Source organism: Cervus canadensis, chromosome 11 (assembly GCF_019320065.1).
Source record: "Cervus canadensis isolate Bull #8, Minnesota chromosome 11, ASM1932006v1, whole genome shotgun sequence".
NCBI classification, from domain to species: domain Eukaryota; kingdom Metazoa; phylum Chordata; class Mammalia; order Artiodactyla; family Cervidae; genus Cervus; species Cervus canadensis.
Window position 1 is genome coordinate 72,710,513 of NC_057396.1, and position 144,179 is coordinate 72,854,691.

Genomic DNA, 144,179 nt, shown 5'->3' on the forward strand with positions numbered 1-144,179 from the left:
AAGATAGAGACTCAGAAAGATCAACTTAGGATTGTTTTTCTAATTTTTCCTAGTATTCTGTCTATTAGTAAAAATCATCTGAAGTTCACACAAACCCATCCCTGTAACCTTTCTCCATTGTTCACTCCCTTGGCTTACTGTGGAGACTAGACCCTTAAGAGTAGTCTAATATATTCAAACTCAGTCACTTGCCCTAAAACCCTGGTTGTCTCCAGCCTGGGTGGTTTCCAAAATGTACAGAACTAAATCTGAGCATGCTCCATTCACCACTCTTTCATTTATTCTGAATAATTATTCAGATCAACTTCATTAACTTCCTATTTTAATAAATAGCTCTGTCTTGGTTGAAATGCAATAGAATAAGTGGTGTTAATACAGGAATGAGAAACTCAAGCTACAAATATGGCACATTCAGGCAATTAATAGAAAGTAAGAGCAGAGTGATTTAACATACTTTGTGCACTCCAGGACTCTTGCCTGGAAAATCCCATGGACGGAGGAGCCTGGTGGGCTACAGTCCATGGGGTCGCAAAGAGTTGGACACGACTGAGCGACTTCACTTTCACTTTTTACTTTCATGCACTGGAGAAGGAAATGGCAACCCACTCCGTGTTCTTGCCTGGAGAATCCCAGGGACGGGGGAGTCTGGTGGGCTGCCGTCTGTGGGGTCGCACAGAGTCGGACACGACTGAAGTGACTTAGCAGCAGCAGTACTACTTGAGGTTTTCCTTAACAGATTTTCTGTATCCTTAACAGAAATATAAGTCACCGACTTTCTGCTTTACTTGTTTCCCTTTAATATTCCCCAAGTTATGAAAAAATGTTTATTACTGTTATTGTTTATTACTTTATGCAACTGACATAGGAAGGGTAAGTTATCACACATGAGTTGTATAAAAAATATATAACCATGAAAGACATGCTGTATGTTACCAGGTAGGTAGAGCAATAGTTTCAAATATTGACTGTATGTAAATGTGGCTAAAGTTTTCTTACAAACATTAGCCAGAGGGCAAATGATCATTAAATTATATTTAGATAATTAATTCTAAAATCATATTGATCAAGCAATAGTAATTAATTGTGGGTTGATTAAAGAAAAGTCAACTCATGTCCAACTCACCAGATATTTGGCTTAAATCTAAGGTACATGTAGTATTTCACAGTACCATACCTTAAGTTAACCAGTAAATTTTATGACTATGTAGTAATATGTCTCATTATACAAATAATTTTGAAGAAATCTGAAAAGAGAACTTACCTGCTCTCTAAGGTAATGTGTCCAGCTTTTTTCTTAAGCAAACTCAAAAGGCTTTTTCCAGTTTTATTTTAATATTTAAGAGAATAAAATGGGGCACCATCAGCATTTATGTTGGCAACTTTTCTTTATTTCTCTTTAAATAACACTTTTATTATATTCTATGGTGAACATAAAAACAAAGACAACACAAGGTTCCTATCTGATTTCTAAAAAACTTTACCTGGGAGATACTTAACTTGCAGACACTTATTGCAGTATCTCTGTGAGGTTGGAAATTCCCTTTGGGATAATTTGACCAAAGTGAAGCTGAACTTTTGGAACATTATTCAAAGACCTAAAAATAATTATATCGACCAAGCCATATTTTCCCTATGTGTATATGGAAACTAAGCACAAATCAGCTTCTATTTTAATATGGTGACAATTGTGAGCAAAACCCTAATGACTTGGAAAGAAAGCTCATAATACCCACACCTCAGAAAGAAGAGGTGAGGAAAGAAAAGGAAACTCTGAGTTGCAGGTAAAAGGAAAGCACTGATGCTGCCCCAATTGACAGTTTGTGGAGGATGCTGGTTATTCTAGCATGCATCTCCTAAAGTCTATTAATAATAAAACCTCTTTGAAAAGTTGTCACAATCTATTCTTTACTTCTCAGTGTCCTTCACTGTTGATTATTCTGTCAACAAGTCACCCAAACATCTCCCTTATATACCTCATCCCTGTAATGGAAGATAATACCAAGCCTTTTTGTGATTGTTCATGTTTGTCTTATTTCTCAGTAACATTTTGAGAATATTTTCTCTTTGACAGCATTTTATGCAGGCTCCAGAGACCATATTCCTCAAATGTATTAACATTTTAAAAAATGAAACTTCAACAACTTTAAGTGCAAAACAGTGGCATTAATTACATTTAAAATATTGTGCAACCACTACGTATTTCCAAAACATTTTCATCACTCCACACAAAAACTTTGCACCCATTAATAATAACTCCTCAGCCTCCTATCCCTCTAACTGATGTCCTGTAATACACTCTGCCTCTAGGAACCTGCTTCTTATCTTTCATGTAAATGGAATCACACAATGTTTGTTTCTCCTGTTGTTTTAAATTAATCAGTTACTTTGGCCATATCGGGTCTTAGCTGTGGCACAGGGATCTCTCATTACTCTACCTGGATGCTTCAGTGCAGTGTGGGGCCTCAGTTGCTCCTCTACATGTGGGATCTTAGCTCCCAAGTAGGGACTGAACCCGTGTCCCCTGCACTAAAGGTGGTTTCCTAACCACTGGACCACCAAGCAGGTCCCCTATCCCTTTTTTAAAACTTGCAATTTAATCTTCAGTTCAGTTCACTTCAGTAGCTCAGTCATGTCTGACTCTTTGCGACATCATGGACTGCAGCACACTAGACCACCCTGTCCATCACCAAACCCTGGAGCTTACTCAAATTCATGTCCACTGAGTCGATGATGCCATCTAACCACCTCACCCTCTGTCATCCCCTTCTCCTCCTGCCCTCAATATTTTCCAGCATCAGGGTCTTTTCCAATAAGTCAGTTCTTTGCATCAGGTGCCCAAACTATTGCAGTTTCAGTTTCAGCATCAGCCCTTCCAATGAATATTCAGGACTGATTTCCTTTAGGATGGACTGGTTGGATCTCCTTGCAGTCAAAGGGACTCTCAAGAGTCTTTTCCAACACCACAGTTCAAAAGCATCAATTCTTAGGTGCTCAGTTTTCTTTGTAGTCCAACTCTCACATCCATACATGACCACTGGAAAAACCATAAATTTGACTAGATGGACCTTTGTTGGCAAAGTAATGTCTCTGCTTTTTAATATGCTGCTTAGGTTGGTCACAGCTTTTCTTTCAAGGAGCAAACATCTTTTAATTTCATGGCTGAGTCACCATTTGCAGTGATTTTAAAGCCCCCAAAATCCAGGTCTCTCAGTTTCCACTGTTTCCCCATCATTTGCCGTGAAGTGATGGGACCAGATGCCATGAGCTTAATGTTCAGAGTGTTGTCCTAGCCAGCTTTTTCATTCCCCTCTTTCACTTTCATCAAGAGACTCTTTAGTTCTTTTTTACTTTCTGCCATAAGGGTGGTGTCATCTGCATATCTGAGGTTATTGATATTTCTCCTGGCAATCTTGATTCCAGCCTATGCTTCATCCAGCCCAGCATTTCTCATGATGTACTCTGCATATAAGTTAAATAAGCAGGGAGATAGTATACAGCCTTAACATACTCCTTTTCCAGTCTAACTGGTTCCAACCCATTCTAACTGTTGCTTCTTGACCTGCATACAGATTTCTCTGGAGGCAGATAACATTGTCTGGTAGTTCCATCTCTTGAAGAATTTTCTACAGTTTGTTGTGATCTATACAGTCAAAGGTGTTGGCATAATCAATAAAGCAGAAATAGATGTTTTTCTGGAATTCTCTTGCTTTTTCTATGATCCAACAGATACTGGGAATTAGATCCTTGGCTCTTCTGCCCTTTCTAAATCCAGCTTGAACATCTGGAAGTTCACAGTTGATGTACTGTGGAAACCTGACTTGGAGAATTTTGAACATTACTTTGCTAGTGTGTGAAAGTGAAAGTGAAGTCGCTCAGTCATGTCCGACTCTTTGCGACCCCATGGACTATAGCCCACCAGGCTCCTCAGTCCGTGGAATTTTCCAGGCAAGAGTACTGGAGTGGGTTGCCATTTCCTTGTAATTGTGTGGTAGTTTGAGCATTCTATGGCATTGCCTTTCTTTGTGATTTGAATGAAAACTGACCTTTTCCAGTCCTGTGGCTACTGGGAGTTGAAACCCAAGGATTTTGTACTCCAAGGCCAAATTTGCCTATTACTCCAGGTATATCTTGACTTTTGACTTTTGCATTCCAGTCCCCCCAATGAAAAGTGGGCTTCCCTCATAGCTCAGATCATGAACACCTTATTGCCAAATTCAGACTTAAATTGAAGAACGTAGGACAAACCACTACACCATTCAAGGTACGACCTAAATCAAATCCCTTATGATCATACACTGGAGTGACAAAGAGATTCACGGGACTAGATCTGACAGACGGAGTGCCTGTTGGACTATAGACGGAGGTTTGTGACATTGTACAGGAGACAGGGATCAAGACCATCCCCAAGAAAAAGAAATGCAAACAAGCAAAAGGGCTGTCTGAGGAGGCCTTACAAATAGCTGTGAAAAGAAGGGAAGCGAAAAACAAAGGAGAAAAGGAAAGATATGCCCATTTAAATGCAGAGTTCCAAAGAATAGCAAGGAGAGATAAGAAAGCCTTCCTCAGTGACCAATGCAAAGAAACAGAGGAAAACAATAGAATGGGAAGGAGATCTCTTCAAGAAAATTAGAGATAGCAAGGGAACATTTCATGCAAAGATGGGCTCAATAAAGGACAGAAATGGTAGGGACCTAACAGAAGCAGAAGATATTAAGAAGAGGTGACAAGAATACACAGAAGAACTGTACAAAAAGGATCTTCATGACCTGGATAATCATGATGGTATGATCACTCACCTAGAGCCAGATGTCCTGGAATGTGAAGTCAAGTGGGCCTTAAGAAGCATCACTACGAACAAAGATAGTGGAGGTGATGGAATTCCAGTTGAGCTATTTCAAAACCTGAAAGATGATGCTGTGAAAGTGCTGCACTCAATATGCCAGAAAATTTGGAAAACTCAGCAGTGGCCACAGGACTGGAAAAGGTCAGTTTTCATTCCAATCCCAAAGAAAGGCAATGCCAAAGAATGCTCAAACTACCACACAATTGCACTCATCTAACAAGCTAGTAAAGTAACACTCAAAATTCTCCAAGCCAGGCTTCAACGGAATATGAACCGTGAACTTCCAGATGTTCAAGCTGGTTTTAGAAAAGGCAGAAGAAGCAGAGATGATCCTTTGAATCATCGAAAAAGCAAGAGAGTTCCAGAAAAACATCTATTTCTGCTTTATTGCCTATGTCAAAGTGTTTGACTGTGTGGATCACCACAAAATGTAGAAAATTTTGAGAGATGGGAATACCAGTCCACCTAACTTGCCTCTTGAGAAATCTGTATGCAGGTCAGGAAGCAACAGTTAGAACTGGACATGGAACAGCAGAGTCTTCCAAATAAAGAAAGGAGTATGTCAAGGCTGTATATTGTCACCCTGCTTGTTTAACTTATATGCAGAGTACATCATGAGAAATGCTGGGCTGGAGGAAGCACAGGCTGGAATCAAGATTGCCGGGAGAAATATCAATAACCTCAGATATGCAGATGACAACCACCCTTATGGCAGAAAGTAAAAAAGAACTAAAGAGCCTCTTGTTGAAAGTGAAAGGAGAGTGAAAATGTTGGCTTAAAACTCAATATTCAGAAAACTAAGATTATGGCACCTGTCCCATCACTTCATGGCAAGTAGATGGAGAAACAGTGGAAACAGTGACAGACTTTATTTTTTTCGCCTCCGAAGTCACTGCAGACGGTGACTGCAGCCATGAAATTAAAAGACGCTTACTCCTTGGAAGAAAACTTATGACCAACCTTGACCGCATATTGAAAAGCAGAGACATTACTTTGCCATTACTTTGTTATAACTCCTTTTCATTTATAGTAAGCCTGCTTTAAAGCTAAGAAAAATTTTATCAATTCTTATTCACAACCTTACAGAGTTATGAACACAAATAGTAAATTGTGTCAAATAAGACTGTTACAATGATTTATTCAATCTTATTGAGAACCACCTTGGTGGGGTGGATCATAGAAGATGCCATAAAACATTCATTATTAAAGAGTGCCTGCTTTACAGTTGAGATGAATAACCGTCCCTGTCCTAACCTCAAGAAGGCAACGGGCTCACCGAGGATACAACACAGTGAACAACACAGGTTTGGACTGAACGGGTCCACTTATACACACATTTTTTCAGTATTAAATACAGTACTACGTAATTGCAGTTGGTTGAATCTGGGAGACGTGGAACTGTGGATTCACAGAAACCATGTATATTAATTGTGTTTGTTTCTGTAAGGATCTTAATATTTTTACTAATAACTGTACATATTATTAACCACATTTTTGTGTATTAGCTTCTTATACAATTAATTGAAATGAAGTGTTAACTCTCATTAACCAAAATATGTGATTATGTAAGTGACCAAGAGACAACACATCGCTGCTAGTTCAAAACTGAAAAGTGAAAAAGCAAAGATAAAAATCAAAGGTGAGTGGATGCTTGAATGTGATCAAGTAAATTACCATCTTTGAACACTTGTTTCCTTATTCCTGAAAGAGAAATGAAATTACCAACTGACAAAAAAAAAAAAAAAAAAAAAAAAAAACTCAACCTAAATATTGATAATCATTTTTTATTCTATTGACTGCAACCTAGAAATTACCGGGCTTCCCCGGTGGCTCAGACAGTAAAGAATTCACCTGTTGTGCAGGAGACCGGAGTTCAGTCCCTAGGTCAGGAAGATCTCCTGGAGGAGGAAATGGCTTCCCGCTCCAATATTCTTGACTGGAGAATCCCATGGACAGAGGAGCCTGGTGGGCTCAGTCCATGAGGTCAAAATAGAGTCAAACTCCACTGAGAGGCTATGCACAGCGCAAACCTGGGAGACAACATCTCAGTTCAAAGAAACTGCTCTGAAAAGGGAAGGGAGGAGTCAGAATGTACATGCATTTTGCAGCAAAATCCAGGTAGTCAGACCATCAGAAGATTACTGTAAATCAAAGAAAACCAGGGAGCTCATGTTAATGAACTTAGGGCTTCTCTGTGCCTGGGAAGGGGGAACAGTCTGGGCTCCTTGATATCATCCCTTTGAGCTGCACCTTAACTGCTCAGGGCCAGCACCCTGTTCTTTTCTATTCTGTGTCCTCTCAGGGTGCAGCTCTGACCCCACCCAGAGCTCCTCAGGGCTCAGGTCTGAGCGGGAGGTGGGGGTGCAGGAGCCGTGCTATGGCTTGGTGGCCTCAGCATCCTCTGTCGGTCGACACGACAGGTCAGTTTTCCTTCACAGAATAAAATGTTTTCAAAGTTATATTTAAACCACGAACATCTTGCTTTCTATCAGTTTCTGCTACTTTCTCTAAAGCAATCAATGCACATTAGTTGTGCCTTGATTTAAATTACGGCGTCACTCTGCCATCTAGTGGACATGCTAGGTGCATCACCTGTTAGGGAAAGACTAATTCATACTCTCTGCTACTAATTTGCAGAGGGATTTTATGCTGCTTGTGGCTCAGAAGGTAAAGGATCTGTCTAGAATGTGAGAGATTCTGGGTTCGATTCCTGGATCAGGAAGATACCCTGGAGAAAGGAATGGCAACCCACTCCAGTATTCTTGCCTGGAGAATTCCAGGCGCAGAGGAGCCTGCTGGGTTACAGCCCACAGGGTTGCAAAGAGTCAGCCACGACTGAGTGATTAGCACTTTATACTCTTCGATCCTATGAAAACATTCTGCCAGCTGCTATGTAATTTTGCTGAGAATGAGACCACAAATAGCTAATGTAGGGTCAAACTGGGAATGTTGGGGGAAAATAAAACCAACATCTCCTTCCCATTATGTCAAACTAGTATTTAAACTGTATATAAACTTAACGGGAAAAATAATCTCTTGTGTAACAAGAAACAATACTGGACTGAGATGATCAGATTTACTTTAATTCTTGAATCTTTTCTGAAATATGTGGCAGACTGGAGGCCCAGGCTAGATCAAAGAAAGATGAATAAAACTGCCTGTGAGCCCAGTGAGTGACCCCGGACACCAGGGTGCCCGTGATGGCCTGCCTTCACACTCGCCGTTCTCAGAGGCATCTGCACACACATACCTGGGGGAGGAAAGTGCAGGTGTTAGTGGCTCTGTCGTGTCTGACTCGTCATGACCCCATGGGCTATAGCCCACCAGTCTCCTCCATCCATGGAACTCTCCAGGCAAGGATACTGGAGTGAGCAGCCATTCCCTTCTCCAGGGGAATCTTCCTAATCCAGGGATAGAAGCCAGCTCTCCTGCATTGCAGGTCAAATCTTCACCATCTCAGCCCCCAGGGATCTATCTAAAACTACATATTTACATGTAGTACTGAATTTAGGAGGCTATTTTGAATTAACTTTCTTACTTTTTTAAAGCATGCTTTGCCCACTACACTTATAGGAATGACCTCCTCAGGTATGTGCCGTGCTCAGCCCCTCAGTCGTGTCCAACTCTTTGTGACCACGTGGACTGAAGCCCACCAACCTTCTCTCTCCATGGGAATTCTCCAGGCAAAAATACTGGAGTGAGTTGCCATTCCCTCCTCCAGGGGCTCTTCCCAACCCAGGGATTGAACCTGGGTCTCCTGCATTGCAGGAGGATTCTTAACCATCTGAGTTCCCAGGGAAGGCCCTCCTCCGTTATAGACGAAGATTAATAAAGTTTGTATTGAACTGAATCCTTCTGCGTTAAGGTGGTTAGAATGTACTACTTAATTATAGTAATAGATATTTTATCAGGTGGAGTAGTTAAATCAACATGTTACAGATGTGTAAATTATGGATTTTGAGAATTATACAGATAATTTTCAAACAGAATTTTGAGAACACCAAGCAAAAAGTGATCTTAGTGAAAGCTCTAGGCCAATGTGAGGACCAGTCACAGAATATGGGAAATGTAGAGAGACATTGTGGAGTTTAATATCTTGTCTGCATGCTTCCTGAGGAGTCTCCCCCTTCCTTTTGTTTACATTAAAGTTTGTGTCTCTAGAGCCCCTTCTTATATACTTTCAGTGAAACTGGGCAACCCAGAGTCTCTGAGTCATTCACACTATTCTGTTTATTGACACTGGAGAAAAAAGAAAATTCTTTTATTGTTGTTGTTCTGAAATTAGCTTCCTGTTGCTTTTAGAATTTGATTCATTTAAAATTAAATTTCTCTTCTCAGGAAACAGAAAAAAAGGGCCAGTGTTTCTTTCATATTTTAGCTGTGAAATATTTGAAGACAGTGTTAAGAGTCTCTTTTTGTTTTCCTTCTGTGCTCCAGATGTCTTCAGGCCTTTGGCTGGTTTATCAGATGCTCTAGCTCCCATATTACACCTCATTGTTTATTAGTTCACATTTTAGGTGCCTGAATAATTATTGCTGGTTTCTGGGAATTATTCACTTACCTGCAGTGAGATGTTGTCGAGAACATAATGTTCGTTTCTGAATCAAAATGAAAATGGGAGCTACTTCTTTCTGTTTACATCAGCTACTGATGAAACCACACTGAGTGTGGTGATCGTAACATTGAAGCTGAACCAGGTTCGTTCCCACTGTCGGCGCTGTTACAGCCACAGCCTCTTCATTACCACACACTTGTCCTGTGGGCATGGGACTCTATTTCAACTCTACTCAGCAACCGTTACTGATCCTAATTGCATTCTTTACACAGTTTAGATTCCCTGGTCCTCTGATCCTATCTCATACTGTTTGCTGTTGTTCAGTCATGTAAGACTCTCTGCAACCCCACTGACTGCAGCATGCCAGGCTTCTCTGTCCCTCACCATCTCCCAAAGTTTGCCCTGCATAAACTCTACTTCTAATTGAAAAAAACATTTGAACATTCAAACTCCTACCTTGGTTCAGACTGTCTTCTCTGCTTAAAATGTCTTTTGTTTTTCTTTCTTACCCCTTCAATCTGCCTTAACACTATAGTTTGACTCAAAGTTCAAAGTCTTATTGTGATTTTATTGATCAGGAAATATCTTGGTCATTATTCAAGTATCTCAACATGTGAAGAGCACTCTTAATATGCTTGACAAAAGCTTAATGAAAAATAAATAAGCAAAACACAAAAATATTATGCACAGTAGCAATGCAGAAAAGTGTAGTATTTTTTAAACCAAATTATTATTTCTCTCACTACATTATATTTGTACCATAACAATTCCATTGTTGAACTTCCCAGGTGGCGCTAGTGGTAAACAACCCAGCTGCCAATCCAAGAGAGACAGGTTTGATCCCTGGGCTGGGAAGATTCCCTGGAGGAGAGCACTGCACCCCAGTCCAGAATCCTGCCTGGAGAATCCCATGGACAGAGGAGCCTGGCGGGCTTCAGTCCATACCCCTGCAGAGAGTCAGATACCACTAAAGTGACTTCACACACATGCACCCAGTCACATTATCATAAGCCATAATTGAAAACAAGCTTAAGTCTCTGCATTGCCACTCAGAGGGCATCTGCCTACTGATCTGGAAATAATTTGAGACTTTGAACAATCAAGAAATGCATTCTATTGCATAGGTTGACAAGGTGTGATCTGCAAACCAAATCTGTCCTACTGTCTTTATAAATAAAATTTTATTGGAACAGAGTCATGCCTATTGATTTATGTATTGTCTACAGGTGAATCCAGGCTGCAAGATGCAGACATGCATAGCTGAAATTGAGATGATGTGGCCCACAAAGGCTAAAGTATTTACTGCACACCTTATTCCAGAAAAAAGTGCTGCTCCCTGTTCTATTAAATTAAGTCACTGGAGTTGAGATGTTTATATGTTAAGCTATGTCAGCTTCTTAAATAATAAATATACTATACTTCCCATAAACCTAGACTACAAATTGAAAAATAGAATGGAATTTCAATAATAAATGTAAGAATAAAAAAATTGTGCCCATATTTGTAATAGTAATGCAAGTTGTATTATCTTAAGAAAACCAATCATTTTTATAGAAAATGAAGCACAACACAATGTTAAAGAAAGGATTGAAAAAACACTATAATATGATTCATATTGTTTAAGTTTTACATCAAACACATCAATATGTCCCTCAGATATAGAGAAAGTGAAAGTTGCTCAGTTGTGTCAGACTCTTTGCGACCCCATGGACTATATAGTCCGTGCAATTCTCCAGGCCAGAATACTGGAGTGGGTAGCCTTTCCCTTCTCCAGGGAATCTTCCCAACCCAGAGATGGAACCCAGGTCTCCCGCATTGCAGGCAGATTCTTTACCAGCTGAGCCACCTGGGAAGCCCAAGAATACTGGAGTGGGGAGCCTGTCCCTTCTCCAGGGGATCTCCCTGACCAGGAATCAAACCAGGGTCTCCTGAATTGCAGGAGGATTCTTTACCAACTAGCTATGAGGGAAGCCCACAGATACAGATACAGAGGGACAACCAGAAATTCAACAAAAATTAAGAATCTTTGGATTGTTACCCAATAGCTGGTTTTGCTTTAGTATATTCCTGCATTTTGCAAGTATTTAAAGACAAAAATATAGTGTCTAGTTCAACATTTTTAAAAGATCAATGAACTAGAGTGCATGATGAAATTGTTCCCCAAACTTTGGGAAAAAATACATATGCAACCAAAGTATCACAAGGGCATTATTTCATCTAATTGCCCCATTTGTGGTCTCAAGGCAATAGTTAAATAATATTCTCTAAAGTAAACCTCCTTAGGGTTTTGGTGGCATATATATGTGACAGTTTGATGTTAGGGTTCACCTTTTTTGGTCTCCTTTGCTCTTTGTCATGTCTGAATATATTTTAATACATTATAAGAGAAATTCATTTTCTTCTGAAATATTCATTGCAATATACTCTAGTTTCCTATTTTTCAGGCTTATTACTATATTAAAAAATTGACTTCTCAGCAGAAATTTTCCTGGAATCCATTAAACTTAGAAGCTTTATTAAATGAACCAGTCAAATTTTTCTAAACTCAGGTGAGTTGATTTTTATTTCACTTTAAAAGGAAAATAATATGTTTCTAATATGTCCCATTAATCTTTGCAGGAGGCAAACAAGCATGTGTATAAATCTAATTGCCAGGTTACCTGTTTAGCTGACTAGAAGTCTCTGATTATTTATCTTTCACCACATTTATTATTGTTCACCAGGCTACATCACTAGGAAATATTTTTGGTTTTTCTGAATCACAATATTTTCACTCCCTTTATACATACAAACTTTAATAATAAACAAGAAGTATAATTTGTCATTTGTGCTTATATGGGTTATATCCTGGAATAATGCTCTAAGAAACAAATTGAGGCTGAGATTTTATAATTTTATAATTTCTAAAATGCCTGTTACAGGACTGAGTACATAGTGGGTCTGCAATGGGAAAATTATTCCAGGTAATTGCACAGAAAAGAAGATAAATACTCTGCACAGCGCCTGTGCTCATAGCTGAGCATGGCTGACACTTCCTGGGGCTACATGGGCGATTGGGAACAGGGGCCCCAAGCCTGTTGATAATACAGAGTGTGGGAGGTGGAGTGAAAAGCTACAAGTGTGGATAAGGATTGTGGAGAAGAAGGAACAAGCATGCATCAGTAATTGTATTCATCCTTGGTGAAGATTTCCCTTTCAACCCTGGACTATTCAAACTTTGTTACCATAGACATAGGGAACAAATCCTGACTTTTGGAAAAAGTGTTTTCAGTTAGAGAATATGTGCTCTACGATTTGTATGTTAAAGTGAAACATACTTTCAGGGAATCAGGAATTAATCACATGTTTAGGAATGTAAACAAACAACTGAAGAAAAAGAGTGGGGGAATATGTGAATGGCATAGTTATACATGTAGAGGAAATCTTGAAGGGTTATATGTGTTCTTGGAGTATAAAGTTATAAAACCTGAGTGAAAGTAACAGAGTGTTTAATTTCAACTCCTAATGAGATATAGAATTTTTAGAGAATTCTATGTGGAATGAACTTCCCTTTATACTGAGTGCCATTTCAGGTTTCGGTAAGAATTTAGGAAGTAGCTTTGAAAAGAATGAATTTTAATGTCAAAAAAAGACAATAGAGGCATTTTGGAGGAAAAGAGGCTAATTAAAAAAAAAAAAAAAAAAGAATTCAATGCACTCTTTTTCCCATAAGTACTCTCATTCTATGCCTGGGTCAGGAAGATCCCCGGGAGGAGGGCATGACAACCCATCCAAGAGAATCTCATGGACAGAGGGACCTGGAAGGCTACAGTCCATGTAGTTGCGAAAACCTCTGACAAGACTGAGAGAATAACATGACTTTTCATTCAAATTTTGCTTCAGAGGTCTCTGAATCAACTTTTACATTTTGTCCACAGGAACCAAGAAAACCAGAGTGCTGAAGTCACTTTCGTTCTCTTGGGCTTCTCAGAATACCCCAAACTCCAGATACCCCTTGTCCTGTTATTCTTAACCATCTACTCCGTCAGTGTGCTGGGGAACCTGGGCATGATCCTGATTATCAGATAAATCCCAAACTCCACACCCCTGTGTACTGCTTCCTCAGACACTGTCCTTTGTTGATCTCTGTTCCTCAACAGCAGTTACACCCAAGCTACTAGGAAACCTGAGTGTGGAAGACAGAACCATCTCCCTCACAGGATGCCTCCTGCAATTCTTCTTTGCCTGCACATTTGTGGTGACAGAGACATTCCTGTTGGCAGTGATGGCGTATGACGATTTGTGGCTGTTTGCAACCCTCTTCTCTACACAGCTGTGATGTCCCAGAAGCTTTGTTCCTTACTGGTGGGTGCATCACACTCTTGGGGTACAGTCTGCTCCCTGACTCTTACCTGCTTTTTATCCGAATTGTCCTTTAGAGGAAATAATATCATAAATAACTTTGTCTGTGAGCACGCGGCCATTGTTGCTGTTTCCTGCTCTGACCCCTACATTAGCCAGGAGATCATTTTAGTCTCTGCCACGTTTAATGAAATAAGCAGCCTGGTGATCATTCTTACCTCCTATGTTTGCATTTGTATCACTGTCCTGAAGATACCCTCGACTGGGGGGCACCACAGAGCCTTCTCCACCTGTGCCTCCCACCTGACTGCCATCACCATCTTCCACGGGACCATCCTTTTCCTCTATTGTGTTCCTAACTCCAGAAGCTCATGGCTCATGGTCAAGGTGGCCTCTGTCTTTTACACAGTGGTCATCCCCATGCTGAACCCTTTGATCTACAGCCTCAGGAACAAAGATGTGAAAGAGACTGCTAGGAATCTAGTTAACACCAAATTATTATGTCAACAAATGTAAAACAGCTTAGGTTTGCATTTTCATTTTCAAGAGCACTGTGGAGAACTGTCCAAGTTTTCTAGCATTTTTAAAAGCATTTCAAACTCCAATTTTTAGGAAGGAAAACAGTGCACACATTTAACGTAATTCCCTTGTTGATACATCATTCAACAACCTTAGTAAACTGTAGAGAATTAGCAATAAAATAATAAATAACACCTAATTAAAGCCTAGACGATTTAAAAAGTCTCTAGATAACATGTTTGTTACGAAAAGATTTCTGAGTAAAGACACATTACCATTTGCCTGTTCAGGTGAGTCTTCTTTTTTTTTCTTTAAGTAATTATAAGTCATGGAAGAATGGATTTGAGTTGTCATGAGAACTGGCCACCTGATGTGAAGACCTGACTCATTTGAAAAGACGCTGATACTGGGAAAGATTGAGGGCAGGAGGAGAAGGGGACGACAGAGGATGAGATGGTTGGATGGCATCACTGACTCAATGGACATGGGTTTGGGGTGGACTCTGGGAGCTGGTGATGGACAGGGAGGCCTGGCGTGCTGCGGTTCGTGGGGTCGCAAAAAGTCGTACATGACTGAGCAACTGAACTGAACTGATGAGGGAGTCACATCAGTTGAATCATAGTAACTAAGAGTTGTTCAACACTAAGACGCTAAAGTTAAAAGACTTACCGGTGCTTAGTTGCTCAGTCATGTCTGACTCTACAATTCTATGGGCTTTAGCCTGCCAGGCTCCTGTGTCCATGGCAAGAATACTGGAGTGGGTAGCCATTCTCTTCTCCAGGGGATCTGCATGACCAGCAATCAAACCTATGTCTCCTGCATTGAAGGCAGATTCTTTACCATCTAAGGTACCAGGGAAGCCTAAATTTAAAGGATACATTTATTTAACACCACATAGAAAGAATTCATACATTATAAGTGCAAAGAAGTCATGTCTCTGCCCCCACAAAGTCCTGAATATGATTTGGTAAAATTCTACTTGTTAATATAAAATGTATTTGTTTTTTTATGCATAAGTCATCAAAAATAAAATTAAGAAATGCACACTTCAGAAATAGTTCTAGCTAAATCTAAAATAGTCTTTCATGTCAGTCAAATTACATATAAAATAGCCATTGATGTACAATGATAAAATAACAGAGAACTTCATTGGTAAATAACATTAGTGGTAGATTGAATGGGGGCCCTGCTAACATCAGTTAGAGTATCTTGGTTAACCTGATTTAATTTTGCCCAACTGGCAAACTCGTGGACTTCCCTTGTGGCTCAGATGATAAAGACTCCGCTTGCAATGCAGGAGACCTGGGTTCTATCCCTGGGTGGGGAAGATCCCCTGGAGAAGGGGATGGCAACCCACTCCAGTATCCTTGCCTGGAGAATCCCATGGCAGAGGAGCCTGGTGGGCTTCAGTACATGGAGTTACAAAGATTCAGACATGCCTGAGCAACGAACACACTTCGCAGTAAACTCACGTCCAGTCTGTAGAGTGAATCTATTTGACGTGTGCTGTGGTCTTCCCAGGTGGCACTAGTGGTGGAGAACCTGCCTACCGATGCAGGAGACACAGGAGACCTGGGTTCAGTCCCTGGGTTGGGAGGATCCTCTGGAGGAGGGCACGGCAACCCACTCCAGTACTCTTGCCTGGAGAATTCCATAGACAGTGACACCTGGTGGGCTACAGTCCATCGAGTGGCAAGGGATCAAACACCACTGAAGTGACTCAGCATGCCCACACCTTGATATCAGGTGTACCCAGCCCCTCCTCCCTAAGTAGACTCTGCTATCACATAAGATATATATTATCTGCCAGAAATTGGGGGGAAAGCCTAACACCTCTTTGTGAAAGACTATTTTTTTTTCCCTGCTAAGCATTTTGTCTAATAGTAATTCTATGTTCATCCATGTGAGAGGAACCACCAAACTTATTCTACAGTGTCTGTAGCATTTTAGATTCCCAGGCACAATATATAACTTCTGGTTGCTTCATATCCTTGCCAATCATTGCTATTATATACTTTTATTATAGCAAATCCAGTGGATATAAATTGATATCTCATCATGATATTGATTTGCATTTTCCTAATAACTAAATAAGTTGAGAATATTTTCACAAGCTTGTTGGACATTTGTAAATTTTGTGTTGTATCTGATTTGACTTTTTGTCTTTATTGTTTCTTTTCTGTACCTTTTCTTTTCACTTTATTGATAATGTTTTTAATATACAAATATTTTAAATTTTGAGGAAGTTCAATTTAACAATTTATGTATTTATTTATTGTCACTTATGTTTTTGTTTCCCTAAGAATCTACTGCCAAATTCAAAGCCATGAAATTTAAGGCCTGTGTTTTTCTTATAAGAGTTTTATAGTTTATGCTCTTTCACTCAAGTCCTTGTTCACTTTCTGAGTTAACTGTTGTATATAATATGAGGTGAGTGTCCAATCCCATAATTTTACTTGTGAACGCCCAGTTGTCATGGCATCATTTGTTTGAAGAAGAGTGTATGCTTTCTCCAATGAATATTAAGAGAATCATAACCTCAGAAGCACCATGATGGTGGTGAGCTACCATTTGGGAGAAATCAGAGCCTGTGTAGGGCACAGCCGCACAGTCAAAGTGTATTTTGAGTCTTCCACTAGTGAGGAATAAGCGTGTTGTTATTGTTGTTCAGTCACTAAGTCGTGTCCGAGTCTTTGCCATCCCATGGACTGCAGCACGCCAGGCTTCCCTGCCCTTCACTGTCTCCTGAAGTTTGCTCACACTCATGTGCATTGAGTCGGTGATGCGATCCAACCATCTCATCCTCTGCTGCCCTCTTCTCCACTAGCCTTCTCTCTTTCCCAGCATCAGGGTCTTTTCCAGTGAGTCAGCTCTTCACATCAGGTGGCCAAGGCACTGGAGCTTCAGCTTCAGCATCAGTCCTTCCAATAAATATTCAGGGTTGATTTCCTTCAGGATGGACTGGTTGGATCTTGCTGGATGAAGGACTCTCAGGAGTCTTCCCCAGCAACACAATTTGAAAGGACAATTCTTCGGCACTTTGTCTTCTTTATGGTCCAACTCTCACATCCGTACCTGACTATTGGATAAATCATGGCTTTGACTATATGGACTTTTGTTGGCAAAGTGATGTCTCTGGTTTTGAATATGCTGCCTAGTTTTGTCATAACTTTCCTCCCACGGAGCAAGTGCCTTTTAATTTCATGGGTGCAGTCACCACAAAGCAGAGATTTTGGAGCCCAAGAAAGTAAACTTACTGCTTCCACTTCAGCTCCTTCTGCATCAAGTTATTATTATTCTTAACCTGTGTCTTTAAAGCGAAAATGGGTAGTTACCGAAATTAGTGAAAATATCATCCTCTTCATAAACAGATATTTTTAGAAAACATATCAAACAAAATTTCTTTTTAGATTCACTAACAAATATAAACATCTGAGAACATTCTATATTTGAAAAGCCAATGGAAGCTGTTTTCTATCAATAGAATCAATAGTGTAAATATAAAATAAAGTTTATAATATAAATATTATAAAGTACCAAATAAACAGTATAATTATAGTTTAGCAGCCATATGTTTAGAAACATAAGAATATATATATATCTTCATAAGAAAATTTAAAAAATTAAATGTGGATTAATAAAAGATAAATCTATTGCTGTATAATTCCCCTTGTGGATTTATGTATTTTATATCCACATAAAAATTTTAAAAATGGTGTTGTTTATTTTTTAAGATTAAATGAGTAAAGTTGATAATACAAATGCCCTAAGGCTTTAGGGAAATAATATACAACCAATATACCACCTGAGACAGTGTTAACACATAATTAGTTGAATTGCAGTCATCAAGGCAGTACTTCAGTTATATTCTCTAGTTTTCACATCCCTAAGGTCATGATGGCATATATTTGTGATACAGCTTGGTGCCAGGATTTACTTTTCAGGCTTGATCTTATCTTTGGTATCTCTGAGTTTCCTTAACAGGTTGGAAAATCATAAAATATGAAATAATTAATGAAAAATGCTGGGCGCTTTTACTACCTTTTCATGTGTGTTTCTAAGTACCAAGCAGCAGCATTGCTGGAGTTCGTTAATCTTGGCAAAGAGTTCTTCACTAAATGACTCATTCAAGTTCTTCTGTGTTTAGGTGAGTTGACTCATGTCTCTTTAGTTTTACTTAAGAAAGAAAATAAAAAGACCCAGTAATCTTTGTAGGAGACAAACACATGTGTAGAACAAAGTGTCCACAAAGAACCACTTTTTGGCTGAGAAGGTTTATAGAGTTATATTCCAATTCTTTCTTTCAAATAGTTTTTGTCATAGTTTTCTCATTGGGTATTCACCATAAAGTCAGAAATGGAGAATTCTCCTTTTGGCAAAGGGAAGAATTATAACAAAGTGGGCCTTGTCTTCAAGATTTTGCTGTAATTTTCTAGAAATAAAGTGACAGTAACAACCATATTTGTAAATAATAGGAAAATAATCTACAGTAATTGTGAGTGATAAATATGAAAGTTTGTCTGTATACAGAGGGGATGAAACAATGAGTCATGTCTATAAAAGTAGGTGGTAAAATAAAGCAAACATCATAAGAAAGAATAAAATGGGGAAATAAATTATAAAGAAATAGGCATGTACTACATAGCAGAAGTTGATAAATCCACCTTCACTAATGAAGGATGTATTAAGTGATAATGAGGTTGAATATAGATCTAAGCAGTTTTTGGAAAAGTCATACTGAATAATGTTAATATTATGCATTTGCTTAACATTTATTTGGAACCTTAAAGTCACTGTTATATTAAACAATCATGGAAAATTATTCTCATAATCTTTCACAGAGTATTTTAAATTGAAGGAATGTGGCTGGAATAATATAGTTATAATCAATCTTTGCAGTGCTGAGACCTTACAGAGTATTTTTATAGAGGATCTGTTGTGGACATGGCCTTTGGAAGATATCTTTCTTACAAGTTCATCATGTGGGAATCAGAGAAAGCAATAGTGTGGTGAGAAAACCTAGAGGAAAATAAGGAAATATGCATCTTAAACCAGGCGTTCTAATGAAATTCTACAGTGCTTCTATCGTGGGGCTTCTAGAAGAAGGGATTTCAACATTGTATTCCCCAATGTCTCCTCCAGCTGATAGAAGTCCATGTTTCTGCAGGATTTTCACAAACATATCAGGTGTTTGAAATCATAATGATTATTCATAATTCTAATATATAAAAAGGTAAATATCTGTTCTACCATGTCTTACAGCATTTGAATTCATTACTGAAGTATCTAGTTCCATTCTAGTGATTGAAAGTTTATATTAATATTCTTATCTTACTGTTGAGGAAATGCCTTGTGATCAGTACTAATCAAGAAACATTCTGGTGTCCCATTTGAAATAGGTGTTTTCCAGCCACTTTTCTTTGGAATTCAAATTCAAATTCTTCTTAATTCAAAATGGCAGAGTATATATTTGATCCATTCTGAAGCCTATATGCTTTCTCCAGTACTTTCACAGTTCTTATTTTTGCCACCCAAACTCCAAGGTCTGCTGCAATGGAAAAAAATAAGAGTTTTCTGTTCAATATTGTTTCAACTATTATCACAGGAAGCATAGCACATATTTTGTTTTGAACCTTCTGATGAATAATACAATTGGCTATGAAGAATACATTTGAATATTTTCAGAATTAATTCAACATAAGTGAAAAAGTTCAGTATGTTTTATAGCATAGCTCCAGAAAGGGTTGAGAATTTGGAATAACTAGGAATAAGAAAGGAATTGAAAGGAGATAGAACAACCAAGAAAATATTATGTTAACTGTTTTGCAGAGATGTTACCATTATACAAATTAGCATATAAGCTAATTGTCTCATATCTCAGGAGGTGAGGCAGGTAAGCAACTGGAACCTAACGACATGTTTTTCTCCAATGCCTGTAATTGAATTGTCATATCAGGTGTTTTCACAAAGCTCAGAGTCATGCAAAGGCAATGTCTCTTGAAAGCAGCTGATAATAATGAATTTTATTATTTGAAATAAATCAGGATCCAATCTGTTTTAGTTCTTTGTTTCTGAAGATCAATCACAATGAAAATTATTATTGGCTATATAATTGACATATAAGTGGACATTAGCATCTAAAATAAAGCAGAAGTGTAGCATTTACAGAAACACTGTAAACAGAGACCCAGTGAGCTTCTCAAGACATTTTCTGTTCTCTCACCTATTTCAAAGTTTAGTTTTTACTTCTAGATCAGCATTCATATTTTGTCGACAGGAACCAAGCGAACCAGAGTGCTGAGGTCACTTTCATTCTCTTGGGCTTCTCAGAATATCCTCAGCTCCAGCTGCCCCTGTTCCTGGTCTTCCTGACTATCTACACAGTCACTGTGCTGGGGAACCTGGGCATGATCCTGATCATCAAGTCTAGCTCCAGGCTCCGCACGCCCATGTACTTCTTTCTCAGCCACTTATCCTTTGTGGATTTCTGTTACTCAACAGTAGTTACACCCAAGCTACTAGAAAACTTGATTGTAGAAGACAGAACCATCTCCTTCACAGGATGCCTCATGCAGTTCTTCTTTGTCTGCATATTTGTGGTGACAGAGACATTCCTGTTGGCAGTGATGGCGTATGACCGATTTGTGGCCATTTGCAACCCTCTTCTCTACACAGTTGTGATGTCCCAGAGGTTTAGTTTTGTGTTGGTGATTGCTACATACTCTTGGGGTATAGCCTGTTCCCTAATATACACATTACTTTTTTTGACTTTATCCTTCTGTGGGACTAAGTTCATAAATAACTTTGTTTGTGAGCACGCGGCCATAGTTGCTGTTTCCTGCTCTGACCCTTACATTAACCAGGAGATCACTTTAGCCTCTGCCACATTCAATGAAGTAAGCAGCCTGATGATTATTCTTACCTCCTATGTTTGCATTTGTATCACTGTCCTGAAGATGCCTTCAACTGGGGGGCGCCGCAGAGCCTTCTCCACCTGTGCCTCCCACCTGACTGCCATCACCATCTTCCATGGGAGCATCCTTTTCCTCTATTGTGTTCCTAACTCCAAAAGCTCATGGCTTATGCTCAAGGTGGGTTCTGTGTTTTACGCAGTGGTCATCCCCATGCTGAACCCACTGATCTACAGCCTCAGGAACAAAGATGTGAAGGCTGCTGTCAGGAAGTTAATCCATACCAACTTAATACATCAATTAATGATTACTGTAAAATGACTAAGATTTAGTGTGCATTTTCAAGAGGATAGTTGTCCAAGTCTTCCAGAATTTATAGTACTTTCAAACTATTTTTTTTCAGAAAAGAAAACAGTACACACTTTTGAAGTGTGTAAGGCCCTGGTTAATACAACATTCAACAACTTTTGTAAACTTCAGAGATTTACCTATAAAATAAGAAACAACACATAATTAAAGCCTGGACCATTTAAATTAAGTCTCTAGGTGGTTTTTCATATACAGATTTCTGAGTAAGCTCACATTATCATTTGGCTGCCAAGGTACAGTCATCGAACAATGGATTTATAGAGTTGCTCTGAAAATGTATAGCTAAAAGTTAAAGTAATTTATAGCTAAATTTATAGAAAATTTATGAGAGAGTTGCATCAACAGAAATATAGTAAACTGAGAGTTGTTCAACACTAAGACACTAAATTGAAAAGACTTATTTATTTAATCCCACACAAGAAACATCGGTACATTATAAGTTCAAAGAAGTCTTATTTCTGTCCCCACAAAGTCCTGAATATAATTTGGTTAAATTGTACTTGTTAATATAAAATTTATTTGCTTTTTGTAAATAAAACATCAAAAATAAAATAAGAACTGCACACTTCAGAAATAGTTCCAGCTAAATCTAAAGTAGTCTTCACGTCAATCTTAAATTGTGTATAATATAGCTATTGGTATATAAAGATAAAATAACAGAGAACTTCATTGGTAAGTAACATTATTGGTGGACTGAATGGGAACCCTGCTAATATCAGCTAGAGCATCTTGGTTAACCTGATTTAATTTTGCCCAACTAGCAAACTTACCTGCAGTTTATACAATGAACTATCTTTGACATATGTTACACACCTTGTATTTAAGATCCGAATCTTAAAAAAATAGATGACAGATTTTAGGCAAAGAATAATTTTGAAGCTGTAATTAGGTTTCTGTTTTTCAAGAAAAGCCAGAACAAATTATAAAGAAAAAAAAAGTCTGGATGGCTGCAGAATCCTTTAGAATAGAATGCTTGTTACTTCAGAAAATACCGTGAATGGTCATCTATTTACATGTATTTAAAGCAGAAATTCTCCATAAATTTTGACAGTACAATTTTGCAATGAATGTAATGATTTTAAGATTGAAAATCTGTTAATATAAATGATTTTATTGTCTGTTCTACAAAGTCCTAATGATGAGCTCTTTATTTCCAGAAATAAATTATACTCTTTTAACTTTAAATTCTTCTTGGTGGTTTGCATAGGTGCAGCTTTTTGTTTTGTTTCTAAAGTGTTGTGGAAATGTTTTTAATGAAATTGTTCACAAGATAAAGAAAGAATGTACAGAATAGTCTCTTAATGGAGAAAATGTTATAAGTTCAATATAAACCTCATTGTGTTAGGTGCTCAGTCTTCTCCGACTCTTTGCGACCCCGTGGATATAGCCCACAAGCTATTCTGTCCATGGAATTCTCCAGGGAAGAATACTGGAGTGGATAGCCATTCCCTACTCCAGGGGATCATCCCTACCCAGGGATCAAAACCTGTTCTCCTGCATTGCAGGCAGATTCTTTACTGTCTGAACCTCCAGGAAAGCCCATAAGCCTCATTAGGTAATACTAATTTTCATATCATGTATATTAATAAATAAGATTTCAGCAAATTTGTTGATGCATGCACCAATTCCATAGATGGTGGGTTAAATTCTTTATTGCACAACTGGTCTTCATTACTATTCATCATCTTTAAAAAATATTTTGCCTGAAAGAGATAAAGAAAAACTTAGATGGGCTAATAGGGGAACAGACTGTGGAGCACTTTTTCAATGCTATTTTTCCTGGGTATTACTGCCTAGATACATAGTTCATTCAAGTTCAAGAACAGTCTTGTAGATGGAAAATAGTTTCATTCTAAGCACAAATATAGTGCTTAGAAATATAGAAAGTAAGTAAAAATAAGCCTGAGTTTGAAAGAAGAGCCTGAAAGAAGAAACATTTAGGAGTAATTTTCTAGTTATATTTGGTGTTTATTTCCTACTGCTATTATCAAAACTCCAGAAAATTCTTTATAAATATCACAGTCTTATCTTCAAGGAAGATTCCGCATTAAGAAGATATAATTGTCAATCTTGCATAAACTTTGCCTCTCTGTAAAATAAGTAGGGAGTGTTTTATAGCTTATTGTCTGATGACAATATCATCAGATAAGAAATGTATGGAATAATAAATCATAAATAAACATGGGCAACCAGTTCAAATAGCAAATCAGTTCATTGATATATAAAATAAGATAATACATCATATCTAAGAGGGATTTAATACAAAAAAAGTGTGCATTTGGTATGCTGCTGTTGTTCAGTCACTAAGTCCTGTCCAGCTCTTTGCTACCCCATGGAATTGAAAGGTTGTTGCTGAACGATAAGACGCAGGATTCTTGGCCTCCAGAAGAGACGAATTCAATCCGGGGCCAGAGACGAGGCTGGATCGCTCAGAGCTTTTGTGTAATAAAGTTTTATTAAAGTATAAAGGACATAGAGGAAGCTTCTGACATAGGCATCAGAAGGGGGCAAAAGAGTACCCCCCTCCTAGTCTCTAGCTGTATGTTATATAGTCACTCACAGTCTGTTAATGAAAAGAAAGGAGTGTCATAAAATTTAGAATGGCACCAGATAATTCATCCCTGGCCATAAAACGATTGACTTGAATCTTGTAGAAGGGCAGAATACCAGCAAATAGTTTCATTTATATAGATTAGGGGAACAATACCTGAGTTTACAAGTAAGTTAGGCCTTGGTGGAACCAACTTGAAGATAGAGTCTGGGGTACATTAACATAGCTTAAGACAACATTTCCATAAGAAAAAGAAATGTATTGGTTAACTCAAGGTTTGAGAGTAGTTAGCTTCAGGTGAGACCAGGTGTCGTGGCAACACAGCATTTTAAGAGAAACCTCCTTTTAAATTTGTGTAGAGAAGGAAAAACATATCTCTGGTTTGTTTCTTCCTGCCGCTTAAGAGAGAGAAAAATGTCTGGCACTTGCAGCCTCTTTCCTCCATTTGGAGACCCCTGGCCTTCCTGCCTGTTACCGTCTCAGAATGTAGCACACCAGGCTTCCCTGTCCTCCACTATCTCCCGGAGCTTGCTCAAATTCACGTCCACTGAGTTGTTTTTTAAGATTCAATAGTAAATTTAAACATCTGAGAACACTGTATTTACATTTGAAAAACAACAGTGAAAGTTATTTCCACTTGATAAAATCAATAATGTAAATATAACATGAAGTTTACAATGTAAATGGTGTAATATACCAAATAAACAATATGAGTTACTGTTTAGGTCCTCTATTTTTAAAAACATAAGACAATATGAGCATTTACTGTCATAAGAAAAGAAAAAAATAAACTAAACATAGTTTAATAAAAGCTATTTCTGCAATACTGTCAAGTAGATTATTTTTCTCTTGAATAGTTTTATATTTTATCCCTATAAAATCCATATAAAATCCATATAAAATCAAGAAACAGATACAATTTCTTTTATGTTTTAAGATTAAACAAGCTGATAATTCAAATGCCCTAAGGCTTTAGGGAAATAATATACAATCAAGACACCACAGGGGACAGTGTTAACATCTAATTACTGAACTGCAGTCATCAAGGCAACACTTTAGTGATAATCTCTGTCTCCACATCCCTAAGATCTTGATGGCATATATTTGTGATGCAGTTTTGTGTCAGGATTTAGTTTCCAGTTTGATCTTACCTTTGGTATCTGGGAGTTTTCTCAATAGTAATATATGTAAAATAATAGTGATATATGTAGAATATATATGAAAACAACAATATATGAAATAGCTAATAAATTTACTGGTGGGTTGCACTCCCGTTTTCAGGTCTGTTTCTATTAAATAGTAAGCAGCAGCATTCCAGGTGTTTAATTCTTAGCAAGGAGTTCTGTAGTAGACTCATTCAAGGGCTTCTGTATTTAGGTGAGGTGACTCATAACTCTTGTTTTATTTTAAAAAGAAAATACAGAGTTCCAACAATCTTTGCAGGAGACACACATATGTTTAGAGCAAAGTACCCACAAATCCATTTAATTTGACTTAAAAGGTTTGTGGTATTGTACTCTGATTCTTTCTTTCAAATAATATTCATCCTGGTTTTCTCGTTGGGTTTCCACTATATAGCCAGAAATGAAATAAACATTTTGGTAGATGAAGAATAATAAAAAAAGCAGGCACTGTCTTCACTTTTTCCTGTAATCTTCAAGAGATAAAGTGACAGTAACAATCATATTTATAAATAAAACAATATGGCATATCATACCTGTGAGTTATAAACATGAGTGTTTGTATGTATACAAAGGGGGCAAAAGAAGGAGTACTATCTACTACAGTAGGTGGTAAAATAAAATATCAGAAGTGAGAAAAAATTGGGGAAATAAACTGCTACTATAAGGAAATGGGCATGTGCTATGTAACACAGTTTGATAGACTCACTTTCACTAAACAAGAATGCGTTAAGTGATATACGCATTTTTATAGATACAAGCAGTTTTGAAAAAGTCAAACTGAATGATAGTAATGTCATGCATTCACCAATAACATTTAGTTGGAATCTTAAAGTCACTGAAAGTCAGGTTAAAGTAATCATGGACAATTATTCTGATATTGCACAGAATATTTTAAACTGAAGGAAGTACTGAGAAATTACACTATTGTTACAGAGGATCTATTGTGGGGATGGTGTTTGGAAGATATCTTTCCTACAGGGTCAGAACGTGGCAATCCGAGAAAGCTGTAATGGAGTAAGAAAATCTGTAGGACATTAGAAATATAATCATGCATTGTAGACAAATTGTTCAAACAAAATACTACAGTGTATCTATTGTGTGGGCTCTAGAGGAAAGGAGGTCTACACTGTCTTCCCAAATGTGTGCACCAGTCGACAACAGTCCATCTCGTGCCTGATCTTCACAACATATAAGTTTTTAAAAATCATAGCCGTTACTCATAATTCCAATAAATAAGAAAGCTAATTATCTACTATGCATCACACCCTGTCGTATAACCTTTGGATTCATTATTGAAATATCTAGTTCCATTCTCGTGATTCAAAGTTTATACTAATATTCTCATCTTATTATGGAGGATATGCCTTGTGATAGCAGTAATAACCAGGAAATGTTCCGATGTCCCATTTGAAATGTTTTTTTTCCTGACATTTTTCTTTGAAAAAGCTAAAAACTTAATTAAAATGCAGTAATACATGTTTTTTCTGCATCTTGAAATTTATAGACTTTGTCCAGTAGCTTCATAGTTTTTATTTTTGTCAACCAAATTCCACAAGGTGCCATGCTGGAAAAAGAAAAGCTTTTTGTCCAAGATAGTTTCAGCTATTATCACAGCAGGTATGGCACTTATTTTGTTGTTAACCTCCTGATGAATAATAAAATAGACTATAAAGAATAGCATTTAAACATTTTCAAAATTAATTCAATGTAAGTGGAAATGTTTAGTGTACTTTCACAGCACAATTCCAGAATGGGTTGAAAATTTTGGGTTACTAGGAGTACACGGGCAGAACATCAACGAAAACTTTAACTATTTTTCAGGGATGTTATCATTAAAAAAATTAACAGTTGTAAGTAATTTGTCTCAGAGCTAAAGAAGTGAGTCAGGTAAGAAATTGTAGAATCTCATATGCTTTTCCTCCAACTGAACTGTTTCATTAAGCTCAAATTCATGCAAAGAGAGTGTTCCATGAAGTCAGCTGATAACACTGAATTTTATTATTTGATGGACTTCCCTGGTGCTCCAGCGGTTGGGAGGCTGCCTGCCAGTGAGTGACACCCATGGGTTCAGTCCCTGGTCCAGGACGGGTCCACGCAGCAGGGCAGCGGGGCCTGTCTCCACTGAGCCTGCACTCGAGAGCCGCCGCTGCTGAATTCTGCTTGCCTTAGAGTCAGTGCTCTGCAGCAAGGGGTGGGGAGAAGGGAATGGTCAGCCATCCCAGTAGTCTTGCCTGGAGAAGTCCATGGACAGAGGAGCCTGGCGGACTACAGTCCATGGGGTCCCAAAGAGTCAGGCATGACTGAGTGACTAACACTTTCACTTTCTTGTTAGAGTATAGAATGTCAGAAATAGGTTATCATTGTGAAAAACATGACCTGCTGACCATGAATACTAAAAATGGCTTGCCTTTGGTGTAATTGAGGTACTCAGGGATTACAGTTTAGCTATCAACAGTTTATTGATAATCCATATGCTTGCAGACCTGCGTTCAATCCTTGGGTTGAGAAGATCCCCTGGAGAAGGAAATGGCAACCCACTTCAGTATTCTTGACTGGAGAATTCCATGGACAGAGGAGCCTGGCAGGCTACAGCCCATGGGGTCACAAAGAGTCGGACATGACCGAGAGACTAACACACACACACACATGCATGCATGAATAAGTCTTGCAAATTATACTTTAAAAAGTCATTTCTATTTGCTCACCATTAGAATACAATGATGCAATTGATATTTTTATATATACTCATTTATGCAGCACTACTGCATTCTGTTATTATTTTCCCATATTTTGGTTGCAGATTCCTTAGAGCTTTCTATATACAGACTCTAGCTGGCAAATAAAGACAGTTTTACTTTCTACTTTTCAGTAATTACAATTTTCTTTCCTTATTCAGCAAAAATCTAAAATAAGATGTTGAATAAAAGTGGTTGAGGACATTATTTTTTGGTTGTTTTTATGTACAGGGTTAGGAGAAAATCAAGTTATTTTACTTGATGTAGGATTTTTTTTTTTTTTTCTGTTTTCTGTTTTTACATTAAACATAATGCTAGCTAGAGGTATTTTTGTAGATGATCTTTATCAGATTGAAGGAATTTTCTTATATATCTTGTTTGCTGCTATACAGGTAATTGTTTTGGTTCCTCCCCCTCACCCAAGTCATTATTTATTTTTCTATCATATACTGTGATATTTTATTTTCTAATATTTTATTCAGTATTTCTGTAATGAAGTGCATTAGGTTATCTTGGTTTTTTTTTTTTTTTTTAACAACATCTTTGTCTGGTTTTGTTTTTCATGGTTGTTGGTTAGTTACTAAGTCTTATCTCTTTTACAACCCCATGGATGGTAACATGCCAAGCTCCTCCATCCATGGGATTCTTCAGGCAAGTATACTGGAGTGGATTGCCATTTCCTTCTCCAGGGGATCTTCCTGATCCAGGGATAGAACACGTGTCCTCTGCCTGGCAGATGGATTCTTTACCTCTGAACCACCAGGGAAACCCATGAAACACCAGAGATGTCCCAAAACTCAGAAAACGATGAGAAATATTGGTGGTGGCTCCTCCTCACTGTCGGAGACACCCGCACCCTTTCTTTCCTGGTGTGCCTCTCTGCCTTGCTTCGATCTTAACAGTTTCTCTATGTGCTCGCCCACTTGTTGTGCTGTGTCTCTAAAAGTAAACTTCATACCTCATTTACAATTTTTGCCTCATTGAGAAATGCATTTTTTTACTGGGGACAATATATATATATATACTGATGGCTGCCAGTAACCCTCATCTCAGCTATCAGTTTTTAAACTATGGAGCTATGATTCACACATTCTAAACTAATTAATCATTTTCAGGTTTTGCACATTGCTGATTGAGTTATCTTTGCCTCTTCAACCAAATCCTGAGCTCCTGAAGGTCAGGAAGAGGCCAAAGAATTCTATCATTGTACTTGCACAGCCCTGGATTCTAGATATTTGTACCTGAAAATCAAATCCAGAAATCTTTGGTTTCTATCATAGAGGTTTCTTAGAACCTCTGTCAGAATCACCTGGGAAATCAGTTGAACTCCCGGATATTTGGCAGAGAAACCCAGGAAAGCTCATTTTAAACAAGTCTCTTGGAATATTCTTATGTACACGAATGTTTGGGAATCAGAGAGCTGTCACATACAAATAAACACAATCTTAAGTACATGTTTCACACAAGGTATAGGTAAGATAGTAACAGCATCAAATTTAAATAACATTTCCAGTCTCATTTCCCCCTCTAGTCCCTCCTCCCCCTCCCATCTGAATCATCTTCCTGGAGTAAAATTTCGATCAAGCCCTTCCTTCAACCAAAACCTTCCCAACTGAGAGAATATAAAACCCATGATCATAAGCTTATCCTTTAAGAATCTTTATGGTCCAGTTGCAATCAAATGACATAACTTTTTAACTAAGAGCACAAACTCTGGGGCCAGACTGACTTAATTCAAATCCCAATGCCTCCAGTTTGAGAATGAGCTATATTAATGGGATGAAGAAAAAGTGTTGCATATATTTCTTATTGCTCTGTTTATTCAAATATCCATGCACTTTTTTTGTACTGTTTATTAGTTAAATGCTTGACAGAATTTACCATTTAATAGTATGGGCCTGGGGTTTTCCTTGTGGGAAGATTTTTAACTGAAAATTAATTTCATAAGAAGATAGAGGCTATTCATATTTTGTATTTCATCTTTAGTAACTTTATTTGTATGGTTCAAATGATTTTTCGACATCAACTATGTAGTTGAATTTTTTGGAAGAAAATTATACATAATACTCCCTAATTATTTTTTCTACATTGACAACATCTGTAATGAAGTTCCATTTTTTTTTTTCTTGAGTAGCAATTGTGTTATGATCTGTTATTTTTAATCAATTTATCTAACAGATGATTGATTTTATGTATCATTTTAGACATCAGAATTTTAGTTTTGTTCAATCCCTTATTCCTGTTTCACATTCCATTTTTTATCTTGCTGATCACCATTCTCATCTTTTCCTCCTTCTATTTATTTAAAAAAATTTTTTTTCATTTATTTTCATTTGTTGGAGGCTAATTACTTTACAATATTGTAGTGGTTTTTGCCATACATTGACATGAATCAGCCACGGATTTACATGGGTTCCCCATCCCGATCCCCCATCCTGCCTCCCTCCCCATCCCATCCCTCTGGGTCTTCCTAGTGCACCAGCCCTGAGCACTTGTCTCATGCATCCAACCTGGGCTGGTGATCTGTTTCGCCCTTGATAGTATACTTTCTTCAATGCTATTCTCTCAGAATATCCCACCCTCACCTTCTCCCACATAGTGCAAAAGTCTGTTCTATACATCTGTGTCTCTTTTTCTGTTTTGCATACAGGGTTAGCGTTACCATCTTTTTAAATTCCATATGTATGCATTAGTATACTGTATTGGTGTTTATCTTTCTGGCTTACTTCACTCTGTATAATGGGCTCCAGTTTCATCCATCTCATTAGACCTGATTCAAATGAATTCTTTTTAATGGCTGAGCAATAGTCCATGGTGTGTATGTACCACAGCTTCCTTATCCATTTGTCTGCTGATGGGCATCTAGGTTGCTTCCATGTCCTGGCTATTATAAATAGTGCTACAATGAACATTGGGGTGCACGTGTCTCTTTGAGATCTGGTTTCCTCGGTGTGTATGCCCAGGAGTGGGACCATATGATTATCTCAATAGATGCAGAAAAAGCCTTTGACAAAATTCAGCATCCATTTATGATAAAAATTCTCCAAAAGGCAGGAATAGAAGGAACATACCTCAACATACTAAAAGCTATATATGACAAACCCACAGCAAACATTATCCTCAATGGTGAAAAATTGAAAGCATTTCCCCTAAAATCAGGAACAAGACAAGGGTGCCCTCTCTCACCACTACTATTCAACATAGTTTTGGAAGTTTTGGCCACAGCAATCAGAGCAGAAAAAGAAACAAAAGGAATCTAGATAGGAAAAGAAGAAGTGAAACTCTCACTGTTTGCAGATGACATGATCCTCTACATAGAAAACCTTAAAGACTCTACCAGAAAATTACTAGAGCTAATTAATGAATATAGTGAAGTTGCAGGATATAAAATTAACACACAGAAATCCCTTGCATTCCTATATACTAACAATGAGAAAACAGAAAGAGAAATTAGGGAAACAATACCATTCACCATTGCAACAAAAAGAATAAAATACTTAGGAGTATATCTACCTAAAGAAACAAAAGACCTATACACATAAAACTATAAAACACTGATGAAAGAAATCAAAGAGCACACAAATAGATGGAGGAATATATCGTGTTCATTGATTGGAAGAATCAATATTGTAAAGATGAGTATACTACCCAAAGCAATCTATAGATTCAATGCAATCCCTATCAAGCTACCAATGGTATTCTTCACAGAACTAGAACAAATAATTTCACAATTTGTGTGGAAATACAAAAAACTTCAAATAGCCAAAGCAATCTTGAGAAAGAAGAATGGAACTGGAGGAATCAACCTGCCTGACTTCAGGCTCTACTACAAAGCCACAGTCATCAAGACAGTATGGTACTGGCACAAAGATAGAAATATAGATCAATGGAACAAAATAGAAAGCCTGGAGATAAATCCACACACCTATGGACACCTTTTCTTCAACAAAGGAGGCAAGAATATACAATGGAAAAAAGACAACCTCTTTAACAAGTGGTGCTGGGAAAACTGGTCAACCACTTGTAAAAGAATGAAACTAGAGCACTTTCTAACACCATACACAAAAATAAACTCAAAATGGATTAAAGATCTAAATGTAAGACCAGAAACTATAAAACTCCCAGAGGAGAACATAGGCAAAACACTCTCCGACATAAATCACAGCAAGATCCTCTATGACCCACCTCCCAGAATATTGGAAATAAAAGCAAAAATAAACAAATGGGACCTAATGAAACTTAAAAGATTTTGCACAACAAAGGAAACTATAAGTAAGGTGAGAAGACAGCCTTCAGAATGGGAGAAAATAATAGCAAATGAAGAAACAGACAAGGGATTAATCTCAAAAATATACAAGCAAACTCCTGCAGCTCAATTCCAGAAAAATAAATGACCCAATCAAAAAATGGGCCAAAGAACTAACCAGACATTTCTCCAAAGAAGACATACAGATGGCTAACAAACACATGAAAAGATGCTCAACATCACTCATTATCAGAGAAATGCAAATCAAAACCACAGTGAGGTACCATTACAGGCCAGTCAGGATGGCTGCTATCCAAAAGTCTACAAGCAATAAATGCTGGAGAGGGTGTGGAGAAAAGGGAACCCTCTTACACTGTTGGTGGGAATGCAAACTAATACAGCCGCTATGGAGAACAGTGTGGAGATTTCTTAAAAAACTGGGAATAGAACTGCCATATGACCCTCCTTCTATTTATTGTGAGATTAAAAACTATGTTTTCTTTTTTATCTTCTTAAGATGGAATTACAGGTCATCAAGTTTCTTCTCTTAAGTAAAACATTCAAGCAAGTAGGTGCTATTTTAGATAGAATGAGGTATAAATAGAGAGAGTACAAAAATGTTGACCTCATAAGTGACAAGTCTAAACTAGTCCTTAAGATTCCCCACCATTTGGTGTACACATATCTTCAACTAGCCATTCAATTAAACATTAATCTGGGAGCTGCTGGCAAATAATTTTAAATTATAACTAGTTTTAAATCAGTTGATCATAAGAAAAGAAGACTATCCTGATTGGTGGGTCTCATATAATCTGATGATTTGTTAAAAATACTTGAATCCCTCCTTAAAGAGATGTATGCATTATAAGAGGGTATTGAAAGAGAGATTTGAAGTGTAAGAGTGACTTGAGTGGAGAAAACAAAGTGGATACCTAGGAGTGCATTCTAGGAACTGTGAATAACCCCAAAACAGATGTAAAGGAAACAAGACCCTATTCCTACATCTTTAAGGAACTGAATTATTCCAACAATATGAATGAGCTTGGAAGAGAACCAATTTCTAGATGAGAAACTTGATGACACTTTGATTACAGCCTTGTGAAAACTTGAATAGAGGGACGAGGTATATTGTGCCTAATTCAAGCATATGAAATTGTGAACTAATAAATGAGTGTTTTTCAAGCCACTGAATCTGCAGCAGTTTATTATGATGAAATAGACCATTAATATACAACATAATTGATAGATTATATCAATTGCATTATCAAAAAATGTATATTCAACAAGGTTTAATAAAACAGGGAAACATTGGGATACAATAATAACTGCAAATGCCATAATATATTTCTATTCAGTGTGATATTGAATGTGTTTTTTATGAAAATGTAGATGTCCAAATAAGAAAACTTAGAGGAAAGACTGAAATAAACATAACACAGGAACAACACTATGCGTGGTCTATTGAACAGTAATTGTGATTTTCTCTTTCTGAATTTTGGAATTCACGTCTTCCATGATAAATATAAACAGGTTGATTGCTAGTGTTATTTTTCTAAGATGAGAAGATAAATGTGCTCAAGCTTCCTATATGATTTAATGATTTAAAATAAACTATACTCTAAATGAGGAGTATGGGATTTTCTTTAAATTGTCTTGTTTGTAGATGGAAAACATCCCAATCAAAATTCTCTGGGGTGTGAATCCCCAAAGTTCCTCAGGTAGACGTAAATATACAGCATGATCCCTAAGTTTACCTTACAAGTATTTCTTACCTTTGAGAGTGTCTTTATTTTTTAATGAGAAGAAAATGTAATTTTCTTGATGACTTTACTGAAATATACTTTGGAAGAGGTTGCAATACTCTTATTACAAACTACAACAATTTTAATTAAATGTAAGTATTTTTGTTGAATACTTTTTAAGATTCTTATTTAAATTAAAGAAGTCTTCAGTAAATCAATCTATAAAGACTATATGGCTTCTGGTGAGTTGTTTAAATTAAGTGATTTACTTTAATTCTGATGTGGGAAACTCTGAAGTTAACAATACTTTTGGCAGAGAAACATCTATGCAACCCTAGTGGCAATGAAATGATATTCATTTAATTCATTTAAGGGTAAGAATACAAGATATTGAATTTATTTTTTATATCTTTAATATTCATGGGTGCATTTAGTTTTGAACTTTGCTTATATAGCTGAGTGATGCCCTTGGTGGATACTCAAGTAATAGTATTTGTTTTCAATTAAAAATTTAAAGAAAAAATTAGGGAAATATTAAAAAGAAATCTATAAAACTGTAGAGAAATATGCCAGACTTTGCATTAATTTTTTTGAGTTTAAAGTCATGCAGGTGAAAGCAAGTTGGAGCAGTACAGCAAATTTGAGTTCTGAATTAAACCCCAAAGTAGTTTGAAATATGTGGCCTGGTATTTGATATTAAAAGGTAACAATGCTTTTATATACCAAAATGTGTGTATTTTGTACACAAAAATCAAAATTGCTGCAGTGAGTAAAACAAAAGAAGTAGCTATCAAACATTCTGGATGATGCAGTGATACAGTGCATGCTAAGTTGCTTCAGTCCTTTCTGCCTCTTTATAAACAACCCTATGGTTAGAGCCCTCCAGGCTCCTCTGTCCATGGGATTCTCCAAGCAAGAACACTGGAGTGGGGTGCCATGCCCTCCTCCAGGGGATTTCCCAGACCCAGGGATAGAACCCATGTCTCTTATGTCTGCTGCATGTAGTTTAGTATTTTTAGAGATCACAGAAATCCAGACAGAAGTGTTCAGATTGCAGGTAATTTGTATGGAAATGATTTTGAATATAGGTAAGCATTTGAGCATGATTTTAAACTAATATTGAAACAAAATTGGTCCTGAAGAATGGCTGTAGGAAGGCTAAATAAAGATAGCTGCTGAGTAGATGAATGGATAAGGAAGCTGTGGTACATATACACCATGGAATATTACTCAGCCATTAAAAAGAATTCGTTTGAATCAGTCCTAATGAGATGGATGAAACTGGAGCCCATTATACAGAGTGAAGTAAGCCAGAAAGATAAAGAACATTACAGCATACTAACACATATATATGGAATTTAGAAAGATGGTAACGATAACCCTATATGCAAAACAGAAAAAGAGACACAGAAATACAGAACAGATTTTTGAACTCTGTGGGAGAAGGTGAGGGTGGGATGTTTTAAAAGAACAACATCTATACTATCTATGGTGAAACAGATCACTAGCCCAGGAGGGATGCATGAGACAAGTGCTCGGGCCTGGTGCACTGGGAAGACCCAGAGGAATCGGGTGGAGAGGGAGGTGGCAGGGGGGATCGGGATGGGGAATACATGTAAATCTATGGCTGATTCATATCAATGTATGACAAAACCCACTGTAATGTTGTGAAGTAATTAGCCTCCAACTAATAAAAAAAAAAAAAAAAAATAGCTGCTGAGTAGATGGGTGGTAGCTAGCAATAAAGATGGGAATGTATTTTGAAGAATATGTTCATTTTGCCCTAATTACATTTTTCACAGCCTTAACCTTGAATGGAAAGGAAATCATAGAGATACAGAAAAGGACAGGGAAAAATGGACAAAACAAAGCTTATGCCTTGATGGCTTGAGACATTAATGGAAATGTGCAGCTAAGAAGGAAATATTAGAAAAGAATTAAGTAAGAAAAGGAGTTCCTCCGTGTATGCATTTTTTCTACTTCTTAGTTACTATTTGCACCATTTTAGACTTTGTAAAATTATAGATGGTGCTACATTGTAGAATGTTTTGAGGTCATATATTTCGAATTCAAAGTAAACATGAAAATCAGCATTAGAAATACAAGAGAAGAAACTAAATTTGGTGAGGGACATTCATTACATGTGAAATTAAAGTCTTAAATGTTTTAGAAAATAATTAAAGTTGGACTTCCCTGATAGCTCAGCTGGTAAAGAATCTGCCTGCAATGCATGGGACCCTGGTTCAATTCCTGGGTCGGGAAGATCTGCTAGAGAGGGGATAGGCTACCCACTCCAGTATTTCTGGTCTTCCCTTGTGACTCAGTTGGTAAAGAATCTGCCTGTAATGTGGGAGACCTGGGTTCAATCCCTGGGTTGGGAAGATCCCCTGGAGAAGGGAATGGCTACCCACTTTGGTATTCTAAACTAAATTTGGTGGGGAGCAATTATTACATGTGAAATTAAAGTCTTAAACATTTTAGAAAATAATTCACTAGTTTAACTTATATTTTATACATAATTGTGTAGTAAAAACAAATTCTTATAATAGAATTATATTCTATAGGTAAGGTTTCAGAGAGTTTAACTTGTCAGAGACATATTAATAAGTGGCTGAGGTTAAATTTGAAGGCAAGTTGACTTGATTAAAGAGTCTAGATTGTTAAAAGACATCATTCATATTCTCTAGGAGATACGATATGTGACATTTTACCAAGGTTTGGCCAGTTGGCAAGATCATTAAGGGAATGTAAACCTGAGGCTTCTCTGATAAGGTGGGTGCTGAATCTCTCAGTTGTGTGACTTGCCAGGCTCCTCCGTCTTTCAGATTTCCAGCAAGGATACTGGACTGGGTTGCCAGTTCTTTCCCCTGGGGATCTGCCTGACCCAGGGATTGAACTCATGTCTCTTGCATCTCCTGCACTATCGGGAGGATTCTTTACCACTGCATTACCTGGGAAGCCCTCTCTGATCAGAGAGCACTAAGGAAAAGTGAGAGAAAAACAGAAGACATCCTGAGCAGTTAGAACGGCCTGAACAAACATAAGAATTTGAAGTGTAATCAACAATTTCAATTAAATGAAGCTAAAGAAAGGAATTATCCACGTGGAGAAAAGGGAGACATAGCTGAGGAGGCTGAGAAAATCCAAACAAGGACATTTTCTGAGTCACCTTGACACTCAGTTCTTCCCAGTCCATCCTCTCCTTGCCCCTCCATCAGCAGCTGCCTTGCACTCTCCACACCTGTAGACATGCAGTGTACCATTTGGGCTCCAACTGTGTCTTATTCGCCTTCCTGGGAAATCCCAGACTTCACCACTGCAGACCAGTCCCCTGTCCAGGCTGGGAAAAAAATGCCCTCTATTTCTGTCCTGTCTGGCTGCTTAGGGTGAACTCTGATTTTCTCTGGCAGGGGCCATAGTGAAGGATGAGAGAAATCAGAGTGCTGGAATCACCTTCGTCCTCTCGGGCTTCTCAGAATACCCACAGCTCCAGATGCCCCTCTTCTTGGTCTTCTTCGCCGTCTATACAGTCTCTGTGGTGGGGAACCTGGGTATGATTGTGATCATCAGAATCAATCCCAAACTTCACACCCCCATGTACTTCTTTCTCAGCCATCTCTCCTTTCTTGATTTTTGTTACTCTTCTATAACCACACCCAAATTATTAGAGATCTTGGTTGTGGACGTAAGGACCATCTCCTACGTGGGTTGCATGATGCAATTCTTCCTTGGTTGCACACTTGTGATTACGGAAATGTCCATGCTAGCAGTGATGGCCTATGACCGGTTTGTGGCTGTTTGTAACCCCCTGCTCTACACAGTTGCTATGTCTCCTAAGCTCTGCAGCCTCCTGGTTGCTGGAACCTACACGTGGGGTGGAATGTGTTCCTTGACAATCACATGTTCTCTTTTGGAGCTGTCCTTCTGCGGTTCTAATGTCATACATCACTTTGGCTGTGAGTATTCTGCTATCGTCTCTGCCTCCTGCTCTGACTCTCACGTCAGTCTGATGACATGTTTTATCATTTCTACTCTCAATGAGGTGTGTAGCCTCCTGATTATCCTCGCCTCCTATGTTTTCATAATTGTCACAATCATCAGGATGCCTTCAGCCGGTGGACTCCGAAAAGCCTTCTCCACCTGTGCCTCCCACCTGACCGCCATCACCATTTTCCACGGGGTCATCCTTCTTCTCTACTGTGTACCCAACTCCAGAAGCTCACAGCTCTTCATCAAAGTAGCCACTGTGCTTTTCACAGTAGTGGTCCCCATGCTAAATCCCCTTATCTACAGCCTTAGAAATAATGATGTGAAGGAGACCATCAGAAAATTAGTCAACACCAAAAAGTTTTCTCACCCAATGTAATTTTGAGTGAGAAGAGAGATAGAGGAAAGCGCTTTCTTAAATGCGCTTTATACAGTGTGTTGGTGGTTATTACATTTTTCTTCAAATGTGTGCTTATTCACTGATTAGTGTCCTACTCTTTGCGACCCCTTCTCTGTCCATGGGGAATCTCCAGGCAAGAATACTGGAGTGGGTTGCCATGCCCTTCTCCAGGGGATCTTCCCAAGCCAGGGATGGAACTCATGTCTCCCGAAGTGCATGTTGATTCTTTAGTGACTGAGACACAATGGGATACAATCTCTTGGGAAAACTATATATACATATACATATACATATATATCATATATATATATATATATCATATGAATATAACGTGATTTTTAAACTGCACTGTGATTTTAAAATATCACCTTCAGTTTAAAAGAAAAAAAAGAAATAAAATTATGTTTATGTCTCACTTTCAGAGTGTTATAAGCAAAATAATGATCATCTAATGTTGTCCATGGGCTTCCCTTGTGGCTCAGATGGTAAAGAATCTGCCTGCAATATGGGAACCTGGGTTCTTTCCCTGGGTATGGAAGATCCCCTAGAGGAGGGCATGACAACCCAACCTAGTATCCTTGCCTGGAAAATCCCCAGGGACAGAGGAGCTTGGTGGGCTACAGTCCATGGGGTTGTATGGTACCCTTGTAGCTTACCTATTTTATACAGAGTATTTTGTATACTTTATATTCCTAAATTGCCCCACCTGCTTTCCTCTATAAAGTCTGCAAATAACAATTGTTGGTAAGAATTAGAGTAAAGGGAAAGCTTGGGCATTGTGGGTGAGAATGTAGATTGGTATAGCCAATGCTGGAAAACAGTATGGGGTTTTGCACACACACACACACACACACACACACACACACACACACACACAAGCTAAAAATAGAACTACCACGTGAGCCAGCGACTTCACTCCTGGATGTTTCACCTTTTTTGTCTTTAATGGAAATGCTGCGTAAACACTCTTACACAACTGTGTGCCGCATTGCACGTGAGCGCGCACTGTGTGAGGTGTGCCCTATCTCTGAATGTTCTGGATCAAAGGGAGCTTGTTTCTGATCTTTTGCTAGATACCATCAAATAATTTTCCAAAATAGAGGGATTAGTTTAAATTCCAACTTTATTGCATGTGGGTTCTAATTATTGTCCATTCTTGCCCATGTTTAATATTGTCATTGCAGACATTTTAATATTTTCAGGTTGGTGGGTGAGTAGGGGTACTTCATTTTGGTTATGAATTCAATTCCACTTTATTAATGTGCTTGAATTCCTATAATTTAGTCATTAGTCATTTGACTTGTCTTACTTCTTTGTGAAGGGCCTATTCAGGGTTTTTTTTAACCTATTTTTCTATTAGGTTGTTAATAGTTTACTATGAAATATGTATTTCATTATGCATTCTAAATAAAGGTCCTTTGATATATGTATCATGAATATTTTCTCCTAGATTGTGGCTTGTCTATTCACTCGGTTGGTGATGTATTTAGGGGCACACATTTCCTTATGTTTAATGAATTAATGTTTATCAAACTGTTTCTTTACACAGTGAAGGCTTTTAATGTCTTATTTAAGATCCACTTCTTACCTCCAAAATAATAAACATATTCTCATATTTTATATGCTAAATTATCACAAATTTCATACAGAATTATACTTTATATTCTACTTCCTCTGTTTTCAATTCAGGGTTTTATTTTCTCTTTTTACATTGATTTTTGAATTTATTTCAAACTGAAAGTAAATTTTGATGGGGCATGATTATAAGCTAATTTTATATTTTGACTTATTGGTGTATATTTACCCCAGAAATACTTATTGAAAAATTCACTCATTTTAACACTGCTCTGTGGTGCCAGAATATTCATAAAGTAAACATCAGTATATCCATAGTTCGTTTCTAGACTTTCTGTATGCTTCTAGGATTTTATAACCAGAACTACCCTTAACTAGTAGGCTTTGGCATCAAGTTGAGCAACTCCTAAAAAGTTAACTCTTTATCTTGCAGAGTGTTTAAGATATTCTTTATCTTTACCTTTTAAAACAAACTTTAGATTTATTCTTGTTTAGATTTAGTGTAGAAAAACAGGAGAATTGTAGATCTATTTGCAGAGAATGATGTTTTCATCCTCAAGTCTTCCAAATCATAAGCAATCTACATTGTTATGTTTATTTAGATCTACTTCATGTTTTACAATATAAGATATATCATATTTTTATAAAGTTCTTACATATATTTTTAAATTAATCTGGATGTATGATTATTTTTCATATGATTTTAAATGTCATTTGTAAAATGTTTATTACTTTTCAATTAGGATTCAATGCATTTTGGCAACTCTAACAATATCTCTTAATAATTTTATAATTTATTTGTAGATTATTTTGGATTTTCAACATGCATATCATACAATCTCTAATTAAACATTTTCTGGATATGTTGTTTCCAATGTTATTCCTTTTATTTTTTTCTTGTGTTTGGTTAACTAACTGAAAACATTAGTACAATTTTGAATAAACAGTAAAAGTGGGTATCTTTGACTTCCTCATCTAACAAGTATCAATACTTAACATTTCATGCTTAAAGTATAAAGTAAAGTTATCTTATGTATTTTTTTGTATGTGTTTGCTTGTTATATTTTGTTTTTTAGTGAGTGAATGTTGAATTTATCAAGCTAATTTTCTCATTTTAACTCCTTTAATATTTTGATATGGTAACTTATATTTAAAAAATTTTTCTAATGTCAAAATATTTGCTTTTTTCCTGAGAAAATTATTATAAGCATTATATATTTACATTTTTATTAGTTGATTGGTTTAATGTGTCAATATTTTATGTATAATTTAAAATTCTATGATCATTGGTAAGATTGTTCTGTAATTTTCTTTTATTGTCCTTTACTTGTTAGTTTTTGCCATTAAAATTATATTTTTCTCTTAAAACAAAAATAGTAAGAGAGTCTTCTTATTCAATTAAGTGAATATTATGTAGAAATGAAAAAAAGAGTGTGATAGAAGAAACACATATAAAAAATAACTATAAGTTAAATGCTATTCAGTTCAGTTCAGTCGCTCAGTCTTATCCAGCTCTTTGTGACCCCATGGACTGCAGCACAACAGGCCTCCCTGTCCATCACCAACTCCCAGAGTTCACTCAAACTCATGTCCATTGATCGGTGCTGCCATCTAACCATCTCATCCTCTGTCATCCCCTTCTCCTCCTCCTTCAATCTTTCCCAGCATCAGGGTCTTTTCAAATGAGTCAGCTCTTCCCATAAGGTGGCCAAAGTATTGGAGTTTCAGCTTCAACATCAGTCCTTCCAATGAACAGCCAGGACTGATCTCCTTCAGGATGGACTGGTTGGATCTCCTTGCAGTCCAAGGGACTCTCAGAGAGTCTTCTCCAACACCACAGTTCAAAAGCATCAATTCTTCAGTGCTCAGCTTTCTTTACAGTCCAGCTCTCACATCCATACATGACTACTGGAAAAACCATAGCTTTGACTAAACCGACCTTTGTTGACAATGTCTCTGCTTTTGAATACACTGTTTAGGTTGGTCATAACTTTTCTTCCAAGGATAGGGTCTTTTAGTTTCATGGCTGCAGTCACCATCTGTAGTGACTTTGGAGACACCCCCCTCCCAAAAAAAAAGTCTGCCACTGTTTCCGCTGTTTCCCAATCTATTTGCCATGAAATGATGGGACTGGATGCCATGATCTTAGTTTTCTGAGTGTTGAGCTTTAAGCCAACTTTTTCACTCTCCTCTTTTACTTTCATCAAGAGGCTCTTTAGTTCTTCTTCACTTTCTGCCCTAAGGGTGGTGTCATCTGCACATCTGAGGCTATTGATTTTCCCGGCAATCTTCATTCCAGCTTGTGTTTCATCCAACCCAGCTTTTCTCATGATGTACTCTGCATATAAGTTAAATAAGCAAGGTGACAATATACAGCCTTGACGTGCTCCTTTTCCTATTTGGAACCAGTCTGTTGGTCTATGTCCACTTCTAACTGTTGCTTCCTGACCTGCATACAGATTTCTCAAGGGGCAGGTCAGGTGGTCTGGTATTCCCATCTCTCTCAGAATTTTACACAGTTTTTTGTGATCCACACAGTCAAAGGCTTTGGCATAGTCAATAAAGCAGAAAGAGATGCTTTTCTGAAACTCTCTTACTTTTTTGATGATCCAGGGGATGTTGGCAATTTGATCTCTGGTTCCTCTGTCTTTTCTAAAATCAGCTTGAACATTTGAAGTCCACAGTTCATGTATTGTTGAAGCCTGGCTTGGAGAATTTTGAGCATTACTTTGCTAGCGTGTGAGATGAGTGCAAGTGTCCAGTAGTTTGAGCATTCTTTGGCATTGCCTTTCTTTGGGGTTGGAATGAAAACTGACCTTTTCCAGTCCTGTGGCCACTGCTGAGTTTTCCAAGTTACCTGGCATGTTGAGTGCAGCACTTTCTCAGCATCATCTTTTAGGACTTGAAATAGTTCAACAGGAATCCCATCACCTTCACTAGCTTTGTTTGTAGTGATGCTTCCTAAGGCCCACTTGACTTTGCATTCCAGGATGTCTGGCTCTAGGTGAGTGATCACACCATCATGATTATCTGGGTTGTGAAGATCTTTTTGTACAGTTCTTCTGTGTATTCTTGCCACCGCTTAATAGCTTCTGCTTCTGTTAGGTCCATACCATTTCTGTCCTTTATTGAGCCCATCTTTGGATGAAATGTTCCCTTGGTATCTCTAATTTTCTTGACGAGATCTCTAGTCTTTCCCATACTATTGTTTTCCTCTATTTTCTTTGCACTGATCATTGAGGAAGGCTTTCTCCTTGCTATTCTTTGGAACTCTGCCTTCAAATGGGTATGTCTTTCCTTTTCTCCTTTGCTTTATCTTCTTTTCACAGCTCTTTTTAAGGCCTCCTCAGAGAGCCATTTTGCCTTTTCACATATTTTTTTCTCGGGGATGGTCTTGATCGCTCTCTCCTGTACAATGTATGAACCTCCATCAATAGTTCATCAGGCACTCTGTCTATCAGATCTAGTCCCTTAAATCTATTTCCCACTTCTACTGTATAATCATAAGGGATTTGATTTAGGCTATACGTGAACGGTCTAGTGGTTTTCCCTACTTTTCTCAATTTAAGTCTGAATTTGGCAATAAGGAGTTCATGATCTGAGCCACAGTCAGCTCCCGGTCTTGTTTTTGCTAACTGTATAGAGCTTCTGCATCTTTGGATGCAAAGAATATAATCAGTCTGATTTCGGTGTTGACCATCTGGGAATGTTGATGTGTAGAGTCTTCTCTTGTGTTGTGGGAAGAAGGTGTTTGCTATGACCAGGCGTTCTCTGGGCAGAGTTCTGTTAGCCTTTGCCCTGCTTCATTCCGCACTCCAAGGCCAGTTACTGCACTCCAAGCAGTCACTCCAGTAATGGCTATTACTGCTGCGCTTAGTCGCCCAGTTGTGTCTGACTCTTTGTGACCCCAGAGACTGTAGCCCACCAGGATCCTTTGTCCATGGTATTCTCAGGCAAGAACACTGCAGTGGGTTGCAAAGCCGTCCTCCATGGGATCTTCCTAGCCCAGGGATTGGACCCAGTTCTTCCACCTTGCAGGCAAGTTCTTTACTGTCTGAGCCACCACGGAACCTATTAGTGGAGGAGGCCCTCAAGCAACTGTGATTTTTATTATCTATTTATGTGAAGAAAATAGTGTTTGAACCCTGACTTCACATACCAATTTTCTGGCCCAGGAAATTAGGTTTGTTGTGTCTTGTTTACTTCTTTGTGAAATGTGTATATTGAGTTAGCCAGAAAGTTTGTTCTGGTTTTTCTGTAACATGTTATGGAAAAACTGGAATGAACTTTTTTGGCCAGCCCTACATTATTAGGAAATTGTAAGTTTGCAGTCACTAAATTAGTTGCTATTTAGTTGATAATAAGTTAAAAAAATATTGCTTACTACTCCCAAAAACTACCCCTCAACCAGGATCCAACACACTGACAGTCACAGAAACTAAAAATAAAGTCTGGCAAATGTTGTAGCAAAATAATGCAAAGTGGTGATACTGACAGCTACATATTACATTTACACTTTTTCAGTTCAGAATTGATAGTATGTTGGCATAAAGCAGAGCTGGTTGTAGTATTGAAGATACAATAAAATGGGACTACTAATGTGAATGATGGCATTTTAAAAATAGATTATATAATTTTTAATTTAAAAAATAAGTTGCAAAGATATTTCAGAGTTTTCATCACACCTCACTGTACATTGTTAGTAGGAATTCAAAATGTTGTAGCTGCTATGGAAAACAGTATAGAGGTTCTCTATTAAGTTGAAAATTAAATTGTAAATGATCCAGAAATCCTTCTTATGGGTATTATCCTAAAAATTTGAGGTCAAGCTTTCAAAAATATTTTAGCATTCCCACACTCACTGTAGAACCATTCACAATAGCCAGGGTGTGGAAACAACTGAAATGTCTATGGACAGATAGTTGGATAAAAGAATGTGGTGCATATGTAAACAGAGGAATACAATCTGACCTTTAAAAAGATGGAAATTGTGTAATATGTGACTACATGGATGAAACTTGAAGACATTATGCTAAATGAAAATGTCAGCCATAGAAAGACAAATACTGAAGGATTCCACTTATATGATATATCAGAATCAAGGAGTGGAATAATAGTTATCAGAGGCTAGTGGAGAGGGAAGCAGGAATTTATGAATCAATGGTCAAGAAGTTTCAATTTAGCAAGACACACACAGTGTACTGTACAAAATTATATGTGTAGTCAACAGTACTGTATTGTACACTTAAAAATATCTTAAGAGGGTAGATCTCATATTGTGCTCTTACACAATAAAATAAAATTTAAGAAAGAATTAATAGTATATTATGATGACTAAAATTTAAATTTTTTTAGATTCCATCTGGTTTGTTTTTTCCCACTAATACACTCTTTTCTTTCTGAGATGTAATCCGGGGTACCATATTGGATTAGTTTTCACATCTCCTCAGTATCCTCTGGTCTGAAACAGTGTTTCACTCCTTTCTTGTTTTTTCTTGACTTTGACAATTCTAAGGAATATTGGTGAGGTATTCTGAAGAATGTTTCCGGATATGGGTTTACCTAATGATTCTCTCACGTTAAACTGGTATTGTAGATTTTCAGTATGGTTTTATCACAGAGGTGACGCTTTTCTCACGACATCACATCAGGGTGAATGATATCCACATTACGTCACTGGAGAAGACCACCTTTATCTTTTGCTTAAGGCAGAGCTGGTCAAGTTTCTCTACTATAAACTTGAGTGCTGGATTTGACATGCAGTTAATAACAATTATTTCTATATATTTTTTTCATATTTCAAAGTCTACATTTCATGCTTATTCGATGAATACCTGTTGTTTCAAAAGTTCAATATAAAAAAAAAAGTAATTAATGGGATAGACGTGGTGGTGTAATTATCTTTAATGATTTAGAAGAAAACACATCCACTAAAATGACACAAGAGACAGTGTCTCACCTAATTAAATGGTTTGTGGTCCACTGAGCATTACTCCAATTACAATTCTGTGTACTTCATATATTCATGGTCATGGGGGGAAATATAAGACCCAGGGTTTGGCAGAATTTAGACTGTGAATTTAGCTTTTAGCTTTTTCTTTGTATTTTTTAATATTTCTAATGTCCCTAGAAATAAAACGCCATTTTACTGTCATGCTCATTGAAATATACTACCATTTTGGCAAGCCTAAAGTCTTTTAATATCTTAAAGAATGTTTGAATACTGAGAAGAAATATACCTGAGATTCATTAATCCTAAAAAGAAATTCTCAGTAAATTAATCAAGAACATCTGGTTTCAGGTCAGTTCATGTTTCTTTCTGTATCTTTCAAATTAAGTGGAAAAGATGAAGCTACAGCTCATATAGACTACTCCACAAACTATAGGTGATCCCTTTCTATGATCAGAAACATTTTAATTTGCACTAATATGGCATGAAGTGGTTTTGACAATTAAGATTTGTATTACTGAAACTGGCAGCAATGAGCAATAGGGAAATTGCAAAAATACACAGAATTCTGTAATTCTATAAGCCCAGTTCCAATTTGAGTACAAACCTATCATTAATCCACTGATTTTCTCCAAAATCATTTGAAATTGCTAAGGTTGAACACTAAATCAAGTTTTCAGTCTGTTTCGTTATTGCTGTGAGTATTGCATCAGTAAACTGAAACAGTGGTTCCAGTCTTCCTAATATACTGGGGGGTTGCTAATATTTTCAAATGTTGAAGGAAAGCCATTTATTAAAATAGTCTGAATAATAACGGATATTTACAGTGTATCTGCCAAGTCCCTCTTGCTATTGGAAAAAATATTCTGATGACATATTATTTATGTCTAGGGTTGTTTGTAGTGGATATCAAGTAGGCCTTCATGGAGCTGAGTCTGTAGCCTGACACTTGATCTGGACAAAACTAAGATGAAACAGACCATCCATCTAATTTTACTGAAGTTTTATGTTTGTATCTTGGGGCCATTCATTTTAAGGCATTGCAGCTCTTGCTTCCCCATCTTCTCCAAGTTTGCCTCATAACAGAGGTTTACTCATTGGTAGAGAAAATTTGTACTTTTCATTGCATCTTGAATGCATTTTGTATAAAATTATTGTTGGCATATATAATAATTAATTATATATAATTTATAAATATGTTATATCCTTTTGTTTCTCATAACATCATATGTATTTTATGTGATATATTTAATTATATATTGGTGGCTGAGACTGTAAAGAATCTGTCTGCAGTAGACCTGGGTTTGATCTCTGAGTTGGGAAGATCCCATGGAGAAGGGAATGGAAATCCACTCCAGTATTCTTACCTGGAGAATCACATGTACAGAGAAACCTGGTGGGCTACAGTCCGTTGTTTTTCAAAGAATCAGACACGAGAGAGCAACTAACTAACACTCATTTATACACTTATTTTAGATATATATCAAAAAGGTTTAGCTGCTAAGTCATACTGGAGTGGGTTGCCATCTCCTTCTCCAGGGTATCTTCCTGACTTAGGGATTGAACTCAGGTCTCCTGCATTGCAGGTGGATTATTTACTGACTCAGGCATCGGGGAGGCCTGCAGCAATACTGGGGTGGGTTGCCATTTTCTTCTCCAGGGAATCTTCCCCACCCAGGAATTGAACCTGTGTCTCCTACATTGAAGGTGGATTCTTTACCATTAAGTCACTGTGGAAGCCTTATATATTAAAATAGATTATCTAAAATCACATTTACAAATAATTAATATAAGTTAATTAGATTCAATTAATGACTGAATCAATGTTAAGCAAAATGTCAATATAAAAACCCAAAAATTATCCCAGGAGGCAGTATAACCTTAATGGAGGTTCTTATGGAAGGTACATGATTATTTCAAGAATAAGATTCTATAATTAATTTAAGCACAAGATGGAAGGCATAAACTAGTTACAACTTAAGATTTATGCCAATTCACAAACTTTATGGTTGCTTAATTCTTTAATATGACTAGAATAAGAAGAAAATTATACTAAGATTTATATGTCTCCTTTTACACATCATGTGATATCCTTGATCCTTAGTGTAATTGTTAGAACCATAAAAAAGTACTCTGCTTCTTTTTGCCATCTCAAAATCTTGTGATTTACAATTTCTCTTGTGTTCCAAATTTATATTTTAGTTGTATATTAGAAATACTAACTAAGGGCTAAATTTTAAACGATAGGATGAATAGTCTGTATTTTAGTGGTTCTCATAATTTATCATGCATCTTAAATCACCTGGCGGGCTGGATAAATCACAAATTGTGAGCTCCATTCCAGAGTTTTTGATTCAGGATGTTGGAGACGGGGCTTGAGAATTTGCATCCCTAACATAGTCTTAGGTGTCCCTGCTGATGGTGGTTTGAGGACCATACCTGGAGAATATATACCAACTCCACAGAAACATGTAGCTTCTGCCTTCTCTGTTTCTCTTTTCTATTCATTTCTATTTTTCAGGAATAATGTTTGGCCCTTTGTTCAACAGGAATCATGCTGCTATCAGAAGGAAATCAGAGTATCATACCCACATTTATTCTCCTGGGCTTTTCAGAATATCCAGAACTCCGGGTCCCACTTTTCCTTGTTTTCTTGTCTATCTACACAGTCACTGTGGTGGGGAATTAAGGCATGATCATAATTATCAAGGTCAATTCACAACTCCACACGGTCATGTACTTTTTCCTTGGTCACTTGTCCTTTGTCGATTTCTGTTTTTCTACTGTAGTTACACCCAAACTGTTGGAGACTTTGATTGTGCAGGACAGAACCGTCTCTTTCTCTGGTTGCATTGCGCAATTCTGTTTCGCTTGCCTATTTGGCGTAGCAGAAACGTTCATGTTGGCAGCGATGGCCTATGACCGCTTCGTGGCAGTCTGCAGCCCCTTGCTCTATGCCGCTGCGATGTCCCCGAAGCTCTGTGCTCTCTTGGTGGCTGGCTCTTACTCCTGGGGTGTAACGTGCTCCATGACACTCACGTGCTTTCTTCTCGCGTTATCCTATTGCAAGTCTAGCACCATAAATAATTTTATCTGTGACCACTCTGTAATTGTTTCCATCTCCTGCTCAGATCCCTATATCAGTCAGATGTTATGTTCTATTATTGCCATATTCAATGAGGCGAGCAGCCTGGTGATTATTCTGATGTCCTATATATTCATTTTTATCACTGTTATGGGGATGCCTTCTGCAAGTGGGCGCTGGAAAACCTTCTCTACCTGTGCTTCCCACCTGACAGCCATCAGCATCTTCCATGGAACCATCCTTTTCCTTTTCTGCATTCCTAACCCCAAAACTTCTTGGCTCACAGTCAAAGTGACTTCTGTGTTCTACACAGTAGTGATTCCTATGCTGAACCCCTTGATCTACAGCTTGAGGAACAAAGAAGTAAAAAATACATTCACAAGATTACTTTTCACAAAACCGCTTTGTCACTCCACATAATATTTTTAAAGTCATTATTTTATTTCTGAAAAAAAAAATTGATGTCCTATGCTACAGATTGTTCCATTCTTGCAGTGTAATTGATGATTCAAATCTTTTGATAAATACACTTTAAGTTAATATATCTATGGCAGGATAGCATTTTATTGATGATTATTGATTTTTGCATACATCAGTGTTTAGTAAAATAGCTGTAAACTATATGTAAACCAAAATTTTTAAAAAATGACTGCTTTTTTTGTAGTATTTATAAATTATTTTTGAGTGAATTCAAATGTATTAAAAGTTTATGGGTATATGATGAAATAAGCTATTTTTTTCTGCTTTGGCCAGTTGGCATGTACAACATAAGAAAAATGATTAAGGAGAAAGTTCAAGCTTCATACAAAGAATGAATAAAACTCTTTATGACATCCTCTTCAAAACACAAGTCTGGGAAAATTAAAGATAGGAGGGCAACACGGACTCCAAGAACTAATCAATCAAATACACAATAACAATAAAATATGACTAGCCAACCAACAACACAATTATTCCAGTCATACAATGACCAAGTGCTGTCTTAGACTACAGTGTTTAGGCATGCATGACAGCAATCTGTCTTTCACTATATCACAGAGTTTGCTCATACTCATGTCCATTAAGTCAGTGAAGCTATCCAACTATCTCATCCTCTGTTGCCCACTTCTCTGCCTGCCCTCAACATTTCCCAGCACCAAGGTCTTTTCCAATGAGTCAGCTCTTCTCATCTGGTGGCCAAAGTGTTGGAGTTTCAGCTTCAGCCTCAGTGCTTCCAATGAGAATTCAGGGTTGATCTCCTCTAGGATTGACCTGGTTTGATCTCCTTGCTGTTCAAGGGACTCTCAAGAGTTTTCTCCAGCACCACAATTTGAAAGCAACAATTTGGCACTCAGCCTTCTTTACAGTCCAACACACACACATCTATACATGATTACTGGAAAAACCATAACTTGGACTATATGGACCTTTGTCAACAAAGTGATGCCTCTGTGCTTTTTTTTTTTTTAATTATTATTATTATTTCATTTATTTTTATTAGTTGGAGGCTAATTACTTTAAATATTGTAGTGGTTTTTGCCATACATTAACATGAATCAGCCATGGATTTACATGTGTTCCCCATCCTCATACCCCCTCCCACCTGCCTCCCTATCCCATCCCTCTGGGTGTTCCCAGTGCACCAGCCCTGAGCACTTGTCTCATGCATCCAACCTGGGCTGGCGATCTGTTTTGCACTTGATAATATACATGTTTCAATGCTATTCTCTCAGATCATCCCACCCTCGCCTTCTCCATAGAGTCCAAAAGTCTGTTCTATACATCTGTGTCTCTTTTTCTGTCCTGCATATAGGGTTTTCATCTTTTTAAATTCCATACATATGCATTAGTATACTGTATTGGTGTTTATCTGCTTTTTAATACACTGTCTAGGATTGTCAAAGCTTTCTTTCCAAGGAATCATAGATGAATGAATCATAGATGTAAACATAAAAATGAAAACTGAAAAATATTTAGCATAAAACAGAAAAAATCTTTCATAAGTTAGGATGATAATTTTTTGAATGAACAGAAAAAGGATGGATTTTTAAAAAACAATAAAAGGCGCTTCATTGCCATTAAAATATTTGGTTAAAGTTTCTTAAGCATAAATGACACCACTAATAAAGTGAAAATACAAGCCATAGATTGTGAGTAAGTATTTGCAAAACATATTTGATAAATGATTTCAATGTAAAACACACAGAGGAAGACTTTATACTCAATACAAGAAGAAAACCTACTTAAAGTTTTAATGAGCTCTCTGAGCACACATTTGACAAAACAGAACACACAAACAAACACATGAAAAAATACTAAGCATAGCTAGTCATCAATGACATTCTTATTAAAATTAAAACCTAAACCACAAGGAGAAACTACTCTACTCCATTTAGAATAGCTAAAATGAATAAGAGATTCAAATACTGCTGAAAATGTGGAGCAAGTTAAATGCTTATGCATTTCAGGTAAGAGTACAGGGTTAGATAACTTTGAGAATAGTTCAGCTATCTTGTGAAGTTACACAAGCACCTCCCGACTATGATGCTGCAGAAACTGTGATTGCAGTTAGTTTCAGCCTCGGAGTTGGCGGCAGTTTGTTGAACAGCATGGAAAACTAATATCCAACAAGGTTGCTAGCTCTGGGTGACCAGGGTGTAGATACTGGCTCCAAAGCTAGTCCAGGGTACAGAGGTGTCAGCAATGGGGGGAAGATGCCTCGTGGAACTCAATCCTATCTCAGTGAGAGAATAGCCATGCAGACTTGTGGGATTTTGGATCAAGACCATACTATGTACAATAATTCTGTGCCTGGTGGGAAACAGCCTCTGGTGTGTTATCCCTTCCTGGTAGAGTCTGGCACGTGTTGGTCAGGTTGTCAGGAGCCTAGGGGAAGCATTTGTTGTGGCTGTTTAGTCGCTAAATTGTGTCCAAATCTTTTGCGTATCCATGGACTGCAGCCCACCAGGCTTCTCTGTCCAACAGATTTCCCAGGCAAGGATATTGGAGTGGGTGGCCATTTTCTTTACTAAGGGTTATTCCTGACTCCAAGCAGGGATAGAACCTACATCTCCTGCACTGCAGGTGATTTTTTTTTCTTTTTTTACCACCGAGCCACCAGGCAAGACAGTGGATCTAATTGTGTGATATTTCAGTATAGTGGAACCAATGGATTGATTGACATTCAGAGGTTTTAGATATTTAAACATGTTTCCAAAATGCATTTTCCATTTTTAAGACACTGTATTTTTTAATTATATTAATATAAATTTGAAAGTGTGGATTGCTTATATTTAGAAGAAAACACAATTTAGTTTCAGTAAAGAGCATCACTGTTTCTGAAGACAATAATATTTATTTAAGTTAAGCAACAAAATCAGAGACCAAGTTATATTGCTTATACATCTCAAAACACATGCACTTCAGACACAGAATGGGAAAGAAAAATCACACAGTAAATATATATAATAGCAGTTAATATCTCTGAACAGTTTCATTTTTGCTTGTTTATCTTTCACTTTGGGTTTTATTGTAGTCATCAAGTTTTCTTATTCAGTTCATGCATTTTTTTTATAATTATTTTTAAAGAAAGTCATGAAATGGACTATTTGAGGTGCCATCTAGAGTGATTCAGAAGGAACTACCTTCTTGCAAATTGCCACATGAAAAAAAAAAACATTCAAGCTAAGTTATTGATGTGTGATATAAAAATAAATAGCTCAAGAAATACTCTCTAGGGTCTAAATCCCCAAGGTCACAGAAGCATACATAAGCCCTACATTTTGTTCATAGGAATCAGATTCAGCTTCCAAATCTCTCTCTCTCTCTCTCTGTTTCTTCCTTTCTCTGAGCTTTCCTGGATATTAAGAAAGAAGTATATTCCAGTCCCATTAAATTTTTGTGGGCTCCTCCTATATTGATTAACTCCTTAATGTTTTACATGATGTTTGAATTCTGAGTGGGAACTCCCCTGGAGACAATTAATAGTAGAAATGGGATCTTCAGGTGAGTTGGTTTCAGGTGGGATCATCTATCTTGTTTCTTTTCTCTCCTTTGGGGAACACTGAGATTCTGAAACCTCTAAAGCAGAGGACACGCTGTCAGTCTTTGTGCGATAATGTCTCCCAAGTCCATTTTCCGGAAGGCTGAGCTTTGATCTCCTCCCCCTTCACTGGTGTATCGTCCTGGATTTTGCTTTGAGAATATCCACACTGTGCTTCACAGAGTAGTCACAGTGAAATCTTTTAAAAGAATATTATAATGCCTGGTAATTCCTCAATGCCTCAAAATTGAGTCGAAAGAAGATAAGAATCATATGTATAAAATAATAATGAACCCCATAATATACAATTCCATTTTTCTGACAGTAATGTCTGCAGGTATGTCAAGAGTGTGGAAAATATGACTGAAGTGAAGAGGAAAGTGTCCTCATGACAGTAATTTGCATGAAATGCTTTATATGTTGTTCAACTGCTGCATCAGTATGTAAGAAAAGAGGAAATTACAGGCATTATATTCTGAGAATACTGACTTGATTAAAGAAGGTTGAAATTTGAAGAATATAGCTAGGATAAGGGTTTAGGTAAAACTGAGCAGAGAAATTTAGATTTGATAAATTAGTTAATAGGGAGAAATTAAAGTTTTAAGAGTCAGAAACTGTCATAACAGCCACAATAACCAAGAAAAGGAGAAATTGATTTTCTCACAGTGCAGGGTAGCAGCAGCTCAGGGAAGTTGGCTGAGCCTAGGTAACCATGAGATTAAAAAGGGATGATTAATAAGGGTCAGATAATAATGAGAAAACAGGGGAAACAGAGACAATGTATTGAAGGATAGTGATGGATGAATTAGCATGGACAGGGCCAAGACGAAGTTCAGAAAAAGAGCTGAGCTACTCTTTGACATCACAAATTGTTCCTGCACTATTGTTGCTGCCAACTTTGAACCTTGATCTGTTTCTTAGATTGTTTAAAATAATATGTGTTTAAGAATAATACCTATTATTCAGAGTATTAAGAATTAAAATGGATGAGGGTGGGAAAACCTATATATTTTGAACTGCACAACTGTCAGACTTTGTGCTAATTATATTAATGTCATTTTGTAACTTAATACTTATACACCTATAAAATATATATGATCATGTCGTTATTACTGATAGAGAAGTTGAGGCTCATAAAATCTGAGTGATTCACCAAAGACCATACAGTAAATGCCAAAGCTTGGAACTGAATTTAAATCTAAGTTTCCAACTCCCTGCTTCTTTCATTGTGCCAGTCTGTCTGTCACTGGCTCTTTTCATCTTCCCACCGATTCCCTTTTCTGCATATAGGAAATGCATTTTTTGAGTCTCAAAAGTACCATAAAGCTATTCAAGAAATAATGAATTATTTCTCCCTTCACATGGTCAGACAAAACTAAAATTGCATCTGTGTTTATGAGAGTTGAACTGATAGTCCCGTTAATAATGAATATTTCAGATGTGTGCTTGTTATTGGTTAATTTATTTAAAAATCTTTGCTAAATAAATATACTTCTGTTGTTATAAACTGCTTACCAGTACAAGATGCTTTTGCTTTCTCAAAATAATGTATACCAATAGTGATTGTATGACTCAAAGCAAGATTATCATCTGTAGTTTTAATCAAACTCAATATTCCTGTCACCAGAAGTGTTGAGGGTGATCATGTAACCACTTGTGTTTATTACTGTATTCTCTGATTTCCTTGAGAAACAGTATAGAATGTGAAAGAGTTGAGCAAAATATATTTTAAGTTACTCTGTAATTCAGATATTCTATAAGCACTGAATGCTATAATATTCCTAATAAATTTATTAGATTAAAAATATTGATAGCAAGTTAAGAGATATTGATCAAAGAATTTAAAAGACTACATTGAGAGCATCAGTGAGACAATGAGAGACATCAGTGACACTATGTGAGACAAATGAGAAATAGTCAAATGGGAAAGAAAGCAAAAATGAGGGCACTACAAATTATAATACAACTTCATTAATTTACCAGGTTCCTGCATTGAACACAAAGCCAATAATTTTACCATCAGACTGGAATCATTGGAAAACCTGAAGTTAGAGCTTTATTTCCTTCATTGTCCATTTATGTTTTCCAAAACGTGAAAATTATTGTGGTGACTCATGACCTCTGCCTTTTCAATGATCTTCAGTTTGAACATAAGGATAGAAGTACTATGGCCTCTAAAAATATTACTCCTCCTGCTTTTTAAAATAAATTTGAGTGCTATGTTTTCATTTATTGTTATGTTACTTCCACTAAACAGCACAGACCTTCAGATTGGTGGAACTGAGAAAAACATGTTTTTCTACAGCACTAAAGAAATATGTCTTTCTAACTCTAAACTAAATTCAATTTCTGTCACTCATGATCAACTTCAAACTTAACTCATCACTAGCAGGCTGTGTTAATTCAAACACGTGTCTTAACTCATATATGCTTCCATTTCCCTTTGTAAAATATGAGACTGCTTGTTTTGAAATTCAAAGTCTTATTTAGTGGTCAAAACGAAGGTACCAACACAGTGTCTGCTGCATGATAAATGTGATATCCATGCACCGTCATCATTATCATTGTTATTATTTTATTGTCACTGTCTCAGATTTTCTCCAACAATTATGTGGTTTGCTGAAGGAAATCAGAGTGCCGGAGCCACATTCACCCTCTTGGGCTTCTCAGAATATCCCGACCTCCAGGTTCCCTTGTTCCTGGTTTTCCTCACCGTCTATGCAGTCACCGTGGTGGGGAACCTGGGCATGATCGCCATCATCAGGATCAGTCCCAAACTCCACACCCCCATGTACTTTTTTCTTAGTCACTTGTCCTTTGTTGATTTCTGCTATTCCACCACAGTTACACCCAAACTCTTGGAGAATTTGGTTGTGGAAGACAGAACCATCTCTTTCACGGGATGCATCATGCAGTTCTTCTCGGCTTGTATGTTTGCAGTGGCAGAGGCGTTCATGTTGGCAGTGATGGCTGATGACCAATTTGTGGCCGTTTGTAAGCGTCCACTCTACACAGTGGTCATGACCCCAAAGCTCTGTGCATCCTTAGTGGCCAGTCCCTACACGTGGGGTGTAGTCTCCTCCCTGACACTCACCTGTTCTCTCCTGGCGTTATCCTTCTGTGGGTCTAGCATCATAAATAATTTCCTCTGTGAGCACTCTGTCATTGTCTCTGTCTCCTGCTCTGACCCCTTCATCAGCCAAGTGCTCTGTTTTGCCATTGCCATATTCAATGAGGTGGGCAGCCTGGCAATTATCCTCACTACTTATATTTCCATTTTTGCCACTATCAGAAAAATGCCCTCTGCTGGGGGGCGCCAAAAAGCCTTCTCTACTTGTGCCTCCCATCTGACCGCCATCACCATGTTCCATGGGACTATCCTGTTCCTTTATTGTGTACCCAGGTCCAAAAACTCATGGCTCATGGTCAAAGTAGGTTCTGTATTTTATACAGTGGTGAGTCCCATGCTGAACCCTCAGATCTATAGCCTCAGGAACAAAGATGTAAAAGAGAGTGTCAGGAAATTAATGAATCACTTAATACAATTTGGTTGAAGATATGTATTTCCAAAAGAAATTTGATCTATTACATGGTGTTAAATAAATCTTCTTGTAGAGATGATGACTCAAATTATGTAGTCAACTCACTAGATCATAAATTTAGAGTCATAAATTGACTATTTGATCTCTTAGGTTCTGTTCCATTCAATGTCAAATAAAATAGCTGTATATCATGTGTAAAATAATGTGTGTTGTGAGTGTATGAAAAGTGAAACTGTGAGTTGTTCAGTCATGTCTGACTCTTTGCCACCCCATGAACTGTAGCCTGCCAGGTTCTTCTATCCATGGAAGTCTCCAGGCAAGAATACTGGAGTGGGTAGCAATTGCCTTCTCCAGGGGATCTTCCTGACCCAGGGATTGAACCTGGGTTTCCTGCATTTCAGGGAGATTCTTCACCTTCTGAGCCAACGTTGAAGCACTGTGGGTGAATAGTGTCTCCCAAATATCCATGTCACCCAAAACTCAGAATGTCACCTTATTTGGAAATAAGATCTTTGCAGATGTAATTAAGGTAAGAGTCAAGATGAGCTTAAAGTGAACCCAAAATCCAACGAGAGTGTCCTTATAAGAGACAGAAAAAGATACACAGAGACACACAGGGAAGGAGGGTGTGTGACTTCTGCTTCTCTCTCTTTCCTCCTAAATCACACACAATTCTTAAAAAAAAAAAAAGGAGGTGGGAGGGGTGATCGGGATGGGGAACACATGTAAATCCATGGCTGATTCATGTCAATGTATGGCAAAAACCACTACAATATTGTAAAGTAATTAGCCTCCAACTAATAAAAATAAATGAAAAACCAACAACTCATTTTTAGTATTGTTGGTACATAACTGCTTCCTGGTTGTCGGTAAGCCTGTGCTTCACACAGCTGTTATGCCCCAGAAGCTGTGTTCCACCCTTCTGGCTGGTGCTACAGCTGAGCATAGACTGTTTCTTGCACTCATCCTTTCAATTGTATTGCCTACTGTGAGTCCATCATAGTTAACGCATTTTGTATGAATATTCTGCTGCCCTTTTGGATCTTGTTTACTTTAGCCAATTCAATGAACCAAGAAAGTTCATAGTCATCATTTCCTAGCTTTCACTTCTGTCACTATTTTAAAGATACTTTCTACCTGTGGGCATCACAGAGTCCTGTCTCCCTGTGTCTCCCACATATCATCATCCTTTCTCTCTATAGCATGTGCATGCTGTGTGCTAAGTCATTTCACTCATGTCAGACTCTTCTGAGACCCTGGACTGTAGCCCGCCAGGATCCTCTGCCCATGGGATTCTCCAGGCAAGAATATTGGAGTTGGTTGCCATGCCTTCCTCCAGGGGATCTTCCAGACGCAGGGACTGAGCCAGAACCGCTTATGTCTCCTGCAGGTACCTTATCACTAGGGCCACCTGGAAGCCCTCTATAGCATGCTCAGTTCCAAATGCTCATAAGTGATTGTTCAAATAGAGTCTGTTTCATACCGTGCCAATCCTCACACTGAACTCAGTGACATACACTATACATACTGACATCCTCACTGACATAATAGCTTGAAATATAAAAACATGAAACACCTTGTAAGGAAGTTAATAGGCTCCAAAATATTTTAGCGCTCAATCCACTGTTAATAAATATATTTCTATTAAATCATGTATGTGCCTATTCAAATACCACCTTACAAGAAGATTCTTTTCTGAAAATCTAATATAATGAGATAATCACTCTTTATCCCCTTAACAATATTTTTTTCTTAGAAACATGATATGTTTAATACATGCAATAATTTATTTGTATCATTAGCTTCTCCCTCTATACACTCCAAGAGAGTAGAAATTTCTGGTATTATTATTGTATCTTATATCTCTAATGCCTAGAAAATTACCTAGAAAACACATTTGGCCTTCAATGAATACTTGCTGGATGAGTAAAAGATGAAAAGAAATGAAAATTTCTGACTAAATTCATAATATTTAGTACTGTGCTCACCTAGGTAAGAGACCTTACCTGGTGGCTCAGATGGTAAAGAATCCCTCTGCAATGCAGGAGACCCAGGTTGGAAGATGCCCTGGAGAAGGAATGGCAACCCACTCCAGTATTCTTGTCTGGAGAATCCCATGGACAGAGCAGCCTGGCTACAGTCCATGGGGTCACAAAGAGATGGACACGACTAGGTGGCTAACTCTTCACCTGGATAAGACTTTAGATGATGTCTCCTTAATGAATATAGTTGTCACATGAGATTTAAAAAGCTAAAACGACATAAGTAATGCACTCAAAGACTTATATGAGTGCTCCTATTACTGAGTACTGTACATTGGAATATTTTTCTTTGTTTAATTTTAAGTCTTTAGCTGTAGCTGCATATTCTATAAATATTTGATTCTCTTGCAGTTTTCAGAACCATTGAAATGACACTTCCATTATCAGAAGGGTCTCTCACAAACAGTCCTTGAATGCAGTTTATTAACACTGGTCATGTTCAATTTAGAGATCCTGCCCTTTCTAAGCTAATACAGATTTCAGAAATTCTGAAGAGTTTATTCAAAATTCTTCAAGCCAGGCTTCAACAATACGTGAACCGTGAGCTTCCAGATATTTGAGCTGGTTTTAGAAAAGGCAGAGGAACCAGAGATCAAATTGTCAACATCCATTGGATCATCAAAAAGGCAAGAGAGTTCCAGAAAAACATTTATTTTTGCTTTATTTACTATGCCAAAGCATTTGACTGTGTAGATCACAATAAATTGTGGAAAATTCTGAAGGAGGTGGGAATACCAGACCACCTGAACTGCCTCTTGAGAAACCTGTATCCAGGTCAGGAAGCAACAGTTAGAACTGGACATGGAACAACAGACTGGTTCCAAATAGGAAAAGGAGCATGTCAATGCTGTATATTGTCACCCTGCTTATTTAACTTATATCCAGAGTACATCATGAGATACACGGACTGGAGGAATCACAAGCTGGAATCAAGATTGCCTGGAGAAATATCAATAACCTCAGATATGTAGATGATACCACCCTTATGGGAGAAAGTGAAGAACTAAAGAGCCTCTTGATGAAAGTGAAAGAGGAGAGTGAAAAAGTTGGCTTAAAGCTCAACATTCAGAAAACTAAGATCATGTCATCTGGTCCCATCACTACGTGGAAATAGATGGGGAAACAGTGGCAACAGTGGCTGACTTTATTTTTCTTGGCTCCAAAGTCACTGCAGATGGTGATTGATCAGAAGCCCCTTACTCTTAGGAAGGAAAGTTATGACCAACCCAGATAGCATATTAAAAAGCAGAGACATTACTTTGTCAACAAGGGTCCATCTAGTCAAGGCTATGGTTTTTCCAGTGGTCATGTATGGATGTGAGAGTTGGACTATAAAGAAATCTGCTGCTGCAGCTGCTGCTAAGTCACTTCAGTCATGTCCAACTCTGTGCGACCCGATAGATGGCAGCCCACCAGGCTCACTCCATTGTCCCTGAAAGTGAGTCGTGTCCGACTCTTCCAGGCAAGAGTACTGGAGTGGGTTGCCATTGTCTTCTCCTAAAGAAAGCTGAGCACCGAAGAATTGATGTCTTTGAATTGTTGTGTTGGAGAAGACTCTTGAGAGTTCCTTGGACTGCAAGGAGATCCAATCAGTCCATCCTAAAGGAGATCAGTCCTGGGTTCGTTGGAAGGACTGATGTTGAAGCTGAGACTCCAATACTTTGGCCATCTGATGAGAAGAGCTGACTGATTTGAAAAGACCCTGATGCTGGGAAAGGTTGAGGGCAGGAGAAGAAGGGGATGACAGAGGATGAGATGGCATCACCAACTCAATGGACATGAGTTTGGGTGACCTCCAGGAATTGGTGATGGACAGGGAGGCCTGGTGTGCTGCGATTCATGGGGTCACAAATAGTTGGACATGACTGAGTGACTGAACTGAACTGAATTAAGATTTTTCCAAAATACATGATGCAACTTTGTTTACTAGAGGTGAACACTTTTATTTTAGTGAAAAGAAAAAAACAAACAAAAAAAAACCCTGAGTGAGAACAAGTAAAATATATCTAAGAAAGTCATACTGCAAAATATTAATACCTGTGACTAAACTCGTGATGTTTTCTTCAGTGTGGTTCTCTCTTCCTGCACATTCAGTGTTGTTTCTGGAATAATTTAGGGTATATTTCTATGTCTGTGTCTGAGCTCTGGATTTTTCAATTATTTTGTTCTCAGAAATATGTGACCAATATGCTAGTGGTAAAGAATCCACCTGCCAATACAGAAGGCACAGGAGATGTGGGAAAGATCCCTGGGTGGGAAAGATCCCCTGGAGGAGGAAATGGCAACCACTCCAGTATTCTTGCCTGAAAAATTCCATGGACGGAGGAGCCTGGTGGGTTACAGTCCATTGGGTCACAAAGAGTTGGACAGGACTGAGCGACCGAGCACAACACGGTTTCATATGCGGGATTATCCAGACAGAAATATAGATTTTTCCTGTTATTCTTTTGTCCCTATCTCTTCAGAGTTCAGTTCTATACTTAATTAAATTTTCCCACTCATCCAACATTTATCACATATGCTTAACCAACTCCAATAAAGGTGCACTGTTTTAATTCCACAATAGTGCAAACACAGAGATGCACAATACACACATATGCACATCCATTAAATTTATTGTGGCAATTAAAAATTCTATATAAAGATGGGAAAACCCAACTTGACTCACACTGCTCAGAGAGGACCATGTATTCTTGTATAAACTCAGATTTTAAACATAAAAAGACCTTAATCAACCCAGTTACATGTAAAATTTTCTGAACAGAAGCATTATATTCCTTTCCTCTGATGTATATTCATTCATTTCATTCATCTACTGGTTTACATACAGTTATTCATACTTATGTTACTATTTTCAAAGTTAATTTAGTGAAAAGAAGCACTGTTTATATGCAAAAATGTATATTCAATTATTTATATCATAAACTCTAAAATGAATGATTGTATGCTTACATAATTTCTCATGTTCAGGGTCTCTTTATGGAAATCTTTAGAAGTGGACTTGAGGGACAACAAGAAAACATTTTGGAATTGTTATATACTATCTATTTTACTAGTATAAAATACCACATATCTAGTATGTTATCTAATTAATTGTAGATGATGTTAAGCAAGATGTGTCAGGCATATACTAGATTATGCTTGAAAGACTTCAGGTACTTTCCTATTTATTCAGAAACCTCACCTGGCAATTTGGGGGTACACAGGATTTCTTTACATTTGTTTGCTTTCATTGTCTCTATCTTCTGCCTGCTTGTTTGCTGTCTTCCTCCACTGCTTTCCATAAAGAGAATGTTCATCAGACTAAAGTCACTGAAATTGGAACATTTCTATATTTGAAAAAAGGGATTCCTACAGATGAATTTTTATGGATTCTATATTTCGTTTGTGTGATGATCCCAATACTAAGATACCAAAGTTCTTTCTTGTGGGGGATATTCTTGAGGCAAAGCTCAAGCCATGTAACTAATTGTTAATCACTGTGCACTAATTAAATTCAAGAAACAAGCATTTCTGGTACTCAAGTTCTTTAACACCACTGTTGACTTCTCTGGTACACATTGTGAGGATATAACGTTTTCCTTGTTCCTGTCTTCTGATTCCTGTCAAATTAGTTATTCCGTCAGGTTTTTCTGAGTCTTCAGGGATACAAAAGTCCCTCCAGTTACATTTTGCTTAACCAAGACATAATTTTAGCTTCTTAAACCAGGCTTCTCCTCCAGATCATGTAGACTATCTTCCCTTCAATGATTTAAAACTGAGTTTTTGAAGCTAGACTATTATTACAAATTATGTAATCTAGTTTAGCTCTCAATGGATTTCAGGTCTCATTAAGAATGTGTTCTTTAATAACTAGAAAAACATGTTTTTAGGAGAAATTCTATGCAACAGATTCAAGCAAGCAAAAATAATTCTTCTATATTTAAGAATTTCCAGGTACCCCTGATGTCTTCTGTGGTAGTTAAGGCAATAAAGAATACCTGTGCAGTGCAGGAGACTGGAGTTTGATCCCTGGGTTGGAAAAACCTCCTGGAGAAGGGACTGGCTACCCACTCCAGTATTCTTGCCTGGAGAATTCCATGGATAGTGGAGCCTGGTGAGTTATAGTCCGTAGGGATCCAAAGAATTGGACACAACTGAGTGACTAACACAACACTAACTGGTAACACTGAAACAGTAGGACCGAAGCAAGTGTTCACCCAGATGGTCACATTCTGAGAATCGTCGTCTGTCCCTAAAAAATTCAATATTGTGACACAGATTTTAATTCATTGCATTTTTCCCCAAGCACACTAAGTTTCCTTACTGCTGTAGGAAAGATTAGAAGGGCCTGTAGGTGAATAAAGGCATTGTTCAAGATGAAGGGATGATAGAAGTGTTGATTATTGGTAATTAAAGCACAATGATACAGGTTTTCAAGGCACTTTCCATTGCTCTTTATAACCTAACCATTTGTACTTTTCCCCCCCAGTTTTATTAAGATGTAATTGACATCATCATTTTCCTTAAGGTAGATAATGTATATTTTGATAATAATATGTGAGATGATAACTGTTACAAGGTTAACAAACAGGTCTATTACCTCATATGGTCTCTTCTGCTGGCTCAGTGGTAAAGAAAATTGCCTGTTCAATCCCTGGGTTGGGAAGATGTCCTGAAGAAGGTAATGGCAACCCACTCCAGTATTCTTGCCTGGGAAATCACATGAACAGGGGGCCTGGTGGGCTATAGTCCACAGGGTCATAAAAGAGTTGGACACAATTTAGGGACTAAACAACAACAGCAAACCTCATATAGTTGTCACTTTTTGATTGTGTTGGGAAAATTTAAGATATATTTTCTGAGCAAATTTCCAGCGTACAAAACATCATTGTCAAATACAGTCGTCTCATTGTGCCTTAAATCCCCAGAAACTATTCATGTTATAACGGAAAATCTGAACCATCTGATCAACATCAATATTCCCTTCTCCCAACTCCTCTAGCCCATGGAAGGTTCTTTGAGTTCTACTCAGGTTCTTTGAGTTCAACTTTTTTAGATTCCATATAAAGGAGAATATACAGCATTTGTCTTTACTTTGTCTGACTTATTTCACTTAACATAATGCCCTCGAGGTTTACCCATGTTCTCAAAACTATGATTCTATAAGAGAGCAAAATTTGCCACCCCAAAATATGGCTGTTTAGTATGACAACTATATTGAGATGAGTATTTTTTATTGTACCAAATACTTCTATTTTAATCACTTTACATATATTTTCTTATTAAACTCCACAAGAATCCTATGGCATTATGGGTATCCCCATTTTATGGTTATTCATTCATTCATTCGGGGCATATCTCTTGAATGCTGACTTATTATATACAAGAGATCATTCTAGGTAATACCTAGGTGAAAAGAGGAGCAGTGTGGAGGCCATGATAGGAATCTACACGGTTTGATTGGAGGTCAGCAGGGAAGGAGCTGGTACTGGCTGCAGGGAAAGGGAGCCGGGGGGGTGGGGTCAGAAAGGTAGTGGGCAGCGGTTCCTGTGGGTGGGCTGAATGTTTTTAAGATGCAAATGACAAAGGTTTTTTCTTTTTAACTTGCCCTTAGCTGTCTAAAATAATTTAGATAGAACTCATGTTTCAAAGAAGGAACTATTATCATAGATGGGGACTACAGAATAGTATGAACTAGGTCTCCTAGACAGGGAGGAAGCTAAAAAATTCTGTTATAATTTCTCTCTATGATTCAATGTTTCTGTGCATCCCAGGAAACATTTGTCTACCAAACATTTGCTCTTTTCACTTCCTGGTGAATGGCCTTCTATTCCTGTTCATTTTCAGACTCCTACCACTTTCTCCTTTGTCAAAGTTCTGTATGGTTAAAATGTTAAGATAAAATGAGATTATATATACCTCCTTTTAGCCGTCTTTGGAATCTCTTATGTTATGTGGATTCCATCTATGTACGTAATTAAACATTTTTTTCCTTTTGTTAATCTCTTCCATATAAATTTAGTTATTAAATCTGCCAACATGTACTAGGAGGGTAGAATTTACTTTTTTCCTTCCTTAAAAATACTTCTAAAAAGTCATGGCCTTGTCCACCTTAAGACGTCTATAATTGTCAGGCCCTCTTCCTGCTATCTTCTGCTATTACAACATGCATCATTTCTCTTTTACACTCTAATCTCCATTTGATGAAGCCTTAAAAAAAAACTAATTTAGGATTTTCTTTATACTTATTACCTATTGTTTTTACTTCATGATGATATTGAGGTTAGTATGAATTATTTGGTATTTACATAATTAGTGTTGGTTACTTCAAACAGATAATAAGATTTATTAGTATAGAAGCTATTCAAAGTGCCATGGAACACAAAATGCTTAAATGCTCAGACTTCATTTAGTAAACACATAATGTGCTATAAGAACAGTGAATTGATATTTGAATGAAAGAATGGACATAAATTTAGCAAAACTAGAAAGGTTGAAAAACTTTCTGAATGGAGGGACTATTATTTATAAATTTTAGACATATAATGAAGTATGCAACATTTCTTAAAATTGAGGTTTAGAATGAATACTCATTTTATCAATTAAATTATTGGAGACATCTTTGTTTTTCTTGTAACATTCAAAATAATTTTACAGTAAATAATTTATTTATGCAATAAATAAAATGAATGGGTGCACATATGCCAAATATAAATATTTAAAACCATCATTTATCTTTTAGCTTTTCTAGGGCATCTTTCACATCCTTGTTCCGTAGGCTATAGATCAGAGGGTTTAACATGGGAATCACAAGGGTGTAAAACAATGAGGTAATTTTGTCTTGATCTAGAGTGTGGGAAGAACTGGGTCTGAAATATATGAAGAGTATAGTTCCCTGGAAAATTGCCACAGCCATTAGATGGGAGGTGCAGGTGGAGAAAGCTTTGAGCCTCCCTTCTGTAGAGTGGATCTTCAAGATTGCTAGAATGATATAACAATAAGAAACAAGGACTCCTGAAATGGAACTTAATTCAATAAAACCAAAAACAGTGAATAACGCCAACTCATTGACCAGTGTATCAGAGCAGGAGAGAAGGTAAAGTGGGGTAAGTCACAGAAGAAATGGTTAATCTCGTTTGATCCACAAAAGCATAAGCGGAATGCTAATGTCGTGTGGATCAAAGCATCTGCCATCCCCAGCATGTAAACCCCCGCCATGAGCAGGGAGCACAGCCTGCTGGACATGCTGACCGCATAGAGCAAGGGGCTGTTGATGGCCTTGTACCGGTCATAGGCCATCACTGCCAGCAGGAGACACTCAGAGTCATCAAAGATACAGAAGATCAAGAACTGCAGAGCGCAGCCATAGAAGGGGATTGATTTGTTTTTGGCTAAAATGTCTATCAACATCTTGGGGCCAATTGCTGTTGAATAGCAGAGGTCACAGAAAGAGAAATGGCTGAGGAAAAAGTACATGGGTGTGTGCAGCTGGGGATCCAACCTAATTAAAATAATCATTCCAAGATTTGCCAGAAAGTTAATGAGATAAACAAGGAAAAACAGGATAAATAGGGCTACTTTAATCCCAGGGTTATCAGTAATTCCCAACAGTATGAATTCAGTTAAGGATGAGCAATTTCCTATTTCCATTCTTCTATGCTCTTCTCTAAATTCTTGAGGAAATGATCAAGAAAAAGATACAGACACATGTACCACTTCTGGATGCTTATAGTATATCTGTAAGGAAGAACACAATTTATTTCTGCAATTTTCATTTTGTACTCAGAAAATGACTTGGTCAGTAGTCACTCTTTAAAGAGACATTGCTATCTACCTGATAATAATATAAATATGTGAGATAGGCAGTTGAGAAATTTGTTCTAAATCTACATGTTGTTCCCAAGGTATGTTACAATCTACAAACTAATTACTCTGAGCATAACCTTTCTTGTTTCAAGAAGAATATTTGGATGAATTAATGTCTCATTACATCTTCAAAACAACGTGAAAAAAACAACAATGTTAGAAACACCAGGCTATAAGAGTGACTCGTATTTCCTATGCTTGAAAAATTTCCATGCGTGCAAAAAGTGTTTACAATTTTTATGTCGCTCAAAGAACAATTTAGAACATTTATGTATTAGTGTTAGAATAAATTATTACAACACGCACTAACAACAATGAAAATAATTGTTATTGGTACTAGTCTTTAGTATTTAGTGAGACATGCGATAATATCACCTTTTCTCTTGAGATTTATTACTGCTTTACCACACAACTCATTACCTGTTTTTGGAGTGTCTGGTGCCAAAGATGGAGCCTGTAGAACAGTCAAAGAAAAGAGCTAAAAGGAAATGTAAACAGCAGAATTTAAAGCATATTGCTGTATCTCTTTGGATTTTGAACGGACTTTTATAGCATCCAAGTGGAAACAGGTTTAGTGACAATAAGTACTTCTGAGATACATAGGTTTCTCTGTCTAGTGTGTGTATCATGTGTGCCATGTTAGAATGTCTATTAAATGTCTTTAATGTGCATAAGAATAGAATATAGGTGAGGAGCTTTTCTTTAGACCTTATGACACGTGATTCATATGAAGATGAATTTGTACATTTTAATTTTGAAAGTACCACCTACATTACTCTTTAAATAAGGTAAAACTAACAACAACAACAAAACCCTTAAATTTATCTATACAGTATTCGATGAAAAAAGAAGTGAAGGTTTTCCTGTGAATCAACATCAAAATAAATTAATAGTCATATTATGGATGCTAATAAGTACAAGCAGATTCCGACAGTTCTGAGAAGAAAATATTATTTTTGGGCATTACATTAGATAATTTATTTAACTGAGTATGGAGGCATAAAATGTTTTACTTACAAATTTATTTTCCCAAACAGTAGCTATTTGTTCTAGAATCCTGAAATCATTACCTGGAAACCTTAGCTGAGATGAGCAGCTCTTGGGTAGCTGAATAAGCAGATAGGCTTTTATCTTACCAGGCGCACTGGGACTTAAAGCCCTGTGCTAGTGTGTCTAGCTTTAGACAATATGCAAACACATCATTAAATTTATTTCTGCTTCTGTGTATCCCCCCGTGAATTCAGAAACAACTGAGCAAAGTCTGAACTTTTATGCTTCAATATGTCACCAAATTAATCTGTGGTATGAAGAAGCCTGCACAAGCTATGTAAGGTGTTCCCCACAGTTACCCTCTACCTGCTCAAAAAGACGCACAACTTGAGAGTTGTGAGTTGAATTTTATTTGAGGCAAAATGAGGACTGCAGCCTGGGAGACAGCATCTCAGGGAGCTCTGAGAGATTTCTCCAAAGAGGCACCAGGAGAAGGTCAATATATGAAATTTTGATGAAGGGAGAGTTCTATGCAATCAAGTGCTTATTTTACAAAGGGTTTTCTGCTGGTTGCAAGGAGCTAATGTCACCATGAAGGGATTTAGCTGTTTGTCTAGATATGAAGGGATACAAGGATTCGGATCATAAAATCAGTTCCTGAAAATATCTATCTAAACACCTGTTCTACCAGTTTCCCTGGGGCACAGAGTGCCTCACTCTCCACTCTGAATTCCCCTCAGGGGGTGATCTCCTTCAGGATGGACTGGTTGGATCTCCTTGCAGTCCAGGGGACTCTCAAGAGTCTTCTCCAGCACCACAGTTCAAAAGTATCAATTCTTCTGCACTCAGCTTTCTTCACAGTCCAACTCTCACATCCATACATGACTACTGGAAAAAACCATAGCCTTGACTAGATGGACCTTTCTTGGCAAAGTAATGTCTCTGCTTTTTAATATGCTATCTAGGTTGGTCATAACTTTCCTTCCAAGGAGTAAGTGGCTAATTTCATAGCTGCAATCACCATCTGCAATGATTTTGGAGCCCCCCAAAATAAACTTTGACACTGTTTCCACTGTTTCTCCATCGATTTCCCATGAGGTGATGGGACCAGATGCCATGATCTTAGTTTTCTGAATGTTGAGGTTTAAGCCAACTTTTTCACTCTCCTCTTTCACTTTCAAGAGGCTTTATAGTTTCTCTTCACTTTCTGCCATAAGGGTGGGGTCATCTGCATATCTGAGGTTATTGATATTTCTCCCTGCAATAGTGATTCCAGCTTGTGCTTCCTCCAGCCCAGCGTTTCTCATGATGTACTCTGCATATACGTTAAATAAGCAGGGTGACAATATACAGCCTTGACATACTCCTTTTCCTATTTGGAACCAGTCTGTTGTTCCCTGTCCAGTTCTAACTCTTGCTTCCTGACCTGCCTATAGGTTTCTCAAGAGGTGGTCTGGTATTCCTATCTCTTTCAGAATTTTCCACAGATTATTTTGATCCACACAGTCAAAGGCTTTGGCATAGTGAATAAAGCATAAATAGATGTTTTTCTGGAACTCTCTTGCTTTTTTGATGATCCAGAGGATGTTGGCAATTTGATCTCTGATTCCTCTACCTTTTCTAAAACCAGCTTGAACATCTGGAAGTTCATGGTTCACGTATTGCTGAAGCCTGGCTTGGAGAATTTTGAGCATTTCTTTACTAGCATGTGAGATGAGTGCAATTGTCCAGTAGTTTGAGCATCCTTTGGGATTGCCTTTCTTTGGGATTGGAATGAAAACTGACCTTTTCCAGTCCTGTGGCCATGGCTGAGTTTTCCAAATTTGCTGGCATATTGAGTGCAGCATTTTCACAGCATCATCTTTTCGGATTTGAAATAGCTCAACAGGAATTCCATCACCTCCACTAGCTTTGTTCGTAGTGATGCTTTCTAAGGTTCACTTGACTTCACATTCCAGGACATCTGGAATTCCAGGCTCTAGGTGAGTGATCACACCATCGTGATTATCTGGGTCGTAAAGATCTTTTTTGTACAGTTCTGTGTATTCTTGCCACCTCTTCTTAATATCTTCTGCTCCTGTTAGGTTCATACCATTTCTGTCCTTTATTGAACCCCATCTTTGCATGAAATGTTCCCTTGGTATCTCTAATTTTCTTGAAGAGATCTCTAGTCTTTCCCATTCTGTTGTTTTCCTCTATTTCTTTGCATTGATCGCTGAGGAAGGCTTTTTTATCTCTCCTTGCTATTCTTTGGAACTCTGCTTTCAAATGAGAATATCTTTCCTTTTCTTCTTTGCTTTTTGCTTCTCTTCTTTTCACAGCTATTTGTAAGGCCTCCTCAGACAACCATTTTGCCTTTTTGCATTTCTTTTCCATGGGGATGAACTTGAGCCCTGTCTCCTGTACAATGTCACGAACCTCTGTCCATAGTTCATCAGGCACTCTGTCTACCAGATGTAGTCCATTAAATCTATTTCTCACTTCCATTGTATAGTCATAAGGGATTTGATTTAGGTCATACCTGAATGGTCTAGTGGTTTTCCCTACTTTTCTCAATTTAAGTCTGAATTTGGCAAAAAGGAGTTCATGATCTGAGCCACAGTCAGCTCCTGGTCTTCTTTTTGCTGACTGTATAGAGCTTCTCCATCTTTGGCTGCAAAGAATATAATCAATCTGATTTCCTTGTTGGCCATCTGGTGATGTCCATGTCTAGTGTTTTCTTGTGTTGTTGGAAGAGGGTGGTTGCTATGACCAGTGCGTTCTCTTGGCAAAACTCCATTAGCCTTTCTTTGCTCTACTTCATTCTGTACTCCAAGGCCAAATTTGCCTGTTACTCCAGGTGTTTTGCTGACTTCCTACTTTTGCATTCCAGTCCCCTATAATGAAAAGGACATCTTAGCTCTGGGATTAAAGAAAATATGTGACTAAGACAAAGCCCCAAACTCCTTATCAACCTACTTAAGAATTAACTCTCTGAATATCATCCAAGGACATTTAATTGAATCTGTGACTTCATAACATTCTCTACTATGTATGCTCTTTCTTGAATTATGTTATATTTTCCATAAAAATATGTCTACTGCATTTAAGTCTTTAGGAAAAAGTTCTGTGCTTATTATCTCTATTTTCTAAAACTGTTAATAGAGGACTTGCAGAGCTAACTGCTTTCTAGACATTTATTGCTAAGTATTTCTGTCTGTTAAAGTGGATAATAATGTACAAAGGATAGAAACATACTAGATTTGGGATTTTCCTTACTTACATTGTTCATACATTCAAGGATGATTCACTTAAAAATTTTTGGTGGGTTTCATGATTTTCTAAGTAGGTTTAATTTTTGCTTTCTTAAATAATTTGTCTGATATTATCCATACTAGATTTGCATAATTAGAAATAATAGAATTTTCTTTTTTCTATTGAAGTGTAGTTGGAATACAATATTATATTAGTTGCAGGTATATAGCTTAGTGATTCCATATTTTATATTCTCCACATATAGTTATAAAATATAGCCTATATTCTCTGTTTGTACATCATATCTTGTATCTTCTTAATTTTATATCTAATAGTTTGGTTACCAGCAGGGGTTCATGAGAGAGAGGCAGGATTTGAGTGAATCAGGGGGAGGGTTACATCATCTTGGTACCTGTCATGAGTGATTATAGAGCCTCGCCCATCTTTCAACTGAATATTTCATGGTGACCTCAGTCAACATGAAGAAGAAAACCAATACCAAAGAATGGATCAATGGTCATCATTTTAAGTCATGTAATTTTGAAAAAGTGTTTATGTAGCAAAAGATAACTAGAACAGTAAGAGTAAATACATCAGAGAAAAACATTTCCATAAAATATAAAGTATTTGAAAACCATTTATTCATATATATGACACAGAACATGCATCCAAAATATATGAAGATTTTTGTCAATAGTAAAAACAACAACAACAAAAATGAACAAAATACTGAACAGATACTCTCACCATAAAGATATATAAACAGCAAGTTAAAACACAACAGCCTTCTCAGAATCACTAGTTACTAAGGCAATGACAACAAAGCCACAGTAAGATAATATAACACAAATGTTAAATGAACTGAAATTAAATACTGATCATAATTAATCTCTGCTTCATCTGATTTCTCATTGGGAAATTAATAGCAACACAGGCTTTCTTATTCGTTTTGATATTTTTCTCAGTTTGTTCTTTTACTTATTTCTATAAATCTGGGAAATTTATTTTGCTAAAATGTATATAAATACTGCATATTTTATATTGGAAAAGTGATCCTTAACAACAATTTCTGATGGCTTTTATATGTCACTGTCATGCTTGGTTCTCAGGATTCCAATACTAAAATATCACCTGTACTCCTGTGGAGATATTTTTGAGGCAAAGCTTAAACCACAACTAATTTTTAATAGTTCCCCACTAAAATTCAGAAGATGATGAGCTTGTTTCAAAAGAATTTTACTATCACTATTTGCTTCTCTATTACACATACGGTGTATGTAGAATTGTCCTTGATCACCTAATTCTATTCCTATCCTTTCTGATTTCTCCCTCAGTTACTTTCATTTCTCTCTCTCTCTCTCTCTCTCTCTTTTTTAATTTATTTATTTTAGTTGGAGGCTAATTACTTTACAATATTGTAGTGGTTTTTGCCATACATTGACATGAATCAGCCATGGGTGTACATGTGTTCCCCATCCTGAATCCCTCTCCCACCTCCCTCCCCTTCCCATCCCTCAGGGTCATCCCAGTGCACCAGCCCTGAGCACCTGTCTCATGCATTGAACCTGGACTGGCGGTTTATTTCACATATGATAATACACATGTTTCAATGCTATTCTCTCAGATCACCCCAACCTCGCCTTTTCCCACAGAGTCCAAAAGACTATTTTATACATCTGTTTCTTTTTCTGTCTTGCATATAGGGTTATCGTTATCATCTTTCTAAATTCCATATATACGTGTTAGTATTCTGTAATGTTCTTTATCTTTCTGGCTTACTTCACTCTGTATAATGGGCTCCAGTTTTATACATCTCATTAGAACTGATTCAAATGTATTCTTTTTAATGGCTGAGTAATATTCCATGGTGTATATATACCACAGCTTCCTTATCCATTCGTCTGCTGATGGGCATCTAGGTTGCTTCCATGTCCTGGCTATTATAAACAGTGCTGCGATGAACATTGGGGTGCACGTGTCTCTTTCAGATCTGGTTTCCTCAGTGTGTATGCCCAGGAGTGGGATTGCTGGGTCGTATGGCAGTTCTATTTCCAGTTTTTTTAAGAAATCTCCACACTGTTCTCCATAGTGGCTGTACTAGTTTGCATTCCCACCAACAGTGTGAGAGGGTTCCCTTTTTCCACACCCTCTCCAGCATTTATTGCTCATAGACTTTTGAATAGTGGCCATTCTGACTGGCAGGAAATGATACCTCATTGTGGTTTTGATTTGCATTTCTCTGATAATGAGTGATGTTGAGCATCTTTTCATGTGTTTGTTAGCCATCTGTATGTCTTCTTTGGAGAAATGTCTGTTTAGTTCTTTGGCCCATTTTTTGATTGGGTCGCTTAGTTTTCTGGAATTGAGCTGCAGGAGTTGCTTGTATATTTTTGAAATTAATTCTTTCTCAGTTGCTTTGTTTGCTATTATTTTCTCCCATTCTGAAGTCTTTCTTTTTACCTTGCTTATAGTTTCCTTTGTTGTGCAAAAGCTTTTAAGTTTCATTAAGTCCTATTTGTTTATTTTTGCTTTTGTTTTCAAAATTCTGGGAGGTGGGTCATAGAGGATCCTGCTGTGATTTATGTTGGAGAGTGTTCTCCTCTAGGAGGTTTATAGTTTCTGGTCTTACATTTAGATCTTTAATCCAATTTGAGTTTATTTTTGTGTATAGTGTTAGAGGCTAAAAAAATCCCTTGAGTTACGTTTTGTTCAGTCAGAACCTTGCTATAGCTTTTTAACAGGCTGCTCCTCAAAACCATGAAGAGTAGTATCATTTTTATCTACTCCCACTCAACAACTGAAAACTGAATTTGGGTAGCGACATTATTATTACAAGCTGGATAAACTAAAATATCTCACAATGGGATTTGTGTTTCATTAAAAATGAAGATCTTAAATAGTTTAAAAGCTTGTCTTAAGGAGAAAACATATTCCTCAGATGTAAGTAAGTGAGAAAAAAAAATCTACACTTAGAGTTTTCCTGGTGCCTTGGTGACACTAAACAATTCTATGTAGGCAAACACTACCCAGATGAAGGTCTTCTTCAGAATGTAGTTCTCTGGCCCCCAAATCTATAATGATATAGAATGCATTGCACGGTTCTAAACCGAAGTATATTGTAGCTCTCTCCTGCTGTGAGAATGACTAGGAGAGCCAGTGGGTATATAAAGACAGTGATGTTCTACAAGCAAGGCAGCACTTTTAGTAACATGAAGATAGTAATATATTGAGAGACTCTAGAAAGTATGCACTACATCAATTCAGTTCAGTTCAGTTAAGTCCTTCAGTCATGAACGACTCTTTGCGACCCCATGAATCACAGCACGCCAGGCCTCCCTGTCCATCACCAACTCCCGGAGTTTACTCAGACCCATGTCCATTGAGTCAGTGATGCCATCCAGCCATCTCATCCTCTGTCGTCCCCTTCTCCTCCTGCCCCCAGTTCCTCCCAGCATCAGGGTCTTTTCCAATGAGTCAACCCTTCTCATGAGGTGGCCAAAGGATTGGAGTCTCAGCTTCAGCATCAGTCCTTCCAATGAAAACCCAGGACTGACCTCCTTTAGGATGGACTGGTTGGACCTCCTTGCAGTCCAAGGGACTCTCAAGAGTCTTCTCCAACACCATAGTTCAAAAGCATCAATTCTCCAGTGTTCAGCTTTCTTCACCGTCCAACTCTCACATCCATACATGACCACTGGAAAAACCATAGCCTTGACTAGACAGACCTTTGTTGGCAAAGTAATGTCCCTGCTTTTTAATATGCTATCTATGTTGGTCATAACTTTCCTTCCAAGCCCAAAGAAAGGCAATCCTAAAGAATGCTCAATCTACCGTACAATTGCACTCATCTCACACACTAGTAAAGTAATGCTCAAAATTCTCCAACCAGGCTTCAGCAATACATGAACCGTGAAGTACATCAACTAGATAAATATATAATGAACTCTTGTACAAGAAACTTTTCAAGTTAAAAATAAAAATTGATAGTCTCCTACAATCTCATAGTGAATGTATTCTGTTTATGGAAAGACATTTTTCTAGTATAATATGCACATAGAAAAGGCATTTTCTGGATTTAGAAAAGGCAGAGGAACCAGAGATCAAATTGCCAACATCCTCTGGATCATCAAAAAAGCAAGAGAGTTCCAGAAAAACATCTATTTCTGCTTTATTGATCATGCCAAAGCCTTTGACTGTGTGAATCACAATAAACTGGAAAATTCTGAAAGAGATGGGAATACCAGACCACCTGACCTGCCTCTTGAAAAATCTGTATGCAGGTCAGGAAGCAAGAGTTAGAACTGGACATGGACCATCAGATTGGTTTCAAATAGGAAAAGGAGTACCTCAAGGCTGTATATTGTCACCCTGCTTATTTAACTTCTATGCAGAGTACATCATGAGAAACGCTGGGCTGGAGGAAGCACAAGCTGGAATCAAGATTGCTGGGAGAAATATCAATAACCTCAGATATGCAGATGACACCACCCTTAGGGCAGGAAGTGAAGAAGAACTAAAGGGCCTCTTGATGAAAGTGAAAGAGGAGAGTGAAAAAGTTGGCTTAAAGTCCAACAATCAGAAAATTAAATCATGGCATCTGGCCCCATCACTTCATGGAAATAGATGGGGAAACAGTGGAAACAGTGGCTGACTTTAATTTTGGGGGCTCCAAAGTCACTGCAGATGGTGATTGCAGCCATGAAAGTAAGACACTTAGTCCTTGGAAGGAAAGTTATGACCAACCTAGACAGCATATTAAAAAGCAGAGACATTACTTTGCCAAGAAAAGTCCGTCTAGTCAAGGCTATGGTTTTTCCAAAAGTGATGTATGGATGTGAGAGTTGTACTGTGAAGAAAGCTGAGCACCAAAGAATTGATGCTTTTGAACTGTGGTGTTGGAGAAGACTCTTGAGAGTCCCTTGAACTGCAAGGAGATCCAACCAGTCCATCCTAAAGGAGATCAGTCCTGGGTTTTCATTGGAAGGACTGATGTTGAAGCTGAAACTCCAGTACTTTGGCCACCTCATGAGAAGGGTTGACTCATTGGAAAAGACCTTGATGCTGGGAGGGATTGGGGGCAGGAGGAGAAGGGGACGACAGAGGATGAGATGACTGGATGGCATCACCGACTCGATGGACATGGATTTGGGTGGACTCCGGGAGTTGGTGATGGACAGGGAGGCCTGGCATGCTGCGATTCATGGGGTCGCAAAGAGTCGGACACGACTGAGCGACTGAACTGAACTGAACTGTGATAATATTGCTCATCTAATCTATATCAAGTGTCAGTGTACCTGACTCATACTGTTTTATTGGAGCTGGGACATACCATTTATTCATATATTATGGACAACTGCTTTTGTGATACAGGGCAAAACTGTTTAGTTATGACCAAAAGTTATGGCCTAAAACCCTAAAATATACACTATTAAATACCTCAGGGCTTCCCAGTTGGTGCTAGTGGTAAAGAACCCTACTGCCAATTCAGGAGACATAAGAGACACAGGTTTGGTCCCTGGACTGGGAAGATTCCCTGAAGGAGGTCAAGGCAACCCACTCCAGTATTCTTGCCTGGAGGATCCCATGGACAGAGGAGCCTGGAGGGTTACAGTCCATGGAATCACAAAGAGTCAGACACAACTGAAGCTGCTTAGCATGCACCACAAATACTTCAAAGAAAAATTTGTCAAGTCATGATCTAATGTGTTGAAACAAATTTGAACTGGTGCCATTTTTACATAATTTCAAATAACCCAATGGTGAATATTTCTGTACATGTATTTCAGTGGACGTATTCATTCTTCACACTTGGGCATAATTCTAGGAGAGGTATGTTGGGGTTCTAGCACATTTATGTCCAGCTCTAGTATGAATAGACTCTGCTATGGTGTTTACTAAGTGCAGTGGCAATTCTCAGTCTACTGTCAATGTGTAAAAGCCACAGCTGACTCACATCCTCCCCAGATACCGCACTTGTTTACACTTTGCCATTCGGTCAGTCAGTCAGTTCAGTCGCTCAGTCGTGTCCGACCCTTTGCGACCCCATGGACTGCAGCACGCCAGGCCTCCTTGTCCATCACCAGCTCCCAGAGCTTACCCAAACACATGTCCATCGAACTGAGGATGCCATCCAAACATCTCATCCTCTGTCATCCCCTTTTCCTCCTGTCTTCAATCCTTCACAGCATCAGAGTCTTTTCCAATGGGTCAGCTCTTCGCATCAGGTGGTCAAAGTATTGGAATTTCAGCTTCAGCACCAGTCCTTCCAATAAATGTTCAGGACTGACTTCTTCTAGGATTGACTGATTTGCTCTCCTTGCATAATACAATTTCTAACATTTTATTTACTTCAGTGCTAAATAGGTGGATATCCACTTTTGTGATGAGTCTATGAGTTTCTGAATCTGAATAACAGAACAGACAAAAGGGTCACCTTTGAAAATGTTTGCCCTTCTGAGATTTATGCTACTTAAATGGCTTCATGTCACCACTACTTTAGGTTAAACAGTTTACATGTTTAATTCGCCTGCAATACGGGAGGCCTGGCTTTGATCCCTGGGTTAGGAAGATCCCTTGCAGAAGGGAAAGGCTACCCACTCCAGGATTCTGGCCTGGAGAATTCCATGGACTGTTTAGTCCATGAGGTGGCAAAGAGTCAGACACGACTGAGCGTCTTTCACTCACTCATTGACACTATATTTTGTCTGACTTTAATATATTCCAGCCAATGTTTTCTGCCGTGTTACTCATAAGCAAACAGTTCAAAAGAAGTTTGAGTAAATTAATAAAGTATACCAGAAATAGAAACCTATAAACCTTTTATATTATAGAATAGCTATCTTATGGTGTTTTTACCATGAGAACTCTTCTTAACATGCCATAATCTTTTACAAATACCACCATGAGTAACAAAGGAATTTCATAGGCTTTATTTTTTTATTCTGTAATATTTTTACATAAGGACATTTTACAATGGCAGCTGGAAAATTTAAGACCATCCAAAGCTTTTAACTTTACAATTTTAATGTGTAAATAAGAGTGTTCTTCAGTAGTTTATGATATTTCAAATATATGATTGGATTGCAGCCTAGCTTTCTCAGCAAACTGATTCAGTGTTTTAGCCTTCAGGAAGCCATATCAAAGTCAGATGTAATAGTCAAATATCAAGAAGTGATAGCTTCTTACTTATAGTGCAATTAACAAATACATATATCTTTATAAGAATATTATCTTAGTGTCCACAACAATTTTATGCACCTTCCAAAATACTGTTGTATATATACATACAATATGTATACACTGTTGTGAGATATGTGTCTATGTGTGTATGTGTGTTAAGGTATTTAACAAATCTTCAGTTAATTTTTTGTTATCGAGATATAATAGTCAAACAATGTTGCCTACTGTTTTTAGATAAATTCATATTTATTTATTTTATATCCCAGGCAAAATTCAATGCTTGGTTAACAATGATGGAATGCTCAGTTCTTTAGCAAAGAATGCTCACAAACAGGGTGATACAAAGCAACGCCTTAAAGGTGACTGTAAACCATAGAGAGGTGGGCATTTAACCAGGGTTGACAATGAGGAGGAAGGAAAGAAAATTGTCTTGGAAGAAGTGCAGAAGAATTGATAGCTGATAACAACAGCACTCTATTGTACTTTAACAAGTAGACAGCTCTTCTGTGTGTCTTTATAATCTAATCTTTAGATATCTTATTTTTATCTAACTTTATTCAAATGCAATTGGCTAATTCCATGTGTAATTATAAGTGCACAATGTGATATATGTATACATTGTGAGATGGTTACCACAGTAAGGCTGATTAACACCTTCTTTGCCTTACAGTTTCCCATTCTGAGTGTGTGTATAGTGAGGGTGGTTAAGAGCTACATTTTTTTTTTGCAAATTTCTCAAGTTTGTTAACTAGAGTCACCATGTACATTTAGATCCCCCTAAATTATTCGTCAAATAACAAAGTTTGTACAGTTTTACCAATATCACCAATTTCCCCTACCTTTCGGGCCCTAGCAACATTCAATTCATTCTGTTTGTATGAATTTCATCTTTTTTTTTTTTGACTGTAGCGCTCAGCTTGCTGGGATCTTAGTTCCCTGATCAGGGATCAGACTGGACCCAGTTAGTGAAAGCATTGAGTTCTAATCACTGGGCTGCCAGGGAATTTCTGAATTTGACTTTTTAGATTCTATATATATGTGAGATCATATAGTACTTGTCTCCCTCTGTATTAATATTTCACTTAGCACATGGCCTCACAGTTCTTCCATGTTGTAGCAAACATGACTTCTAAATACATGGACGTATACACTTCATTTCAGTTCAGCTCAGTCGCTCAGTTGTGTCCAACTCTTTGCGACCCCATGGACTGCAGCACGCCAGGCCTCCCTGTCCATCACCAATGCCCGAAGTTTACTTAAACTCAAGTCCATTGAGTCGGTGATGCCACTTCAAGATCTGAATAACTGTCAGATCCTCTGACTACAACCTTTTCATTTCCCAGATTGAACCTTTTTAAAATTTGACTGAATATCTCTATCCAAAGTAGCTTTCCTTTTTGACTAGTTTTAGATATTTTTGTTTTGAAATTATAGCCCTTTATGTTTTATTTCGTGATGAATTTGAGGCCAATTATGCATTACTTGACTGTTTTTTAAATTTGTTTTTAGTACTAACTTCAGTAGTGCATAAACTATAAGATCTATAATAATATATAAAAAGGCTACAGGCTCAAAGATCACCGAGTAAATGCACAATAAATCTTAGTGTAATTGAAAACAATGCTTGAATTAAATAATGAACAAAAATTACTGCAATGGAAAAGACAGAAACCTTTTTCACATAGATAAAGTGCCTTACATATGTATATATATATACATATATATACACACATACATATAATAAGTATATATATATTACAGTTATATATATGTATGTATATATATATGTATTATAGATACACATACACGTATATATACATATAAATCCTTAAAGCATTATGAAACATGACATGTGTGGGGGAAACAAAATTAGGATTTAATACAAATATCACTTTAAGAATTTGAGAAATTACTCTCATGTATCCTATCTTTTAATTTTAGTAAATCAACAATCAATATATTATATGAATGCATATATGTACACAAATGCCTAATACAGATAACTAAAACCACTTATTTTTCAATTTTTCCAGGGCCTGTTTTACATCTTTGTTCCTTAGGCTGTAAATCAGAGGATTTAACATAGGAATCACAAGAGTGTAAAACAATGAGGTCATTTTGTCTTCATCTAGAGAGTACGAAGAACTCGGCCTGAAATACATAAAGAGCAGAGTTCCCTGGAAAATGGCCACAGCAGTTAGGTGGGAGGTACAGGTGGAGAAAGCTTTGAACCTCCCTTCAGCAGAATGGATTTTCAAGACTGATAGGATGATATAACAATAAGAGACAAGGACTCCTGAAATGGAGCTTAATTCAATAAAGCCAAAAATCATGAATATCACTAATTCATTGATCTGTGTGTCTGAGCAAGATATCAACAGGAGAGGAGGAACATCACATAAAAAGTGGTTAATCTCATTTGACCCACAGAAGCATAAGCGGAATGCTAATGTCGTGTTTACCAAAGCATCTATCACCCCCACCAGGTAAACCCCTGCCATGAGCAGGGAGCACAGCCTGCTGGACATGCTGACCGCATAGAGCAAGGGGCTGCTGATGGCCTTGTACCGGTCATAGGCCATCACTGCCAGCAGGAGACACTCAGAATCTACAAAGGTACAGAGAACCAGGAATTGCAGAGCACAGCCATAGGAGGGGATTGACTTTTTCTTGGCAAATAGGTCCACCAGCATCTTAGGGCCGATGGCTGTGGAATAGCAGAGGTCACAGAAGGAGAGGTGGCTGAGGAAAAAGTACATGGGTGTGTGCAGCTGGGGATCCAGCCTAATCAGGGTTATCATTCCAAGATTTGCCAGAAGATTGATGAGATAAACAAGGAGAAACATTGTAAATAGGATCACTTTGCTCTCAGTGTTATCAGTAATTCCCAAGAAAATGAATTCAGTTAAGGAGGAGCAATTCTCTCTTTCCATTCTTCTTAGATCTTGTGTAAACTTTTGAGAAAGTTATCAAGAAAATCACACATGCATGTTTAATGCTTCTGCACATCTAAAAAAAAATCATAAGGCAGAGCATTTTTTTCCTTAATTGTCTTTTTATACTTAAAAATAATCCAGTCTTGTACCTACTCTTTAAAGAGGCATGACTGTCTATTCTGCAATAATAAAAGGCATATGAGGAAGACGTTTGAGAATGTTTCAAGTCAATCTAGATGCCATTCATGAGGTTGCTACTTCTAAAATCTCTTCTCTGACCCTTATTTTCCTTATATCAGAGAGTAGAGCTGGTTGATATTACCTTTCTTCAATTCTTTAAAACCACATGGAAGAGACACCAGTATTAGCAAGACCAGATTCTAAGATTTCGGACTGAGCTTTTGCTTTGTTTAAAAATATTCACTTGAATACAAAAGAAAAAAAAATGATTACTAGTTTTTGTCTCTCCAAAAAGCATGATTGGTTTAAGAATGTTCTTCTTAGTTCCAGAAACAGTGAGTACATCACTGACCAGTAATAATAAAAATCATTATGTTACTGGTTTTAACTTATCTTCTGCTTAGCATTTGGGGAGACATGAAATACGTTATTACTGACCTGCTTTCTAGAAATTTGCTATTGCTTTCCCATAATGCTCATTACCTCTTTGTGGAGAGGTTACTGTCTAAGATGACTCTTGACCAATGGATGAAAAGAGCTAAAAGGAAGTGAAAACAACAGAATGTACCATATGTATTTGCATCACTTTAGATTTTAAATGACTCTCAATTTAATTGAATGTAAATTAGATGAGGGACAATAAATGCTTCTAAAATGCAAAGACCTTGCTCTCTCTGTTGTATTTATGTGTATGCCTGTGTATATATGTTAATGTAAATGAAAGCAGTGGACTTTTTCTTTAGACCTAAGTAAATATAGTATGCGGTCTACATGGAGGTGGATTTGTACATGCTTTTGTTTTTATTGTGGTATCTATGCTATAAAACAAAACACACCTTAATTTTTTTGTTTCTATAAAACAAAACACCTTAAATTCATGTACAGTCGCTCAGTGAACAAAGGAGCAAAGACTTTCATGTGAGCCAACAGAAAAATAAAATTACATTATGAATGTTAAGAAGTCCACACAGATGCTTCCAAAGCTGTGAAGAAAATATTATTTCTGCCATTAAATGCAGATTTTAGTGAGTAGGTAGGCATAATGTCCTTCATTTACAAACTTTTATCCCCTCCCCCCCACTTTAAATATTTTCTCTTATTTTCCTTAAGTTAGGATCTGGAAACGTACCTGGAAAGAGCAGGTCTTGGGTAGCTGAACAGTACTGAGCATTTGGTCTTTTATTTCACCAGGTATATTGGGACTTAAATCCCTGTGCTACGGCCCCTAGGCTTTAGTGTTATTCAACCACTTCATTAATTATATTTCTGCTTCCGTATATTCCCCTGGCAGAGGAAGACATGGCTAGATAGCGTCACTGACTCAATGGACGTTAATTTGAGCTAACTCTGGGAGACAGTGGAGGAGAGGAGCCTGGTGCTCTGCCATCCCTGAGTTTGCAAAGAGTCAGACAGGCTTGGAAACAGAACAACCACCACCACATTCCCCTGCGAATTCTGAAACAACTTAGCAGAAGCTGAGTTTTTGTGCTTCATTATTGTGTCCAACTTGCTCTATGGAAGGAAGGGTACCGCAAATGATTTGCATGGTGTGTGTCAGCTACCCGGAAACTATCTCCACCTTCTCTAGCCAAAGAGGAAACTTAAAGTGAAATTCTGAAAGATCCCCCTTCATCCAACTCTTTGTGATTGTTCACTGTGTTTTTGAAATATTCTCCTTCACTACCTCATGTCGGAATATTGCACTTTGATCTTATTTTCTTTTATCTTGAAATACAATCCTATGTCATAAAATCATCCTTCTAATGTATACAGTTCTTTGATTTTGTACACTTTCAAGTTTGCTCACTCATTACTGCTATCTAGTTCCAGAACATCTTCATCAGTCCAAGAAGAAATCTACACCTACTAGCTCTCACTCTCCTTTCCTCCCTCTCGAGCCTGGCAATTGCTAATCTACTTTCTGATACTATGTGGTTTCCTATTATTGGCCTTGCCTATAAAGATAATTATGTAGTGTGTGTGTGTGTGTGTGAGTGTGTGTGTTTCCCGTCAGGTTTATTTTCTTTGGTAAAATATTTTCAAGTTTCATCCATGCTGTTACATGTGTTAGAATTTTGTTTCATTATGTGGCTGAATAGCGTTTCATGTTACGGATATAATACACTTTGCCGATCCATTGTTACATGTGTCAGAATTTTGTTTCACTATGTGGCTGAATAGCGTTTCATGTTATGGACATAATACACTTTGCCGATCCATTTTTCAGAAAGATGAACACTGGCTTGTTTCTACTTTTCAGCTGATAGGAATAACAACACTGTAAACATCTTGTCTATCCCTTTCAAGACGGCCCTCATTACCAAATATTAGCTTTTTCCCATTCTCCAACTACATATCATCCAAGGACATTTCACTGATTTTGTGACTTCATCACATTGTCTAAATAGTGCACTCTTTTCTGAATTATGTTTATTTTATTTATTTAAGATTTCTTTTTTACTACATTAAAGGCCACAGGAATAAAGTCAATAGTTCTTTTGTATTTCCTAAACTACATGGTACTAGGATTTGTAAAGTTAGTGGTTTCTAAATATTTATTGTTATGCATTTTTCACTATCAAATGAAGAACAGAGAACAATGACAAGGATAAAAATATACTTGGTTTGGGAATTTTTCTCATATGAGTGAAGATGTCTTATTTTTAAAATTGTGCACAGTGACGATTTTTTCTAAATCAACAGAGTTCTATTATTTTTCTTAAAATAATTTGTTTACTATTATTTACATTAGTTATAGACAAAATCGGAAAAGTATCTTGGACATTACACTTTTATGTCCTCCTTAAGTCCTTCCAAACAGGCAGCAATGGAATTCTCCATAGTCCTAAAACATGGTCTACTATCTTGGTATCTGGTGTGACTGGGCTGCTTCCTAAGGTCACAGAAAGTAAAATAATGCCTTAAGTAGATGGTTGTTTGTGGAGCTCAAAGAGACAAAGAAAGATGTTTGACCAGGGCTGAGAATGAGGAAAAAGGAAAGGAAATTACCTTAGATGATATGACACAGTGCTGATAGCTGATAATGACAGTGCAATAATGTACTTTACCAAGGCTCTTCCCATTGCTCTTTGTAACCTAACTTTCAGCTTCTTTTCTTCTTTTTTCCCTGATTTATTCAGATATAACTGTCAAATAGCATTTACATTCACTAGACATAGAGAGTGATGATTTGATATACGTATGCATTGTGAAATGATCACCACACTAAAATTGGTTAACACATTCATCACCTCACATAGTTACCATTGTAGTGTGTGTGTAGTGAGAACACTTAAGATCTACTTTTGCAGCTAATTTCAAGTTTATAATAGGGTATGGTTAACTAGACTCACCATGTATATTAGATCCCCAGAACTTATTCATCAAATGTAATTACAAAGAGTTTGCACACTTTGAACAGCATCACCCATTTCTCCCACCTTCCGACTCCTAGCAACCAGTAATCTTCTTTCTGTTCCTATGAGTTCATCCTGCCTTTTTAGAGTCCACATCTACATGAGATCATACAGTACTAGTTTTTCTCTGACTGACATATTTTACTTAGATTAGCATCCTTGAGATTATCCCATGTTGCAGAAAGCATGACTTCTTTCCTGCTAAAGACAGGGGATTCTCTACTTCAAGTCCTGTCCAATTGTCACATCCTCTGACTGCTCTCTTTTCATCACCCAACATGGATCTTTCTTAGATATGAGGCTGAATATCTTCATCCAAAGATGCTTTTACTTTACACTAGTTTTAGATACTTTGCTATTGGATTTATAGCACTCACTTTTTTATTCCATGATGATTTTTATATGAATGTATTTATTTTAATTGGAGGCTAATTACTTTACAACATTGTAGTGGTTTTTGCCATACATGGACATGAATCCACCACGGGTGTACATGTGTTCCCCATCCATGATGATTTTAAGCCTAATTATAACTTACTTGACAGTTTAGTTCATTATGGTCTGATACTAGCACCAACTTAAATTCATTAATATAGAATCTAAAAAAAATGTACTATAACATATAAAGAATCTAAGTGGGAGAATATTACTCGATACATGCATAATGTCTTAGTGAAATTGAAATAATGTTTGAATGGAAAATTACTCCAGAATTAGCACAGTTAGAAATATCAAAAGCTTTTTCAAAAATAACAAGTGCCATATAGAAACTCTGGCCACATACTAAGCATAATATGTGAGGGGAACTGCAATATCTCTTAACAGCAGGGTTTAATACAAATAATTATTCTTTTAGGAATCTGAAAAAAATTATGTTTCTCATTTATCATGCCATATAATTTTCATTAAGCAATTACTATACATGTGCAGTCATATGTACAGATATATAATAAAAATATTTAAAAATATAGCTTATTTTTCAATTTTTCTAGGGCCTCTTTTACGTCTTTGTTCCGCAAACTATAAATCAGAGGGTTTAACATAGGAATCACAAGAGTGTAAAACAATGAGGTCATTTTGTCTTCATCTAGAGAGTACGAAGAACTCGGCCTGAAATACATAAAGAGCAGAGTTCCCTGGAAAATTGCCACAGCAGTTAGGTGGGAGGTACAGGCGGAGAAAGCTTTGAACCTCCCTTCAGCAGAGTGGGTTTTCAAGACTGAAAGGATGATGTAACAATAAGAGACAAGAACTCCTGAAATTGTACTCAGCTCAATGAAACCAAAAACAATAAACACCACCAACTCATTGACCTGTATATCAGAGCAGGAGAGGAGTAAAAGTGGAGGTAAATCACAGAAGAAATGGTTAATCACGTTTGACCCACAGAAGCATAAGCGGAATGCTAATGCCGTGTGGATCAGAGCGTCTGCCATTCCCACCAGGTAGACCCCCGCCATGAGCAGGGCGCCCCGCCTGCTGGACATGCTGACCGCATAGAGCAGGGGGCTGCTGACGGCCTCGTACCGGTCATAGGCCATCACTGCCAGCAGGAGACACTCAGAGTCCGCAAAGATACAGAAGACCAAGAACTGCAGCGCGCAGCCACAGAAAGAGATTGACTTGTTCTTGGCAAATAGGTCCACGAGCATCTTAGGGCCGATGGCTGTGGAATAGCAGAGGTCACAGAAGGAGAGGTGGCTGAGGAAGAAGTACATGGGTGTGTGCAGCTGGGGATCCATCCGAATCAGGGTTATCATTCCAAGATTTGCCAGAAGGTTGACGAGATAAACAAGGAGAAACACTGTAAATAGGATCACTTTGTTCTCAGTGTTCTCAGTAATTCCCAAGAAAATGAACTCAGTAAAGGAGGAGCAATTCTCTCTACTCATTCTTCTTTGTTCTTTTCTAAAGTTGTAGCAAGTGATCAAGAAAAGGACATGTTATGTGTAACACTTCTGCACATCTGCAAAATATCATGAGATAGAGCATGATTTTATTCTATAATTATATTTTTATATTTAGAAAATAATTCATGATAGGTGAACATACACTTGAAGAGAGATAGCTGTATACTAAGCAATAATAAAAATTATCTGGAATTGAACTTTGAGAAATAGTGATGTAAATTTAGATATCATTCATGAGGTATGCTACTTTCTACAAGCTCTTCTCTGAGCATTATTTTCCTTATCTCAGTGGGTAGATATTGGTCAATTTCACTCTCCTTATCTCTTCAAAATAATTTGTAAGAGACACCGGTGATAGAGAAGCCAGGTTTAAGACGTGAGACTAAGCATTTTCTATGCTTGAAAATATTCACTTGAATACAAAAAATGATTAGAAAAGATAATTACAAAATTTATGTTTCTCAAAAACACATGATCAATTTAAGAGTCTTTAACTTAGTTCCAGAAACAATGAGTATAACACTGACTAATGTTAATAAAAAAAAATATATGGTACAGAGTTTAGTTTATGTTGTGTTTAGTATTTGGAGATACATGAAATATGTATTATTTACCTTTTTGCTAGAAATTTATAACTGCTTTCCCACAATGCTCATTATCTCTTTTTGTAGTAGTTGTAGTCAAGGGATGAATCTATTGACCAGTGGAAGAAAAAAGTTAAAAGGAAGTAAAAGCAACAGAATGTACCACGTACATTTGCATCACTTTAGATTTTAAATCTCCTTTAATTTAATAAAATGTAAATGAAAAGAGTGACAATAAATACTTTTAAAATACATAGACTTCTCTCTATGTTATATGTATGTATTTATGTGTGTGAATATGTATATATATGTTTAATGTATCTGAGAATAGAATGTAAGTAATAGACTTTTTCCTTCAGTTCAGTTCAGTTCAGTTGCTCAGTCATGTCCGACTCTTTGCAACCCCCAGGTCATATGTATGGTTCACGTGGAGATGAATTTGTACATGTTTTTAATTTTACTGTGGTACCTACATTATTTTTTCAATAAAACAATATATACTTTAAATTGTTTTTTAATACTTACCAAATGATAAAAAGAGTAAAGGCTTTCCCATGAACCAAGGACAAAATGAAATAAATTAAAAGTAATTATGTGTGGATATTAACAAGTTCAGACTCATTCAATTCTGAGAAGAAAATATTATTACTAACCATTAAATGCAGGTTTTAGAGAATAGGTAGGCATAAAATATTTCATTTACAAAAACTTTGCTTTTCTCAAAAACTTAAGTATTTTCTCCTATATTCTTTAAGTTAGGACCTAGAAACCTACCTGAGATGAGCAGGGCCTGAGTAGCTGAATAACAACCAGTGAGTGTTAGTCACTCAGCCGTGTCCAGCTCTTTGTGACCCCATGTGACCGTCCCTGGCTCCTCTGTCCACGGAAATCTCCAGGCAAGAATACTGGAGCGGGTTGCCATTCCCTTCTCCCGGTGATCTTCCCCATCCAGGGAGCAAACCTAGGTCTCTTGCGCTGCAAGCAGACGCTTTACCATCTGAACCACCAGGGAAGAACCCTGGCAGATGGTCTTTATTTTACCAGGTACATTGGGACTTAAATCCCAGAGCTACTGCCCTTAGGCTTTGATGTTATATAAACACTTCATTAATTATATTTCTGCTTCTCTATATTCCCTTGAGAGTTCAAACAACTTAGCCCCAGCTGAGTTTTTGTGCTTCTCTGTTGTTACCAAAGTGCTCTGTGTTGGGAAGGAAGCTGCAAATTGTAGGACTGCTCGACAGTTACCCTGAAACCATTTCCTCCTCCTCTAGTAAACCAGGAAACCTAAAGAAACTCAAAAAGATCCCTCCCTCCATCACTTCTAACTTCTTTGCATTATTCATTGTGTTTTTGAAACATTCTCCTTCATACCTCATTTAGGAGTATAACTACACTCTAGCTGTATTTTCTTTTATATTGAAATATAATACTTTCATTACATATGCCATAAAATTCACCCTTTTAATGTATATGTTTTTGTTTGTTTCAGTTTTATCTTGTTTTCAAGGCTTTTCAGTCATCACCACCATCTACCTACAGAACATTTTCATCAATTCAGTAAGAAGCCTATACCTATTAGTCTCATTCCCTGTCCCTGCTGACCCCAGCCCTGGCAACCACTAATCTATATTCTGACTCTGTGCAGTGTCTTATTCTTAGTCTTGCATATAAACAGAATCATGCCATATGTATTGTATTTTTTCTTCTCTCAGACTTTTTTTCTTCAGTGAAATATTATCAAGGCTCATCCATGTTGTTCATGTGTCAGAATCAGAATTCTGTTTCATTGAAGGGCACAGTAATATTTTATTTTATGGATATTACACACTATACTGACCCATTGTCCAGTTGGATAAATGTTGGGTTGTTTCTGCTCTTTATCTGTCACAGATAATGATGCTCTGTTATTGTCAGCACTACAATATTGGCAGCCCTCAACACCAAACATTATCTTACTCCTATTATCCAACCACATACCAAAGGGTATTTCATTAATTTTATGTCTCCCTCACATCCTCTAAACAATGCATTTTTTTTTTCTGAGTTAAATTAATTTTTTTATGTAAGAAATCTCTGTACTAAATTTAAGGCCTCAGAAATTAGAGCAATGTTTATTTTGTATTTTCCAAACTTCATGGCACAAGGATTTGAAAAGGTGGTACTTTCTAAATATTTGCCATTAAGTATTTATGACTTAACGTATTAATATGTATTAATTATGACTTAAAGTATTAATGTAGAAAATAATGTGCCATGCTCAGTTGCTCAATCATGTCCAACTCTTTGCAACTCCCTTGGACCACAATCTGCCAGGCTCCTCTGTCCATGGAATTTTCCCAGCAAGAATACTGAAATTGGGTTGCCATTTCTTCCTCCAGTCGATCTTCCCAAATCTTGGATGGAACCTGTGTCTCTTGTGTCTCCTACATTGGCTGGCAGATTCTTTAGCACTGAGTCACCTGGGAAAATAATGTGAAAAATAGTAGTACACTTGTTTTGAACTTTTTTCTACAGATATAGCTTAACTGTACAAAAATGTCTTAATGATCTGGATAACCACGATGGTGTCATCACAAACTTAGAGCCAGACATCCTATAGTGGACCTTGGAAAGGACTGCTATGAACAAAGCTAGTGGAGGGGATGGAATTCCAGCTGAATTATTTCAAATCTTAAAAATGATGCTGTTAAATGCTGCACTCAATATGCCAGCAAATTTGGATAACTCAGACGTGGTCACAAGACTGGAAAAGGTCAGATTTCATTCCAACCTGAAAGAATGGCAATGACAAAGAATGCTCAGACTACCATGCAATTACGCTCATTATACAAGCTTGCAAGGAAATGCTCAAAATCCTTTAAGCTAGGCTTCACCAGATGGTAAAGCGTCTGCCTGCAATGTGGGAGACCCAGATTCGATCCCTGGGTCGGGAAAATCCCCTGGAGAAGGAAATGGCAACCCACTCCAGTGTTCTTACCTGGAAAATTCCATGGATGAAGAAGCCTGGTAGGTGACAGTCCATGGAGTCGCAGAGTCGGACACGACTGAGCGACTTCACTTTCACTTTCAACAGACATGAACTGAGAACTTCCAGATGTATAAGCTGGATTTAGAATGGGCAGAAGAACCAGAAATCAAATTGCCAACATCAGTTGGATCACAGAAAAAAAAGCAAGAGAATTTCAGAAAAATATCTACTTCTACTTCATTGACTATGCAAAACCCTTTGACTGTGTGGATCACAATGAACTGTGGGAAATTCTTAAAAAGATGCAAATACCATACCACATTATCTGCCTCCTGATAAACATGTATGCAGTCAAGAAACAACAGTCAGGATCAGACTTGGAACAATGGACTGGTTCAAAATTGGGAAATGAGTACATCAAGGTTGTATATTGTCACCATGTTTATTTAACTTGTATATGCAGAGTACATCATGCTAAATTCCAGACTGGATGAAGCTCAAGCTGGAATCAAGATTGCCTTAAGAAATACCAAAAACCTCAGATATGCAGATGGTACCACCCTAATGGCAGAAATGAAGAGGAACTAAAGAATCTCTTGATGAAGGTGAAAGAAGAGAGTGAAAATGATGACTTAAAACTCAACATTCAAAAAACAAAGATTATGGTATCTGGTCCCATCACTTCATGGCAAATAGATGGGAAAAAAGTGGAAGCAATGATAGATTTTATTTTTCTTGGGCTCCAAAATCACTATGGACATTGAAATTAAAAGATGCCTGCTCCTTGGAAGGAAAGCTATGACAAACCTAGAGAGTGTATTAAAAAGCAGAGATATCACTTTGCTGACAAAGAGCCAGACAGCTAAAGGTATGGTTTTCCTAGTAGTCATGTAAGTTTGTGATAGTGGTACCATAAAGAAGACTGAGGGCTGAAGAATAGGTGCTTTCAAAGTGTGGTCTTCTCCAGCGCTGGAGACGACTGGGATCAAACCAGTCAATCCTGGAAGAAATCAACCCTGAATATTCACTGGAAAGGCTGATGCTGATGCTGAAGCTCCATTTCTTTGGCCATCTGCTGTGAAGAGTCAACTCACTGGAAAAGACCTTGATGCTGGGAAAGATTGAGGGCAGGAGGGAAGGGGTCGGCAGTGTATGAGATTGTTGGAAGACATCACCAACTCGATGGACATGAGTTTGAGCAAACCCAGGAAGATAGTGGAGGATAGCAGAGCCTGGCGTGCTACAACTCATGGGGTTGCAGAGAGTCCAACATGACTTAGCAACTGAACAACAATAATGATATTTAGATATAGATATAGATATCTCAAAAGTGAGGAAAGTGTCTGAAAATCATGCATCTATATATCTGACAAAGAACTTGTACCCAAACTTTATGAAAATCTCTCATCAATAATAAAAATCAAATTAGCAAAATTTACACAAAAGATTGAATAGATACTCTCACCAAGTATATATTTAAATAGCAAGGTTATGTATAACAGCTTGCTCAGCATCTTTACTTATTAGGGAAATGACAATAAAGTAACAATGGGTTAAAATTAAAAATGCCGATTATGCCTAATTTTTTGTTTTATCTGAATTTTCATTTGGTATTTAACAGGAACACAGATTATATTCTTATTTGTTTGGGTTAATTTTCTATTTATTTTTTTGTTTCCTGCTTTTTCTTGTGTGTGTGTGTGTGTGTGTGTGTGTGTGTGTGTGTGTGTTTCTGTAAACCTAAGAAACTCATCTAGCAAAATTTCATATCATTAGTACATTTTTAAATTGGGAAAAAAGATTCATAGGGACAATTTTTGATACCTTTTTAATGTCTTTGCCATTGCCATTCTTGGTGTGATCAACAAAATACTCAAATATCAAATGCATTATTGTGGAGATTTTGTTAAGAAAAAGCTCAAATCACATAACTAATTGCTAATAATTTTCCACTGGTTAAAATCAAGAAACTGATGCACATATGCCACAGAAGAATTTCAGTATCATTATTAACCTCTCTGGCACATATTTGTTGTATATAGAATTGCCCTTGATTACCTCCTACTATTTCTATCCAAATTAACTTTCCCTCAGGTACTTCCTGATCTTCTGGGATTCAAAAATCCCTTAAGTTGCATTTTATTCAACCAGAACCCAACTTTCACTTTGTAATAGCTCCTCAAGACCATATAGACTATCATGCCTTCAATCTTTTCCCACCTAGCCATTTAAAACTGAGTTTGGGTAGCTACGTTACAATTGCAAGCTGGATAAACTAAAGTGTCTCCCAAAGGGATCTGTGTCTTATTAAAAATGGAGACCAGGGGAAAACATGTCTCAAGGAGAAAATGTATTCCTCAGGTACAAACAAGTGAGACAAAATACAACCTATACTTAGGGTTTCTCTAGTGCCCCTGCTGAGAGTAAAATTGTGTGTAAGTAAATGTCTACCTGGAAGATTAATTTTCCAGGACACAGCTGTATGTTCCTCAAACTTGGAGTACTGAGATGCAGAGCTCACTGCATGATAGGGAACCAAAGTTCATTATGTCCCACTGTTGGTGGGAGAAAGACTAGGAGAACTCTGTGAAAGGCTATGGACTGTGCTGTTCTAAAAACAGATCAACTCTCCTAGTAACATAAACATTAACTATGCACTGAGATACTCTAAGAAATAGTGCACTGTGTCAGTTTCACAAATATATTAGCACTTATTTTGCACAAGAAACTGTTAGATTAAAAAAAGTAAAATTCAGCAATTTTCAGTGAACATACTTTGTTTATGGAATTTTTTAGAAGAGTACAATACTCATAAAGAAAATGTCCTTCTATAAAAGTATACTACAAGGAAATTTTCAATAATGATAAGATGCTAAACTCAGAACACCAAAGATAAAACATACCTAGTGTCTTGGAAACTGTCACCTCACATCTATCACAAATTGATATCCAATATGATATCTTGGGCTTCCCTGATGGCTCAGTGGTAAAGAATCCACCTGCAAATCAGGAGACATGGCTTCTATCCCCAGGCCAGGAAGATCACGTGGAATAGGAGATGGCAAACCATTCCAGTATTCTTGCCTAAGAAATCCCATGGACAGAGAAGCCTGGTGGGTCTATGGGGTCACAAAGTGTTGGACAAGACATAGTAACTAAACAACCACCACCACAATGATACTTTAGTTTTAATATGTTTGAGTAATATTGTAGCATAATCATATAGGTTTCATATTTTCATTTCTGACTTCTTTCACTCAATATTATTTTTGTGAAATTCCCCTACACTTTTTTATGTCAAGGCAGTTCACTCATCTTCATGGTTGTGTACTTTTCCTAAGTATAAGCTTACTGTCTCCAAGGCAAACCATTCAATATCAGAGTAATCCAAGTCTGTGTCCTGACCAGTAATGCTGAAGAAGCTGAACTTGGACAGTTCTATGAAGACCTACAAGACTTCCAGAACTAGCACCCAAAAAAGATGTCCTTTTCATTATAGGGGACTGAATGGAAAAGTAAGAAGTCAAGAAACACCTGGAGTAACAGGCAAATCTGGCCTTGGAGTAAAGAATGAAGCAGGGCAAAGGCTAATAGAGTTCTGCCAAGAGAACGCACTGGTCATAGCAAACACCCTCTTCCAACAACACAAGAGAAGACTCTATACATGGACATCACCAGATGGCCAATGCCAAAATCAGATTGATTATCTTCTTTGCAGTCAAAGATAGAGAAGTGCTATACAATCAGCAAAAACAAGACTGGGAGCTGACTGTGGCTCAGATCATGAGCTCCTTATTGCCAAATTCAGATTGAAATTGAAGAAAGTGGAAAAAACCACTAGACCATTCAGGTAAGACCTAAATCAAATCCCTTATGACTATACAGTGGAAGTGAGAAATAGATTTAAGGGATTAGATCTGAGAGACAGAGTGCCTGATGAACTATGAATGGAGGTTTGTGACATTGTACAGGAGACAGGGATCAAGATCATCCCTAAGAAAAAGAAATGCAAAAAAGCAAAATGGCTGTCTGAGGAGGACTTACAAATAGCTGTGAAAAGAAGGGAAGTGAAAAGCAAAGGAGAAAAGGAAAGATATACCCATTTGAATGCAGAGTTCCAAAGAATAGCAGGGAGAGATAAGAAAGCCCTCCTCAGCAATCAATGCAAAGAAATAGAGGAAAACAACAGAATGGAAAAGACTAGGGATCTCTTCAAGAAAATTAGAGATACCAAGGGAACATTTCATGCACAGATGAGCTTAATAAAGGACCTTAATAAGGGGCCTAACAGAAGCAGAAGATATTAAGAAGAGGTGGCAAGAGTACACAGAAGAACTGTACAAAAAGTTCTTCATGACCCAGATAATCATGATAGTGTGATCACTCACCTAGAGCCAGACATCCTGGAATGTGAAGTCAAGTGGGCCTTAGGAAGCATCCATATGAACAAAGCTATCGGAGGTGATGGAATTCCAGTTGAGCGTTTTCAACTCCTGAAAGATGATGCTTTGAAAGGGCTGTACTCAATATGCCACCAATTTGGAAAACTCAGCAGTGGTCACAGGACTGGAAAAGGTCAGTTTTCATTCCAATCCCAAAGAAAGGCAATGCCAAAGAATGCTCAAACTACCGCACAATTGCACTCCTCTCACATGCTAGCAAAGTAATGCTCAAAATTCTCCAATCCAGGCTCCAGCAGTACATGAACTGTGAACTTCCAGATGTTCAAGCTGGTTTTAGAAAAGGCAGAGGAACCAGATCAACTTGCCAACATCTGCTGGATCATCGGAAAAGCAAGAGAGTTTCAGAAAAGCATCTCTTTCTGCTTTATTGACTATGCCAAAGCCTTTGACTGTGTGGATCACAATAAACTGTGGAAAATTCTGAAAGAGATGGGATACCAGACCACCTGACCTGCCTCTTGAGAAACCTGTATGCAGGTCAGGAAGCAACAGTTAGAACTGGACATGGAACAACAGACTGGTTCCAAATAGGAAAATGAGTACATCAAGGCTGTATATGGTCACCCTGCTTATTTAACTTATATGCAGAATACATCATAAGAAACGTTGGGCTGGAAGAAGCACAAGCTGGAATCAAGATTGCTGGGAGAAATATCAATAACCTCAGATATGCAGATGACACCACCCTTATGGCAGGAAGTGAAGAAGATCTAAAGAGCCTCTTGATGAAAGTGAAAGAGGAGAGTGAAAAAGTTGGCTTAAAGCTCAACATTCAAAAAACTGAGATCATGGCATCTGGTCTCATCACTTCATGGCAAATAGATGGGGAAACAGTGGAAACAGTGGCTGACTTTATTTTTTGGGGCTCCAAAATCACTGCAGATAGTGATTGCAGCCATGAAATTAAAAGACATTTACTCCTTGGAAGGAAAGTTATGACCAACTTAGTTCAGTTCAATTCAGTCACTCAGTCGTGTCCGACTATTTGTGACCCCATGAATCACAGCATGCCAGGCCTCCCTGTCCATCACCAACTCCCAGAGTTTACCCAAACTCATGTCAGTGATGCCATCCAGCTATTTCATCCTCTGTTGTCCCTTTCTCCTCCTGCCTAGACAGCATATTAAAAAGCAGAGACATTACTTTACCAACAAATGTCCTTCTAGTCAAGGCTATGGTTTTTCCAGTGGTCATGTATGGATGTGAGAGTTGGACTGTAAAGAAAGCTGAGTACCGAAGTATTGATGCATTTGAACTGTGGTGTTGGACAAGGCTCCTTAGGGTCCCTTGGACTGCAAGGAGATCCAACCAGTCCATCCTATAGGAGAGCAGTCCTGGGTGTTCATTGGAAGGACTGATGCTGAAGCTGAAACTCCAATACTTTGGCCACCTGATGTGAAGTGCTGACTCATTTGAAAAGACCCTGATGCTAGGAAAGATTGAGGGCAGAAAGAAAAGGGGACGGCAGAGGATGAGATGGTTGGACGGCATCACCCACTCAATGGACATGGGTTGGTGATGGACAGGGAGGCCTGGCGTGCTGCGATTCATGCGGTCACAAAGAGTTGGATATGACTGAGAGACTTAACTGAACTGAACTGAAGCTTACCATATAGTAATTTATTTAATCAAGAGCATGTGTCAATATACTTGACCTATAAATTTTCACTGGAGGTGAACATACCATTTATTTATATATTACTCATGGTTTCATTCATGATTTAGGGAAATCCTGAGGGTTGTGACAAAGTTTATGAACTATGAACCCTAAAATGTACATTATTTAACGTCACTTAAAATTTTGTCAAGTCTTCACTAATGTGTTGATGAAATTGAATTATTTTAGTTCTAGATTATTACAAATAATGCAATTAAGAATATATTTGTGTAAATCTTTTTTTTTTTGGTCATATTCACTCATTTCTTTCAGGTATCATTCAAAGAATGGCATTTTTAAGTTATATGACATGTATATGTCCAGCTATATTAGACACAATTTAGAATCTTCCTGCCATGCTGGAGACCTGGGTTTGATCCCTGGGTTGGGAAGATTCCCCTGGAGAAGGGAACGGCTACCCACTCTTGTATTCTGGCCTGGAGAATCCCATGGAATATATAGCCATGGGGTCACAATGAGTTGGACACGACTGAATGACTTTAACCTCACTTCACTTCAGAGTTTTACAAAGTGCAGCAACAATTCTCATTCTACAGTTGACGTGTAAAAGTCATTGCCATTCCACATCCTCACCAACAGTTGCTAAGTTAATTATCTGCATCGTGCTGCTTTTTAGATTCACTGGTTTGATCAATCTGATCAAATCAGTCAACTGTAAGGAAACCAACCCTGAATATTCACTGGAAGAACTGGTGCTGAAGCCGAAGCTCCAATACTTTGGCCACCTGATGCAAAGAATTTGCTGATTGGAAAAGACCCTGATGCTGGGAAAGATTGAGGGCAAGAGGAGAAGGGGACAACAGAGGATGAGAAGGTTGGATGGCATCACTGACTCAATAGACATGAGCTTGAGCAAACTCCGGAAGATAGTGAAGGACGGGGAAGTGTGGTGCTGCAGTTCATGGGGTCATAAAGAATCAGACATGACTTAGCGACTGAACAACAAAATCATTCTTTAGATGAGTTATTATACTGTGTTTATTTACTCTTAGCTTTTTATTCAAGTTTTACTTACTGGTGGGCCAATAAATTTGGATATCCACTTCTTTGAGGACTCTGTGAGAGTCTGAATTTGAATAAGAGGTGACACAAGAGCCATAATTAAAAGCCTTTGGCTTCTTGAAACACATACTATCCAAAGCTTCATGCCACCTCTGTTGCAGGTTTATACAGCCTACATTAATAGTACAATTTTTTTTCTTTGAAGATGAAATGATTCCTTTTTTTTTTCCCAACATTTTCCAAATTTCTAATGCTTTTCAATGGTGGGAGAGAATTTAAACAGCAATAGAGTCATATATTATAGACAAGGATGTATCAGCTGGAGAGGACATTACAAGTAATCTGGTTGAAGTCCTTTTTTACACAGTGGGCTCAGTGGTATTGAAAAGTTTTGTTTTAAAGTTAGAGTAACCTTGCTAAATGGATCATCAGTTCAGTTCAGTACATTCGCTCAGATGTGTCCAACTTTTTGTGACCTCAAGGATTGCAGGACACCAGGCTTCCTTGTCCATCACCAACTCCCTAAGTCCACTCAAACTCATGTCAAGTGAGTCAGTGATGCCATCCAACCATCTCTTCCTCTGCCATCCCCTTCTCCTCCTACCCTCAACCTTTTCCAGCATCAGGGTATTTTTGAATAAGTCAGATCTTCTCATCAGGTGGCCAAAGTATTGGAGCTTCAGCTTCAACATCAGTCCTTCCAATGAATATTCAGGACTAATTTCCTTTAGGATGGACTGGTTGTATCTACTTGTAGTCCAAGGGACTCTCAAGAGTCTTCTCCAACACCAAAGTTCAAAAACATCAATTCTTTGGCACTCAGCTTTCTTTACAGTCCAACTCTCACATCCATACGTGACCACCGGAGAAACCACAGCTTTTACTTGACGGACCTTTGTTGGCAAAGTAATGTCTCTGCTTTTTAATATGCTGTCTAGGTTGGTCATAACTTTCCTTCCAAGGAGTAAGCATCCTTCAATTTCATGGCTGCAATCACCACCTGCAGTGATTTTGGACCCCCTCCAAAAAAAAAAAAAGAAAATTCTGCCACTATTTCCACTGTTTCCCCATCTATTTGGCATGACGTGATGGGACCGGGTGGGCCATGGTCTTAGTTTTCTTTTTGAGCTTTAAGCCAAATTTTTCACTGTCCTCTTTCACTTTCATCAAGATGCTGTTTAGTTCCCCTTCACTTTCTGCCATAAAGGTGGTGTCATCTGAATATCTGACATTACTGATATTGATAAATATTGGTAAATGGCTCATAGCACATTTCTAAAGAGAGATATATCCAGGGAGGTGAAAAGTTTCAGCTTCTGTCTTTAACACAGAACTTTGTGCTTATTGAATTGTTGAACATTTATATCACTATTTTTTACAAATATAGTTATACAGCCAATGGCCCATATGTATCTTTCTATTTTCGACACTGGACATATGCTCAAATCTACCATTTGATTGTTATGTCATATTTGTACTTAAGTATTTCAGTGGCAGGGGCTTCTCCGATGTCTCAGAAGATAAAGAATCCACCTGCAATGCAGGAGACATGGGTTTGATCCCTGGGTCTTCAAGATCTCCTGGAGGAGGAAATGGCATGTCACTCCAGTATCGTTGCCTAGAGAATTCCATGGATAGAGGGGCCTGGCGGGCTCCATGGGGCTGCAAAGAGTGAAACACGACTGAGCAACTAGGTGCACACACACGTTTCAGGGTCAGGGATGACGGGATCAAGTTACAGGAACGTGATTGCAGTAGTAGTCCACTGACGGGGTCCCCAGGGGTGCAGTGGTGAGGAATATGCCTGTCGGTGCAGGGGACACAAGAGACACAGGTTCAGCCCCTCGGTGGGGAAGATCCCCTGGAGGAGGAAATGGCAACCCACTCCAGTATTCTTACCAGGAGAGGTCCATGAGCAGACGAGCCTGGCAGGATATAGTTCATGGTGCCACAAGAGTCGGACACAACTGAGTGACTGAGTACACAAACACACATCAGCCTTCTACACACTGTCATTGATAACATTGCAGTTGTGTGATGACATCTTTTAATCAGTCACTGGTGGATATATGAGATGGAGGTGAGGTAAGAAGGGGAGTATAGTGATGAGGACTGAAGCAGACAGGGTAGAACACACCAAAGTCTTTAGTGCAGACTTCTTATTTTGCAAAATCTCAAGATAGAGGAGTTATTATACATTCTTGTCTATTTTTTTATTTTAGTTATTGATTCCTAAAGTAATTTTCCCATAATTAGTTATTCAACCATGCAAATTCTCAGAAAGGCAGAATCAGTCAGTAGATTCCATTGTTGGCCTTCCATTTAATGGGCTTAATTTTTTTCTTTTTTATACCACAAAGTAGATCTAATAAAATGGGCCCATTTTAGATGAAACTAGTCTTTAGATAGTATAATAAATTTATATCACATAGGTCAAAGTCAGTTATTCATGGCAATCTATTGACACTCTATTTTGCTTGAAATTTAATATACTTTAATGTTTTTCTTCCATATTTCTGCTCATTAGAGAAGTGAAGCAGTGAGACACTTTATTTTTTGGGGCTCCAAAATCACTGCAGATGGTGACTGCAGCCATGAAATTAAAAGATGTTTGCTCCTTGGAAGAAAAGCTAAGACCAACCTAGACAGCATATGAAAAAGCCGAGACATTACTTTGACAACAAGGGTCTGTCTAGTCAAAGCTATTAGAGAAGAAAATTGCAAACCACTCCGGTACTCTTGCCTGGAAAATTCCATGGATGGAGGAGCCTGGTAGGCTGCAGTCCATGGGGTCATGAAGAGTTGGACACGATTGAGCGACTTCACTTTCAATTTTCACTTTCATGCATTGGAGAAGAAAATGGCAACCCACTCCAGTGTTCTTGCCTGGAGACTCCCAGGGACGGGGGAGCCTGGTGGGCTGCCATCTATGGGATCACTCAGAGTCAGACATGACTGAAGTGACTTAGCAGCAGCAGCAGTCAAAGCTATGGTTTATCCAGTGGTCATGTACAGATTGAGAGTTGGACTATAAAGAAAGCTGAGCAGCAAAGAATTGATGCTTTTGAACTATGGTGAGAAGACTACTGAGAGTCCTTTGGGCTGCAAGGAAATCCAACTAGTCAAACCTAAAGAAAACCAGTCCCAAATATTCATTGGGAGGACTGACACTGAAGCTGAAACTCCAATACTTTGGACACCTGACCAAAAACTATCTCATTGGAAAAGACCCTGATGCTGGGAAAGATTGAAGGTGGGAGGAGAAGGGGACGACAGAGGATGAGATAGCTGGATGGCATCAATGACTCGATGGACATGAGTTTGAATAAACTCCGGGAGTTGGTGATGGACAGAGAAGCCTGGCATCCTGTGGTCCATGGGGTTGCAAAAAGTTGTACACGACTGAGATAATGAAGTGAACTGAATTGATTATAAGCTCTGATGCCATGAATACTTTGGAAGTGATAAACTTTTGCAGGCTCAGTTACTAGAAGTAGAATTACTGGTTTAAATGATACTTTCATATTTAATTTTCAAATTCCAGGTGAATTGTATATTTCATTCAAATATTAGCAAATTATCTTCCATAAAGGAGACTAATTTAAACTTCCACCTGTAAGGAGTGAGTGTGAAAAAAGAAAATCAAAGTTAAAATGATAAAGATATAGACATATGTAACAGGGCCTGGCTCTAACATTAGATTCTGGCCCAAGTTTGTGGTTGAGGCCTCATTGCCTGTAGAATTAGGGAATACCCACATTACACTGTCTTTTCCATTAGTTAAAACTAAAGGTCAAGAAGCAGGGTGGAAAACTTGTCAGCCTCATTTTCATCCTTTCTTAAGAAAGAAATTTCCTGCTAATCATTTTCCTAAAAGCATTTTTCACATCTTTGTTCCTTAGACTGTAAATCAGGGGATTCAGCATAGGTATAATCAATGTATAGAACACAGAGGTCACTTTATCAATATCCAGTGAATGGCCAGTACTGGGGCGCAAATAAATGAAGATCAGGGTACCATGGTAGATAGAGACCACAGTCAGATGGCAAGCACAAGCGGAGAATCCTTTTCTTCTTCCGTCAGCAGATCCTGTTTTAAGAATTGCTGCTATGATAAGGATATAAGAGAGGAGAACTGTTAGAAGGCAGAGAGCTTCCACTAAACTAGCGAAGACCACCAGTACAACATCATGGATGTAGGTGTCAGTGCAGGACAGAGAGAAGAGAGGGGAGATGTCACAAAAGAAATGGTTAATTTCACTGGAGCAGAAAGACAGTTGAAAGGTATTAGTGGTGTGAATCACTGAGCTCATGGTACCCCCTAAAAATGCCCCAATTGCAAGCTGGCGGCAAATCCTCTGGGACATAATAACAGTGTAAAGCAGGGGGTTGCAGATGGCTATGTACCGGTCATAAGCCATGACAGTCAAGATAAAAGACTCTGTGTCCACCAAACAGCAGAAGAAATAAAACTGTGCAGCACAGCCACTGTAAGAAATGGTCTTCTTATCAGAAACTAAGTCCACAAGTAACTTGGGGGCAATGACTGAGGAGTAGCAAGCATCTACGAAAGACAAGATGCGGAGAAAAAAGTACATAGGGGTGTGCAAAGGGGGACTGACCGTGATTAATAAAACCATCCCAAGGTTCCCCATCAGGGTGACGGAGTAGATAGACAGAAACACAGCAAAAAGAACACTCTGCAGTTCTGGGTGGTCACTGAATCCCAAGAGAAAGAACTGTGTCTTCACAGTGTGGTTCTCCACCTCCATTCTCTGCAGTGGTCCTGGAGGTTGGAATTTCAGCAGGGTACCGATGGGGATGTTGATAATAACCTGAAGAGTAGTGAAAAGGAAAATAATTAAAGTAGTTAGAATAGTAATTCTAAATCCAGTTGGGCACCCTCATAACACTTAGGCATAAGTAAAGTTAAGTTTACTATAAGCATAGCTTTTCAACTGAAATACTTTTTTTTTTAATTAGTTAATTACTGGTTTTTTTTTTTTTGTAATGTTTGGCAAGACATGTAGCTTGTAGGACCTTAGTTCCCTATGAGCAATGGAACCTGTCCATTTTATACTGAAAGCACAGAGTCCTAACCACTGGATGGCCAGGGAGTTCCCTGAGATAGTTTATTTAATTGAATTGATTATTTATACTTCTATTTCTTCAAGATATATATATATATATATTCCCCCCCCCCCCATTAAGTGAGACACCATCAAACTAGCGGATGAACTCTGAATTTCTTAATTTCATCAACTCTCTCATCTGTCACCAACGTTGTGATTGAGGTTAGTTACATTGCTATATAGCAAACTGAGTAACTAGCCTCTGTTTCCCTTTGTGGTGTTTTTATTTACATAACAAATAGATACATTTCTGTTTCTTGAAGCATTATATATGTAGAGGAGTAGAAGTTCTTTATTTCTCACCTTGAGCTGAGAATTTCCCTCTGAGGACTAAAGAAACTAGTTAAAGTTTCTTGAAATCCACTGATAAATAGAAGGAGGTAAGATTCAGAATGAGTTATGTAAGTAACTGAATCATGACTCTGCCACTTAGCAGTTGTAAAGTCTTGGGCAGGCCAAGTAAGCACAGAATTTCAGCTTCATCACCTATAAAATGAAAAGGACAGTGCCTTCCTCATCAAATTGTGTTAATTTCCTTCTAGGCTCAATATCTTCACCATCTTGTTCATTCACTGTTCTGAAGTTGGCCACAAAGTAATTCTGAGGAAATCGATGCATCTACTTTATGTTATCTGAAACCCAAGCTATGAAATAGAACTAGAGAAATCCAAATGCTTGCATATTTATTAAATTCATATAGACAATGCAATAATAATATTCAGGAATATTGGATGGCCCCTTTGATTAAAATTATAAAATATGTTATAAATTCTCACCTACCCACCTCTCCATGTTATCTCTGCATTTCCTTGTCATTGCTTTAGTCCACAGCTCTGTAAATTGTAGATAACCCATAGCAATGCAAGTGACACTTGTCTATAGACAGGTGCATTTTGCCCAGGATAGAGATGACTGATTTCTGTCCCTGCTGATGGTAACAATCCAGCTTTGCATCTGTCAGTTTATTTGTGAATTCCTGATTTACAATATTGTGGTTCTTTGAATTATATTGTGTACATTTTATAACATGTTATATATTGAATAAAGTAAAATCTTTGATGCCTATACATGCTATACACACTGTTATTGTTTTTTAGGGGCTAAATAGTGTCTATTTCTTTAGGACTCCAGGGACTGTAGCATGCCAGGCCTCCCTGTACTCACTGTCTTCTGCCTATAAAAGTTAAAGATAAGTATGTGTGCATATATGTTATATACACTTATATATTTTTCTTTAACAATTTACATTATTCATAGCTTCTACAAACTCAGTATTTAAACAACTTCAGATTTGAATACATTTTCGTTTTCATCTCATATTCTTTGTCTCAGAACATAATCTAAGCACATTACCTAAATCTTAACCATCCATCCTATTATCAATTTGTTCCAAGTTCTTAACAAAACTAAATGTCTTATTAACACTGTGTATACATTTAGAGTTAATAAGCACAACACAGCTATCTGTGAAGCAATTTTTTGGGTGCAGAAAATGAACTATAGACACAATAATAATTGTAGATTCTGCATTGCTCAACACCTATTTTTCTGCATCTGTTCTGTTTCTAGGTAGATTAGGTAAATTCTGGGTAAATGTGTTTATTTGACATTAATACATTTATTTGTGTCTTATAATTTTCAAAGTAAACTTTCTCATCTAATTTAATTCTCACAGTTCTTTAAACAGGGCTGATCATCTCTCAGTTTTATTGAGAAGGAACTGGTGATTTCAGCCCAATGAATAGTCCAGGACTACACAGCTTTGCAATCAAAGAACAGGTGCAGAGTTTGGACATTCTGTACACTGGACATTCTTCAATAAACACTACTGTCCCAGAAATGGACATGTTAGACATGGTGGAGCTTAGAAGCTTACTGTAAATGGCATAGTTATTTCCCCAAAACTCAATGTGCTCACCTGCCTGAGAAGTCCTTAGTCACTTTTTCTTTTTTCCTTTTAATTTCTTTAAGCTTTTTATTTTGTATTGCGGTATATCTGATTAACAAACAATGTTTGATAGTTTCAGGTGAATAGAGAAGGACTCAGCCATACACACGCATGTATCCATTCCCCTCACACTCTCCTCCCATCCAGGCAGCCACACTGCATTGCACAGAGTTCCCTGGGCCATCCAGCAGGTCCTCGCTGATCATCCATTTTAAATACAGCAGTGCGTACATGTTCAACCCCAAATCCCATTCTCCTTCCCCTACTCTTTTCCACTGGTAACCATAATTTCCTTCTCTAAGTCTGTACATCTCTTTCTCTTTTTTATAAGTTCATTTGCATTAATCCTTTTAGCTTCTGCATATAAAGGGTGTCCTATGATACTTCTCCTTCTTTGTCTGAATTACTTCACTCAGTACGACACTCAAGGTCCATCCATGCTGCTGCAAATGCCATTATTTCATTATTTTTAATGGCTGAATAATATCATTATTTTTTAAAACATTTTTTTTTCTTTTCCCTTAAAGTCAGCCCTCTTTTCTGCCTGAATCCTTTCACTTGTGTATTGACAGTTGTTGGTATCAATACATTACCATAAGACAGGACAAATAATATAATATAAAAATCAGTTCAGCTTTAATTAATATATAACTTCTTCCATTCTTTAAAAATAAATAATATCTAATAAGCACAGTGTTTAATTCTGATTCCTAATCAGAGTCCAGCAATGGTGAGGTTTGTTTTAAGGTTTGCTGCTGTTATTGTTCAGTTGCAAAGTCTTGTCCTTCTCTTTTGTGACCCCATGGACTGTGGCCCACCAGGCTTCTCTGTCCTAGCAGTTTCCCAAGCAAGAATACTGGAGTGGGTTGCCATTTCCTTCTCCAGGGGACCTTCCTGACCCAGAGATCAAACCCACGTCTCCTGCATTGGCAGGCAGATTCCTTAACACTATCATGTGTCAAATGTTAGGTTTTTGTTTCTGCTGTTGTTTTTGTTAGATATATTTTCAGAATTTAAAAACTGTATTACCCTAAATATGTTTATTCTCAAACCATCAGTTTCTATACGTAAAACTTAAAGCGAGCTTCCCTAGTGGCTCAGACAAGAAAAGTCTGCCTGCAATATTGGAGGCCTGGGTTTGATCTCTAGGTTGGGAAGATCCCCTGGAGAAGGAAATAGCAACCCACTCCAGTATTCTTGCCTGGAAAATTCCATGGACGGAGGAGCCTGGTAGGCTACAGTCCATGGGATCATAGAGAATTGGACACAACTGAGCAACTTCACTTTCACTTTTCACTTACCAGATTATTATCTTTTTCATTCATCTTCTTACTACACTGTTGTCCGTATTAGTTCATTTTTCACTGGAAAAATCAGTTTACCACTTAAAGATTTAAAAAGAAAAATTGATCCATTGTGTAATTTTTTACAACCCATGTGGACTGGTCTTCTGTGTTCATAGAAGAAATCTTTGCCTTCCTTAGGAAGGCTGCAGTTCTTTAGGGTAATGCAAGACCTTTTATATGTTGCTTTGAAGCTTTTGAGATTAGCTTTCTAATCTCAGATCTCAGGATCACATACTCTGATATCCAAATCCCAATGGGAAAACTTACCTGAGCAATTAGAGTTCTACTGAGGAGTTGAGTAAACACAAAGGAAATTATGTAATGTGTTTTTCTATTTCTTAAGAACATCTCAGGCAAAAGTATATTATGACTTTCAAAATGGTAGACCATTATACATAAAATTGACGGAAATGTTAAGACCTTGACGGGAATGTTAAGGACTCTAAGACCAGGAAGCAGCATCTCAGTAGTCATGAGAAAACCGCTCTAAGGAGGCAGGAGGGGGAGTCAGGCTATATACAAGTTTGCAACAAAGGGGACTGGGAATCTGAACATCAGAGATTATTGTGAGGTAAAGAAAATCAGATATCAAGTTAAGGAGTTTATTGTTCTTCTGCATATGGAAAGATGCAGGCCTATGGGCTCACTGAAATCATTCCTTTCATATGCACTTCAGCTCAGTTCAGTTCAGTCCCTCAGTTCTGTAGGGACCCCACGGACTGCAACACGCCATGCTTCCCTGTCCATCACCAACTCCTGGAGCTTGCTATCTGGGGCCAAATTCTGTCTCCTGATTGCTTGCATCCTTAATTCCTCGTTCACCTTAAGGAGTGGCCGATCTGGCAGATGGTTGCGGCTTGCATTCCCTGAGCTCCTTAGCAAACACCTGTGGCGGCAGCAGCGCCTGCTGGCTCTCAGTCTTGGGAGCCCTCATTCACATTTGGAGGCCGGAAAACATGGATGGCTGTGACATCTCTTGTTTATTGGTATGACAGCAGACATTTCATTTCACTGCATGTAGGTGGAAAGTCAGTGATGAATGACATTGACTCCAATATGTGGTAAATGTGCATCATGTTCAAGTGGAATTTTGGCCATCCAAGGCCAGAATTGACCTGAGCATCTTAATTCAATAAAAACATTTACTCTTTGTATGCATGCCAGCTGGTGTTCTGGGTACAAAACAGAGAAAGGGAGGATAAATTGAATCCATATGAAGAATTGGCAAACAGAGAATAGTGAATGAAAGACAATAGGGAAAAAAAAATAATAAATTGAGTGGAGATTGAAAAGTTCATGACATGATATCAAAGGATTGAAATGAGACATAGAGTAATGCTGCCTCTGTGTGTGTGTGTGTGTGTGTTGTGTGTGCTTCCTTGGTGGTTCAGTGATGAAGAATCCACTTGCCAGTACAGGAGCTGCAGGAGACAGGGGTTCAATCCTTGTGTTGGGAAGATCCTCTGGAGGAGGAAATGGCAACCCACTCCAGGATTCTTGCTTGGAGAATCCCATGGACAGAGGAGCCTGATGGGCTGCAGTCCATGGGGTCACGAAGAATCAGACACAACTGAGTGACTGAGCGCACACACACAGTAAAATGAAGCACAATAAAATCATAAGAGAATGAGAAATTCATACGAATTTCTACAATTTGAAAATAAGAGAGTGGCCATATTATTTATGCTAAGCCACTTAAAAGAAATACAGAAGAACCTTTCTGTGTTTGCTTCTCAGGCGAGTTCGAGGAGCAGTTGGTGTACGTCCACTACTCCCAGATGGGTAGAAGGGAGAGCCTCTTATGGTAGAAGGTACACTAGTTACAAATCCAGCCCTGGTTCCACCCATGGCAGTGGGAACTACACTACACAAAGAGCTCTGTCTGCACAGGTCAGTGGTGACATGGGCCCTGGCAAATGTGGGCTTTCCATGGGGAAGGAGGAGATGGCAGCCTAAGGGTGGTGAGAACCAAACGCTGTGTCTTAAACAGCAGAAATGGTGTTAGGAATGCAAGTGTGTGCTTAATTAATTGTTTTTCCTGCATTGGCAGGGAGATTCTTTACCTTCTTAGTCACTAGTGTGTATATATATACACACACACACACACACATATATATATACACATATATATACCCGTATATATATATGGGCTTAGCAGGAAACATTGCTTTAATCCCTGGGTCAGAAAGATCCCCTGAAGAAGGAAATGGCAGCCCACTCCAGTATCCTTGCCTGGGAAATCCCATGGACAGAGACGCATGTCTATAGTCCATGGGGTCACAAGGTCACAAAAGGGTCACACATGACTTAGTGATTAAATAACAGCAAACACAGATAAAAAAATGATATGAATCACTTTGTTGTACACATGAAACTAATACAGCATTGTAAATCAACTATATTTTAATTTAAAAAATTTCCAAGAACCTGAAATTGTATTTTATTTTTCCAGCTGGATTAATTGCTAATTGGATACCAGGAGAACAGAATGTTACAATTTTGTTCAGAATATCATTCCAATTCATAGTGATATAGAGAGACTGCATAAGTTATTGCCCGTGGCATCTTAATATAACTACTACTTCATTCCCCACCGCCTGCATCACCCCACCCATCCCCATCACAAGGGACCTACGTTTTCTTAATAACTCTTCCTTGACAATTTAAATTATATCAACAGGGCATTCAGCTTCTTTCTTTCTTTCTTTTTTTAAATTTTGACTAGTGTAATGCTGTGAACCCACAGGGGAGATGAAGTTGTCCACTGAAAAAAATGCACAAACTAAACGTTGAGAGTCGTATTTTATTTGGCAGACATTCTGAGGACTTCAGGCCTGGAACACAGCATCTCGGATAGCGCTAAGAAACTGTTCTGAAGAGGCAAGTTCTGAAGAGGCAAGGGGGAGCCAGGATAGATAGAAGTTTTTGAGGTAAACATCAGATAATCAGAATACCAAAAGATTATTGTTAATAAAAGAAAACCAGATAAACAAAAGAATTTAGCACTTTTTTCTGTGTATGGGAAGATACAACAGTTTGGGCTCACTGGAATTATTCCTTTGATATGCACCTTAGCTATCCTGAGACTCCCCTGGGCTGCAAGGAGATCCAACCAGTCCATCCTAAAGGAAATCAGTCCTGGGTGTTCATTGGAAGGACTGATGCTGAAGCTGAAACTCCAATACTTTGGGCACCTGATGTGAAGAACTGACTCATTGGAAAAGACCCTGGTGCTGGGAAAGATTGAAGGTGGGAGGAGAAAGGGACGACAGAGGATGAGATGATTGGATGGCATCACTGACTCAATGGACATGAGTTTGAGTAGGTTCTGGGAGTTTGTGATGGACAGGGAGGCTGGTGTGCTGCAGTCATGGGGTTGAAAGGAGTCGGATATGACTGAGTGACTGAATTGAACTGAACTTAGCTATCTGGGGCCAGCCTATCTTGAGAAAGCCTATTCTGTGCTTTCTCATCCTGAGTCCCCTCAGGGCTCACTGACTAGGCAGCTTCATGATTGCAACCTCCTTGCTTTACTGATGTGGCAGGCAATAGTTTTCGTTAACAAAGTCCTCTCCAGTGACTTCTGGAAAATCAGGGGAGGTTTGATGATAATAACTGAAGCAGAATGAAGAGAAACTGAGCATATTTTTACATCAAATAATTCCTGTCTCAGAATCTCATTTTTGCCTAAGTCAAAAGAAAACAAATGCAGATGGATTTTACCTAAAGAGAACACACTAGGATGAAATTAAGGAAATGATTTTTTTTTTTTTAATGAATTTACAAAGGTTCAATTTTCTATTAGTTTTTCAGGCTAATTCATTCATCTATTCAATAAGTGTTTGTGAATTGCATCCTGAGGCTAAGCATTTTAAATGAGTAGACAACAGTGAATTAGACAGGAAAGACCAAAATTTTATGGAATATTTAGTCTAGGGAGAGAGATTTCTCATTCCATCTTTCTTATAAATTATTTGCTTCTAAGTTTTATGATGGAACTTTGTTAGGGTGATGCAAATACATGAAAAGGATATAAACAAACCAATTTGACCCACTAACACTCCATCTGGCTCAGCATGTTTATTAAGTCTGTTGATAAATAAATAGGAGCCTGTAGGAAGGTAAGTTGAATTAACATGGGTGGGGGTTGCTCTGTGCATGGCATCTTACTGAGGCTTCTTCAAGAAAACAAAAAAACTGTGTGGAAAAAAAAAAACAAAACAAAAAAACACCTCTCTACAAAACAGCAAACTGATCCTATTACTATACTACTCTTCCTTAGTTTGGAGAGTTTAGTGAAATGGCTGTTCCCTAAACTGATTTAGGTGAAAATACAAGTAATGGAAAATATTCAGAAGCTGTGTTAGTAAGCCTACAAGAATCGATGTCAAGTTTCCTGAGCTTCATCTCTCAGAATCTTTAAATACGTTAGGATGAAAGTACTGTATCACCCAGAACATAATTTAGTACTGATTGCTTTTTTTAGGGCACCTTTTACATCTTGATTCCTTAAGCTGTAGATCAGTGGGTTTAACATGGGGATGGCAACTGTGTAAAAGACAGAGGCCATTTTGTCTGTGCCCATGGAGTAACTGGAGCTGGGTCTGAAGTACATGAACAGGAGCGTGCCATGAAATACAGCCACAGCAGTTAAGTGGGAGGCACAGGTAGAGAAGGCTTTGCGTCTCCCCTCAGCTGAGTTCATTCTAAGGATGGTTGTTAGGATGTAACTGTAGGAAAGGAGGATGGTGATAATGCTGGTCCCCACAACACAGCCAATAAAAGTGAACATCACAATCTCATTGATGGATGTATCCGAGGAGGAGAGGGCTAGTAAGGGTGGGTTGTCACAGAAAAAGTGATTGATGATATTGGAATTACAGAATGACAACAGAAATGTACAACAGGTGTGGATTGCTGAATCTACCAAGCCTACGATATAAGCAATAGCCACAAGCTGGGTACAGATTCCCCTGGACATGGCAATTGTATAAAGAAGTGGATTGCAAATGGCTACATAACGGTCATAAGCCATGACAGCCAACATGAGACATTCCACATCTGCAAAGGCTCCAAAAAAATACAACTGGGTGGCACATACATTGTATGGAATCCTTTTTTGCTCAGATAAGAAATCAGCCAGCATCTTGGGAGAGATAGTAGAAGAATAGCAGATGTCACAGAAGGACAGATTGCTCAGGAAATAATACATGGGTGTGTGCAGTCTGGGGTCCACCTTGATCAGCAGGATCATCCCGACATTGGCAACCACAGTCACACCATAAACCAGCAGGAAGAGCAGGAAGAGCCCCTGCTGCACATCTTGTCTACCAGAAAGTCCTAAGAATACGAAGTCAGTAAACACAGTGCAGTTCTCAGCAGTCATCCCTCACACATGAAATCTCCTGGTTATGAAAAAGGAAATGGAAGTGAAGGGTTAATATCATCTTACTGTCTTAATTGCTAAATTGCTATTTGTTTCTATATTTCAGTAATTAGAAGAAGAGAGACATAATACTGAGAAGCCTTGAAGTTAAACTGATCCTTTGGGAAATATTTCCAATTGAATATAACTGATAAAATGATAATAATGATGATACATTTGGAAACCATTGTAGTATTTGTAGCACAAATTCATCTATGCTAAATCAGGCTATTTCCATATCAATTTGTGTAGTATTTATGATGATTTTTGCTACTTTAATCAAATATTAAGAAATTTATGTCCTCAGATTGAAGGCAAGATTCTCACAATTAGTTCTCACAATTAGACAACCTATGTCTTCTGACAAGATCTCTGTTTTGTTTCAATGATGTACGAATGGTGTCATATCCTGTAATAGAGAAATATAGTTAATGAATGATGTAGATAATGAATATATTGCTTTATAATTTCTTCATCTTCCATGAGTGTGAAGCAGGAAGAGATATGGCAAGTTTCTGAACACAACAAGAACTCATTTCCCCATTAAATTCTCAGGTTGGTTCAACTTTAGTATATGAGAGTCTGTGAAGACCCACTGGAGCAGAAAGGTGATAGCTTTTGGATAAGAGGGTGGGAGGGTGCTTATGCACGAACTGTTAGAGTGGAGAGGCAGTCATATTCCAGGGCAACATCCCCCCTTCTGAGAGCTGCTGTTACACAGGGGAGATGATGGAGAACATCTGGGACCCAGTCGTAGAGAAGCTGGTAGCACAGATGACAGAGAGGCGAGAAAGGTGGTGAGGTTTACCGTGTGGATCCTTCTGCCCTTGTCTACTCTTCTCAACATGATATGTTCAATGCAAGATCAGTTACGTAAGACACATGATACAAATACTCATATATTCATAGTCCCAGAGACAATCATGCGTGAACTGTGTCCCCATCCCAGGCTCTAAAAATTTTAATAGCTTCATTCTTTAATGTGATCCATATTTCTCTTGAATATCTCTGAGACCAGTCATCCTTGATTTAGGAGTGACTTGTCTTGGGAGGCGGGAGCAATTGAATTTTATGTCCCCTTGCTTTATGTTGCCAAAACCAATTGTGTGATATATAAGGTCATACCTGTCCCCTTACATTCTGTGAGAATTTAAGAAAAGCAGAATTGAGCGTAGGGCTTCCCAGGTGGCTCGGTGATGAAGAATCTGCCTGCCACTGCAGGAGATGCAGAAGATGTGAGTTTGATCCTTGGGTCAAGTAGATCCCCTGGAGGAGAAAATGGCAACCCACTCCAGTATTCTTTCCTGGGAAATCCCATGGACAGAGGAGCTTGGCAGGCTATAGCCCATGGGGTCGCTAAAGAGTTGAACTATGTATATTTATCTGTGTATATCTGAAGAACTGACACTTTCAAATTGTGGTGCTGGAGAAGACTCTTAAGAGTCCCTTGGACTGCAATGAAATCAAACCAGTTAATCCTAAAGGAAATCAACCCTGGATATTCACTGGAAGTGCTGAAGTTGAAGCTCCAACACTTGGGCCACCTGATGTAAAGGGCCAACTCATTGGAAAAAATACAACTCATTGGAAAAGACCCTGATGCTGGGAAATATTTAGGAAAAAAGAGAAAGGTGCCACAGAGGATGAAATGGTTAGATAGCATCACCAACACAATTTGGTGCAAATGAATTTGAGCAAACTCAAGGAGAGAATGAAGGGCTGGGAAGCCTGGTGTGCTACAGTCTGTGGGGTTGCAGAGTCAGACATGACTTAGCAACTGAGCAAAAATAACAAATATATTGGTTTAAAATGAACAGATTGGAAAAAGTAAGTAAAATGAAGTTTTGTGTTTATTTCATATATTCCTTTGTTTATATAACATGCTTTCTTTCAAAAAAGCATTAAAAACCTAAGGACATTTCAAATATGTATCAGAGAAACAAGAAAGATATCAGTACCTGTCCCAGAACTCCTGACTTGGTTGTTGCATGCAGTTCTGTCTGCAGGAAGATTCAGCCTGTCTCCTGCCTGACCTAGATTATATAACCATCTCTGTGTCTGGTCCCTCGGTGGTGAATCCTTGGTCTCTCAGGAATAATTAACAGACATCATGATGTAGTATACCGTCTGGTGCTTCATACTAGTTAGTTGATTGAGAATGAAATACAGACTGTGGGTAAATGATACTAATCAACAAGCCTTCCTAATTTCCAGTTCATGAATCCCTATACCTGTACTTTCTTTTCATTAGATAAATGACAAAACAAATGAAAAAACCTTCACACTTACATAATAACACAGACACACAGACAGCCCATTAAATGCATTAACGGAGTAATGATTTTGAAAAAACAGCAAAAATCTGAACATATCTACAGTACCTATTGATAACTAAACTTTATTTTCTATGTACTTGACTTTTAATATTTAAATAAAATTGATGTTGCAATGAATTATATAATAAATTATGCATATATATAAAACCACTTAGTGTATATTCAGTTATTAACCAAAAATCTGTGATGTGAGAAAATTAAATACATACACTTTAGCATCTTTTTGCATTTTCATATTGTGTCAGTTCAGTTCAGTTGCTCAGTCGTGTCCAACTCTTTATGACCCCATGAACTGCAGCATGCCAGTCCTCCCTGTCCATCACCAACTCCCAGAGTCCACCCAAACCCATGTACATTGAGTCAGTGATGCCATCCAACCATCTCATCCTCTGTCGTCCGCTTCTCCTCCTGCCTTCAATCTTTCCCACCATCAGGGTCTTTTCAAAAGAGCCAGCTCTTCGCCTCAGGTGGCCAAAGTATTGGAGTTTCAGCTTCAACATCAGTCCTTCCAATGAACACCCAGGACTGATCTCCTTTAGGATGGACTGGTTGGGTCTCCTTGCAGTCCATGAGACTCTCAAGTCTTCTCCAACACCACAGTTCAAAAGGATCAGTTCTTCAGCTCATACTGTGCTGATCACAACAAACTATGGAAAATTCTTAAAGAGGTGCGAATACCAGATCTCATTACCTGCCTCCTGAGAAACCTGCATGCAGGTCAAGAAGCAACAGGTAGAACTAGACATGGAAAAACACACTAGTTCAAAATTGGGAAAGGGGTAACATCTAGGCTATATATTGTCACTCTGCTTATTTAACTAACAGACATAGTACATCATGTGAAATGCTTGGCTCTGTGAAGCACAAGCTGGAATCTAGATTGCCAGGAGAAATATCAATAACCTCAGAATGCAGATGACACCACCCTTATGTCAGAAAGTGAAGAGGAACTAAAGAGTCTCTTGATGGAGATGAAATTGGGGTGTGAAAAAGCTGGCTTACAACTCAACATTCAAAGAAACTAAGATTATGGCATACAGTCCCATTATTTTATGGCAAATAGATGCAGAAACAATGGAAACAGTGAGAGATTTTATTTTCTAGGGCTTCAAAATCACTGCAGATGGTGACTGCAGCTATGAAATTAAAAAACACTCTCCTTGGGAGAAAAGCTATGACAAACCTACACAGCGTGTTAAAAAGCAGAGACATCAGTTTGCTGGTAAAGATCCATATAGTAAAAGCTGTGGTTTTTCCAATAGTTTTATATGGATGTGGGAGTTGGACCATAAAGAAAGCTGAGTACCAAAGAACTGATGCTTTCAAACTTGCTGGAGAAAACTCTTGAGAGTTCCTTGGACAGCAAGGAGATCAACCAGTCAATCCTAATGGAAATCAATTGTGAATATTCATGGGAAAGACTGATGCTGAAGCTGAAACTCCAATACTTTGGCCACTTGATGTGAAGAGTCAACTCATTTGAAAAGATTCTGATGCTTGGAAAGATTGAAGGCAGACGGAGAAGGGGACGACAGAGGATGAGATGGTTGGATGTGATCACCGATTCAGTGGACATGACTTTGAGCAATCTCCAGGAGATAGTGAGGAATGGGGAAGACTGTCATGCTGCAGTCCATGGGGTCACAAAGAGTTGGACACGACTTAGCAACTGAACAACAACAACATAATTTATCAAAGCCAGATAATTTATTTCTTAAAATAAATTATATGTAGGAACTTCCCTGGTGGTCCAGTGGTTAAGACTCTGCACTTCTAACACAGAGGTTGAGGGTTCCAGTTGGTGCCCTGGGTGTGGGTTAAGATTCCACATGCCACATGCCAGGCCAATAAGTAAATAAATAAAACTAAAATCCTAAAAATAAATAAATAAATTCTATAAATGATGTTTAGGAGCAAAGAGTGTTAAAATGACATAAACCTTGCAATTTTTGCTTTTTCACCATGCTCATTTTATATTATCTAATTTTCACTGCATGTTTTTATAGATTTGACATATTATCACATATGTCCTGGTCTAATAACCTCATAATATGGAACAGAAATTGAAGCCCAGAGGGAATAATATTCTGAAATTCTGTAGTCATTGTTTATTTGCTTCCATAAAAATAGCTCAAAAATAGATTCCTAAATACAGCACAATGAAACAAATTTGTCTTAAAATGTAACTCTAAGTAGTCTCTCAGATGTTATGGCTTGTTTATGTTAAAGTGACACTTGAAAACTCAGAAAACAATGACATACAGCTCCTAGATTTCTGAGAGGACTGATGGATCATACAAGTCCCATTTCTAAACCAAGGAGGGATCCAACAGTGACCGATAGCAGAGCAGACAACTAGGAAGCTTTGTCACCCTGGGAGGGCATCTGTTTTAGTTACATCACATGGACACGAACATGATCAATGTTGGGGTGAAGAGTAAGTGATGGGGGGGACTACTTTGTCGTAGTTTCGGAAAGGAATAGGAAGTAAAGAAAGTGGTGTCCCTTGACATTGTACAACTTGACAGTTTCGAGGAGGTGATCTCTGCATTATCCATCTATTGTAATGTTTTATCACACGTGTGGGTCATCGCTGTATACTTTTGAGCACAGGTTGCTATTTGTTCTTTAGACACCTGTAGGTGATAAATATTCTCCCCAAATGTACTATAATCATATATATTAGCTCTACACCTTCAGTCTTTTTTTTTTTTACACCTCCAGTCTTAATGCAGTTAGTTTAATAGCCACAGATGTGTAAATGCAAAATATGAGCAAACAAGAAAAGATGTGCAAGACATGTACCAGTTTATGCATTCCAGTCATTCAGTAAGTTTCATATTTCTTCTTAATCTTAACTTGTAATAAATACAAAACAAATGATTTTCAGTTATTTTTCTTTATGTCTTCATACTGTTAACTGTTATAGTATTCCCCCATGATGTCTATATTCTTCAGACAAAATTCAACTAAATTAATAATTTTCAGAAAAGAGATTTCTGTTACAATTATTAATGCTTTTTCTTAATGTATTTCTCTTTTTTATGTGATGACCTCAATATGAAAATACCAAATGTACTTCTGTGGCAGATATTGGCAAGAAAAATCTCAAAAACCCTATGTAATTGCTAAAAGTATTTCAGCATGTTTGTACAGGAAAATGATATATTTGTTTTCATTAAGAATTTATTTCCATTCTCTATTTTTCTGTTGTGTATTTGGAGGGAGGGAAGTTAACCATCATCACCATAATCTGATTTCTTTCCAGACATATTTTTCTCAGATGCTTCTCTTTCTCTAAGAATACCACATTTCCTCAGGCTACACTCTGTTTAGACAGAACCCCATCTTATCTTCATAAAGCTGACTGCCCATCCAATCCATGATGACTAACTCTTCCTAAACCTGTAACATGGATAGCAGTATGCTACTGACAGTTGAATAACCTAAATTGCTTCCCCAAAGATTTGGGCATTAATAGAGAATACCTTTTTGAATCATGAGGGCATGGAGGGAGAGACTGAAGGTAGAATGTAAAATGCAAGACTTTGGAGACAAACAATTGAGATAAAAAGTGTACATTTAAACTTTTGGGGTCCTTTAATGGATCAGAACCTGGTGGTAAGGAGTCAACGATAAGAAAGTAAAAGAGAGAAAGAGGCTGATATTCCCTGGTTTACACAGACGACCATTAAAGCCCTTGACGCAGGACTTGCATCACTCACGAAGGCACCAGTCCCTCTCAGGGGGTCTTAGAAGCACGGGCAGGAAAGTGAGCACGACGGGTCTCCACACTCCAGAGAATCAGCCAGAAAAAGAGAGAGAGAGAGAGAGAGAAGACACGGGGACCTAAGCTCTGATGGAGCAAAGGTGCTTTCATGATTTTTCTATGAGTATATATAGGCTGTGGTACAAGAAACTTCTTTCGGGAATGATAGAGATCAGAAAACCAAATGTACAGCAACCGTTACCAAGGGAACAAGGGGTAATGTTAGTCACAAGGTCAGGAGACAATCCATATCTCAAGAAAGGAGAAGGAGACTAAGCAGTTTTGTCCTAAAGAGAATGTTTACTAAAGGAGACCAAGCCTGCTTCACACAATGACCTCAGTCCCTGGGAGCAGCGTGCTGTTCCGCTTGAAGAGGGACGAAGGACTCATGAGAGACAGCATGTAGGAATCCTCCCGTCAAACACTCCCTGACACTAAACAAACTTCCTTGCTGCCAATGATGTCCCTAAACATAATACTGAATAGGTAACTATCTACTTAAGACTTAAAAATAAAATTTAGATTTAGTAAATACTAATATGGTTTTCTATAAAGTATGTCAGTTCACACCTCCACTATGACTTTTCAGTGTGAATCATCTGGGTTTTCCACATCTTGTATTAGCTGCTCCATCACGTCCAACTCTTTTCGAGTCTATGGACTGTAGCCCACCAGGATCCTCTGTCCATGGAATTGTCCAGGCAAGGATACTGGAGTGGGGTGCCATTCCCTTCTCCAGGGCATCTTCCCGACCCAGGGAATGAACCCGGGTCTGTTGCAGGCAGATTCTTTACCATCTGAGTTACCAGGGAAGGCTTTCCACAACTTAAACAACACTTATTGTTGTCTGCCTTTTCAACCCTGTCCATTGTGTAGAATATCTGATTCCCTGATGACTCAAAAAGCTGAAAATCAGCTTATATGAATATCCCTTTTAACAAAATGTCTCTTAAAGTAAAAATTCAGCATAGGTCAGTTAATTGGGCTTGATTGATGGGATTCAGCCTCCTGTAACCCACTGGACTGGAGATGCAATTTTTTACTTCCATTGGCAAATATATTTATTTATTTATATTTATTTAAATATATCCCCATCCCTCTGTTATACTTTTTTAATCATTCCAAATAGAAATCACTGATAGAGGCATATCAACATAGATACAGCTTGTGGTAGCTGGAATGTTCAATAATGGTTATTGCATTCATAACTCTTTTGACCAGTAAAAAATGAGGCCCATGGAGGGAGTGATTTGTAGAAGGTCACAGTTACTGTAAGTTGAGTGTTCATACAGACACAGTGTTGTTGAAACTGCTTCTCCAGTTCGTAGTTTATTTCTAGTGAGGTTTTCAAGCTAAGTTAAATTTGCCGCCTCTGAAGAAAGAGCCACATACTTATCAAATCAATGAGAGCTATTACCGTTTTGATTCAACAAACTCTGCTAACTAACTTTTTGCCAGTATGAGCTCATGGCTTCTATCATTCTGTATATGACCTAACTACCATTACTGGTTATGCTTATTTGTGGGGATACGAACTGCAGAGTAGAAAGAATGAACTGTAAGAAAATAATTGGCCTAAGTTACAATCTTAGCTAAGTGCTGAAGAACTGATGCTTTTGAACTGTGGTGTTGGAGAAGACCCTTGAGAGTTCCTTGGACGGCAAGGAGATCCAACCAGCCCATCCTGAAAGAAATCTGTCCTGAATATTCATTGGAAGGACTGATGTTGAAGCTGAAACTCCAATACTTTGGCCACCTGATGCGAAGAGCTGACTCTTTTGAAGAGACCCTGATGCTGGGAAAGATTGAGGGCAGGAAGAGAAGGGGACAACAGAGGATGAGATGGTTGGATGGCATCACCGACTCAATGGACATAAGTTTGGGTAAACTTCAAGAGCTGGTGATGGACAGGGAGGCCTGGCGTACTACAGTCCATGGGGTCGCAAAGAGTCATACACGACTGAGTGACTGAACTGAAGTTACAATCTCATTACACATGGTTACTGAAGGAGGCCATGCAATGAGAGTCAGAGATGGTAAATGAAGCCTAAAATTCTTGGGATGATACCTGGATGAGACGCTGACAAATGACTCAGAGAGGAAATAAGACTGTAAAATATAAATAAAGTATTAAACTCAAAGTTGAGTTTGAGTAGTCAGGGAGAGGGTGAACTAGCAAGAGAGAGGAAAGCCTTCAGTAGTGAAAATGTATGCTGCATTATAAATTACATTAAAGTTACATTTATTGCAGTGGAAACTATCTGTAACAGTAGTTTTTTCAGAGGAGGGGATAAGTTAGAAGGTTGGAATCAACATAAACACATTACTATGTATAAAATAGGTAATCAACAAGGTCTTACTCAATAGTATAGGGAACTCAATACTCTGTAATAACCTGTATGGGCTAGTAATCTGAAAAAGAATAGATACATGGATTTGTATTACAAATCACTTTGCTGTACAACTGAAACTGAGACAAATTGTTGGTCAACTCTAACCCAATATAAAATATAAATTAAAAAGTAGAATTTTTCCAATACAGATCAATGTGAAGGTAGGGTATGGGAAATGCTGGCTTTCGGTGGGGAAGAATGGAATGGTAGCCTGAAGGTGATAAGAGTCAAGTGTTTTGTCCTAAATATGGAACAGGAACTGTCCTAAGTGCATGAGTTCATCACAAAAGATAGACATTGTTTCCTTTGCAGCTAAATGTGCCATTTCAACTATGGCCCTGGGGACAGGACCACAGAGTTACATAAGAAAAGTGCTCTGGGATTAATTAGCCAAATCCTTTCTTGGCAAGGTGCAACCAGGGAATTGCATCATTAGGGTGGTTTCAGGCATTTGGACTGATTTGGGAATGGTGTGTCCAACATAGATCACTGTGAAGTAACCTTTGCTCAGCTCAGACATTGAATGAATACAGGGTCTGGAAAAACCAGTCCTAAGGGCAAAGAACTGCAAACATGATATGATGATGGGATGTGTAGTGAAATCTGAAACACTGGATGACCTGCCTCTGACGTGAATAAAGGTGGATCCTGAAGATGCCACTCGTGACCTGGTGCTGTGAATGATACCATCTCTTTTCAGGGCTCGTCCCTGAGGAACTTAGTAAGCTTTATATGATTGTGCAACCTTACGTAAAGCAGATAGCGAGTGGCAGCCTGCCTAACAGCACAGGGATCTCAACATGGTACCTGCGGTGACCTAGAGGGGTGCGGTGCCGGAACGGGGGGGTGAGAGGGAGGGGGCATATGCACACGCTTGGGTATTTGTTTCCCTGCACAGGAGAACTAGCGCAACGTTGTAAAGCAACTGAACCCCACCTAAAAAAAATCCAGATTGAATACTCACCTCTCTCACATCTTGATCATTATGTTAAAATAAAAATAAACAGAAGCAAATGCAAAAATTCCCGATTTCCTTATCATCTGTAAAGGCATTAATACAGCGTTATTAGATGAAAGGAAAAAAGTAAAGTCTATTTTCCTTAAACATACAGTGGGTAGATGGTAAAGAATCCACTTGCAATGAAGGAGACTATGGTTCAATCCCTGGTCAGAAATATCCCTTGAAGAAGGAAATCCAGTGTTTTTGCCTGGAGAATTACATAGACAGAAGAACCTGGCAGGCAACAGTCCATGGGCTCACCAAGAGTGAGACACTACTGAGTGACCAAGCATCTCAGCACCTTATATGTAATTGATGGCCAGAGAACCCAATTTTGCATAACACAAATAAGTTTATTTTTAATATGTATGAATATCTTTACTAGGTCTCTAAGAAAGTACATTGAATGTGGAAAGGGTTTGGACAATAATTAAGAGGTACTGATTTATAAAATATCCTGAGAAAAAAATCAATTATTTGAGGTTATAAAAGAAAATAGGTGGGTCATGGACATAGCGAGGGAATTTAAAAAAAAAAAAAAAAAAACTGCTTCTGCTTCACTGGCTGTGCTAAAGTCTTTGACTGTGTGGATCATGAAAAACTGTGGAAAAAACTGAAAGTGATAGTATTTTGCCGAAAGTTTTCACTTCCATCTCAGGTTCAAAGGATTTGTTAACAAAGTAAGCCACTCAATATATACAAATAAATAATGCAGATATTTATTAGAGAATTATCTAGCTTACTCTCAAGACACTAACATTAAAAGAAAAGAGAAATAGAAAGAGCAGAGAATACATCACCAAACTGGGTTTTGACCAACATCCAGACTTAAACAGAGCCAGGAAGTCCCATGTCACAGCACGTCTGGAGTCCCAAATGGGAAAAGGTCCCAGGCAGCACATCCGCCCTGCTCTGTGGGTGAGACATCAAAGACTGACCTTCTGGTTCCGATTTATAATCCCCGGAGACTCAAACGGATATATTCATCAAATTGGGACCAAATTGCAAGCCTGGTTTCAGGATAATGCTGCTTGTTTTGCCATGGAAAACCTGGAATGCGGCGAAGCCGGGGGCTTGGTTGGTCAGGCCGCCTCCAGGGGCTCAGCTGTCTCAGGACCCCTCCCACAGCTTACCTCTGTGCTGAAAGTCCTGCACTCAGCAGTCACTCCCCGTCACTCCCCGTCAGGGCCGTGTCCAGGTGGGTCAGAGCAAAGCCAGAGGCCTGCTCTGCTTTGTCTCTGAAGCCTAAACAAGGCTATTTTATTTATTTTCTTTAGCAGATGGGAGTACCAGATTACTTTAGCTGTCTCCTGAGAAAGCTGCATGTGAGTCAAGAAGCAACAGTTAGAATCAGACACAGAACCAATGACTGGTTCAAAATTGGGAAAGGGGTATGACAAGACTGTATATTGTTATCTTGCTTATTTAACTTATATGCAGAATACATCATAAGAAATGCTGGGCTGGATGAATCACAAGCTGGAATCAAAATTTCCAGGAGAAATATCAACAACCTTAGAAATGCACATGATACCACTCTGACGGCAGAAAGTTAAGAGTAACTAAAGAGCTTCCTGATGAAGGTGAAAGAGGAGAGTGAAAGCTGGCTTACAGCTCAACATTCAAAGCACTAAGATAATGGCATCTGGTCCCAACATTTCATGGCAAATTTTGGTGTTCACTCACTAAGTCATGTCTAACTCTTTGCAGCCCCATAGACTGCAGCAAACCAGGCTTCTCTGTCCTTCATCATCTCCCAGAGTTTTATCAAACTCATGTCTATTGAGTCAGTCAGGAAGCAACAGTAAGAACTGGACATGGAGCAACAGATTGGTTCCAAATAGGAAAAGGAGTACGTCAAGGCTGTATATTGTCACCCTGCTTATTTAACTTATATGCAGAGTACATCATGAGAAACGCTGGGCTGGAGGAAGCACAAGCTGGAATCAAGATTGCCGGGGAAAATATCAATAACCTCAGATATGTAGATGACACCACCCTTAGGGCAGAAAGTGAAGAAGAACTAAAGAGCCTCTTGATGAAAGTGAAAGAGGAGAGTGAAAAAGTTGGCTTAAAGCTCAACATTCAGAAAACTAAGATCATGGCATCCAGTCCCATCGCTTCATGGCAAATAGATGGGGAAACAGTGGAAACAGTAGCTGACTTTATTTTTCTGCACTCCAAAATCACTGTGGATGGTAATTGTAGCCATGAAATTAAAAGATGCTTACTCCTTGGAAGGAAAGTTATGACCAACCTAGACAGCATATTAAAAAGCAGAGACATTACTTTGCCAACAAAGGTCTGTCTAGTCAAGGCTATGGTTTTTCATGTATGGATATCAGAATTGACATATAAATATATATAGAATATAAAGAATATAAAGAAAGCTGAGTGCCAAAGAATTGATGCTTTTGAACTGCAGTGTTGGAGAAGACAGTTTTTTTTTTTTTTTCCCATTTATTTTTATTAGTTGGAGGCTAATTACTTTACAATATTGTAGTGGTTTTGTCATACATTGACATGAATCAGACATGGATTTACATGTATTCCCCATCCTGATCCCCCCTCCCATCTCCCGCTCCACCCGATTCCTCTGGGTCTTCCCAGTGCACCAGGCCCGAGCACTTGTCTCATGCATCCCATTATACAGAGTGAAAGAAGCCAGAAAGATAAAGACCAATACAGTATACTAACGCATATATATGGAATTTAGAAAGATGGTAACGATAACCCTATATGCAAAACAGAAAAAGAGACACAGATGTACAGAACAGAATTTTGGACTCTGTGGGAGAAGGCGAGGGTGGGATGTTGGAGAAGACTCTTGAGAGTTTCTTGGGCTGCAAGAAGATCCAACCAGTCCATCCTAAAGGAGGTCAGTCCTGGGTGTTCATTGGAAGGAATGATGTTGAAGTTGAAACTCCAATACTTTGGCCACCTGATGCGAGGAGCTGACTCATTGGAAAGGACCCTGATGTTGGGAAAGATTGAGGGCAGGAGGAGAAGGGGATGGCAGAGGATGAGGTGGTTGGATGGCATTACTGACTCAATGGACGTGGGTTTGGGTGGACTCTGGGAGTTGGTGATGGACAGGGAGACCTGGCGTGCTGCGGTTCATGGGGTTGCAAAGAGTCGGACACGACTGAGTGACTGAACTGAACTGAACTGAATGCCATCCAACCATCTCCTTCTCTGTTGTACACTTTTCCTCCTGCCTTAAATCGTTCCCAAATTAAAGGTCTTTTCCAACCATTTGACTCTTTGGATTAGGTAACCCACATATTGGAGCTTCAGCTTCAGCATCAGTCTTTCCAATGAATATTCAGGACTGATTTCTTTTAGGTTTGACTGGTTTGATCTCCTTGCTGTCCAAGGGACTCTCAAGAGTCTTCTCCAGCACCACAGGTTGAAAACTTCGATTCTTTGGACTCAGTCTTCTTTATGTACAATTCTTACATCTACATGATGACTGGAAAAACCATATTTTGACTATACAAACCTGTGTTGGCAAAGTGATGTCTCTGCTTTTTCATACTCTAAGCTTGTTATAGCTTTTCTTCTTTTAATTTCATGGTTGCAGTCACCATCCACAGTGGTTTTGGGACCCAATAAAATAAAGTCTGTCAGTTTCCATTTTTCCCCCATCTATTTGCCATGAAGTGATGGGACCAGATGCCATGATCTTAGTTTTTTGAATGTTGAGTTTTCAACTGTTTTTTTCACTTTCTTATTCACCTTCATCAAGAAGCTCTTTAGTTCCTCTTCACTTTCTGTCATTAGAGTGATATCATCTGCATATTTGAGGTTGTTGATATTTCTGCCAACAATCTTGATTTCAGCTTATGATTCATCCAGCCCAGCATTTCACATGAGGTACTCTGCATGTAAGTTAAATAAGTGGCATGACAATATATAGCCTTGACATACTCCTTTCCCAATTTTGAACCAATCAGTTGTCCTATGTCTGGTTCTAACTGTTGCTATTTGACCTGCATATAGGTTTCTCAGGAAGCAGGTAAGGTGGTCTGTTATTTCCATCTGTTTAAGAATTTTCCAGTTTTTTGTGATCCACACAGTCAAAGGCTTTAGTGTAGTCATTTAAGCAGATGTTTTTCTGAAATTATCTTGCTTTTCCTGTGATGCAACAGATGTTGGTAGGTTAATTTCTGGTTCCTCTGCATTTTCTAAATCCAGCTTTTACATCTGGACACTCTATTCATGTACTGTTGAAACCTAGGAGAAGGATTTTTAGTATCACCTTGCTAGTATGTGAAATAAGTGCATTTGTGTGGCAGTTTGAACATTCTTTGCCATTGCCCTTCTTTTATATTGGAATGTAAACTGACCTTCTTGGCAAATAGAAGCAGATAAAGTGGAAACAATTACAGATTTTATTTTCCTGGGCTCCAAAATCACTGGGGACAGTGACTGCTGCCATGAAATTAAGAGATGCTTGTTCTTTGGAAGGAAAGGGATGACAAACCTGGACAGATTATTAAAAAGCAGAGACATCACTTTGCTGACAAAGACCTGTGTAGTCAAAGCTATGGTTTTTCCAGTCGTCATGTACGGATGTGAGAGTTGGACCATAAAGAAGGCTTAAGTGGTGAAGAACTGATGCTTTTGAACTGTCGTGTTAGAGAAGACTCTTGTGACTTCCTTGGACTGCAAGGAGATCAAACCAGTCAATACTAAAGGAAATCAACTCTGAATATTCATTGGAAGGACTGATGCTGAAGCTGAGGCTCCAAAACTTTGCCCACTTGATGCAAAGAACTGACTCATTGGAAAAGAGCCTGGTGCTGGGAAAGACTGTAAGCAGGAGGAGAAGGGGACCCAGAGGATGAGATGGTTAGACAGAGTCATTCCCAAAATGGACATGAATTTGAGCAAACTCTGAGAGATAGTGGAGGACAGATGAGCTTGGCATGCTGTAGTTCTTGGGGCCCCAAAGAGTCAGACATGACAGCCACTGAGCACTATGGACAACAAGAAAACATGTTTCTTCCTCTTTAGACTTTGTGTAATAAGTCACTGCTGACAAATAGCGTGCTGACATTTTCATTTTAATATGTTGTTTCAGGCTTATGATATGTGAGGTATATAACATACAACACATCATGTACACCGAAGGGATATATAATGTTAGGGAAAAGGATCTAAGGGACAAACCTTGTAGATCCCATTACTGTGTTTCCAAACTTTAAAGTGTGTTTACAGGATTCTTTCATGACAGCAACATAAACCGTCCTGATGGCTTGACATAGGGCTATGTTTTTTTGTTTGTTTTTTTTGTTTTTTTAATAAATGGATAAATAAGCAGTTAACTTAAATAAATTACTGGAATAAATACTAGAATTACCTAACATTCAGCTCTTTATGATGACTACTACTAAAATTCTGTTTAGAATAAAGTTCCAGTACATGTCGCAGATACACAGAGAGCCAATATCAATCACTGCAAATATAATACAATTCTAAACATTACCTTGTGTTTGTTTCTTATTTTCCTGTATACCAATACTTAAGATGATAACTTTCTCTTTCATTTAAAAGATAGCAATTGGGCTTTTTTTTTTTTTTTAATATTAACTGAGATAATGGCTAATAATGCAAAGGACACAGGTTTAATCCCTCAGTCAGAAAGATCCTCTGGAGAAGAAAATGGCAATCCACTTCAATATTCTTGCCTGGGAAATCCAATGGACAGAGGAGCCTGGCAGGCTACAATAGAGTCAGACACGACTTTGTGACTAAAAATAAGACAGCAAAAGGCTAATGCTAGGAGCACCTCAAGAGGTGGAGTTGTCTTTTCCAATGACCTTTAAAGAAGATCCAGGTTCTTCATCCCCCAGCTTCCAATCATGAGTTTCTGTGCCTCTGTGAAGAGCACCGCGTCTGGTCTCTGCAATATTGGCAAGACAGAGCCTCCGCAGGACGATCACCAGCCTCTGCAGCGCAGCAGCAGCAGTCCAGTGCATATGACTCTGAGTCTGCTTAGTGGTATTATTGGGCAGAATTACAAGGAACAGACTATTCAAGAAGATCTGCCAATCCCTGTGAACCCTGTCTCTTACTCATTCAACTGAGGCTGGAGGCATGAAACAGAGATATATTTCTTTTACAGTGAATATGCGTGTGAGCTAAGTAGCTTCAGTTGTGCCTGACTCTTAACAGCCCCATGGACTAAAGCCCACCAGGCTTGACTGTCCATCGGATTCTCCAGGCAAGGATACTGAAGTGGGTTGCCTGCCCTCCTCCAGGGGATCTTCCCAGCCCAAGGGTCAAGCCCACATCTCTATTCCTCCTGCACTGGCTGGTAGGTTCTTTACCACCTGTGAGGCACAGGAAATATACTAGAATAAAGTGAAATAAAGGGAGGGGTTCTTGCTAGTGTATTTGGTAAATTTACAAGGACTCCTTTGCTTGATATTGCAAGGGGCCCTCGCTCATTTAATCAATAAGTGTTTTTGAATGGCATTCTGAAGCCCAGCAATATAAATATCAAAGTAGATAATGGGTGAACGAGAAAGGAAAGGAACTTGCATTTATCGAGGTTTGAGATACAACACATGATTTTACATTTATTCTTATTTTTTATGAATTTATTTATATAAGAAAGTATTTATTCACTACCTCTACAATTTTACATACTATGATGACAGAGTTATAGGGTGATACAAGTACATAAAACATGTACAAAAAAACTATTTGACCTACTAATATTCCCTTATTGCTTAGCAACTTTATTAAACCTGTTGTTTAGAAAATGTACTGGAATCATAGGATGGTAGGGTGAATTGACATAGGTGGAGGGATTGCTCGGTGAATGCTGTCTCGCAGGAGGCTTACCCAAGGAAAGAGGTATAAAAAGACCCTCTCTGCAAAATAGCAAAGTGACCATATTGCTCCCCTTTCTTAGTCTGAAGACAAATTAAGATAACTGATGACTACTTTCAACACTCAGTTTAGGCACAGAGGTAAGTAATTGGGAATATCCAGAAGACTGTAATGATGAGACCACAAGCATCTATCAGTACCTGAGCTTCTGCTCTCAGAATCTTTACGTATGTAGTTTCGGTTGAAAACACTGTATCACTCAGAACACAATTTAGTACTGATTACTTTTTCTATGGCAACTTTCACATCCTTATTTCTTAAACTGTAAATCAGTGGGTTTAGCATGGGGATGACAACTGTGTAGAAGACAGAGGCTATTTTGTCTGTGTCCATGGAGTAACTCGAGCTGGGTCTGAAATACATGAACAGGAGCGTGCCGTGAAATATAGCCACGGCAGTTAAATGGGAGGCACACGTAGAGAAAGCTTTGCGTCGCCCCTCGGCTGAGTTCATCCTAAGGATGGTTGCTATGATGTAGGTGTAGGAGAGGAGGACAGTGATAATGCTGGTCCCCACAACACAGCTACTGGATATGAACAGCATTATCTCATTGATGGATGTATCTGAGGATGAGAGGGCTAGCAAGGCTGGGAAGTCACAGAAAAAGTGATTGATGACATTAGAACTGCAAAATGATAATCGAAATGTACAACAGGTGTGGATTGCTGAATCTACCAAACCTTCCACATAGACAACAGATATTAGCTGGTTACAGAGTTTTCTGGACATGGAAACTGTATACAGAAGTGGATTACAAATGGCTACATAACGGTCATAAGCCATGACAGCCAACATGAGACACTCCACATCTGCAAAAGTCCCCCAGAAATACATCTGCATGGCACACAAGTCAAGTGGAATCCTTTTATGCTCAGAGAGGAGATCAGCCAGCATCTTGGGAGAGACAGCAGAGGAGTAGCAGACATCACAGAAGGACAGATTGCTCAGGAAATGATACATGGGTGTGTGCAGTCTGGGGTCCACCTTGATCAGCAGGATCATCCCGACATTGGCAATCACAGTCACACCATAAACCAGCAGGAAGAGCAGGAAGAGGCCCTGCTGCACGTGCCTGTCATCTGAAAGTCCTCGGAATGTGAAGTCAGGAGCCACACTGCAGTTCTCAGCAGTCATCACTCAGGTATGTTGGGAAATTCCTGGCTGTGAAAGAGGAAATGGAAATGGAGGGTCAATATATCAATTTACTATCTTTATAGATAAACTCCTGGTCCTTTTGTAGATTTCAGTAATCAAGAAAAGAGACAGGCCTTCCTAGGACTGCATGAGGCCAACAGACTCTTGAGAAATATTCTCCAATTTTATATAAATGAAAAAATAATGTTGACAACAATACATTTACAAAGCACTGTACAGTTTTACAGTGCCCTTGCAACCGAAATAAATCAGACTGTTTCCAGTCCAACTTGTGTAGTATTTATGGCCATGTTTGTGGCTTTCCTGATGGCTGAGATGTAAAGAATTTGCCTGCAATGCAGGCGACCTGGGTTTGATCCCTGGGTCGGGAAGATATCCTGGAGAGGGGAATGGCTATCCAGTATTCTTGCCTGGAGAATTTCATGAACAGAGGATCCTGGTGGGCTCTACAGTCCATGGGGTCGCAGAGTCAGGCACGACAGGGTGACTAACACTTTGCTGCTTCTGTCTAATACTAACAAAATGATGTGCTCTGAGCGAAGCAAGGGTCTAACAATTAGGTGGTTCACATAACTTGTCTTCTGACAAGATTGCTGGGTGTTTTGGTTTGTTTTGTTTTTCAATGATGTAGAAATGTTGCTCAGAGAAGGCGCTGGCACCCCACTCCAGTCCTCTCGCCTGGAAAATCCCGTGGACAGAGGAGCCTGGTAGTCTGCAGTCCATGGGGTCGCTAGGAGTCCGACGCGACTTCACTTTCACTTTTCACTTTCATGCATTGGAGAAGGAAATGGCGACCCACTCCAGTGTTCTTGCCTGGAGAATCCCAGGGACGGGGGAGCCTGGTGGGCTGCCGTCTCTGGGGTGGCACAGAGTCGGACACGACTGAAGTGACTTAGCAGCAGCAGAAATGTTATATCCTGTGTTACAGAAGAGTAGTAAGTAAGAAGCACAGGTGAAAAAAAAAAAAACAAAAAAAACAAACAAACAACAAAAAAAAAGAAGCACAGGTGATGAATATATTGCTTTATTATTCCCCCTTTGGAGAGGGCAGGACTATAGCCAATTTCTGAATATAAGAAGTCTTCACTTCCCCATTAACCTCTCAAGTCCCTCCAACCTCAGCATAGGAGGGATAGGTGGTTCATGATTCAGGACCTGCTGGGACAGAGATGGTGGTGATTTTTGGAAAAGAGGGTGCAAGTGTCTCTACGAACTAAATGCTGAAATGCTGACCATTCTTCTGTTTGGAAGTTGCAGTTATACCAGGGAGATGATGAAGAGCATTTGAGGTCCAGTTGCAGAGATGCTGGTAGCAAGGGTCATAGAGGCGAGAAAGAAGGCTTGGTTTGCTGCATGAGTCCTTTCTGCCCTAACCTACCCTCTTCCACACTTTGTATTCTGCCATAACGGTTTTTTAAGACACATAACATAAATACTGTCATGGTCAGACTTCTGTAACCTCAGAGACGTTCACATCTGAGCTGTGGCCCCACTCCAATTCCCTAAAAATTTTAATATTGTTTGATTATTTTATTTGAGCCACGTTTCTCTTCAGTATCACTGAGTTCTGCCTTTCTTTGGTTTAAGAATTATTTGTCTTTGGAAGGACAATGGAATCTTATGTCCCACTGTTATATTTTACCCAAACCATTTATGTGATATATAATGTCATCAGTTAGTCAGTTCAGTCACTCAGGTGGGTCTGACTCTTTGTGACCCCACAGACTGCAGCACTCCAGGCCTCCCTGTCCATCACCACTCCCAGAGCTTGCTCAAACTCATGTCCACTGAGTCAGAGATGTCATCCAACCATCTCATCCTCTGTCATTCCCTTCTCCTCCACTTGTCCTCATATTTTCTAGGAGAATTTAAAAAACAGGAGTTGAATGTAGATGAGGGATAGAGAAGAGCATTGGAACAGTGGTCTAGTAACCACTATGCAGGTTTCCAACCCTAGGACTTAACTCATATATCTGCTTAGAAAGACATAATTAAGCAAAAATACTTTCCTTTAAAGCTTAAAGCATTTATAGAAATATAATAGGCATGTTATATATAATGCATAATATAACAGGTAAATTTTTAAAATAGTAAAAAACATCTGACCATTTCCATAATGCATGTTTGCTCCTTTTTTATTCCCTATTTATATGTATTTAAAATAAACAAGTTGTACAACTAACTAAAATAAAAGTGTGTGTACAATTTCATATGTTCCTTTGTTTATATAAAATACCTTCTTTCAAAAAAGCATTAAAAAATAAGGAAATCTCAAATATAAATCAAAGAAACAGCAGAGATACCAGTACCTCTCCCAGAACTCCTGACTTGTTCGTTGCGTGCAGTTCTGTCTGCAGGAGGGTTCCGCATTGCCTCCTGCCTGACCCAGATTATATAATCATCTCTGAGTCTTGTCCCTGGGTGGTGAACCCTTAGTCTCTCAGGAATAAGTAACAGATATGATGTAATTTGTCATCTGATATTTCATACAAGTGAGCTGATTGCACATGGAACATAGACCTTTAGAGTAGTATGTATTTGGTCCCCCTCTACCTTAATGCCCCATATTGTACTTATTCAGAAACAGTGAACGCCTCTGATCTGCAAGCACTCCTAATTTCCAGTTCACCAATCCTTACATAGCCACTTTGTTTTCATTCAATACATTAGAAAACAAATGCACACCCATTCATCCTCACACACTTACACAGAAACACAACCACCAACACTCTCCATTAAACACATTCATGAAACAAAGATTTTGTAAAAACATCAAAAAATCTCAACATATGTACATTCCGTAGGGATAACTAGATGCTTCCTACACTATTTCACTTTTAGTTTTTAAATAAAAATGATGTTAGGATTATGTGTGTGTACAGGGAAGCCTGACATGCTTAAATGCATGGGGTTGCAAAGAGTTGGACACAGTGACTGAATAACAGCAAGGCTTTTTATATTATGTCATAACTACAGTCTGTTAGAAATAGTTTTAATAATTATTTAATTGACATTGGTCACTTCCATTATATGGCAAGATTCATTAGTATAAAAGCAGATGGAGTCACCATGAAAGAAAGCCCACATACAGTGCAACAGCAACTTAGAAAACACTAATTTTCAGAAAATTAATAAAAAAAAATTAACACATGTAAGTACTGAAGAAACACAAATTTGACAAATGAAGAGTCTGAGAATGTTCCACAAATAAGGAGTATTAAACAGAAGTTTAAGATATAAAATGAAACTTGTGGCATTTAGGAAATCATACATATTGCTAGGATTGGAAGATAGGATAAATACAAACGGAATCACACAACATTAGTCAAACCAATTTTGATTTTCATAAATTATTGTGTATACGGGCAAATTTTCAATGGAACCATTTTTTTATTTTTACATTTCATCAGAGCCTCTTTCACATCTTTGATACGTAGGCTATAAATCAGAGGATTTCACATGGGAATCACAAGGGTATAAAACAAGGAGGTCATTTTGTCTTTGTCTAGAGAGTAGGAAGTATTTGACCTGAAATACATGAAGAGCAGGGTTCCCTGGAAAATTGCCACAGCAGTTAGGTGGGAGGTGCAGGTGGAGAAAGCCTTGAACCTCCCTTCAGCAGAGTGGATCTTTATCACTGCTAGGATGATGTAACAGTAAGACACAAAGAGACCTGAAAGTGTAATCAGTTCAATGAATCCCAAAGTGAGAAATATGACTAACTCACTGACCGGTGTATCTGAGCAAGATAGCAAGAGGAGAGGAGGGACGTCACAGAAGAAATGGTTAATTTCATTTGACCCACAGAAGCATAAGTGGAAGGTTAATATTCTATTTATCAAAGCATCTATGATTTCCACCATGTAAACCCCAGCCATCAGCAGTGAGCACACCTTGCCAGACATCTTGACTGTATAAAGGAAGGGGTTGCTAATAGCCATGTACCGATCACAGGCCATGACTGCCAACAGTAGCCACTCAGAACCTGCCAAGGTACAGAAGATCAGGCATTGCAGAGTACAGCCATAGAAGGAGATTGATTTGTTCTTGATGAGGAAGCCTGCCAGCATCCTGGGTCCAATGGCTGTGGAATAGCAGAGGTCACTGAAGGAGAGGTGGCTGAGGAAAAAGTACATGGGTGTGTGCAGCTCGGGGTCTGTTCTAACTAAAACAATCACACTGAGATTTGCAACAAGAATAATGAGATAAACAACCAGAAACGTGGTAAATAGAGTCACTTTGATTACAGGGCCACTACTAATTCCCAAGAGAAGGAGTGCAATTTTCCCCATCCATTCTTCTTTATTCTTCTTGTAAAAATGCTCCAGAAATGACTGAGACAATGACAGATCCATGTTTTCACTCTTTTTGAGACAAAGTATTATCTGTAAACCAGATATAATTCATTTCAGTACATTTTATTATGAGAAAATAGCCCATACAAATTTCCTCACTATTTGATTTCAAAAGGTTAAGTGTGGGATAGGAGTTTTGAGAAAGTCTGACTCTAAATTTGGATGTCATCTATGAGGTATGTGACTAGTTGGAACCTTCACTGCTTTATCTCAGCAATCAGTTCTTTACTGAAAGCTCATTGCATGTCAAACATAATATGAAAGTAACACTTGAAGACAAGGTTGGAGTATTCAACCTTATATTTTAAAGATACCTATCCAACTAAGAATACAAGTCATTACACTTCTTGAGTACTTAAGAATCATAATGTGTTTATTTGTTCATTTGCTTGTTCAATCGCTAAGACGTGTCTGGCTCTTTCAACTCAATGTTGAAGCCTACCAGGCTCCTCTGTCCACAGGATTCACCAGGCAAGGACACTGGAGCGGGTTGCCATTTCCTTCTCCAGGGCGTCTCCCCAAATCAGGGATCGAACCCCCATCTCCTGAACTGCAGGAGGCTTCCTTACCCCTGAGGCACCTGGGGAGCCCAGTTCACTTATAATTGTGTATTAAATAATGGCAGAATTAACTATCTCTGATTTTGAAAGAATGAACAATATGGTATTACTGTCTCTGCTCTACTTTTTAATGTAAATATTGAGCATTAGATATATTTTAGTGAAATTTTCTCCAGAAATATTTTGCTGCTTTGCCACATTATTATTACTTACGTGCAGGAGCAGTCTGGTCCCAAAGGACAGGTCTCTTGACCAGATAAAGAAAAATTCTAGAAACAAGCAGAAGCAAGACATTTTAGCCAATGCATTTTCATCCCTTTAGATTTTAACCTGGCTTGTTCATTCAAAACAGATGGGACAAAAGTAACAAACATATTTGATATGAAGTGAATTCGCTCAGTTGTGTCTGATGCTCTGTGACCCCATGGACTATAGCCTACCAGGCTTTTCAGCCTATGGAATTTTTCAGGCAAGAGTAGTGGAGTGGGTTGCCATTTCCTTCTCCAAGGGATCTTCCTGACCCAGGGATCGAGCCCAGGTCTCCCGCAATGCAGGCAGATGCTTTACCATCTGAGCCACTTCTGAGATAAGCTTCTGAGCTAAGCTTCTGTTTGTGTGTATGTTTATATGTATGTGCATGTGTGTACTTGTGTGTCTCTGCTTTTTAATATGCTGTCTAGGTTGGTCATAAGTTTCCTTCCAAGGAGTAAGCATCTTTCAAATGGCTGCAGTCACCATCTGCAGTGATTTTGGAGCCCCTACACCCCGAAAAGTCTGCTACTGTTTCCACTGTTTCCCCATCTATTTTCCATGAAGTGAAGGGACTGGATGGGCCATGATTTTACTTTTCTTGTTGAGCTTTAAGCCAACTTTTTCACTGTCCTCTTTCACTTTCATCAAGATGCTCTTTAGCTCTTCTTCCCTTTCTGCCATAAGGGTGGTATCATCTGCATACCTGAGGTTATTCATATTGATAAATACTGAAATGATAAATATTGGTAAATGGCCCATAACACATTTCTAAAGAGAGAGATATCCAGGGAGGTGAAAAGTTGCTGCTTCTGTCTTTAACACAGAACTTTGTGTTTATTGAATTGTTGAACATTCATATCACTATTTTTTTAATAAATATAGTTATACAGCCAATGACCCGTATGTATCTCTCTATTTTCGACACTGGACATATGCTCAAATCTACCATTTGATTGTTATGTCATATATTTTTTTTTTTTTATTTATTTGTGGCTGTGTTGGGTCTCAGCTGCAGCGCTCTGGCTTCTCTCTAGTCGTGGACGTGACACATTAGCTGCTCTGCAGCATGTGGGATCTTCGTTCCCAGACCAGTCATCGAACCCACATCCCCCGAATTGGAAGGTGGATTCTTAACCACTGGACCACCAGGGACATCCCTGTTATGCCATATTTGTACTTAAGTATTTCAGTGGCAGAGCTTCTCTGATGTCTCAGAAGATGAAGAATCCACCTGCAATGCAGGAGACATGGGTTTGATCCCTGGGTCTTCAAGATCTCCTGGAGGAGGAAATGGCATGTCACTCCAGTATCGTTGCCTAGAGAATTCCATGGGTAGAGGGGCCTGGCAGGCTCCATGGGGCCACAAAGAGTCAAACACGACTGAGCAACTAGGTGCACACACACGTTTCAGGGGCAGGGATGACGGGATCAAGTTACAGGAACGTGATTGCAGTAGTAGTCCACTGATGGGGTTCCCAGGGGCGCAGTGGTGAAGAATATGCCTGTCAGTGCAGGGGACACAAGAGACACAGGTTCAGCCCCTCGGTGGGGAAGATCCCCTGGAGGAGGAAATGGCAACCCACTCCAGTATTCTTACCAGGAGAGGTCCATGAGCAGACGAGCCTGGCAGGATATAGTTCATGGTGTCACAAGAGTTGGACACAACTGAGTGACTGAGTACACAAACACACATTAGCCTTCTACACACTGTCATTGATAACAATGCAGTTGTATGATGACATCTTTTAATCAGTCATTGGTGGCTATATGAGACGGAGGTGAGGTAAGAAGGGGAGTATAGTGATGAGGACTGAAGCAGACAGGGTAGAACACACCAAAGTCTTTAGTGCAGACTTCTTATTTTGCAAAATCTCAAGATAGAGGAGTTATTATACATTCTTGTCTTTTTTTTTTTTTTTAGTTATTGATTCCTAAAGTAATTTTCCCATAATTCAACACTCAGAAAACTAAGATCATGGCATCTGGTCCCATCACTTCATGGCAAATAGATGGGGAAACAGTGGAAACAGTGGCTGACCATATTTGTTTGGGCTCCAAAATCACTGCAGATGGTGATTGCAAACATGAAGTTGAAAGACGCTTACTCCTTGGAAGGAAACGTTAGGGCCAATCTAGACAGCATATTAAAAAGTAGAGACATTACTTTACCAACAAAAGTCCATCTAGTCAAGGCTATGGTTTTTCCAGTGGTCATGTATGGATGTGAGAGTTGGACTATAAAGAAAGCTGAGTGCCAAAGAGTTGATTCTTTTGAACTGTGGTGTTGGAGAAGACTCTTGAGAGTCCCTTGGACTGCAAGGAGATCCAACCAGTCCATCCTAAAGGAGATCAGTCCTGGGTGTTCATTGGAAGGACTGATTTTGAAGCTGAAACTCCAATACTTTGGCCACCTGATGTGAAGAGCTGACTCATTTGAAAAGACCCTGACGCTGGGAAACATTGAAGGCAGGAGGAGAAGGGGACGACAGAGGATGAGGTGGTTGGATGGCATCACTGACTTGATGGACACAGGTTTGGGTGGACTCTGGGAGTTGGTGATGGACAGGGAGGCCTGGCGTGCTGCGATTCATGGGGTTGCAGAGAGTTGGACATGACTGAGTGACTGAACCTAACTGAAATATTAAAAAAAGAAAAAACTAAGTCAGTGGCATCCAGTCCCATTACTGCAAGGTGAATAGAAGGGGAAAATGTGGAAGCAGTGACAGATTTCCTCTTCTTGGGCTCCAAATCACTGTGGATGGTGACTGCAGCCACGATAGCAGAAGACAACTGCATCTTGGCAGGAAAGCATTGACAAACCTAGACAGTGTATTGAAAAGCAGAGATATTACTCTGCCAACAAAGGTCCATATACTCAAGGATATGATCTACCCAGTGGTCACACATGGTTGTGGGAGCTGGACTGTAAAGAAGGCAGAGTGACAAAGAATTGAAGCCCTGGAACTGTGGTGCTGGAGAAGACTCCTGAAGGTCCCTTGGACAGCAAGGATACCAAGCCTGTCAATCTTAAGTGAGATCAACCCTGAATACTCACTATAGAAGGACTGATGCCGAAGCTGAAGCTCCAATATTTTGGTCATCTGATGCGGACAGATGACTCATTGGAAAAGTCCCTGATGTTGGGAAAAATTGAGAGCAGAAGGAAAAGAGGGCATCAGAGGATGAGATGACTGGATGGCATCACTGATGCCATGAATGTGAACTTGTGCAAACTCTGGGAGATGGTGAGGGACAGGGAGGCCTGGTGTGCTACAGACCATGGGGCTGCAAAGAGTCGGACACGACTGAGCGACTGAACAAGAACAATAATGACAGCATGATGATGCACGATACTAATGTCCTGTCCTTTGGTCTTTATAATGATACTAATGTCCTGTCCATTGATCCTTATAGCCTTCTTTCCTTCCTTTTATCCAAGCTTTATTCAGTTAAAATTGACAAATAGTACATATAAGGTATTGAAAATGAAGCTCTGATTTATTATGAAATGGTCACCACGGTATGGTTAATAAATGATTCATTAATTTATACAGTTAACATTTTGAGTGTGTGTATAATGAGGACCATTAAGATCTACTCTCTTGGCAAATTTCAAGTTTATAACGTAGAATCAGTACCTAGAGTTGTCATATACATTGGATCTCCAGAACTTATTCACTGAATAACAGTAAGTTTGGTCATTATTACTGATTTTGCCCACTTTTGAGACCCTGGAAAAAGCGACCAATCTACTCTCTAATTCTATGAGTTTGAACTTTTAAGATTCAACATATATCTGAAACTCTACAATATTTACCTTTATCTGTCTGCCTATTTTAGTCAGCATAATGCATTTATGGTTCTTCCATATGTGGTAAACAAAGCTTCTTGAATTCTAAAAGACACAGTCTTGTCCCTCTCAAGACCCATCTAATTGTCAGATCCTCTGCCCACTATCATTTTATCTCTCCAGTAGAATAATTATTAGATCTAAGACTGAATATATCGATCAAAAGATACACTAGTTTTAGATTTCATCTTGGATTTAAAATCCTCATTTTTTCTTTCATAATGATTTTGAGATTTCTTGTAAGTTATATAGCTATTTAATCAATTAATGCTTTTTATTGGCATTAGCTTATATTCATTAGTATAGAAAGTACAGTGTATGCCATAGAACATAAAGAGACTCAAAAATTTCTCAGGAAATACAATAATTCTTAAGGAAGCTGAAATATTATTCAAACAAAAGAATAAGTCAGCAAAATTTGACAAAAGTAGAAAATTCTGGAAAGTTTTCATCAAAGGGAAAGTGCCATATGCAAATTCTTGATACATGAAGTATGCAATATTTCAGAACTAAAATATTTCTAAAACTTAGACTTAATAACAACAAATTCTCATCTGAACTATTTAAGACAACTTTGTTTCTCTTGCATCACACAGTATAAGTTTATAAAAACAAAAACCACAATATGTGTGTACTTGTGACCATAAGAGTGTGTGAAATATAAACCTTTAAAATCATATGTAAAGTTTTAGTTTTTCCAGGGCCTGTTTCACATCCTTGTTCCTTAGGCTGTAAATCAGAGGGTTTAACATGGGAATCACGAGGGTGTAAAACAACGAGGACATTTTGTGTTCATCTAGAGAGTAGGATGAACTCGGCCTGAAATACATGAAAAATACAGTTCCCTGGAAAATTGCCACAGCAGTTAGGTGGGAGGCGCAGGTGGAGAAAGCTTTGAACCTCCCTTCAGCAGAGTGGATCTTCAAGACTGATAGGATGATATAACAATAAGAGACAAGGACTCCTGAAATGGAGGTCAGTTCAACACAGCCAAAAAAAATGAATAATGCCAATTCATTGACCCGTGTATCAGAGCAGGAAAGGGAGAGAAGTGGAGGTAAGTCACAAAAAAAGTGGTTAATCACATTTGACCCACAGAAACATAAGCGGAATGCTAATGCCGTGTGTATCAAAGTATCTGTCATTCCCAGCAGGTAAACCCCCACCATGAGCAGGGAGCACAGCCTGCTGGACATGCTGACCGCATAGAGCAAGGGGCTGCTGACGGCCTTGTACCGGTCATAGGCCATCACTGCCAGCAGGAGACACTCACAGTCTATAAAGCTAGAGAAGACCAAAAATTGCAGCGCACAGCCATAGAAGGAGATTGATCTCTTTTTGGCTAAAAGGTCCAACAGCATCTTGGGGCCAATAGCTGTGGAATAGCAGAGGTCACAGAAGGAGAGGTGGCTGAGGAAAAAGTACATGGGTGTGTGAAGCTGGGGATCCATCCTAATTAAAATAATCATTCCAAGATTTGCCAAAAGGTTAATGAGATAGATAATAAAAAACATAATAAATAAGATCATCTTAACTTCAGGCTTATCCGTAATTCCCCACAATATGAACTCAGTTAAGGATGAGCAATTTCCTCTTTTCATTGTTCTGTCTTCTTGTCTAAACTTTTGAGGAAATGAACAAGAAAATGATACACGTAAGGGAACCACCTCGGGGCATTCACAAAATATCTGCAGGGAAGAAGACAATTATTTCTGCAATAGTCTTTTTAAAATATGTTCAGCCTGGTGTTTTTAACATCAGTGTTTTTTGCACACTATTTTGAAGATGTGATGAGATATCAATTCATCCAAATATCCTTCTTGATACAAGGAAGGTAGCGCTCAGAGAAACTGAAGAGCTCATGACAGCAACCAGTCAATCCTAAAGGATGCCGGCCCTGCTTATTCATTGGAAGGACCGACTGATGCTGAAGCTGAAGCTCCAATACTTTGGCCACCTGTTGCAAAGAACCAACTCGTTAGAAAAGATCCTATTGCTGGGAAAGATGGAAGGCAAAAGAAGAGGCAGCAGAAGATGCGATGGTTAGATCGCATCACCAACTCAGCTGACATAGATTTGAACAAACTCTAAGAGACAGTGAAGGACAAGGAAGCCGAGTGCTACAGTCCATGGGGTCACAAAGAGTCAGATGTGACTTAGTGACGGCACAACAACAACATAGACAGTAACAGACCTCAGAAATTACGTCTGGATTTACACAGAAGTTTCTCAACTGCCTAGCTCGGATATTTTTATTATTATCAGAGTGATAGCAATACCTCTTTAAAGAATGCCCGTTGATCAAGTCATTTTCTGAGTGTGTGCCGGCATGCGTGCCCTGACGCTAAACTCTGTTTGATTTGTTGCATCCTCATGGACTGCAGCCCTCCAGGCTCCCTGTCCACGGGATTTTCCAGGCAAGATTCTCATCCCATGGGGAAGGAAGCCTGGTGAGCTGCAGTTCATGAGGTCGCAACGAGTGAGACAGGACTTAGCGACAGAGCAAACACTCAGAAAATGACTAAGTCAGTGGGCATTCTTTAAGGAGGGATTGCTATCTACCTGATAATAATAAAAATATCCAAGATAGATAGCTGAGAAACTTCTATTTCTAGATGTTGTTCCTAACTTAACTACTGCCATAAGCTCTTTAATTTCTCTGAGCACTGTACCTTTGTATTGAGAAGGATATTTAGATGAATTGACATCTCGTTACATTGCCAAGGCAGTGTGGAAAAAAACACTGATGCTAGAGACAGCAGGCTGAAAGCATATGGATAACCATTTACTATGCTGGACAAGTTCCTTGGATACAAACATTTATTTTCATCATCATATGGCACATAAAACATAATTTAAAATATTAATTATTAGTTTTACAATCTATTAGTACACCATACACTGATAACAATGAAAATAATTGTTATTGATCCTAGTCTTTAGTGAGACGTGAAATAAGTAACATTGAAACCTTTCTCTAAAAATCCATCACTGCTTTGCCACATGACTTATTATCTATTTATAGAGTTTCTGCTGCCAAAGGAGGAGTCTCTTGAACAAAGAAAAATGCTAAACTGAAGTGTAAACCACAGAATCTAACACCTACTATTGCATCTCTTTAGATTTTAATGGACTTTTGTATTATAAGAGTGGAAATAGGTTTAGGGACAATAAATGCCTCTGTGACACATAGGTTTCTCTGTCTAATATGTATGCATTATGCGTCTGTCATACATTCACATGCAGATTACATGTCTCCGATGTATATGAGAACAGTGCGTGTGTAAGGAATTCTTTCTTTTGACCTTAGTAGCTATGGGGCTTCACATGAAGATGAATGTGCACATTTTAATTTTTAAATTCACTCGTTCATTATATTTTAAATAAAAGAGAACAAATCCATCAAGCCCCCTTTAAATTCACCTATATGCTACTCTGATTATAAAAGGAGTAATATCTTTCCTATAAACCAGAATCAAAATAAATTAATTTAATAGTTATATTATGGATATTAACAAGCACAGAATCTGCCAGCTCTGAGAGGAAAATATTGTTCCTGATCATTAAATTACAGAATGTATTCAACTGAGTAAACAGGTATAAAATGTTTTATTTATAAATTGATTTTCCTCCAAATGGGAATGTTTTTGTCCTATGCTCTTTAAATCAGGACCTCAAAACTTACCTGAGATGAGCTGGTCTTAGGTAGCTGAGCAGTAAGCAGATAGCATTTTATTTTACCAGGTACTTTGGGACTTTAATCCCTGGGCCACTGCCTCTGGGTATTGGTGTTGTACAAACATGTCATTAATTATATTTCTGCTTCTGCATATTGGCTCATGATTTCAGGGACAAATTTAACACAGGATGACCTTGTATACATCAATATTGTTACTAAATTAATCTAGCAAAAGGGGGGCTTCCCTCATAGCTCAGTTTGGTAAAGAATCTGCCTGCAATACAGGAGACCTGGGTTTGATTCCTGGGTTGGGAAGATCTCTGGAGAAGGAAATGGCAACCCACTCCAGTACTCTTGTCTGGAAAATCCCGTGGACAGAGGAGGCTGGCAAGCTACAGTCCAAGGGGTCCCAGGGGTTGTAAACGACTTAGTGACTAAACCACCACCACCAAGGATGAAGCAATGTGAGCTAATATAAAGAGAAATGTTTCCATAATATATGAAGAAAATATTTAAAATATTTAGAAACCTTGTATATATGACAAAGAACTTGTATCCAAAATATATGAACTTTAATCAATAGTAAAAAAATAAAAAACAAACAAAAAAAGTGAGCAAAAAAAAAAAAAAAAAACTTGAACAAATACTCAACAAGATAACAAATAAGCAAGAGGTTAATGCTTAAGAATTTCATTCTTATGTGAATCAGTAGGTATTAAGGCAATGGCAATAAAGCCACAATAAGATAAGATGACCTAAATGTTAATGGACTGAAATTAAATACTGATCATAACTAATTTTCTGTTTCATCTGAATTCTCATTTGTGAAATACACAGGATTTCTTATCGGTTTGGGTGTTTTCTCAGTTCTTTTCAATTTTTTTGTTTGTTTTTCTACTTTTTTCCTTATAAATCTGAGAAATTATTTATGCTAAAATCCATAAATGTAGTACATATATAATTTTGTAAAAGTGATTCTTAATGTCAATTTTTAAAAATGCCTTTGTATATGTCATTGTCATTCTTGCCTATGAGGAGCTCAACACTAAAATGTCACCTGTAACCTGTGGAGATATCATTGAGGCAAATCTCAAACCACAATATAATTGCTAATAATTTTCCACTAAAATTAAGAAGGGCTCCCAGGTGGCTCAGTGGTAAAGAATGCAACTACCAATGCAAGAGACTCAGGAGACATATGTTCGATCCCTGGGTCAGGAAGACCCCCAGAGGAAGAAATGGCACCCCACTCCAGTATTCTTGCCTGGAAAATTCCATGGACAGAGGAGCCTGGCAGGTTACAATCCAGGGGTTGCAAAGAGTGGGACATGACTGAGCATGCACACACACACATACACACACACAAAATCAAGAAACTGTTTCAAAAATGTTTTCCTATCATTATTTACTTCTCTGTTACATGTATGGTGTATGTGCAGTTGTTCTCAATCCCCTAATTCTACTCCTATCTAAATTAATTTTTCCCTCAGGTACATCCCTGTCTTCAGGGATGCAAAAATCCCTTGGGTTATATTTTGTTCAGCCAGAAGCAAGTGTTAATTTTTTAACAGGCCTGCTCCTCAAAAACATGTGGACTAACATTCTTTCTATCTTCCCCCATATAACAATTTAAACCCCAATTTGGGTAGCTACATTATTAATTGCAAGGTGGGTAACCTAAAATAGTTCCCAATGGGATTGGTGCTTCATTAAAAATGGAGATTTTAAGTAATCAAAAAGCTTCTTAAGGAGAAAATGTATGCTTCAGATACAAATGAGGGGAAAAATGGTCATTATTTAGGTTTTTCCTGGTGCCTCTGCTGACATGAAAACAATTTTATGTCAGCAAACACTACCCAAAGATGACCTTTTTCAGAATATAATGGTCAGTTCCTCCAACCTTGAGTAGAATGACAGAGAGCTCACTGCATGGTCCAGTTCAAAGTCCAGGAGTGCTCCCTGCTGCTGAGAGAGTGACCGGGAGGGTCAGGGGGTGGACGAATGCAGTGCTGTCCTACAAGCAAGGCAGCGCTTTCACTGATAGGGAGATGGAGGATGTCCTGAGATGCTCTGGTGATTACGCTCCACCTCAGTTTCATTGTTGTAGCCGCGCGTTCCGGAAACAAACTCACTCAGAAGGACAATGCAGATCGTGGAGGGCAGTTTATTACACCGGCCGGCCCAAGGCAGAGTCTGCTCCTAGCCAAGGACCCTGACCAGCACTTGTGAAAATCTTTTGTACCCCATGTGTACGTGTCCAAACCCACCAGCCCAAATTCCTTGAGACTTACATAAACTAAGGAACGGTAAATACAATCCCGATAACCCCATCATTCATGTGCCATGTGCTCAGACAGTTAAACAATTAGCCAATAATCAATAAGCCCAAGGTCACACTTTGATAGGTACAGAAAAATGTATGGCTTGTCTGGAGGAAGGGGTGATTAGTGTATGTGTTCTCTTAGGCACGGAGTAACCTGGATACGATCTTCAAGGTTCCCCTGTCCGGGGTGGGGGTGTCTTATCCTTCTGTTGTCATTTCCATAGACATTAAACTCAGAGTTCAGAGTCCATTGGAGAGGTGGCCGAGCATGATCAGCATGGACAGGCCTAAGATGGAGTCCAGGCCCTATGAATTCCTTCTTCATCATAAATCTATATGAACAATCATTTTATATAAGAAAATTTTAGACTTAAAAATAAATTTTTTTTACAATCTCATAGAGAAAAAAAATAAAGAGGATGATTTTAAAGTATAATATACATACAGAAAAATTTCTATCTAAAAATGTAGACTGCAAAAAAATCTTTCAAAAATAGAAAGATTCTTGCACCCAGAACCAAATAAAAAAAAAAACAAAACAAAAAAATTACTAGAGTCTCAGAAACTGTCCCTACATCCATCAGAAATTGATTTTCCATATGATATGAGAGTTTGCTTATTTTTAAGTTACATAGTAGTGAGATCATACAGATTTTACACTGTTATGTCTGACATTTTTCACTCAAGATTGTGTTTGTGAAGTTTTCCCATGCTCTTGTATGAAGTTATTCTTTCTCATTGCTGTGTACTTTTCTAGCATACAA

The 144,179-nt window shown here is 38.3% G+C and overlaps 11 protein-coding genes and 2 pseudogenes across 11 annotated transcripts in view; 5 read left to right on the top strand and 8 right to left on the bottom strand.

Moving 5' to 3' along the window:
• The first annotated feature begins 8,418 nt into the window (after positions 1–8,418).
• On the top strand, positions 8,419–14,255 carry LOC122449351 (annotated as a pseudogene).
• Positions 14,256–14,493: 238 nt separating this feature from the next.
• Positions 14,494–21,490, top strand: LOC122449352 (olfactory receptor 5D13-like). The gene is made up of 2 exons (XM_043480866.1): positions 14,494–14,548; positions 20,511–21,490. The coding sequence occupies exons 1-2, from the start codon at positions 14,494–14,496 to the stop codon at positions 21,488–21,490; spliced, it is 1,035 nt and encodes a 344-aa protein (XP_043336801.1).
• A 12,738-nt stretch (positions 21,491–34,228) lies between these two features.
• On the top strand, positions 34,229–38,362 carry LOC122449353 (olfactory receptor 5D18-like). Its single transcript, XM_043480867.1, has 2 exons — positions 34,229–34,238; positions 37,407–38,362. Exons 1-2 carry the CDS (start codon positions 34,229–34,231, stop codon positions 38,360–38,362), a joined length of 966 nt encoding a protein of 321 aa, XP_043336802.1.
• Positions 38,363–48,462: 10,100 nt separating this feature from the next.
• On the top strand, positions 48,463–49,413 carry LOC122449354 (olfactory receptor 5D13-like). Its single transcript, XM_043480868.1, is given in 1 exon segment — positions 48,463–49,413. A coding segment is annotated over 1 exon segment (951 nt).
• A 6,210-nt stretch (positions 49,414–55,623) lies between these two features.
• On the top strand, positions 55,624–63,952 carry LOC122449355 (olfactory receptor 5D13-like). The gene is made up of 2 exons (XM_043480869.1): positions 55,624–56,546; positions 63,820–63,952. The coding sequence occupies exons 1-2, from the start codon at positions 55,624–55,626 to the stop codon at positions 63,950–63,952; spliced, it is 1,056 nt and encodes a 351-aa protein (XP_043336804.1).
• A 1,355-nt stretch (positions 63,953–65,307) lies between these two features.
• On the bottom strand, positions 65,308–66,230 carry LOC122450552 (annotated as a pseudogene).
• Positions 66,231–79,852: 13,622 nt separating this feature from the next.
• LOC122450538 (olfactory receptor 5W2-like) lies at positions 79,853–80,782 on the bottom strand. The gene has a single exon (XM_043482910.1). It carries the CDS (start codon positions 80,780–80,782, stop codon positions 79,853–79,855), a length of 930 nt encoding a protein of 309 aa, XP_043338845.1.
• Positions 80,783–85,340: 4,558 nt separating this feature from the next.
• LOC122450576 (olfactory receptor 5W2-like) lies at positions 85,341–86,276 on the bottom strand. The gene has a single exon (XM_043482932.1). It carries the CDS (start codon positions 86,271–86,273, stop codon positions 85,341–85,343), a length of 933 nt encoding a protein of 310 aa, XP_043338867.1. The 5' UTR covers positions 86,274–86,276.
• Positions 86,277–100,828: 14,552 nt separating this feature from the next.
• Positions 100,829–101,764, bottom strand: LOC122450577 (olfactory receptor 5I1-like). Its single transcript, XM_043482933.1, has one exon. The coding sequence runs from the start codon at positions 101,759–101,761 to the stop codon at positions 100,829–100,831; it is 933 nt and encodes a 310-aa protein (XP_043338868.1). The 5' UTR covers positions 101,762–101,764.
• An 8,098-nt stretch (positions 101,765–109,862) lies between these two features.
• Positions 109,863–110,801, bottom strand: LOC122450518 (olfactory receptor 8U9-like). The gene has a single exon (XM_043482894.1). The coding sequence runs from the start codon at positions 110,799–110,801 to the stop codon at positions 109,863–109,865; it is 939 nt and encodes a 312-aa protein (XP_043338829.1).
• Positions 110,802–126,615: 15,814 nt separating this feature from the next.
• LOC122450515 (olfactory receptor 5W2-like) lies at positions 126,616–128,730 on the bottom strand. The gene has a single exon (XM_043482891.1). The coding sequence runs from the start codon at positions 128,373–128,375 to the stop codon at positions 127,437–127,439; it is 939 nt and encodes a 312-aa protein (XP_043338826.1). The 5' UTR covers positions 128,376–128,730; the 3' UTR covers positions 126,616–127,436.
• A 3,121-nt stretch (positions 128,731–131,851) lies between these two features.
• Positions 131,852–132,688, bottom strand: LOC122450566 (olfactory receptor-like protein OLF2). The gene has a single exon (XM_043482924.1). The coding sequence runs from the start codon at positions 132,686–132,688 to the stop codon at positions 131,852–131,854; it is 837 nt and encodes a 278-aa protein (XP_043338859.1).
• Positions 132,689–138,087: 5,399 nt separating this feature from the next.
• LOC122449356 (olfactory receptor 5W2-like) overlaps positions 138,088–144,179 on the bottom strand; it is a 9,341-nt gene continuing 3,249 nt past the window's right edge. The window contains exon 2 of the mRNA XM_043480870.1: positions 138,088–139,004. Coding sequence (XP_043336805.1) covers positions 138,088–139,004 — 917 coding nt within the window. The remainder of the gene's footprint in view (positions 139,005–144,179) is intronic.

Coding starts and splice junctions, on each gene's coding strand:
- LOC122450577 (XM_043482933.1), bottom strand. CDS start 101,761: ATGGAGGTGGAGAACCACACTGTGAAGACACAGTTCTTTCTCTTGGGA.
- LOC122449355 (XM_043480869.1), top strand. CDS start 55,624: ATGTGGTTTGCTGAAGGAAATCAGAGTGCCGGAGCCACATTCACCCTC. Junction 56,547..63,819: donor AGTGTCAGGAAATTAATGAA/TCACTTAATACA, acceptor TATTTTTTATTG/TACCAAATACTTCTATTTTA.
- LOC122450515 (XM_043482891.1), bottom strand. CDS start 128,375: ATGACTGCTGAGAACTGCAGTGTGGCTCCTGACTTCACATTCCGAGGA.
- LOC122450538 (XM_043482910.1), bottom strand. CDS start 80,782: ATGGAAAGAGAGAATTGCTCCTCCTTAACTGAATTCATTTTCTTGGGA.
- LOC122450518 (XM_043482894.1), bottom strand. CDS start 110,801: ATGACTGCTGAGAACTGCACTGTGTTTACTGACTTCGTATTCTTAGGA.
- LOC122449352 (XM_043480866.1), top strand. CDS start 14,494: ATGTTTGTTACGAAAAGATTTCTGAGTAAAGACACATTACCATTTGCC. Junction 14,549..20,510: donor ATTACCATTTGCCTGTTCAG/GTGAGTCTTCTT, acceptor TTTTACTTCTAG/ATCAGCATTCATATTTTGTC.
- LOC122450576 (XM_043482932.1), bottom strand. CDS start 86,273: ATGAGTAGAGAGAATTGCTCCTCCTTTACTGAGTTCATTTTCTTGGGA.
- LOC122450566 (XM_043482924.1), bottom strand. CDS start 132,688: ATGGGGAAAATTGCACTCCTTCTCTTGGGAATTAGTAGTGGCCCTGTA.